The following is a 142,703-nucleotide window of genomic DNA, read 5'->3' on the forward strand; positions in this document are numbered from 1 at the left end:
GTAGATCATAAAATATTACGAAGTAGAAGGAAAGTAGCGAAGTAGCGGGAAATTAGAGCTACCTGAGTAAGTACCCAAGTAGCTGAAAACTCCTTGAGTACTTCAAAAAAGTATATGTACTTCGTTATTGACCACCTCTGATTTTCATCTGCCCAACACACACACACACACACACTGCGATATACAAGACACACAATGCGACGTAATGAACAGATGTCAGAGTCTTCTTCGACGTTTTTCTTTCTTCGTCGGTCCTTTTCTTAGAAGCTATATCGTGTTTTTTTCTTTCTTCATCGGGTCTTTTTATTTGGACTCTGGTATTGTGACGCAGCCATGCCATCTGAGCAGCTCAGGAGCAAGTGCGCATGAGAGTGAGAATTCTCAATCGGTTGCGCAACAATGGCCAACACGCTTGCGGTTTTCGCTGCTCCCATACGGCATGGTTACGTCACAATACCGAACTCCGTCACGATGCAACATTTGAGGTTGATTTTGGGAGGTTCCAGGACCACGAGCAGAATAACATTTATATTCTCGCAATCAGTACCGCGGTAGCTTTCGATTGATACCCGTTTTATCAAATCGCGCTCGGCAAGCCGGTCAAAAATTACCTTCAAATTGCCTTTAGCCGAATGGAAAGTGTGACGTACACCAATTTTACTGAGCCGTGAGATTTTCTTGTGTCCACACCATATAGGACACTATTCTTTTATTTTTCATTCACTGTGCATGTCTCCTTTTTACATCATGGGTGTCTGATTTCGAATACTACTCCAAGTCGTTTCGACACCAACCTATCTTTCATTGTATCGCAGTCTTGCGGTGTATTGAAATGATGAAAATTGCAGCAATAAATTGAATTGAATTGAATTCATATACGCGCCTATGGTCGGCCCCGAATATGCCTGTTTTGGCAATTTGAGAAAACGCCGCACCCCATGATGAAATGTCAACTTGGAATTTTGTGTCTCACGATAAGACCTTCTTCTTTTTTTTTAGTTTTTCTTTCAGTCTGGTAGCCTACAATTGTTCCATTCCAATATCTTTTAACCGTATAGCCAGCACCGGGAGGTCACGAAGTATAGAGGAACATGCAACAGATTAATTAATGACAACGCCCGCCCCCGTAGATGCATAATTAAGAATCGATATCATTGAGATTAACATGCCTTAAACCAGTGGTTCTCAACCTTTTTGTCTTCGCGGACCTCCTTTGGATCGTCACGGACCACGCGGACCCCCGCAAGTTTTCGTTCATAATTAGCTCAATTATCGTGCAACCATCCGTCTTGTGCGAATAATAATTGTAGGCTAGTAATAAACAGCCACAAAATGACTTTTCTTGAAAATAACACCACCATATATGTAGAAATTGGGCAGACGTATATTATTTGGAAGCAAATTTTACAGCTGTATTTATTGTATTGGAAATACGCGTCTTCGGTTTCATATGAACGAGTGTCGAAAATCTATTTCCACAATGATAGGTGGTGGCGAACGTAATAATAACGCGAAACGCTTCCGACGACAGCTCTTGGTGTGAGTTTTCAATGAATATATCACGTCCAGCCTAGTCATTTCTATCTAACATCTCATCTTGAAGTTATTTAGTGGTTAGGTTATATCACAGGAGAAAATGGATTTCGTGCCGAGTTTTCAATTCCTTCATTGGGACAGATTTGGGAAAAATCAGGAATTTCTATTTCATACGATTGTTTACTAATTTGATGAGGCTGACAACTGCAAATCCAAAATGTTTTGCATGCATTTTGAAGTCATAACCTGTTTGACCACCAACGTAAAATTTTTCCACATACCCCAAAAAAGCAACTCTAAGCAGGAATATGTTCGCATTGGCAGTTTGGCACTAATGACTGCTAAGTGAGACAATCGATTTCAGGAGGTCTGCATGAAAAATGGATCGCAAAATCATTACACAGTGTTATTATAGATCTATACGTACACGCACAGTACGAGCGAATACGAGAAAATCACGCAAATCTAATGTTTACTGCTTATGCAACGCCCTCCTTATAAATCACAATGCATCGATTGTGGCATCCTGTAGCCGGGACCGGAGTTTTGTAACACAAAGTCCGCATGCACAATGGCACATGCATACTGGAATTGATGCCGACATCATAGCTCGCTCTAATTCCTTCTTGAGGAATTCACGTGATCAGGCGCGTAGCCAGCCGAAAAATAAGGGGGGGGGGGTTTGAAATAAAATGAGGGGTTTCGAATTAGTATTAGCGGATATGAATTGTACGCTTGCACGCACGCACATGTTTGCGAACATTCGACGTCGTTCAGTTTCGCAATGTCACCTTTTAATAACAATCGCTAACCAGAATATACTTAACGGCGCATTGTCTCCAAGCCATCGAGAGATAGGAGCCAACTCTTACATTGTGCACAGGCGTATCTGGCTAATTGGCAACACGCTTCTCGGTAATTGGCCGCGCGCAACACTGATAATACGACTGACTGAAGTTTACTAAAAGTGTAGAATGCATTAGCAAAGATACTTTTTTATCCGGTTAACCGTCAGAAATATATCCAGATATCAGATAATAAAAATACCTGCGGTCAACCGTTATCCGGATAATCCAACCCTAGTCCGCCCGAAGGTGTTTGATTATTATTTACGGGCCCTACATTTTCCAAGACACCTCACTCAGCTTTACATGTAAATCTGATTACGTGAGCAGAGAGAGAGAGAGGATTAAAAACTTTTAGGAAAATATATGCAATTCCGGATCATATTGACTGATTCAATCATGAAGTATAGAACATCCTCGCGCTTCGCGCGTTCATGCGGTATAAGCACTGAGCAGTACAACAGAACTCGCTAATAAGTAGCGGCAACTTCGCCCAGCCTGATGGGAGTTCTGGAGTGGGGAACAAAGCAGCCAACTCAATTTGGAGCGTTACATCATTCAATATGTGTTAGTAAATGTTCTGCGACCATAATTATGGAATTACTGCTACATATCGCCAATGGTTCGGAGGAGTATTCTTGCTCATGAAAGACACAAGGCAGACTAATTCCACGAGGTATAATGTATCAAAAGAATCCTCCCATACATGGTATGTAGTACTGCTGTGATGCATTGTTGCATTAATGATACCAAAACAGGCAGTGAAAGCTAGTCAACGATGACCTATATTTATCGCGAAGTATATACCGGCGCTTGGTAGAGCTCCCCCATTCGTGTATATTTAATCTTGATGTCTTGTCATTTGTTTACGCCTAAAGGCAATGAAGTGTACTTTCGCTTCGATTTCCGGCCCTCGTTTCCATGCAGTGCTGACTCGCACTGTGTGATGCTGCCGGCCGCTTTGATTTGTCAACTAGCGATCTTTCAGCAACAGGAGAGTTTTGAAGCAGAGAATCCCGGTGCCTCGACGACTCGTCGTCATGCTTTGGACTCAGTGACGACGATGACCACTTATTTTGAGCCAACTTAGTTTGAGGCTGTACCAGGCTATCATTTCCAACAGTCAAAATTTCGTCACATTCAACCAGTAATAGCTTGGCCATAAGAGAACTTTGAGGCAGTGAAGAAGAATTCATCCGCTTCAACGATTTCCTGTTAGCCTTTCGACTCAGTGACGGTGATAACCACTTACTTTGAAGCAACTCATTTGGAGGTTGTGGGAAACTATCATTTCCAACGAACAAAATCTCGTCATATTTAACTAGATCGCATTCGATTCGCGCCTTCTTCACCTTTATATTGGTGATTGGGACATCTTTGTTTTTCTGATGTAGGCCTGGTTCTTCATCATTGTGGTCGAACTCTTCCTCGAGCATCTCAACGCTAAAATCCTCACTTCTATAGTCTTTCAAGCTGGTGCTAGGAACTCGTCGGTTTTTCTGATGTAGGCCTACGGCTTCATCATACCGGCCGAAACTATCATCCATTAAATTGTCAAGACCTCCGGAACGTTCATTGGCACAGTAAGTTGCGTCACGCCTTTGTGACTCATTCACTGTATTTTGGAAATAATTGGAAACTTTATTCTGTTCTGCATGCACGGCTGATTTGGGCACATCCAAGTTCACCTTTTCCGCTTGCACATGATGTCTCTGCATTTTTCGGTATCCGATGCGGTACACTTCCACAGTTGGCGAAGTTTCCAAGTCAATGTCCCTGTTCGTTTCCTTTGTTAATAAATTGCGAACCGATTTAGACAGTCGATATAGAGTGGTGAGGAAATAAGAACCATTGTCCTCATTTGCATCACTGGTACATATTTTTCCTTTGTTCTTCCTTTATTGTATTTATTCTGCTGTTTTTGCTGTGGAAAAACAACCGAAAAACAATTATTGATGTATATTGTACAATTACAGTTATTCTCATAAGACATGAAGAAATTAATTTTTTTGTAACATAAAAAATGTCAACTTAAGACCTTGGTAGCTTGTACAATGCACACCCTATTTAATAGGGATGGTGTGAACGCGAGGTTCACGTTCGTGTTCTGTCTGTGAACCTCAGAAATTTAGAGGTTCGCGTTCACAACAGAACCTCGGTAGGTTCTGCACTGTGAACCTTTTTCGTAGATTACAATTTTCACTTCATTGTAACATCTTTGGTTCAAATATATTACATTTCATCTGCGGGCCACTCTATGTATGGCGCTGGCAGCATTATAAATCAACACTAAACGAGCATGCACCTCGACCATCTCAAAAGTTTTACTTGCTTTGTTACAAAAGTTTGCTCGAAATATCCAGCTTTCCGTTTGTAGATATTTAGTGACACACTGCTGTGAGCTTGAGCTGCAATCACACAGCATCACGAGCCGAATACGAAGTCAGCGAATGATGCCTATTCAACCAATCAGTGAGATTGATATCGTTTACTGATGCAAAACATCTAGCAGGCGTACGGGGTCAATCTTGAATTCATATCTTTACTGCATCAATAAAACCAAATCCGTGCGATTGAGGTGTTGGCTACTGCTGTAGAACTTGTTAATGTGGTAATATCTGTAGCAAGTATAGTTAGAAACCCGTTTTACACTCTGCACAATATCAATGTAGCAATACCCTGACGCCGAATACATTGTCCGGTCTGGCCTAGACCTTTAAGGCGTAAGCTTATATTTCTTCGTAAGTCCTCGTCGAAATTGTTGGCAAAGCGACGGAAGATATTGATTTTATGGGAGTATTATATCCTTTGATTGCCTCAGTTGATACATTTAGCGGCGTTTAAAACGCCAATATGTACTTCAGCATTGTGGTCTTATGTGGCCCGAGTCGTCGCTAGGTATCGTGTACATTAATATAGGTTATCGCTTCATTGAAAGATAGAGATGAAATTAGCAATATGACGTCAGGAGGTTCACGTTCGTGTTCACTGTTCACACAGAACCTTTCAAAAAGGTTCGCGTTCACACGAACCTGAACCTATCAGAGGTTCACACCATCCCTACGTATTTAACGATCACCTGCAAATGAACATAAATTTATATGTTACACGAGCTTTCGGAGTATCGCTCCTTCATCACCTGTTAAAATCACGCGTATTATTTTATCAGGGAGATTGTTACCCCTATAAAAAAACCAAGACATCTAACGATGTCAAATCGCGCACGCCGCGAAGAAAATTTGATAGAAGTTTAATAATTCTCTAAACAAATAATCCATAATTTATGTTGACTCATGGGATAATTTTGGCCCCTCTTCGAACTTGATGTACCAATTGAGGGGTTGAGGTGCGGCAGTTAAGGTCCTGCATGTGACAGATGATTACAGACGTGAAAGGCTTATATAGGCTCTTCGCCACCCGATCTACTTTAGCGGTGTTTTAGAAAAGTCTGGATGAGTGGACCGTGCTCCAAGCCGTCAGATGCGGAATCATTATATCATAATAAAGAATATCGGCGTGGTATAAATGACTACTGTAGTAGAAAAATATCATGAATGCCACCAACAACTAGGGCTGGGCAAAATCGAGTACCTCAGTGATTCGATTCTGATTCACGTATTATGGTTCGGGTCGAGTCAAGTATTCGAGTATTACTCATAATGACGTCGTAAAAGAATGTAATATGTAGAATACGTTCAAATATGTAGAATACCTTTTATGCCACCACAAAGAATATAATGCCTCTTATCCATCACATTAAAGATACTTTAATATTTTTTCGATCATACCGATCTCATTGTACTTTGTGACAATGTTGTGGGATGATCATGACTTCGGAAATGCGTTATTTCCAGTAACGTTCGTAGCTCTGTACTATGTTTCGTATGCTGCGATACGGCCAATCAAGGTTTCAAAGGCTTCCACAGTGGAAAAGAGTATCGAAACTAATATTCTCGTTGAAAGAGTAACTTTCAGGACTGAGGAGCGTATAATTTCAGTACTCGAAAAAAAGCGTCTTTTACTACTCGACTCGAATCATTAAAATTAATACTCGATTCAGATTCGAGTACTCGAATAAATTTGCCCAGACCTACAAACAACAACAGACGAGAAAGCGCGTATCCAATCAGCGATTCGTCTATTACGTCGAACACAAATGGGTTATTGAGTAGCTTGCGCTGCGGCAATTGTTTGCGGATTATAACGACAATTCGGGCTGGATTGCTACATTTCCAGATCAACGTTCGCAAAGCCTTTGGGGAAAAGAATTAATGTCAATCTCACGCATACACAATACCACACTGTCGGATTTCACGTTCAATCAATATGACTGTGACTAAATTCTGACTTACGAATTATTGTGAACACGGCAACGTGCCCTGTGTCACTTATGGGCGAAAAACAATTTAATTTGCAGGAGAATGTGCATTTACTCTTTTAATCTTGATAATATAAAGTGTTTAGAATATTTGGAAAGTTGAATACGAAAGGGTAACATTTAGAACGTCTTCGCGACCCACCGGTTGAGAAGCACTGCGCTAAATGACAGGTAGAAATAGTTATAAGGAAGCAGTGGCATAGGAGCAACGACTAGGGATGGTGTGAACGTGAGGTTCACGTTCGCGTTCTGTGTGTGAACCTCAGAAATTTAGAGGTTCACGTTCACAAACGAACCTTGGTAGGTTCTGCACTGTGAACTGTTTTTATATTTTACAATTGTCACTTCATTATAACATCTTTAGTTGAAGTTTATTGCATTTCAACTGCGGACCACTCTATGCATGTCGCAGGCATGATAAAAATGCACCCTGGCAATCTTAAATATTTTACTTGCTTTGTTACGAAAGCTTGCTCGAAATATCCAGCTTTTCGTTTGTGAATATTTTGGGACTCTCTGCTGTGAGCTTGACCCGCAATCACACAACATCAAGAGCGATATACAGTACATGTAGGTAGTCAGCGCATGATGCTGATTCAGCCAATCAATGAAATTGATATCGTTGTCTGATGTAATAAATCTATCAGGCGTACGGGGTCAATCTTGACTTCTTATGTTTATTGTACCATAAAAACCTAATCCGTGCGATTGTGGTGCTGGCTACTGTTTTATAACTTGTTGATGGGTAATATCGGTAGCTAGTATAGAAACCCGTTTTACACTCTGCTCAATATCAACGTAGACTCAGACGCCGAATACACTGTCCGTTCTGGCCCAGACCGTTAGCCTATAGTCCCTTGCAAGTACTCGACGGAAGATAGTGATTTTATGGGATTATAATATCATTTGATTACCTCAGTTCATACATTTGCCGACGTTGAAAACGTCAATATGTACTTCGGCATTGTGGCATTATGTGACTCGAGTCGTCGGTAGGTATGCGTGTATTCGTGTACAATAATATAGGCTATCACTTCACTGAAATGTAGGGCTGGAATTGGCAAAATGACGTCACGTGACGTCATGAGGTTCACGTTCGCGTTCACACAGAACCTTTCAAAAAGGTTCGCGTTCACACTAACCTGAACCTTTCGGAGGTTCACACCATCCCTACAATGAGCAATGAGCATATGTTGCCGCCTCTGGCTTTCTTTACAAATGCCGCCCCCAGTACACCTCCACTGCAGCAAATTTTGAAATAGTTTCATGTTCAAGCAATATTTTCAATAAAAAATAATTACCAATAATGCCATGCGTTTCAGAAGTTCTATAGGCTATTGCTTGAGAAAGAAGCCTCACAGTCTCAGATTGACGGTCGGTGGGCCTGATATGGGAAAACAAAGTAGTTGACGGGCGTGATTACAGAATCGATACATTGATCGCGTGATTATCCACTTACAAGGAATAAATCGTATTTAATCTAAACGTTAAGTTTAAAGCATAGACACCAAAATAGTATTCCATGAATATATTATATATAATGTACTTCAATAGCTGGCAAAGTTTATCAGACATGTGTGTTCGATCAAAGTGGTCAACAAGTTCTTTGAGCTCTGGCGGCATGTCGGATGTCTAAACCGTTATTAAAGATTGCATGAGAGCACGTGAACATCAGTTATATTGGAACGCAGCCTGTCTTGTTAATTTTTCATGCTCGCAAATGTACGTAGACGCGAACTGAGCAAAGTTTCATGACTATCTTTCTCAGGTTGGCAAACTTTGATTCATTATGTGGTGCATAACATTTGTCAATACTTTCAGATTCGAATTTTACTTTCAGGGTAGAAACGATCTGCGGGTAGGATCGGGCGCGCAGGCCCTATGTTTCCCGTCCCTGTATTGGGCAAATAAAAGACCAATAGCCGCCTTAAAATTGACCTTTTTCAGATTACAATTAAAGGTTTATATGCCCAGGACTTGTTCAACCTCCATATTGTTTATTTGGTCTGCGGGAACAAATTGTAATAAATTAGCTCATTATTAGCCATCTTTCCGTGCTGCGTGCAGCTATGCAGTATGCACTCTGCCTGTGCAGTTTGCAGCCTGATTTTGCCGCCCTTTGCAACCTGCTGCAGAGCCAGAACCGCCAACCTTAACTGTGAACAGTGCCAGAAACGGGGAGGGACAGATTATGAGCGAATCCCGACCTTGTAGTACGAAATGTGAAGTTGCGACGGCCAACGTGTAATGTAGGCCAAATATGCATTATACGACCCTACTAAGTTAACTATTATATATTACCCATACCTACCTTCAATGGTGGATACATAGTACCTCCTAACATAGTCTACTTGCGAATGGTGCTAATATGATAGATAACAAGTCGACAACGAAATCATATAACCTTTTAGGTTTATATAATTGCGAATCTGATTCTAAAAATTATTCTGCTTGTTCAATCACGAACATCACCGCTCGTCACTGACCTTTATGCTAGTAATACAAACAGATACTACTGTAATCTCCACTTTCGCAAGCTGTGATAAGAACTCGACGAGAAATGAATATCTAATTTCGTTTATACGTCAGCTTTCTGGCGAGGTACGATGTATGTGCGCCTGTGCCGCGTCCACCACGTTGCAGCACCTCAGCGGCGTGATCGTGCACTGACTTGACTTCACGACGCGGCAGCGATGGGTAAAGTGTAAAATCAGGGAGTATTTTGCGATGCGCGTGCCTGTACTCAATGTTCATGTTCATTGTTCATTGTTCATTCTTCAAATTATAACTATGGAGTTCTGCCATCGCATTGATTAGCTAGCATCGCGAGCATCGCATTGCTAATTATAGCGGCTGAATTCCTGCATTTCGCGAATAACGTTCTCATAGTCCTGTTGAGTGTTGTGCAGCAAATATGGGCAAGAATGAATTGTAATTCGCGGGCATAGACATTCCAATTTCGCGCTACAATGAAAATACTAACACGTAAATCGCTCACGAATTATTTTGAACACGGGAATTCGACATATAGCCTATGTGTGCAAATACAATCTGATTTAGAGAAGAAGAGTGTGTATTTGCTCGTCTGATCGAGAGGAGATCGTGTTTCTCAGCGCACCCGCGTCGAAATTGACGAATCTAATGAGTTCGCATCGCTTCGTCTGATTACTAATTACTGGTTACAAATTAGTGACATGACATTTTATTTATGCACCTTAATATGCAGATCGTGTCTATGCGTATCAATCATGAGTCGGTGTATATGCTATGCCGCGAAAATATCGAGGACAAAGATATAAAACGTCATATCCTATCATGTTAAAACACATCGCCCTACCAAGTATGTCGCAGTGTTGGGATGACTCGAGTCAACTTTTTCGTATGACATGACTTGACTCGAGTCACTTTGGAAAAATGACTTGACTTGACTTGACTCGGAACTTCAAAAATGGGCATTGACTCGTGACTCGGACTAAAATTTACGAATCAATTTCAAGTCATCAAGTAAACGCTGTCGAATAAATCCCTGTATCTTGTGTATGTTCGAGATACGCCGGTATCACTTGTGAGAGCAACAAGTAATGACTGACCATGACCACCAATCACTGATTGTACCTTTTACTGACCCCCCTTGTTACATCACAACTGAATTCACCGAAAACAAACTGATGACAGCTTTCGTTTATGTGCTATCAGTAGCTTAATCTAATAGCAACGAATCTCTGTTTCTTAGACGGCTCAGTGCTTACTTCGCGCAGTGACAATGCCCACCTTAGCCAACCCCCTTGTATGATTCGAATCTTTCCGCTCAGAGCTCAAAATACCGTTTTTCTCCCCGCATTGCTAGGTGGTTGACTAAAAATAAAAAAGTAAAAAAAGGTCATCTTACCGCTCAGAGCTAAAATCACCGTTTTTCACTCCGAAATACCCGTCGGCCTTAAAAAGCGGGACGTTTGGCTGACTGGTCGGGACGCCGGGACAAGACGTTAAAAAGCGGGACTGTCCCGCCTAAAACGGGACGTATGGTAAGCCTAATTATACCATATCAATTTGTTTCTATTTCTCGACGCTTCGTATTCGATCCTCTATTTTAGCTCACGAATTTTATTTGCTGCTCTACATCTGTGTGAGCGATACAACGCCCTTTTGCATGTATATTTGACTTCATACTCGTCATTTGATTCAAGATATATGACCAATAAATCTGTTTTTCACGTATCTAGCAAAACGTAGCCTAATGACGTTGAATCATCACTCATACTTCGAAAAAACAATTTGACTTGAATTGTGACTTGACTTGACTCGACGTGACTCGAGTCACCTCCATAAAACGAGTAACTTGACTCGAGTCACCTTCGAAAATCGATTGACTTGACTTGAGTCAAAATGTACAATGACTCGTGACTCGAAGGTAGTGACTTGATCCCATGTCGGACCTCAACCGTGGATCAAGCCTATCTCAACGACTACATCCGACACGTCCACTTCAAGTCGAAATAAGAGCTGTTTCTTCCTTTAATGGCAGAGGTCGAGATACCGGCCCACGATCTGACATATCAACTTCGCCTATACCGGCACATAGGCTACCACCTCATTTCTATCGCTTGTACTTCTTATGTTAACTTGTAGGCCTAGGCTATTACTTTTCAATGAGTGTGTAATGTGCCTGCCTCTGATTTTCGTAATGTAGGCCATGGGGGATGTCTGATTTAAGAGACTACTCCAAGTTCTTTCGACACCTTCTTATCTTTTCATTCTATCGCGATCTTGCCGTGTTTCGAACTGTTGAAATTGCCATGAACTGCGTAAACGCAAGCACGGCTTGCTAATGTGCTCATTGTGCACAATAAATTGAGATTTTAAATGGAATCCCTCGCAGCGTTGTGAATTTTTGCAGTCACAATTTATTTTATATTTCGCAAATTATGTGTCCGGAACGTTGGATGTTCTTGCTACGTAACGACACTCCAAATAATGAGTGGTACTATATCTGTGTTGCAGGCCTACATTGGTCAGTTTTCATGAATCTGCTTACGAGACCGATGAAAATTTAAAATAAATTTGCCAGTTGTAGCTTTGATTCAAATTTTGGAATGCTTTGGTGCGGGCAAGGCGCCTGTCTCCGCATTGCACACCGAGTTGGAGTGATTAGGAGAAACAAATTATACTAATTTCGCAATGAAGCCACACTCTCATCGTTAGACAGGAAGGTTGCTGAATTGCGATTGGAACCAGAATATTGCAACTCTTAAGAATGCTATGGGCAATTAGCATGATAGGTGAAAAACTTTTTGGTGATATTTGAGTTAAGGATATCAATGTACGAACTTCTTGCACCCTACTTACGGTATCGGTAAGGAACACATTTCGATGTGCGGGTGGCAATTCATTTTATTAACAAAACATAAATAGTATTTGCAATTGGTTTAAGAATAAGTTAGGCATTTAGTTGCCTTTATTAATCCCATAACGGTATATACAAATAAGCTATCACTAGAACTGATACGATCATCAACCATTTCCCTAGTAGGTAAGTTGGGTCGTGATGGGAATGGAGTTTCGGTGATGGCATGAATAATGTCAGAATGATATTCTCCGTCCACACAGATCTTTGAGTTAAAGGTATCGTCATACTCCGAAATTGCGAGCCTGTCAAAAGGAAGGCCAAGTTATTTCGACGACAACAATCTGTTCCAAAACGAAATTACACTGACTGGTCCAGGCGCAGCCAGAGTGGAATATTCGGAAAGGGACAGTAGCCCGATTACCAAATGTGCATTATATATGTATTTTGTATATACTGCATCATTCGGCTGATGACTAGGTATATCAGGGGTGCGGAAACTTTTTAGCTCGCGGGCCGCATTCAACATTTGAATCCATTCGTGGGTCGCACTATATAAAATTGTGATACTAAGTTAAAATTCAATATTTTTTTTTTTTTATTATATAGTGAACGACAACATGGAATTAATATATATGTATTGTAGCGTAATGGTGATGCGTCCGGCTACTTGAACGGTCGGGCGCCGGTTCAATCCCCGGGCGGGTCAGACCAAAGACTCACTCTAAAACTGGTATCCGCAGCTATCCTGCTTGGCGGTCAGCATCCACGGATAGCATGGATGAGAAAAAAAGGGGGGTGCAGACGAGATGACCTTACGGTCTTATCGCACCTCCGTAGTCAAAGCATCTCAATGCAGGTGAAAATGAATACCATATCTGACTCTGACTCAGCAATCTTTTCATACAATCATTGCTGATTGTAGTCTACTTTTGGTTTAACTTCAGGACACACAATGCTGACCATCATAACCATGTTACCTTTAAATACGCTTCTACATTATATAAATAGTATCGATATAGATACTTCTACATCTACACATACCAAGAACGAAACCTATCTAACACACCAGCGAAACGGTTTTTCCAAGTACAGAACTAAAAGTAATAAACTTGCACGTGTTCTAAAATCACACTCGTGGTCCGAATTAAGTCATCTACGTTTCACTTTCTGTGATGTTTAGCAATTGAAACTTTTCAAAATGCATGGGCCGCGTGGTTGGGTTGAACTCTCTCAATAAAACAAAAAAAAACGATGGTAAGAAAATATCCCGTATCATTAAATATCATGTTGAAATATATTAAGAAAAAGTTTAATCACGTACCCACAGTAACTTGGTTTTTAGTACGCAGTTTATCAATATTTTTACAACGTTTCTTGAGGCTTTTGCGGGCCGCAGTTTGCCCACCCCCGAGTTATATTATATTCATTTGTACTGGTGTTGCTATAAGAAGTACACAATACACATTCTCTAGTACACATACGTACAATCGTACAGTCATCCCAACTGCAAGAGGCATTGTCACGTTTACAACAACAGACATACGGTTAGAGATTACTAAATTTACCGACCTCATTTCTTCGAATTTAATTCACCTGTTCATGGTGAAAACGACACACAATTTCGACATGTTCATGTGTGCATCTGCATTTCAGTTAACTAAAATCTTATGAAATGCCACTCAAATTAGAAATTTACGAATTTTTGTTCTTTAAATAATTACCATGCGATGCTCTTCAACCATTGCAGCCAATGCAGTGAAGACGAAATATCAATCTCTAAGACTCCAGTCGTCTTTACAATGCATTAGTTTTATAATCAAGATCAAACATTCATTCAAAACTAAACTTTTATCAACTAACAACAGCTAAGTACAGTCTGAGACTTATGTAAACAGTTTCTTACTTGTGAGACCTTCTTCCATCAATCATGAACACCGACCAATCCTCTTCCGTCAGTTTAGGAGGCGGTGGCACGGGAGCAACATATTGGTCTGTCGGTGGTTCCCATTTTTTCCGGGTATCTCCATGCCCCAGCCATGGCGCTGCCTGAATAGGGTAAAGGATGATAGAATGCATAATACGATGATATTGCCAAAACAATGAAGTTAACCAACTATGTACGGCTTACATGCACAGCAGATCGGAAAAAAAAATTACCTGGAAAACAAGTTGATTCTTGGTCACCGATGAGTTCCATTTGCTCCACGTGAAAGCCACTGCTGACGACATCAAAGCCATTTGATCATATATATCATCCAAGTCGACATCCTACAAAATAATTCCGCCGGTCACATGTCGAGATTACTTTTAAGACGTATTAAACCATGTATGAAAATAATATACACTTCCTTCAAAATTTATACTAATATTTACAGTGACCCACCTTGTTTTGAACACTGACAAATTTATCGGAATCGACAGCGGGGAAAATGTTGACGCCAGCAATGCGAAGCAACTTTTGTATTTCGTCTGGCTTCATCCACTTTTCATAGAGATGTCGTAATTCTGACGAGACCGCTTCAGGATCTTCGGGTGCTTGGAGTCTACAAGATGTGCCCTGTCAAGATAAATGTTTTGTTGCACACCGGTGGGGACATAGTCAGGACCAACAGACGATTGCGCCCAACTCCATTGCTTTGCTAGTACAGTCTTTAGCAAAGATCGTGGGCAAGAAATTATTCAAGCAGGATTTCCCACGTGTGCAACTATTTCCACTTTCAATGGAGCAGTGGGAAGAACAGGCTAAACTACTTCTTTCCTACAATTTGGATTTTGGAATATAGAAAGTATTGACAGGAAAAGTTTACATCAATTTTATGAGTGAAAGTGTCAAAATGTCTCCTGTATCATGGTAACTGGTAAAAGAGAATTATTTCAAAGATAGCACCTATTTGTAGTACCATTAGTCCAGGGGCAGGCAACTTCTTCAGACAGCGGGCCGGATATGGGAAAATGAAGTACTAGGCGGGTCTGATTGATGAAGCGATACAGACTGATCATATTTTAATTTGCTCTTGAGGAATAAATATGGTTTTGCAATTGTAGTCTATATTCCTTTGCATAACAACCATGTCCAATGGCAGCTATAGTGTTATTTGGTATGGGGACATCGTTGCTTTATTCCCATTTTACTCAATACCAAATAAGCAACAGAACAGAAAACTCAGAACACCTATAGGCAACGTAAATTAGACTAATCAGTAGCATAGGCAATGATCATTAGACAGGGGAATAGTTGATTATTGACATAATACACCTCGTCAGGGGTCGGGAACCTTTTTCGTTAAAAGAGCCATGTTGGCCCTATATTTTCAATTGTAATTCCCAAAGAGCCATGCAACGTAAACTTTAATTCACTATTGGAAATTCGTAATGTCATAGTCGCCCGAAGTCAAAGTTCCCTACATGGGATTTGTCGCTGACCTCACATTTTCTGTGTAAACACTGATGTGAAGTGATATCACCCATGCTGAAGCATGTTGGTCGAAATTTGAGCGCAGAGGTCGGGAACCTTTTGCAAGCTACATATTTTTCATTTCACTTTAAACTTCATTTAAGTGAGAGGGATAATATATTGTTTATCACGATTAAAGTCGGAAGCTACTGCGTATTATGCAGTAACAAACGGTTAACAGTTGAACGACTTTTAAAGGATAATTAAAAATTTATCAGAGAGCTATAATAGATCATCAAAAGAGCCATATATGGCTTTCGACCCATAGGTTCCCGACCCCTGCACCACAGGAACAGTTACAGCTCTATTCACTCTCAAACCGTGAAAAACGCAAGCCCGGTGAACGGGTAGTTCTTTGCTTATGTCGGTGCAGATAGACTAGACACCTGCTCATTGAAAGAATGCCAGCACTACTTACCTTTATCTCAATGAATGCTTCTGCTATGGCGGCCGTTATTGTGAGCAAGCAATGATTGGGGCCTAACGGTCGCAACTCCCATTGCTGAAACGGCATGTTTACGTGCAGGTCTTGCATCAAACAGAACGTCCCGAAGTTTCGAGACTTGAACGACAACGTCCGCGTTTCATCATTGTATTCCGTGTCGTTTATACCTGTGGTCTTCCAGTGCAGCTCTGCAATGAAATGGCACGATGATATGCTCACTAGATCGAATCAGCATTAGACTGTTGGCCGGATCGTACTGAATTAAGACACTTTTTAGGAGAGGTGATTATTAGAGAAGTATTTGTACTTTTTTGGAGTAATCAACTTGGTCTTGCCTGCTTGCACAACTTATCAAGTGGTTGCATTTGCAGACTAATTCCAACACTACTTAACAGTGTTAAAGGCAAAACCGCTTGCTTCTTACAGTTTATATTTTAAGAGGTTCTTGGAGGTACAGAACTTCAATATACAATTGACTAGTACATTCATATAGAAATGAACCCGGAAATTTTCGGCTGACACTTGTCAGGGGTAATCATCAGCGACTACTAGAAAATGGAAAAGAACACTATATATCCACAATCGTGTCACAAAATCTGACGTCACCAGCGTGAAATTTCGAACAAAAGAGCGCCCAGTGTACTATTTTTAGATGGTACACAAACTCTTTTTGTTGACAGTTTTTATTTTCTAACGAATGAGGTAGATTTAGGGTACGTTCGCATCACCTTATGCATGAAATTGTAATACAGTTGGATGAAATAGGCGATATATCATGGTAGTGTAATTAATTTTCAAAAATTTCGCGTATTTGTAGTGTAATCAATCGTTTTGCATTAGTTGCTAAGATGGATTTGGCCATTTCAGAAGTAGTCACCTTCGATTAACTGTTTAAAAAATATGCGACACCTTGAACAAATCTATACAGAGCTTCATGTTCTACTGCCACTTGAAGCAGTTTTGATATGTCATAGAAATGGCCAATTTTATCATCATTACCAACGGTGACTACTTCGACCATGACCACCTCCGTATCTGTGATGTTTATTTGAGTACAGTTTAATAAGAATTTCATCAGACCTAACACCAAAAGATTGCAACGAAAAGATAGGGAGTAGTCGAAGCGACTTGGTGAAATGTTTCATTAACAGTAATTATACCCTGTTCATCCCACTTTGCGACTTGAGGCTCTTCGAAAAACATGACATCTGACGGCAACTTGATCGTGATGACTACGGAAGGCTGGGTTTGTTCCGAGATCTGCGCTTTGGTCGCGCTTTCCGAATCGTGACCCTCTTCTTTAGCAGAGGCAGCCCTTGATGAAGATTGCTTCGGTGCGAATGCTTCTGATGGATATTCGACTGTTGTCATCGGTTCGTCGATAACCTGACAGTTCAATTTGTAACCAAAATATGTTTGGGTGCCTTCTAGTAATGGCAAAGGTGGTCAAAGCAATCAGAGTGGAACTAATGCTGTAAATTTTTACTCAATTACAAGTTAGGGTTACCATATGTACTCCTTTAGGGGGATTTGTTCTGCTTTTTCAGGAAATCGAAAATGTTCTCAGAGGACGCCTAAATGTTCTCCTTAATGGGAATTCGCCCTCCTAGTCCTATAGCTTTAACAGCCAGGCCACAGTACAGGCACAACTAAAAGACGCCATAAATGATGCGAAATCTGTAATGTGGATGTTGGAGCGGGTCCATCCGGAGTGGGACAGGAAAATGATATGAGGATTGGTCGTTGTTTATGATTTAAGGAAGAAGGTCTCTCAAGTACCCTATTTTTTATATATCCAGCCAAATAAATATGGAAAAGTCGTCAAAAAGTTTTCAATTCCCATTCCCTTCAATTTTAGAACCATTCGTCACGATTCACAGACGTCCAATTTACCTGGCACAAAGTCCACCCATTTATGGTCTTGGCTTGTGGCGGCAGCTTGACCAATTCGACGTGGAAAACGCCACCCAATTGATGATATTGTCGCAAATCGATGACGTCCTCATCAAGAATATCGTCGTCCAAATCACCAATGTCGCCGTCATCATCAATAACCAGGTCTTGAGTCTCTTCATTTTCGACAGCTTGTGAGTCGAATATTAAAAAAAATCATTTGCAGTCAGGGAGGTGTTTACAAGGTCCATGGACATGTGAGATTGTGACACTTCAGCATGTGGATTGAAGTTAATGTTAGGGTTAGGGTTTAAGACAGTTTGGAGGTTATAAAGTCAAATGCTCAATTGTCGCATGCTCCACTGTCATTTTTCGTTATGTCGTATGCTCAGATATCACATATACATAAAAAATTATTATATAGCCTGACCTACATCTGTTGGATTGATGTATGACCGTAAGAGTTCACTTGACACGCTGAAAACTTGTGTTGAAGTACTAGTTTCTTACTTAAATGATTAACTTGAAATATGTCACATTTTGATATAGGCAGATATCGGCTTCATAGATATAAACTACCGGTATGTTATTATATGTCCGCGACAGCGATATCGGGTCAACATTCTGCTATCAGACCGGCCACAATTCATTTTCCGTAAAATGATAAAGGCAAAAGGGTAAAACGCATGGTACACACTGCGCACCCCTGGTCTAAATGCACAGTGACTTGAATATTTGAAGAGCTTCTAGGAGGTACAGAACTTCAATATACAATTGAATAATATATTCATATTGAAATAAACCCGAATATTTTCGGTTGACACTCGTCAGGGGTAATCGTCAGCAACTAGTAGAGAAATGGAAAGAACATTGTATATCAACAATCGTATCACAAAATATGACGTCACCAGCATGAAATTTCATGAATGAGAGAGCGTTCAATGTACTATTTTTAGGTGGTACACGAACTCCTTTTGTTGACAGAGACAGTTGACAAAAGGAGTTCATGTACCACCTAAAAATAGTACATTGAACGCTCTCTCATTCATGAAATTTCATGCTGGTGACGTCATATTTTGTGATACGATTGTTGATATACAATGTTCTTTCCATTTCTCTACTAGTTGCTGACGATTACCCCTGACGAGTGTCAGCCGAAAATATTCGGGTTTATTTCAATATGAATATATTATTCAATTGACTTGAATATGTACTCGTAGTCCTAGGCAAACATACTTTAATACTCCAAAAAGTAGGAGTAATTTGTTACGGATAACCTCTGAGTCGACAACACGTGACAACTTGAAAATGTGTCAGATACATATAATTGACTAACACATAATCATGTGTGAGCAATTGGTCCATTTCGACACTTATTCTATTCCCTGATGCAGTTATATTGCCCAGTTGTTATATTGGGCCACAGAAAATGGCATTCGGTAAGAGATTTGAAAAGAAAGCTTCGAGCATTTCAATTGATGAAATGGCATTTACTACCAGTCACTCACACAATTCATTCGATTGGTAGCATTGCCATCATTCAAAAAGGACACTGAAACAGTTAGGAGCTTCCTCTCCTGATCTGATGATATTTCAAGATTGACTACCGGTATTACCTTCATTCTCTGCATTTGCATCTTTTTCTTCCGAGGCTTTACTTGAATCAGCTGCTTCACTTTGTACACTCTGTGGAAAACAGCACCTTTAGTGAGAGGATGTCAAGCACTCTTCAGCCGGGCAATAGGCCTACATATGGAATCAATCAGCTTAAGATTTGTGGACGTGATTTGAAGTAAGTGAAGGTACTGAGGTAGTTTCTTTGTTCCAAAGGCGCGACTTTGATAGAATAATATCACATAGAATAGCTTGGGAATGATAAAAGGCAGTTGCCTAGGAATACTTGAATAATAGTGCTGAAGTATTGCAAATCAAGAATAGGTTTTCAATACAGATTGGATTGATGTAAATGAATTAGTTAATAACCAGAACCACGGTCACACATTTTTCTACAAACACCAGAACAACAACAGACTATATATAAATTGTAAATCATTAGCATTAGCTTGAAACAGTAGAAGTAGCGCCGTTAATTTCCACACAATTACAAATACAGGTAGCTACTGCAAAGACATGTCAAAAACTACTTCAAGTAGAAGTAGAGAAGGAAGATATGAAAAGTAGGAATGTAGGAAAGTATCTTTCGTTGTGCTGCAGCAAATTTCAATTATTTCTACCATAATGCGTGATGTAACTACTGGAATTCTTCATAAGTCCAGATTTCGCTAAAATAATTTTTTTTCAAATAAAAATTTGTCAGTTTCCAAGACAAAAAGGACATACAGTTCCCACCAGAAATGAAGATAAGTAGTACAATTGTAACATTATGTCCGAAAACACCTAATTTTCATTCACGAGTCAAAATATTGTCAAAATTACGATTTTTAAGGTAAAAAAATAGTCATTTTTAGGATCAAAATCTTCCGTTTTTCAAGTAAAAAAATCACCCAACTTATAAGACTTTCCAAGTCTTGCACCAACCCTCCATCTTATTCCGGAAATGCTGAGCACCAAGCGGGGACGGTACAGATGCCAGTTTTACTGAACAGGTCTTCAGTCTGTTCGGGCCAGGGATTGAACCCATGTTGTACCCATCAAGAAGCTGGACGCTCCACCATTATGCTATCTTGTCGGTAGTATGTGGTACAAGCAGCCAATAATGTAATGTTGCAATTCGTGACAACCCCAATTAAATCATTACTCACTTTTCTCCCTTCTGCTATTGACAGTCTCTTTTCGTCGGGGTTTTGACTAGGTCTTCTTTCTGAAGATTCCTGTGTGCTGTCATCCACAGTTCCCTCCAATACGTCTTCTACAACGGCTGGAGCTACGGACTCTGTTGCGGGAGACAGGCGATATTATTTGTGACACAGAAGACAGTTACGTCCCCGTACCTGGAGCCTTTGGCTTCTTCGGTTTGGCGTGGAAGGTGGAGCATTGATGCGAGTAAAAATCGTGGCGGATCTTCAGATTTCTAACTGACAATGGAGGAACAGAGTATTTCAGTTCAAGTGATCGAGAAGTACCAGCGCCGCTGAATCTTGTTGTAGTACAAGATAGTGTATCGCAGGATTGTAATGAGTTCGACTCGAGTCGCAAGGTTTGGTGACTTGACTTGACTCGGGGCATTTTCTCAAAATACCCAAAATGACTCGCCTTGTACTTGAGTCATTGCGCATGACTCGGACCAGGTCATATGACTTGAGAATCAGATGGCTAAGACTGACATTTCATTGTAATTTAGAAAAATAGCAAAGGCACCGCACTATTGGTATTTCGTGTATTAGTACTGGTACTTAAAAATGTGATCAGAAACTGTTAAAAGTGAGAAAAATTAGTATATTTGTGAATGTGAAGCAGTCGATATCACCAAGCAGTGTTGTAAAAGGTGTGTTTAACAAGACATTAACTCGAAACTGAATAGTCAACACAACGATTTGGACTTGACTAGCTGGTGAATTGAAAATGACTCGACTTGACTCGAGTCAAAACTATAGAAGTGAGATTGACTTGTGACTTGGTTACAACCCTGGTGTATCGTCATTTTATGGCCAGATTCATCTTACTGTAACTATTAGTCTTACGTTGAAATCAATATGCTCTTCACAAGTATACACAGCGGTGGTCAAAGTAGTCAGCGTTGCTACTCAGGTAGAAGTGGCAATCTCCAAGACATGTCAAAACTACAGCCATGGAAGCGGGATATGAAAGGTGTGAAAAACACTCAAGTAAGTGGATTTGGTGGTCGGCATTAGGACTGTACCCAAAAACTTTTTTACCAAATCTTGCTTGCTAGGCGATTAAATCGTCAGGCTGCCTAAAAAGCGATGCTCACCAAATTTGAATCTATTCCAACCGGTAATTGCGAAGCTATTACAGTTTGAAAACCTTGAACTTATTATAAAACTTATTTTTTTAATAATAATTTTACTGCCTACCACATGAAATTATTAATTTGCCTAAATAAACGCTGCATAACAATTTTGGCCAAACTCCAACCCGTAGAAGCGAAGTTTTTAAATATTTTATGATAAATTCAAAATTTTCCAACTGTAATAGCTTCGCGATTACTGGTGGGAATGGATTCAAATTTTAGGCAACCTGACAATTTAATCGCCTAGCAACCAAGATTCGGAAGAAGGTTCTTTTGAGCCATAGGCCACATACTTTAGTAATGAAGTACTTCTATGTTTTTGGAGTACTCAAGTATATCTTGCTTCCATGAAGGTGTTATTAGACTACCTCCGCTTGTACTACTTTTTTACAATTTGGAACAGTAGTTTTAGGGTAAGTTTGCATCAGATGAGTGAAATCGCCCTAAGAACCTCGTGAAATAATTCCAGTATCACAGTAACTAAATGAAGACTGCACCTATTTGCAGCATAGGGCTCTTCAAAGATAAATTTATTTTCAAATTTTACTTGCTACACTATGAGATTGTAAGGTTACCCAAAAAACACTGTACATCAATTTTGGCTCAATTTCAACCTATAGATTTTGGATTTATTTAATAAAAATGATGCACAACAAATTTTGCTCAATGCCAACCAGTAGAAGCAAAGTTACAGGATTACAAAATTTTGGACTGGGAAAAATTAGTATTTATAGTGGAAAATTCTTTAATTATTTATTAAATATCTACCCACCGTAAATACTATGATATGAAATCTGCATTTTTGAACATCAATAACTTCACTTATACTTGTTCGAATCGAACCAAATTTATTATACAGCGTTTTTTCAGATAATCTAACAATTTCATGAAGTAGCCAAGAAAATTAGAAAATATTTCCAATTTGTTTTTATTAAATAAATCCAAAACATTTTTCTCTTATAGCAATGCATGTATAGGTTGGTATTGAGCCAAAATAAGTGTACAGCGTTATTATACATAATCTATCAATTTTATCGAGTAGCCAGTTAAATTTGAAGAAAAAAGGTATATTTGAACAGCTCTATTACAGCGTCGTGAGTCATTTTGTGTTAGTCGTAAAGATGCATATTGCAATTTTGAAAGTAGCCATCTCGGATAAACTGCAAAAATCACGCGGAACCCCAACCAAATCATCTTAGAAACTATTTTCTGGTGTACTTGTCTGCTTGTGATTGAGTAGAAATTTACGGCGTTGCTTTTACCACCGTTAGGAACGAGCAGGGAGTAAGGTAAAGAACCACATATATAAACAAAACAAACGGCCCCCACTTGCTATCTCAGCCATAGCCAACGGCTTCGGAAGCTCGAAGGTGAAATTCTCCGATTCGAATGTGAACGACTTGAATCTGGGATTCTTGTTGAGATTACCCCACAGCATAATAATCTCGTGTTCGCCGCGAACGAGCTTCTGCAAATTCCCGCTTTCGGTGTCCGCCTCATAAATAGCCTCCTACAAACGATGCTGCGAATTGAGGCGTATTGATTTGCGGGTATCGGTTGTTACTTACCCGGAGAATCTTTAACGTTCCGTCGCCGTATCGCTGTAACAGTAGATCTTGCAGAGCAAGAATTGTGTTTTTATACTGACTCTCTTGCTCAGGTGTAATGTCTTCGGGAGGTGTGTCATCCAGCAAGAAGTTGAGCTCGTAAATCAACTGTGAATGCGAAAGTATAACTATAGAAATTAAACATGGAACGGCAACGACCGATTTTGCAGCTTCGTTCCGCTTCGCTGAGGCTGGAGTGGAGAATTGTTTTGCGTAAGCGACTGTAGGATGTCTGGCAATCCAAAATCTATCTTCCGGAGCGCAGAAATTATTGAATCTGGTCTTGATCGAAAGCTACCGTTGCACCGATTCCGAAAATATAAATTAAAATATGATCAAGCTCTGATCCACCTAGAATCCGTCCTCCGAGTCTGAAATATCGGCATTGTTCGAACAATCGGAGAGCCGCAACAGGTCATTGTTATGGCCATTGTGTTGCGGTTACCCGATTGTTCTGAACAATGCCGATATTTCAGACTTGGAGGACGGATTCTAGGTGGATCAGTGCCTGATCATATTTCAATTTATATTTTTTGGAATCAGTGCAACGGTAGCTTTCGATCAAAACCAGATTCAGTAATTTCTGCACTCGGGAAGATAGCTTTTGGATTGCCAGAAATCCTACAGTCGCTTACGCAAAACAATTCTCCACTCCAGCCTCAGCGAAACGAAGCTGAAAAATCGGTCGCTGCCGTTCCATGTTTAATTTCTATGGTATAACACTGGTCAACAGAACGAAATAAAAAAATTTAGCAGAACATCTGAGAGCCGTTTCTGGGGTTTTCGAGCTTGCTGATTACAACTATCACATTAGTTTTGCCAGATTGGCTCTGGTTCAGAAGATATTTATACCCCTGAAAAATCCCAAAATTGCTGTATTTACCCTTGAATATTTCACTTGGCAGGAAGTAAATCATAGATTTTCCTAATTTTATACTGCGCATAAACAGAGAATTGACTATGAAGAACCCTCATGTCGTTCTCAGTCATTCTATCAATATTAACATGACCTGATGCGAAATATTTGTTTGTCAAAAAAGCAGTTTGTCACGCCTAACAACTGTACTTTTGCACAACGGAAATACACATGCTCCTGTATCAATTGGTCATTCTACCAAGATGAAAGAGGAGTCTAAAGCTATAAAATTTGTCCTTGAAAAGCTTGGCTACAATACTCATATGCGTCTCATTTCTTTTGACTTGTAAATGGAAGGAGTTCACTGCATATCCAACATATTTTTGACAAAAGTTGAGATACTTTGAAATAAAAGACAGCCAATGTCGAACATGTTCCTCGGTCACTTTATAACTATTTGATGGAAGTGTTCAGTTTTCAATCAAGTAATCATTCGTAACAAGTCTGTGACATTTGCAACAAATTACGAGAAGGCAAAAAAGTGCATATTCAGTTCAGAGTTTTCTTGAAAAATGAACCAAAAAATAGTTATTGACAGAGGCGAAAACTTGAATGTGAAACCGTCGTGAGTTTCATGGAGAATGTATTAGTTAAACAATGAATATCTTCCAGATATAAGTGGTCAACCTGCTGTATAACATCTGACTCAAACGGTACCCGGGCTAGAGATAAACTGAAAAGTGATTTAAAAAGAATGAAAAAATTCCGATGGCCACATTTACAGTCAAGTGTCTTGTATTTCTCACAACGAAAGTGGCAGGACCAAAGTTGCATCACAACTAAAACAAAGGGAACATGGAACTATGCCAACTTGGATCGCCACTATAGCCACTATTTTAGGGATTTATAACTGTATTCAATAGGCCAATCATCGTGCTTTTGCCAATTCAGTAGTTTGCGAATTAAGGTTTTGCTAGAGAAAGGCATAGATGATCCATAACATAATGTATTTATGCATTGTCTCGATAATGAAGGACACCGGTGAAAAACAAAGCTATAGATTCGGAGGTAACATTTTGGAATCATTTGACTGGTTCGGCCCGCAAGCGATCAAAAGATTACTACTTCAAGTGGAAATGGGATATGAAGGACTCAAAAGTAGGCTAGTGAAGTACGTAGCTACGAAATGTAATAACTTTGTATCTTTGATGCTCTATTTCCTATGGATTTTTTCATCACCTAAGTGATCATGCTTAGTCTCTCTCTATGAAGACAGAGCTAGACCTATATGTATATATATCCAAGCTATCTGGAGCAATAGCCAATGACCTGGTTTGGAAAACAATCACTAACGTACATATTCAATTCAATGATCATAGATCGAACCCATGGCTTAGCAACAGAGAATGTTTCGTACTCCTCAAATTTTTTCACTACCCGAAATGAAAATTCCTGATCTGGCATATCTAAGACTTCTTTGATATTACTGAAATCCACGATATTGAAACAAAAACCTTACGGCGTATATGAGCTTTGCCTCCTCGAGAATGTGCGCAATGTCGTTTGTTTTCGAGTCTTTTGTCAAATTTATGTAGGTGTTGATCTCTGTCAATACGGTAGGATCCGGGGTGCCATCACATCGCATGTATCGTTCCCACTACAGAAAAGTAAAATAAATTAACTTTGGCAGAGACGAGGCAATATAACTGGGGCCGGAATAAATAACGGCGAAAAGGTGCATCCATCAACATATACAATACAGAGACCTGACAAGTAGCATTATTTTTGGGCTACTCTGAGGTGGGAAATGGAAGCTTTGAAATCCATGACATCGCAATTATACATTCTTACCACAGCATGAGCGCGAGCATCACGAGCAATATTTTCTGCTTTATTCTTTATAGATGTTAACCGGTCTTCGGTCCATTTGAGTTGTGATTCTCTTCTAGCTTCTTCCAATGCTTCTAGCCTTGCTAGCTCTGCCTTTTCTTGCTCCTGAATGCAATGATTTGAATCACTAGAAACACAGTCTAAATGTTAGACAAATGTGACTTGTGATAATAACCTGTTTACAGTCGGCAGGTTGCCAATTAAGTTACTTGAGGTAGAAATACGAAACGGACACTCAGAAAATTACTCGAGTAATTGATTCATAGAAGTAGACTGCGACGAGGGGTCCAGTTGGGAGTGAGAGCTTTCATAATTGCTATATGCATGCCTAATCCATGACTAATGAATGACGACAAATGACAGAGAAATTAGGTTCAATATTTGAACTTATATTCTCTAATAAAAATCGATTTAAATCTATCCGAATGCAACGTCCCACTTGAGCACAGTATCTGATATTTTAAAGGTAGAGCTTGGCTTAAAAAAACGATTGAAGTGAAGTAGTTGTAGTAGTAGCCAAGAAAGTAAGGAGTACGAGTCAACAGAACCTACTCCGGTACCAAACATTCCGTCTATAATATGAAATAGATAGAAAACAAATTCGCCTTAGACACACACTCAAGTACATTATCTAATTACAACTATTGCAAAGATGGTTTCAAATATCTTCTTGTTTGTTAGGGGAAAAATTAGCAAATATGTGGGGCATCTCGAGACCTTGGCAATTAGAGTCATGCAAATTATTAAATCAACATTGACTGATGTCAAACCAGAACGTGAATGAGACGATTCCCATGAGGCGCAACAAACTTTGCTGTTAGACAGGTCTGGTTATGCGAGGTCTTATGAAGCAAGGTCTTATGAAATGACAGTAGCCTACTCGTAGTCATATGATCTGCTGGTTTGCCCTTTTCAAAACTGAATGCTCCAGCCTTGGAACATCTTACTTCCATCACTTGATTAACAATAGTACCGATGATGTAGAAATTGGGTAGCGGTCTTTTTGACGTTTTATTGATGAACGTGCTAAGCATACTGGCAACTGTCGAAAGATCAAGACTGCTACATTGTCAGGCATTAGGCCGTGGTGAATGTTAGATTGAGAGATCCTATCTGTTCATATCACATGTGTCTCATATCACATTGTACATTGTGAATCTTGAGCAGATAAAAATAATGAAACCGCCGAATATGATTACGGTGAATCGGTGATGGCTATCAAATCCTTGGCTTATCAATGACACAGCATCGTTAGAAATCAGCATGCACACCAAGTAAGTAATTTAAAGAAGAATTTGTCTAGAATAGGCAAACAGTTAAAAGTATCAGGCGATGGTGTCAGTGAGATGCGAATATCAGCAGGCACAAAATAGTGGTCCAGTGTTATCATATATTATATATATTGTGCACCAACTCAAATTGTTATGTAGGCCTACATGGATTTGGGGTAAAATAGCAGCCATCCAAGGAAAGTAGTACTCATACAATAAAAGCTGGTAATACAGTAAAATTTGAAGCTCCTCGTCAATTATTACTGACTTCTGTTAGGTATGGTTGCAATATTAGAGCGAGCACAGTATGGTTTTGCTAATTGTTATCTGTATAGGCATCAGACATGGGGTGATTACTTCATGAATGTAATCGATTGCGATTACGATTACTTATGAATCACGCGATTACGATTACGATTACAGCAAAATCCGCGAGTAGTCGATTACGATTACGATTACTTTGGAAAAGTAATCACGATTACTCACGATTACATTCATTTTGCTTCTGAGAAGTTATCTTTGGAAGACAACAATGCGATGAAAAGGCCTCATGAGAGAAGGTCTTTATTTTTAAATGAGATATAATGACGTCATTTCCTGTGTATGACATAATATACCATGGCATGATTCACACAGAAATGAGCATTTCGGTGCCAGTCAATACCGCGCAGCAACACAACAAGACATGCTACATTGGCCGAACATTGTGTATTTGTCCATTGTCCATAGCCGCGCTGGATGGTCGTCACTGCGGAAAATGATGAACCACGTGCATAAATGACAATTTTTGGTGCGTCTCACGAAAGCTTTTCGTTTAGTTTTCTTTTCGTCCGCTACGTTTGGGCGACTCCAATATCTGCTGACTATATAGCAGACAGGAGGTCACGAGTTAACAACATACAATAAAGTTATAGTCGTAAATTATGTGCCTAAATATTCGCGCCTGGCGCGACTGACAGCAAATTCACAGCGGATCCATCGCATCAAATCGTGTTTTCCAGTTCTTGTGAAAAGCCCGGCCTTTAAGGAGGTTCTGGGGGACTTCGCCCGCCACAAGCTTTATTGATCGCCTTATGGGGAGCACAAGATCACCATTTGTGAGAATGGCGGTGGCGAAGTGCTGTTTCGGTACTGATTCTAGCTGAAATCCACGCTAACATGGTGTGTAAGCGGATGGCTAGTGGCATATCCGAATGATGAGTATAAAATTGCGAAAGAACAATTGTTGCCCGTTTTAAGTAGGGCCGTATGAGAATATGATAAGGTAAACATCAACTTCTGACTGCAATCCACTTAATACATATATTTCGATCTGCCGTTATACGAGTAACGGAAAATAACGGCTCGGTTATGATTTTTTTTATCAACAGCCTGGTTTTTAATGCTTCGATGTAGAAATTGTCATGTTTAATTTGGCGGGTACAAAATTTCAAATCGTTGTCCATTGTATACGTAAATAGGCCTGCCGCTCGCCAATCAGCTACGATTGCGTTTACCTAAGCATAACAAAACATCTATACATTGTACAATGTACAATTTGTACATATACGTAACTATTCGAAACTAGGCCGTGTGGTGATTATTATACTGCTGCGAGGTAGTGGCGTGTGCAGTGTAATGATCAGTGCAGTGACATAATCCACAGCGGGTGTTCTTGCAATCACAGTACCAGACTTGGACAACTAGATAATTCTAGTTGTCTAATTTCACTAAATTAGAGCGAAATGCCAGTAATCTAATTCTAATCTAATTTGTGAAATGCTTCCATGCTCTAATTCTAATTCTAATCTAATTTGTGAAATGTTCGTATGCTCTAATTCTAATTCTAATCTAATTTGTGAAATGTCCGTATTCTCTAATTCTAGTTCTAATCTAATTATTGTTTTCCTGAAAATGCCTCTTTGCCCGAGGCATATTGCACTATTGCAGTGAGTTAAAAAGAATATCCCGCTTGCGCAGGGAAATCCAGTGCCAAGCCGCCATCGCATTACTTACACCGTGCAGTCATAGTAGACATTATGACGAATATAGCCTGCTAGAGTAGCTTGTAGTCTGCGAACAGCATTCTAGTTTCTAAAACTTTACGTTAGTACATTGCCATTCTGACTAACATTGGCGATGCCCATGGTTACCATAAAAAAAAGTAATATTTTATTAAAGTATAGTTAAAATCGAGCCAAGCTTGGTGTACAGAAGTTAACCATTCTCATGTTTATGGGAATGTACTATTGTTGTTGTTTATTAAACAAAAATATGTGGCACCTATCGCCTCACGGCCTTTTGCACCACGCACTGTGATTTGATGTGAACTGCATTTTGCTGTATTCATTTCCCATATACAATTTCATTCCATTTTCAAGTTTTTGCGAACTAAGTATAGCTCTAATTCTAATTCTAATCTAATCTGGAAAAGGTTTAGTAGCTCTAATTCTAGTTCTAATCTAATTTGAAAAAGCTGTGTAGCTCTAATTCTAATTCTAATCTAATTTGGAAAAACTGTGCAGCTCTAATTCTAATTCTAATCTAGTTTAAAAAAAATTGTGGAGCTCTAATTCTAATTCTAATCTAATTCAGAAAAGCTGAAAATTTTCTAGTTGTCCAAGTCTGCACAGTACTACATTATTTACATCGAATATCTATTTACTACGTGCGGATAATTCGTTACGCAATCAAGAACCAAGCTAATACTTGTGACGCCATAATGAGTATAGAGGCGTTTGAAAACCCGACATTTCTGTTGTCCAAATCCTGTTTTAAATCATACTCTTCGTTGCTCATGAATGTTCATAGTTCAGTTTATGTCATGGGCATTGCACAAATGAAAAGTAATTGTTCTTTCACAAAGAAATCGATTAGATATGTGAAGTAGTCGATTACGATTACGATTACTTCGGATTTTTTTCGAATGTAATCGATTGCGATTACGATTACTTGGAAATGCTGTAATCGTCGTAATCGATTACGATTACTAATCACGATTACCCCATGTCTGATAGGCATTGCCATGTTTCTGGATATATGGTACCGGTACCATACCTGCGGTGCATTGTTAATCAATCAATTAACCCTATTTTTAGCTCCAAAATTGATGATGCTTACGCTATATCGGCCTTAGACACTGCGTTACCCGTGTCATATCATTAGGGTACGGGGACGGGCACAGTACGTTATGATGAATGACAGAATGAGGATACCTGTTTCAACAAAAGCATCTTCTGCTGTTCTTCTTGCAATCTCCTCAATTCCTCCTGTTCCTGGGATTGAGTATCTTCTTCTTCCTTTTCTTTCCCACGATTAAGCATTCTCGTAGGAGTCGACTTCCCAGAATTTCCTGCACGATTTGCCGATTTTGGTTGCTGTCAAATAGAATGATTTCGTACTTTTCTGTCGAAGAATCAAATTCATGGAAACCTTTCAAAGTATAGACTTACCGGCATGATTGTTTATCAGATATAACCACTTGAAATGAACCGAGAAAGGTACCAAAATACTGTATCGTGGAGTCTTTCAATAAAACGCGCATGTGGTAGTGAAGTTTTTTGGACTTGCAGAGGAATATCAGTTGAGTAACGTAGTCAAGGCAACGGCTCGGAAACTCAAGAGCCATACTCTTGAACCGCCAGGGGTCAGTAGAGACTGAAGCAGGCATGGACCAAAGTCACTCAACTATGACAAGTCGTCCGAACTGATTTTACCACTGTGATTCTATTAGAATTTTTGGCGAAAATCGGTGATTGTGTGAATCATGAAAATATACTCGGGTGTCATTACATTTTGTGCTTTGGAAATTACATCGGCTTATTCAGGAACCTCTTGCCATACTGTTTCTTGGTGATGTATTCAATGACAAATGCACGTAAACGACCGTTTTCGGGTGTATTTCCAGGTATTATGACGAAAAAACAATTTTAAGAAGACGAAGAGATACCTACTACACAGCCGTTTGACTGAATATTTTGCAGTTGAATCGTAAGAAATGTGTCGGTGATAACGCTCAACAGACCATGTCTATCGACTATCCTTGGGTATAAATATATTTCGAAGAGTGCGGGAATGATTTGACACCGGCGGCTGCTACGAAGAATCATCATTTTCTCGAATATATGATCACGACGAATAGTAGAACACTTTTTTAAAAGATTTAGGCTCCGGACTCTACATACATCTCATTAGAATCGAATTGAAATCGGACATTTTCGAAATTTCGGTAATCCGGACACACTTATGGCCCCAGTTCGACCCTTGGGACGTCGACTTGAATAATAATTTTGGTATTGATGGAATCGGCTAGACTAGTAGAATCCATTTCAAGACGAATTAGGCTTCGGACTCTACATATATCTCATTAGAATCGAATTGAAATCGGACATTTTCGAAATTTCGATAATCCGGACACACTTATGGCCCCAGTTCGACCCTTGGGACGTCGACTTGAATAATAATTTTGGTATTGATGGAATCGGCTAGACTAGTAGAATCCATTTCAAAACGAATTAGGCTTCGGACTCTACATATATCTCATTAGAATCGAATTGAAATCGGACATTTACGAAATTTCGATAATCCGGACACACTTATGGCCCCAGTTCGACCCTTGGGACGTCGACTTGAATAATAATTTTAGTCTCGATAGAAGCGGCCAGATTAGTAGAATCCATTTCAAAACGAATTAGGCTTCGGACTCTACATATATCTCATTAGAATCGAATTGAAATCGGACATTTTCAAAATTTCGATAATCCGGACACACTTATGGCCCCAGTTCGATCCCTGGGACGTCGACTTGAATAATAATTTTAGTCTCGATAGAAGCGGCCAGATTAGTAGAACCCATTTCAAAACGATTTAGGCTTCGGACTCTACATATATCTCATTAGAATCGAATTGAAATCGGACATTTTCAAAATTTGGATAATCCGGACACACTTATGGCCCCAGTTCGACCCCTGGGACGTCGACTTGAATAATAATTTTGGTATTGATGAAATCGGCTAGACTAGTAGAATCCATTTCAAAACGAATTAGGCTTCGGACTCTACATATATCTCATTAGAATCGAATTGAAATCGGACATTTCCGAAATTTGGGTACCCGAATTACAATTAGGGCCCCGCTTGACCCGTGGCTTCTGTTCGTCCAGCACTCTGTTGACGAGCAGCTGATATTGTACAGCTAATTTTTGTGTATAAGTAATCTGTAGTAATGTTAGGGTTACAAGGTTACGATACCTCCTTTAAAGAGGATTTGTCCTATTTTTTGACTATTTTGAAAGTGTCCCGGGAGGACGCCCAAATGTCATTTTTTTAGATCTTGTCCTATTTATCGGCGAATTTTATGGTTAAATATAGGGTGAAATTCGACTGAAGTACAGCACATCGGCACCGGAGTAACGTTCCGGAGGACATTCCGGGAGCTGAGCTGAAAATTCGACATATTTGTCTATTTTAGTCAATCAACGAAGAATTCAACAAAAGTGTGAATTTCTGGAGCCAAGTCGGAAAATGATGTTTTTAAAGTCAACCAACCACAAAGTCGGGAAAAATTTATCATTTTTTCCGGATTTTACTCCGGTTATTGTAAGTCTGAAAACTTTGGAGATCTGTCCTCTTTTCAGATTTCCAAAATATGGTAACCCTGATTAATGTATTAGATTTAGTTTAATGTGTGTTGTGATTGGCACTTATCAACACTTCGGTCAAATGCACCCTCACGGTAATTTTATAATTTCGTGTCTTTTCGGTTTTTTCCGCCTTCGCAGTTCTTTTTCTGGTCTCTGCTGGCGGCTTGGCTTTCTTGAGTTCGTCTCTCTCTTCATCTGGGCTTGTGAAGGCACTGAGGAGCCCAGCTACACACATAGAAACACGGCAGAGCCGAGACTACAAAGAGCAATCATTGGTGTCGGGACTGTGATGCTTAGCACACTGCGCCACTCGCTTCCCCTGTATATTGTGTTGTATTGTGATAGATATTTGTATTAATGAAATTTGGGGTTCCGTGAAGGTCTCCACATTGGCGTATTCCGTGGGTTCTGCGGCTTGGTAAGGGTTAAGAACCACTGAGCTGACAGCTTCGCGCTTTCACCATGTAGGCCTACTTTTAATTCAGACAATACATCTTATGATCGGTTCAAGGTCTGGTGTCAGACAAAATCCATCAGCGGTGTGTAGATGGCACGACGACGTAACTATGACATTTAAAATCAAAGGTTTCAGCACAAGTTTAACTCATTCCGAATTCAAGAATGATAATTTCTCTCAAATGGCTTCGACCCTCTTCAGATGATTTGACGCCTGCAAAAGGGGTGCACCCCAGTTTGAGAATCACTGTTATTGAAGAAGAACTATTGACAGCAATGCTTGGGGCAACGCAGGGGTCGTAGCTGAAGCAGAGAATTGTGTACATTTTTGCCCTTAGGGAGTCGGTTTCAGACTTCAGAGTCGAAATCACAATTTCACTCCCATGAGAGACGGTAGCCGAAGCGAGTCGTCAGTCAGAGTCGCAAAGTTGAGTGCAGTCAGGAGTGGAGGGCGCATCTCAATTGATGCGAGATCTCCAGCACGCGCGGTAGTTACCGGTTATTGGAAAGGGATCCAGTGTTGGGATCAAGTCACCACCTTCGAGTCACGAGTCATTTCGAGTCATTGCACATTTCGACTCGAGTCGGGTCAAGTCAATTGATTTTCAAAAGTGACTCGAGTCAAGTCAAGTCAGTCGATTTTTGGAAGTGACTCGAGTCAAGTCGAGTCAAGTCACAATTCAGGTCAAGTTGCCCTTTCGAAGTATGGGACATGATTACGTCATTGCATTTTGCGAGCTGTCTGAAATATAGATTGAGTGGTCATTGATTCCGAACCGATGAACGAAAATAGAGTTAAATGTTCTGTAGTGTACATGCAAGAAGGCGCTATGTCGCTCACATATACGTAGAACTGGTAAACCACGTAAGTAATTGCACAGCCTCAGTTTATACTTACCAGCTAAAATAGAAAATAGAGAATAGAGAAACGAATTGATAAGATATGCAATACATTATCCATTTAGAATTTGATATGTTACAATTCGAGCCTGCACCAATGGTTTAGGACTATTTAAACTATATATTCGAATTTAATCTCCTTAAAAGAGCAGAGAACAGAAATGCTCATTTTGCTACTAAATTACTTTACTACTAGTTTACGACAACGATCACTTCGATTGCGGTCAATTTATTTGTGAGAGAACAATGGAGGCTCAGTCATACGTAAAAGGTGACTCGAGTCTGACTCGAGTCAAGTCATGACTCGAGTCATCCCAACACTGAGAGATACATTGTTTGAGGGCCCTTTTACAACAGTGCGGCACAGGAAGGATGATGCATAATGCAATGTTACGCGATTTATCGATCTATATTTTATACCTATACGAAATAATTTCATTGCTTGGTTTATCGAAAATTAGAGGGTACTGGAGTCATCACAAGCCCGAGCCCGAGAGTTCCGTGGATTGGACCGTAATATGCTTTCCACACGATGCCCAAACAGACACTTTTAACTGTGGAGTCCTGGTGCTGAAGGTATGAATTTTGTAGGTCACGTCTAGGGTTGCATTCAAAACAAAATCAATTCAAAACAAACATGTTTAAATCAAGGCCCTAATTTAATCCATGTTTGATATTGTTTTTCTTTTAAGCCATGACGTCACGAATATCAATTGTAACGTCATATTGCATTAACATTGACAATTGAAAATATAGGGTAAATATAGCTCCTTTGACGAAATATATATGTACTATTAATGTTAAACCGACTATTATGAGACTTCCAACTATCCCATATCGACATACGTCGGCTATAACGGGTGGTAGTTGTCCGTAGGCTCATACAACATGTTTTGGAAAGTATTTACACATGTATGGCATAATTTACCATCTTTAAAAAACGCATTTTTTTTAAATAGGCCTTTGTTTTAAACACTGTTTAAAACAGAGGTCTCGAACAGGCGGCACGCGGGGTACAAAATCAATTGTAGAATTAGGCCTGTATGATGTGGAATATTTTCTGAGTCAATTTATTCAACTGGAAAATATTCTTCGCGCTATGCGCGATTTTATGTGCAATGACAGTAACCATAGCCTACTTACCACGACCATTTCAGAAACATGGATTAGGCTACACCACTTAAATGCTCTGGTATCATATCAATCTTCAGTAAATTTTAAAATATTCTACATTAAATCATGGCACGTCAAAGATCCGCTAGCTGTAATATTATAACCCGACAGCTTTTACCCTGTCATGATCCGTCCTCTCGCAAGATGTCTATAACTTATTATTTTAACAAATTGTGCCCAGCACAAAAATAAATTTATTCAAATATATGAAAATATGATTTTTTTCGTGTAAAACGTGAATAGTAATAGTATATTACATTTTCACGATGTTTTTTGGAATACCGGTCTGCAAGGTCCCGTCAAAAAGGCCTACTTGAAAATTATACATTGAATACCCCTAATATATAATGATGCTGCGGCGGCCCGCGGTGTCATCAAAAACTAGGAAATTGACCCGCAAGCGCGTTTGAGTTGGAGTCCTCGGTTTAAAACATGTTTCAATCAAAGTGTTTTAAAACACTGTTTGTTTTAAATGCAACCCTAGTTACATCAATTCAATTCAAACTCCCAGCGACTGATTTATCATTTTGCATTGTCTGCGATGAGGCTTCTTTCAGTTTAGAGAACAGTCACCTCTGATTACTCGTATGAAAACATTTGGTTGGTGTTCTTAGTTTGCGGAAAAGTTCTTGTTGGGTGAGGCCACCGATTTTCCGGCAAGCACTGAAGATTGCAAACGCTATCGCGAGACCATTGGAAACATGTTGCTCGAACTAACTGGTATAAATGTTAGCTGTTATTTAGTGGTAAAATATCATATTACTTCTTTTACATATAGATGAGAAAGTTCTACTCGAAAGTCGAAATGGGTAAGTAGAATGCTTGCCGACTCTCGAATGTGTAATTAGCTCATTGTTCCAAGCGAGATAGCGTAATGTTGATCGAGTTAGACATTGTGACGCATAGTTGCGTCACAATGTCAAGCTCGATCACGATGCAAAATTCGAGGCTGATTTTGGGGTGTTCATGAGCAGAATGAAATATATATTTTCGTAATCAGCACAGCAGCAGCTTTCCATTGATGCCCATTTTATCAAATTTAGCGATCGGTAAGCAGGTCAAAATTGGTCGTAAAATTGCCTTTGGACAAATGCAGCTAAATGCAGTGAGCCGTTCAATCTCGCTGTGACAACACCACGCTATGTTGGCTTTTATCAAAATACGAAAATGACTCGAGCTTGAATGGACTTGGACTCGAGTCATTGCGCATGACTCGCACCAAGTCATATGACTCGAATCTCAACGGCCAAGACCGACACTTCATTGTAATTCAAATGAATAGTAAAGCAACCAGCACACTGTTGGTATTTCGCCTTGGTACTGGCACTTGAAAATGTGAGAAGAAACTGTTGAAAGTGAGGAAAATTAGTATATTTTAAGTGCGCACCATTCGATATCACCAAACAAAGTTATAAAAATTGGTTCCGACAAGACTTCAAGTAGAAACTGAGCAGTGAGCAGTAAACGCAATTACTTTGACTCGGACTTGAGTCAGAATACCACGACTCGGACTCGGCCCACTGCTTGTACTCGGACTTAGGGGTGAATTGAATATGACTCGACTTGACTCGAGTCAAAACTATAAAAGTGAGATTGACTCGTGACCCAGAGCCTTGTGACTTGGTTACTACCCTGCTATGTTCACACCATCCCTATTGGTGTAGCCTATTTTAATCGAAATCGCGAAGTTCATGTTCAAGTTCAAATAAATTAATTCCGGAACTGTAGCTCTTCACAATATTTGCCGTTTTCACTGTGTTATAGGTTACGTTATAATTAGACGACAGAGACAGAAAGTTATACAATTTTTTTAATATCACATCAATAAACGTTTTAATTGTTTCAGAAACGATGGTAAAAGACCGCATATGCTAATCCAATCGAGCTCTGAGGATGACGATATAACCACGGAAGAAGTCAAAAAATCTATGGGAAAGCGCCGCAAAATGCCGGAAATTACATCAACGGTTACCTATCAGAGAGTTCCGATTTTCACTACATTTAAAGCACCGATCCCGGAAATGTTATCGGAAGAACAAAGCGAAGACATTTTTGAACACGTTAGGAGCATTTGCATAAGCTCGGTAACCAAATCAAATCAGGAGCAGCAACACCTTCGTCGCCACGGGCTTTTTTTGCTATCAAAGAATCATGACAGGTTGAAAAAGCATGGCTACACAAATCCAATTTGGGAATACAATGACGTAGATTCGGTGTGTAAGTACGTCAAGTCGAAACTTTGCTTACGGAGGACGTTTGCGAATAAATCAAACGCATCCGGCCGAATACTTCCGCGACCCGGGGAATTTTTCAATCGAAGTAATCAACCCTGGCGTCATTGCAGAAAACTGTGATGTAATGAAATTTTTGAAACCAGATTTCAAAGTCCATTCATATTTTAGACTTGTAATTTTGATTGAAATTATAATCAAACTAACCATGGTAAAAAAAAATCTCAGCTACAAAGACGCTGAAGATCTCCTAGGATGTTACTCAACAATGGTAATAAGTTGATTAATGCAAGAACTACAGTTTTGAATGAGCTTTCCCGTATTTGTTTTGTTGTTGTTGTTGTTGTTGTTGTTGTTGTTATTGTTGTTGTTGTCGTTGTTATCTTGCACATTCTTACAGTTCGAAAAAAAATTTAAAATCGGAATTGCTAGAATGTTGTTTTATTGTTCCGGCTGTATCATTAGTGTAGGTATTGTTCATTATTTCAGTCTTCCCAGCTATGTACACTGGGTAAGAGGACACCCAACCCAACCATGTTATGTTATGTTATGTTATGTTATAGAGCAGAGCCATAACTCACACGCTCTAAACCGAAGGGTCGAGCTGGTGCCATAAGTGTGTCCGGTCCGGATTATAAAAATTTCTAAAATGTCCAATTTCTATTCGATTCTAAAGAAATATATATAGAGTCCGAAGCCTAATTCGTTTTGAAATGGGTTCTACTAATCTGGCCGCTTCTATCGAGACTAAAATTATTATTCAAGTCGACGTCCCAAGGGTCGAACTGGGGCCATAAGTGTGTCCGGATTATCGAAATTTCGAAAATGTCCGATTTCAATTCGATTCTAATGAGATATATGTAGAGTCCGAAGCCTAATTCGTTTTGAAATGGATTCTACTAGTCTAGCCGATTCCATCAATAACAAAATTATTATTCAAGTCGACGTCCCAAGGGTCGAACTGGGGCCATAAGTGTGTCCGGATTATCGAAATTTCGAAAATGTCCGATTTCAATTCGATTCTAATGAGATATATGTAGAGTCCGAAGCCTAATTCGTTTTGAAATGGATTCTACTAGTTTAGCCGATTCCATCAATACCAAAATTATTATTCAAGTCGACGTCCCAAGGGTCGAACTGGGGCCATAAGTGTGTCCGGATTATCGAAATTTCGAAAATGTCCGATTTCAATTCGATTCTAATGAGATATATGTAGAGTCCGAAGCCTAATTCGTTTTGAAATGGGTTCTACTAATCTGGCCGCTTCTATCGAGACTAAAATTATTATTCAAGTCGACGTCCCAAGGGTCGAACTGGGGCCATAAGTGTGTCCGGATTATCGAAATTTCGAAAATGTCCGATTTCAATTCGATTCTAATGAGATATATGTGGAGTCCGAAGCCTAATTCGTTTTGAAATGGATTCTACTAGTCTGGCCGATTCCATCAATACCAAAATTATTATTCAAGTCGACGTCCCAAGGGTCGAACTGGGGCCATAAGTGTGTCCGGATTATCGAAATTTCGAAAATGTCCGATTTCAATTCGATTCTAATGAGATATATGTAGAGTCCGAAGCCTAATTCGTTTTGAAATGGGTTCTACTAATCTGGCCGCTTCTATCGAGACTAAAATTATTATTCAAGTCGACGTCCCAAGGGTCGAACTGGGGCCATAAGTGTGTCCGGATTATCAAAATTTCGAAAATGTCCGATTTCAATTCGATTCTAATGAGATATATGTAGAGTCCGGAGCCCAATTCTTTTTGAAATGGATTTTATCAGTCTGGCCGCTTCTATCGAGACCAAAATCATTATTCAAGTCGAGGTCCCAAGGGTCGAACTGGGGCCCTAATTGTGTCCGGATTACCGAAATTTCGAAAATGTCAAATTTCAATTCGATTCTAATGAGATATATGTAGAGTCCGGAGCCCAATTCTTTTTGAAATGGATTTTATCAGTCTGGCCGCTTCTATCGAGACCAAAATCATTATTCAAGTCGAGGTCCCAAGGGTCGAACTGGGGCCCTAATTGTGTCCGGATTACCGAAATTTCGAAAATGTCCGATTTCAATTCGATTCTAATGAGATGTATGTAGAGTCCAGAGCCTAAATCTTTTAAAAAAGTGTTCTACTATTCGTCGTGATCATATATTCGAGAAAATGATGATTCTTCGTAGCAGCCGCCGGTGTCAAATCATTCCCGCACTCTTCGAAATATATTTATACCCAAGGATAGTCGATAGACATGGTCTGTTGAGCGTTATCACCGACACATTATTTACGATTCAACTGCAAAATATTCAGTCAAACGGCTGTGTAGTAGGTATCTCTTCGTCTTCTTAAAATTGTATTTTCGTCATAATACCTGGAAATACACCCGAAAACGGTCGGTTATGTGCATTTGTCATTGAATACATCACCAAGAAACAGTATGGCAAGAGGTTCCTGAATATGCCGATGTAATTTCCAAAGCACAAAATGTAATGACACCCGAGTATATTTTTATGATTCACACTATCACCGATTTTCGCCAAAAATTCTAATAGAATCACAGTGGTCTGATTTTCATGGAGCGAGAAATGTTGCACAACTTGATGTTATGTAGTTGGGCGACTTACGGCGAACGCCGTTGTAGGTTGGATTATTTGGAGTTCGCGGCGCAAATATGACTGGATGTGCTGTGGAAGGTCAAGAAAATGAAGCATCAAGGAAGAATAGCTCAAGAAAGAAGCAAAATAGTGTCTGATAGAGACTGTCCTGTTCTATTTCGCTTCCCAATAAATCCAATCCTCAACGTCGTCACTTCAGAAGAAGTGGGATCAAAGGTACAGTACCGTAGTATTAGTAGTAAGTCTACTGTAGTACGTGTAGCGTTCGAAAAATGTCAAATATAGTGATCTAGTGATATGATACGTTCATGGTTCATCCTTCATGTCTTTATATTATCCTAATCATGGGTCATATTTTATGCAGCATATGATTTCACTGGGAGAATTCCACCAATGGAGAGAAGACTATGGAATATCACTCTTGAAATAATTATTCGCTTGCTAACAAACCGGTCAAGGTGGTTGCTGTAGTTTCGGATGAGTCTTCGTGCGGATGTGGAAAGCGGCTGGCTGGTAAGATTTAATTGTATACTGCTGAAGAGTACCATTGCTTAGCATTGTATAATTCCGTTTGCAGATTGGAATGAAATACCATATCCTGATAATCTAAGATCAGCCTTGAGTTACCCGTCAAGCATATTCAACCATCCATCACAAATCACGATACCATATGATGTTGCGAGGGCAGCTGCACACTGCACAGGTAAGACATTGTTTGATGCTGCACAACCTTTTACTCATTGGAAACCTTATTAGTAGGTCGGTTTGTTTTTGACATGTCAAAATTTTGTCAAAATTGTAGCGTTAGGTCAAAATTTGTCAAAATTTTTCATGATGTCAAAACATTTTTGACGCCTTCATTTTGTTTGTATCGTAGATTTTGCAATGTCGGTGAACTTATAATTTGATATTTTACTGCTGGTAGCCTATTTTATAGGCCTGCCGTTGTAAACGGCTAATCGTCTGCTCATTGTGAATCATAAACGGTCACGTAAAACAAATAATAGGTAGACATGGTGTTATGGTCAACGTACCGCAATATCCTAAGTGAAGAAAGACTTCTTGTGCATTGCATCATTCTTATATTAAGAAGCGCATCATGAAAATTTGTGATGTAGACAACATTGTCAGCGCGAAGCAACACGGTGTGTCAGCAGCACCAGCAGTGTACGCACAACTTGAGTGTTGTCAGCCAACAACTGCTGCTGTTGAACGTCCTTGGCAAGCTTCTTAGTAAGGACGTGCACTTTCTACCCAAGAATGTAGGAAGTATCTCTCGTTGTACTACAAAATATTTTAATTATTTCTACCATAATACATATTGTAACCACTGGAATTCTTCATAGGGCCAGATTTCGTTAAAATATTGTTTTTTTCATGTAAAAAGTTGCCTGTTTCTAAGCCAAAAACGCTTTTTCAGGCCAAACTACTTCGTTAGGACAGTCAGATCCAACCAGAAACGAAGATAAGTGGTACAATTTTAACATTATGTGGGAAAACACCTAATTTGCATAAGTTAGGTCAAAATTTGGTCAGAATTCAGTTTTTTTAGGTCAAAAAAAGTCAAAATTTGGATTTTTTAGGTCAAAATTTTCTTATTTTAGGTCAAAAAAAACCCGCCCTATTAGTCTTTTCTCCTCGGTCATGGTACAGTGTCGGGGGTTCTCACAAAGCCTGAATTTCTTGAAGTGGCATTATCATTTTCATAGTATTGTTGTGCTTTGTCCTTATCAGTGACCTTGAGCATTTTTCAAATGATTACATCTGTCAATAAATGAAATTTCCAATCATAGCCTACATGGAAACCAGTTGAAGCCGGCATTAGACTATATCGAGCATACTTTGTATTGTAGCCATAAGCAGTTGCTGTTGCCTGCAAAACGCATCCTTGATTTTCCCTTGTTTGGGCAGTCCTCAAAGGGTGCACTCGCAAATATATTTAGTTTGGTACGAGATTAATTTTAGTGTATTTATTTATTTAGTATGTTATATTTTTATTCAGGTCTGCATGCAGGGAATTATGCAACATCAACGGAATTCATCGCTTCTTTTGAAACTGATGATGGTAGCTCAATTCCATATTCCATGCGAACCCCAAATTGATGACTCGGAATATGAATGCATGGAATCGCTCTCAGAAGTGGCTTATACTATCTGGCCCTGGCGGGTTGGACAATTCACCAATCGTTCGTGGTGCACTGGTCGATATCCGTGCAGCCAGCCCACTATGAACCGGTTCTATACCAATACCGAGAAAACCATTATCGAGAATGGTAATTACCAAGATTGCCATTGCCGAGATTGGACGTTACCGATAATGGACATTACCGGCGGTCGTCAAGCATGTCCAGGCCTACATGCAAGCTGTTTCTACTGAATGAATACTATTCAACCTGCAGGACTGCGATATGATATGTCGACATTTTTATTGCTAGTCCTTTTTGTTATCTTTTCCTGGACTGTGCCTCTTATTTACATGCTCTTGGTCAAGGTGGGGGACTGATTGAAATGACCGATCCAAATCATATAGGCGCTGTTCAATCGTTTTCCTTATATTGCAATCTTGTGGTGTTTTGATCTGATGGAAATTTCAATAAAATGGATTGGACTACCCATATTTCGTGTCATCCAATTACATGGATATATCACAGAAAGCACCCGTAAATTTGTTGTCAGATTTAAAATTAAAAGCACCCGTAAATTTGTTGTCAGATTTAAAATTGTTAAAGAGAAACGAAGAATCGTACGAGAGAGAAAGCAGTATGCTTGGAAATGTGCTGCAAGGTCAGGTATAAGACGAAAAATAATAAAAAACTCATTTTCACATCTGAGGACTTTGAAGATAAGGTTTCTACATGTTAAGTTCTCGTCTATTGCAGAAAAGGTGCTGCAGACATGTGTTTAGATGCGGAGGCTAGTCGGAAATCCCGGTGCGAAGGGTGGTAGTTGTCTGCTTGCAGCCTGCAGCAAGTTGCAGGTTGGTCGTCAAGTCAGTGAGTACTCCAGTTCCATTGGGCAATGATACCAGGTCATCGAATTCGTGCGGCTATGGTGGACTGTAAAACTGGACGGTCATGACCAGCAATAATCCTGCATCCCGGCTAGTAATATTTTCGATCTACGCCAAGATTGATATTGCAGCATATATAAGGTATATTTCGTTTGAAGGTCACCCATTTATAAATGTTTCGTTTTAATGTCGTTGAAATACATACTGCAATCCTTGAAATCACACACAGCCAAATAATTCTCGACAAATAACCGTTAAAAGTCGAAATATAAGGTCGGCAAGCAAGGATTTCCATTACCGCAGGTTAGCGCCGACGGACTTTTGTGCAACATTTTGCGCTCCAGTACTCTCGTAACATTGCGCTTATTAGTCGGACGACTTGTCATAGTTGAGTGACTTTGGCATGGACCAGAGATGAGCACTGGGCTGGACTTGGATTGGACAGTATCGGGACTATTTCCACACAGGCTCAAAGCCATTGGTCCATGGTGGGCCTTATTTTGGCCCCGGCCCGCCAGACGATTTCATCTGGCCAGCAAAATAATTCGGAGTAAATGGAAAAATGTGTATATAATCCAGCATGTTTTTGACAAAAGTTGAGAAACTTTTGTATATAAACGTAAGACCGGGGCCTACGTATCGTAGCGTACGTATCGTACGTACCGGGGCCTAAGTATCGTAGGCCCCGGTAAGACCTTGATAGCTTTCACAGCAACAGCCAATGTCGGACCTGTTCCTTGGTCACATTATAGCATCTAGTCATTTGACGGAAGAGTTCAGTTTTCACTCAAGCAATCATTCGTAACAAAGTCTGTGACATTTGCAACTAATTACGAGAAGGAAAAAAGCGCATATTCAGTTCAGAGTTTTCTAGAAAAATAGCCAATGATCTTACGAGTTACGATGACAGACGCCCAGCAAACACAAAACATATTAAAGATATTTTTTAAATATCTTTCACGAGTTCGAAATATATCCAACAATTATGTACGAAAGATATACATTTGTCGACAGAAATGGATATATATAAGACATATTTCGAAGATATATATAAGATATCCTGGCGGACAACCTTCATGTTACCCGCAATAATATCGCTCGGCCGGAAGTCTTGTGAGGGTAGGGAATCGCATCCGCGGGTGAAGGGATGCATGTAACTGCGGAGTCGTCCTACATGTTTTAACCAATGTAATCGCAGAAATTCACGACACAACATTAATCGCTAACTAACATACCACTTACCAACTCGTATGCATTGCTCGAATCAATATATACATGAGTCTGGGTATATAATAGCATTTACGGTGAGTGCGTAATGCCACCACCATTATGTGAAATGACATGAAAAATGACAGAGTTCTTCGTATTTTTGTTCTGGTGCAAATGCAACCTACATTTGACATATTTCAAGTGTGACATGTGACCAACTTTGTACCACCAAATACCCATATCCGGGATCGGCTTTTTCCGTAGTACGTCTGATTCAGACAGATATAATTTACAGACCAGCGGGGCTCATGCACTTTTGAACCTCAAATCTATTTACAATGCAGCCGCGGACTGGATGCGGATTCTGCTTAACCAGTCGAATTTTAGCTCGGTTTTTCTGTTATAAATATAACATGATTTTGGCGGGAGTTTTTCGGACACAGAATACAAAAATCACCAGCCGGATTTTCCGGATTTTCAAATTGCCACATGAAGCCGGGTGGATTCGCATTCCAAAATATGGGGTTAGAATTAGAGGTCGACCGATATTGATTTTTAAAGGCCGATACCGATACCGATATATCGGCCACTCACAAGGCCGATACCGATATCATAGGCCGATATTAATATGGACTAAGCAGAGAACAATTTCACCAAAACTATTATATATTAGGCAAGATGGCACTTGTTCATGCCACAGAAAGCTGAACAACAAACGAGAAAACTGAAATTGAAAAGAATTATTCCTTAATTGTGCACATTCGATGAAATTTGGGATAACCAAAAAAGCAAAATATGATACAGAATTGCAGATCAGTTCAGAAAAGGTGCATTATAATGCAGGAAGCATAGTTTCTCTGCATGCTCACCCAGCTAAACTCGTCCTGCAAGGGTAAATCTGTCATATATTGCCCTTTGCGTCGTCGATTTCTTGAGATTGAAAACACGGAGCATTGAATTTCCGAAATTTTTGAATGTTTTTTAAATATAAAATATCGGCCGCGATATCGGCCTTCATTGGCCGATACCGATAATCGGGAAAGCTCTAAATATCGGCCTCGATAATCGGCCATGTCGATAATCGGTCGACCTCTAGTTAGAATCCGACTGCGTAATAATACCAAACACACTAATAGTCATATTCGCTGGAGGCTTTGTTAAACGCTCAGCACCGAAAGCAGCGGATGTGACGGAGCGCAATGATGCGGGCTAATAAATATGATACTGATGTTTGGCCTGCAAAATCGCACGAAGTAGCGTGACACTAGGAGAAACATTCGGTAGTGACACTTATGGTGACTCTAAATCACCCTAAGAGTAAAAATTCAATATAATCTACTGTACCTATATAAACGCCACTCTACCATAATAGGAAACAATATTCGAATTTGATTTTCCTCACAAATATATTTTCAGCATTCGAAAAAATTTGGCCAACAAAAATTCGTGCTTCAGCACAAGGTATGCACAAAATATGATTTGGACATAACTGGCCAAGAAAAAGGTATATTCAAGTTGTGCTTTAGCACAAGGTATGCACAAGATACGATTTGGACATTACTGGATAAGAAAAATATATATTTAAGTTGTGCTTCAGCACAAGGTATGCACAAGACATGATTTGGACATGACTGGCCAAGAAAAATATATATTTAAGTTGTGCTTCAGCACAAGGTATGCACAAGATATGATTTGAACATGACTGGACAATAAACGGATATCCTGACATGTTCAAAAGATATCTCGTGTTTGCTGGCGTATACACTCTGAGCTACATATCCTGTGTAGAGCCCGACCGATATTGTATTTTTAGGCCGATACTGGTAAAACTGATATCTAACACCTTCACCGATAACACCGATATGTTCAGCCGATATTTAGATCAGGTGGAATCTGCCTCAAAAGTCGCATTTTAAAAACTTCAGATCATTCATTTCAACAGCTTTATAGCCATTGTCATACTTGAACATGTAATAAACTAGAAAGGCTGAATCTGGACACTTTGAAAGTTTAAGATATATGAAATACAGCAATATTCTTAGTCTAGTGGTCAAGAATTATAGTTTTCTGACTTGATGCCATCATGTTGTGACGTCACAAAGATTGCCGATATCTTTTCACCTACAATGGCCGATACCGATAATTCTTTCAAAGTCTAGTATCGACTCTATATTATCGGCGAACCGTAATCGGTCGGGCTCTAATCCTGTGTGTGGGGAGGGGGAGGGTCCGGGGCATGGAGAAGTACTGTTTCGGTCCCGATAACCATACTATGATAAAAAAGTAGAAGCCATAGGAATTAGTTAAGTCATTTCAAGTGAGGATTATTTGCTCATTTGTATACACACTTCTTGCATTCACGATGTTGTAAATGTATTCGACGGTTGGCCAAATTGATATCGTAAATCTGCTCGAAATAAAACCGAGACAATGTAGTTGGATGCAAACTGATAACTTTTTTGACCCAAAGACACTTGTTGGCTGAATTGTCTACGCTATAGCGGAGTCAATAATCAATAGGGTAACCATATTTTTGGAATATGAAAATGGGAAACCTTTAACAAATTTCCAGACTTACAATATAGGAGTATAATCCGGTATCACTTTTCACAGGAATATATCGCTTTCGTCAATGTGCGTAGCCTTAATGTGCAATAGGTTTTTAATGGCGGAATGGTTTCCAAGGTTGTAGTGACAGAAGAAAGTATCGATATTAGCCTATCATGCACGTTAAAAAAAATATCTGCTATGGACAAGGGACGCATAATTTCAGTTTCCGAAAAATCGTCTCTCACTCTACTACTGTATCCTACCGACAAGATAACGTAAAAGTGGAGCATTCGCTCGTCTTGATCGGTAGGTCGCGGGTTCAATCCTCGGCCGGGTCAGACCAACGACCCAATTAGTCACACTGGTATCCATTGCTTTCCCGCTTGGCGCTCAGCACAACAGGGATACCATGGAGGGGTGGTGCAAATCTTTGAAAGTTATGCAAGGCTACTTATGCGCCTTCCTTGTCTAGCACCATATGCACATCTAGCACTCATGGTATGCATATGCAGCATGCACAGATCGTGTGTATATGTATAATGTATATCATGATTCGGTGTGCATGCCGCAAAATCACTAATGACAAAAATATATAACGTTGTGTTCCTACTATGCTCAAATCATTATAATCACAGCGTTGTATGCCGTGCAGGTGCAAGCACGGTCACGAGCGGGATGGTCTAATGGTGATGCGTCCGGCTTCTTGATCGGTAGGTCGTGGGTTAATCCCCGACCGGGTCAGACCAAATACTCGAAAACTCGTATCCGCGGCTATCCAGCATACATAGGCCTACATACATAATTGAAATTTGACATGGTACATTCTGTTGTGATGTCATATTAGTGATACTCGAATACTCGACTCGAAGCATAATACGTGATTCAGAATCGAATCGCTCTGGTACTCGATTTTGCTCAGCCCTAGTGGTAAACTTCTGACTCAAACAGCTATATGAAAAGCATCCACGGGATAGATTGGTAAGTCCGTTTCAGATCTTGCTGCTGCATATATTCAAAACTTTTTAATTGCGTTAGCCACTCCAACGCCAACGTCACGGGTGGGGGTCAAAATGTATGTTATAAAATAAATGACGCGTGTATGGTCTGAGCGAAACCGGAATAAAATTTACGAATGGAAGATATAACTTGGGTAACTTTTGTGACAGCATGTGACAACGAACAAGTCGTTATGCGACGTCACTTATACTTCTCGTGACAATGTAAAAAATAAAAGGGACGGTACAATAAATTGCTAATGCTCTATCAAGCAGCTCTCACGTCGAAATTACGTTTGAATTTCAATGAAAACGCTATCGGATTCGTTATTATTTCGGTTATTGCTTGTAATACATCTCAGTAGTGTATTAGTTCCTCTCTGACAGTAATTTGTCTGAAGTAGTGTTGGGACGACTCGAGTAACTATGCAAAAATTACTTCACTTGACATGAGTCAGCGTTTCAAAAATGTGAATTGGTTCATGACTCGAAGGCAAATTCTCTAGTCAATTTCAAGTGATCAAGTAAACGGTGTCCTCTAAGTCATTGTACTTGAGTAGATATTTTCGACAGACAGCCGGCAAGATGCTGTTCCGCAATTGGGGTCCGGCATACTTGATAGAGAAATGCGTTTTCTTGTATTCGTCCTGATCATATGCACATCCGCTTATTCAACGATTGCGCAGCTTGATTTTACTGAGCCTCCGTCGGTATGTCACAAATAAATTGAGCGCATACGAAGTGAATGTGAATAATGCTTAAGTTGTCGTATCTATGGCAGTGCATTTACGTTCTGTATAGTGCTCAGTGCCAGTGTTAACGATCTTCTTGTATGATTTAAATCGGACTGATATATTTTTACATTTATATTATTCGTCAACAATTGGTGTAGGCTAAAATCGTATCATATGGAGGTGTAAGCGGATATTGCATTGCATAATATCAGTTTGTTTCGACCTTCAGAGGTTTCATATTCTATCATCCTTTTGGTTGAGAGTTACCTACGCAGTTTAGCAGTTCTACGTAGGATAGATGAGTCATACAACTCCTCGGTGAAGGTGCAATTAACACGATATTTGTTACTCAATTCAGAATTAATAGCGACTCAATTAGTATACTTTGTGGGGAAGTTAGCGTAGTGATGACAATAACGCCTGCCGCCTTCTATCTGGGCGCGCCATGTTCGATTTCGCGTCGGAGGTTTATCTGGGCTCCTCTTCACCCGCGTCGCTGTCTGCCCAGAAAAAGCACCGATGAAAGAACACACTCCCGAGGAATGGAAAGAGCAAGAAAGAACTGCGGATTAAAGATTAACATCGAAAAGAGCTGTGACATCGGGCACTAGGCCAAGGTGACCCCATCTGCTCGTTCGGCATCCCCCTATCTGTTCACGACATTGCGTTGCGTCTTATCGCATTGTACGTTGTGTGTCTCGTGTTCACATCAAAATATAATCTGACCATTATTTCACTTGACCTGACTCGAGTCACCTCCAAAAATCTAATCGAGTTAAAATGTGCATGTGCAATGACTCGACATGACTTATGACTTGAAGGTAGTGACTTGATCCCAACACTGGCCTGAAGAGGTAGGCCTATACGAAGCTTCGCTATGACTAGCTAGGCCTACAATTGGACGAAATTTCGTATTTTCGATGTGTGATGATCTTTATTACATACGTATATAAGGCTTTGATAAACTGAAACGAGCACTACATTACGCATCTATAGCTACGTCAACAACCAAGGTACAAAAGAAGGACAGTTTAGTAGAAACACCATCAGAGTAGATCGGTGAACGGTCAATAATGAGTCTTTACATAAAAATAAAGAAAGAGACAACATGGCGCAATAATTTGCAACAAGCTGTTTATTCATTTATGCGCGTAGTCCAGGCCATTAGCCAACCTGCGGCCGTAAGGAAATTTGTGCGGCTGTCGACATGTTATGCGATTAGTAGGTGTTGGCGGCCGTCGACATGTAAATTGAATTTTCGAATTGACTTTCGAATATTTGAGAGATTTTAATTAATCTTGAAATTTCCTTCGCGCTACGCGCGATTCAATGCTACTTCCTTTTTCGATTTTAGTATAGTAGCGCCCTTTGCAATCTGAGCACCACGGTACAAATTCCAACAGCGGAGGATAATGACGCACCCCATACAGAAATATGAACTGTACTAACTCGTAATAACTCCACACGAAAGAAATTGGTTTCTGGTAAGTTTGGGTGATTCCAGTATCTTGTCACTATACCCACAATCCTAATAGGAGGTCAAGCGATGAGAGCATGCAGCAAAGTGACTCATAACAATTGGCCCACCCAAAGATGCCTCATCATTAGGGCGATTTTTTTTATTTAAAAAACGGGAGATTTTGACCTACAAAATCAAAATTGTGACATCTTTTGACCTTAAGAATCTTACTTTTGACCGAATTTGACCTGACGTATGCAAATTAGGTGTTTTCCCATATAATGTTAGAATTGTACTACTTATCTTAATTTTTTTAACTCGAAAACTAACAAATTTTTACATGAAAAAAACTTTATTTTAAACGAAATCTGGCCCTATATGAACAACTTCAGTAGTCATATCACGTATTATGGTAGAAATAATTGAAGTTTGTTGTAGTAGCCTACAACGAAATATACTTATTCCTACATTCTCGGGTAGAAACTGTCTGTCCTTACTAAGTAGCTTGCCAAGAATGGAGAAATAACGTTCAACAACAGCAGTTGTTGGCTGACAACTTGTGCGTACACTGCTGGCGACAAACCGTGTTGCTTGATTCTGACATCGGTGTCTACATCAGTGATTCTCAACCTTTTTCACCTCACGGACCTGTAAAATTTCCAAAAATATTTGGCGGACCGGTGGACTTTCAAAAATTGAAATCAACTCAGAACGGGAAGTATGCCAACGTTTTTTGCAAGTATATGGTGCTAGAGCAGGGGTGGGCAATTATTTTCCTCCGCGGGCCAAGTGAGAAAAATAAATACGTTGGCGGGCCGAATGAAAAAATTTAGCTATATTCTTCAGCTTATTTTGCTATTATTTCCAAATTACATTGTTAATAAATGCTGCCTAGTGAATTTGTTGATATTATGTAATGGAGAAAGTGACGGTTAATTGAAAAAATATCGATTTGCTCTCATGATTGGAAACATAATAGTAAACATGATACATTTCAGCTCAATACACCCATCTCCACGTTCTTATATTAAGACTCTGAAACAGTGGTTCTCAAACTTTTTTGGGCTCGCCTTCTTTTATGATAGTGAACAGTTCCGCGCCCACTTATCATGATATCACAAAATATTGAAAAGTGCAACCAGAATGCTAGCAACCCCAACGGATAGTTTGATGGTATTGAAGATTATGGCTGTTGATGAGAGAATGGTGAAATCCAAGTCGGACAATACAAAGAGCAAGAAGCATAAGCTGGTGGTATATCGCGCGGAGCGCGAAAATGTTTTTTTAAAACTAAGGCTTCGCGCTACCCTTCTGAGTTCTGACGCTATCACGTCTCCCAGTTCGAGAACCACTACAATGGAATGTATTATGCAATAGTACAAAACATATTTTATTGGTCGCTGCCTTCCTAGCGGTGTGCAGCTTAAATAGCTTTTATGTTGAGCGAACCTTGTGATTTTTCTGAACTTCTCCCCCCCTTGACCGAGTGTATCGTGCTTTTGTCAAAAGACCCACTTTAATTAAAATCCTTAATCTCAGAAACATGTTCGGCAAAAACTGAAAGGATGGGTTTACCCATGACTCAAGTATGCGAATATTTAGTGTTCTGAATTATGAACCTAAACCTTCTTTGAATTTGAGTTTTCGGCTTTGTTTTTTTCTGACATGCCCGTTCATTCTTTATGGGGGATATATATGATAAGTCATGCGTAGTAATCGCAAGCAATAAGTGATTGACTTGTTTTACGAATTGGGCATTTGGAAACATATCACGTAACAAATTTAAACACATACCGCATAATGCGTAATGTGGCAATGTCAACAAGGAAAGTTTGAACTAAACTATATGGAAAGAGTGATTTCTTGTGACTTTGATTTTTACTCATGCCTTGCCAAATTGCCTTTATTTTGAATCTGGATTACGCATGCCAGGTACGTAGGCATCGTAATCGTGGCATAATAATGATCAGGCTTCAAAGTAAACGAATTTACTGTTCATTTGATACAGTCTTTGGTTTTAGTAATTCAAATAGCAAATTTTTTGAATTTCAAGCAACCTTTCGCGGGCCGCACTGGACAGCTTCGCGGGCCGCATTTGGCCCGCGGCGCGCACTTTGCCCAGGTCTGTGCTAGAGAGTGACATTTTGAGGGTTTTGATCGTAATTAAATATGTTCATGATGGCATCCATGTGATTTTACCGTCGTGAGTCTAATGAGTCGAGGTAAAATTGCCTTACCCAGATAAACGTGCTAGAGCCGAGAGTCGTTTACGGTCTTGTGCGCCGAAGGCCATTGATTTAACCGAACAAGCTAATTCGAATATTATTCTTCTCTTCGACAACATCGAGAGAACACGCGTTTTGGAGTCGAACCCAGGACCTTGTAGTGCTACCTTGCTCATTGCCCACTACCACCAGACGTAGGCTACTCTGGCTACTATGAATACAATGCGCCGCACGAAAACACCCGACAACAGCTATACCTGGCCATCCACAAAATCAGGACAGATCGTCAGCTTACCAGCTCAGAAACGTTGGTCTTGGCCCACACCGGGTGATAAAGCAAAGTTCTGGGGGGCACTCTGTGGGTAAATAACGATTGACGAATTCACGTAAATGTCATTTCCACTAACGTACTTAGTTTTGTACCGCATCTTTGGATGCGGTGATACTCGGAGGTGGTCAAAGTAGTCAAGAAAGCTACTCAAGTAGAAGTAGAAGTAGCAACGAAAAAATTTACTCAAGTACGAATAGAAGTACTTCTTTATTAAGCCACCTGTAACTACTTGAAGTAGAAGTAGAATTGACTGACTTTAGATCTATTCAAGTAAGTAAGTAGTTTTGAAAACAGTCTTAATTCGTTCGCATGCACTGTCAAAAGCTGCGAATTGAGCTACGCGGAAGGTGCAGAGAGCTTGATCCGTATTGACGCATCCCTGGAGGTATCAATTTTCGACAGATTAAGCATTGTTTCGTATCGTGGGATGCAAATTATAGCATTGATTTGAAAATGCGATACTAACCATTTGTTTACTCGAAGACCCCGTTTTAGAGATTATCATTGCATGGCGCCCGACCCCATATTATAATGCCCCAAGTTTAGGCGAATATCAATACGTAGAGTTGTATCGGATCCGGTTTCATCACTTTGTGCGATTAGTATACGTTAATAACAAATATTGTGGATCGTAAAAGTTATATTTAGTGTAGCTTTATTTTCGGAAAATAAAGGCATTACTACACTTGCTTTTACGCTTCAATATGCATGTTCTGCAGACGGAAGAACTGAAAGTAATTAGAACTCAAAGTATGATACTGGGAATTGAAAGTGAAATGCAAATACCACTTCTAAAAAGCGGAAACTATATTTCCTGTCTTTTGTCCATAAAGCTTCAAAGGTGATCTGCTAAAACAGGTGTAACGTTCAAAAAAGCTGGATTTTCCAGATTAGCAAGACACGTAATGGGCTGCTAGATTACGATATGATAAGTAATTGCTAGATTGCGAAACGGTAGTTTCAAACGTTATAGTGGGTTATATTTACTATGATGAAATATTTGGTATGGGCAACAATGCGGTGTGAGCGGAACCAAGCATTCCGGTACCTATAAATTATATTCACTGATACTTTCGTGAAAACATATTTGTCACTCCACAACTACCGTGCGCGAAACGCAACAAAACTTTTGGGCTTTACTTGACTTTTAGGAATACTAACTGTTGGTACTCCGTGAAAACAGCCCCGAAATTCATCAGGCTATCTTTCGCATTGGGGGATTAAACTACTTTTACTTGACAAACTGAGAATAGCGAAAAGTAAGTAAGTAGATCACAAAATATTACGAAGTAGAAGTAGAAGAAATCAGATCTACTTGAGTACGTACCAGAAGTAGAGGAAAAATACTTGAGTACTTCCAAAAAGTAGAAGTACTTCGTTACTGACCACCTCTGGTGATACTCCCAATCCGGTTTTCAATGCAGCCACCGTAAGAGAATCCTATCGAAACTATGCGTCACTGATAAACTCGGTACTCGAAAAAATCATCTCTGACTACATTTCGAATTTGATTCACCTAATTACTGACGTTCGTTACCAGTTAGATTTCGACTTGACCTAGTGTTTTATCGAAATTCTGCAAATGTAGTGTTTTTTCATGAAAAAATACATTCAAATGAAGATGTTGTTTTGTTGTGTTTTACATAATATATACTTCAAGGAATAATAATTATTATCCGTATGCACTTGCACATTTAGCACAAGAACAAACCTCATACGTAAATCAATTCATCCACTTCATATTTTATGATTTATGCAATAGATTTGCCATAAATTGGAAAACTGGTGTATTTTTTCTCGATCTAGCGTTTTTTAGTTGGCAAGTCTAATGTTTTTCACGAACCTCGAGTGGTAACACTGCTCGTTACTGATGAGAGACAGTCGAAACGCTTTTAGTGAATAAATTAACAATATGAAGTTATTGTTTCGCGTTATTCTGAAGTTCTGTACCACAAATGGAATGTTCAAATTGCAATGAAATCTCAATGTCAAATGATACTAAGTGGGACTGGTCAGTTATAATAAAGATAAAATGCCATGCGCGCTTTATTTAAATTTGACAAATCAGTAGCACATCAGTATGCAGTCAACAGAGTTACAAGAGAAGGATCACGCTGCTCAATATATCCAACCGACCATCTGTATGAGACGAAATGAAACGCTACTTTTGTCGACGTCGGTAATCAATTCTCACGCCTAGCGAATCAACGTATATCCGGTGTGCCTACGCTACATGCGTGAACCGTGCAGCACTACCACGCAACAGAGGCGCGGCGAAACGACGGTCCAGTTAGTTTTAGCAATCTGCGCTTGTCAGCTCGTCCAATGCACAAGACGCCTATACTGTACCATCAGATCATTACTGTATAACCGGTAGAAACCGTATTGATAGTAAGTAACCCGCTGGCGGAAACAGAACCGTATCTGTGACGCGACAGAGAGCTATCGATACGGTTTCTACCGGTTATACAGTAATGATCTGATGGTACAGTATAGGCGTCTTGTGCATTGGACGAGCTGACAAGCGCAGATTGCTAAAACTAACTAATATCCATATTTTCAAGAGGGAAGTTTTGATGACGTGACCATGGTTGTAAGGTGACGCCCAATCTATCGCGTACCAGGGTTATCATTTCGCTGTCTGGTATTTTCTCAATACGTACGGCCGTAAAAAACATCCAAAACGGTACTCTTGAATAGCATTTTTCATTCTCATGTGAGCGCATTACTCAGTCACTTGATAATCCTTTTGAAAGCATGTGAGCTCAGCGATGCGTGAACACTGAACAGCGTAAAATATTCACGCGCCTTTGTATTTATAAGTGGTAGTTCCAATTATAGCAGTAGACTGTACAGAACAACTGAAACGGTCGGTTGGCTGTATTCGTACCGCGGTGCGCGGCGCGCGGTGTGAATATAGTAGGCATATCGTTTCATCGGAACGTTACAGTTGGTTTTTAGATCTCAAGCGCAAGTCTTAGTTCTGATCCAAGCAGTGTATGCGCTTAGCAGCATAATATTGTCCTAGGCGCACGATAAGTTTACTTTGATGTATCATGTACTCTGAAAAGGAGGCTGATCGCCGTTATTTCTTCGATTCATGGATCTGAGAGCGCAGTCGCTTCTCAGTTGCATTCCAAGAACACCCAGCGAGGATATAGTTTGTTCGGTGAGAGTTAGGATTTGGAGGCGTAATGCCAAAATTAAATGGCCTAGGGCAATTATTCAATACATGTCACGGTCTGATGCGTCACTGACACATTTGGTCGTGTGATCTCCTTCTTAGCATACGCAGTACCCATATTCATGCTTGTTAAAATGACAAACGGCGTCGCCTTTCAGTCGATAAAACCGCCTTAGCATTCTATACATACTGTGTTTGATGTGAACTCTTTGTAATGGGTACCCGTAAGGTGACAAGTATCAGGTTTCCACGCATGGCGACAAGTCGGCACTAGCGATAACACCTCGGCGTATTTCTATAACGTCTTCGTTGGTCGACAATCATATCCATTTGGTTGCTAGTTTTTCCCAAGAAATGAAGGCCATTCTATTCTTCAAAGATCAGAGTTGTGATTTTATGACATTGCGCAAGGAATCGACAGTTGATCTGGAGAATTGAATAGCAGTATTTGAGAGTAGGGAGAAGTAATATTTCCGGGAATCTTTGATTTGAAGATATTCGCATGTAAACTATGACTTCATCTGTAAGAGAACACTTATCGCAAGGAAATAATTGATACCATTGAACGTTATGAATAGTGCTAGAACATAGTTAGTTATGGATCGTCGCCCGAAAGGGCAACCAAATGCCAGCTTCTACTGAATAAATTATACACTGACAATTGAGATATCTATAATTCATGTTTTATAGATGACAGATAGAAGATGTTTATTCGAGTACCCCTGGTTGGTTTGTGAGCATGACATAACACTAGTTAGAGCGCTGTCTTCAACGGCGTAGCACTAGTTATAGCGCTGTCTTCAACGGCGTAACAGTGTAATTCAGAAGTACGCTAACCCTTTCAATTGAACTCGAAGCTAGGACGCTGTAAAATCCACTTGAACTGCTCTTTTCTTTGTTTCGCACTGAACCGTAACAGTAACAAGAATACAAATCCGAGTGATTATGTCGCAAAACTAGATTAAATATGTTGAAGCCACATCCATTTGCGGACTACGAGCAAAATCTGTATTAACAGCTTCTAATTTGGTGGTAGATCCTGGATAATTAGCTAATCTGCGATCGTGAAGTTCAATGAGTTTGTTCTCATGATAACATACCCGCATGGACGATCGTATTTCTCCCCGAAGATATCCGTTTGTTGTGAATAAAGAACTAGACGAGATCACATCGTGTTACTACTGTCGTGAGTTATGAACTATTTCAGTCTTGAAAGCATTTGGTGTCGTGTTTATCGACGTTGACTCAATTACGACAGGCGGTTTTCGTAGATGCGGAATTTACATCACACATTTCACCTATCTACGAATGAATTAGTTTTTATCCTGCTGATAAAAATAGAAATGCGTTCGCTCCGGTGACAAAGCAATGGCTATGTTTGCGTGCGCGGTGACGTACTGACTCATGACGGTACTTATGGCTCTTTGACGTTACCACTGTCGTAGACAACAGGGCTATTATACACGAGATCAAGTCACGATAAAAATTCGTGAGAAGACCTAAAACAACTTCCCGACGTAGGTCGTAGGTATAGGTCGTATAGGTAGATAGGTCGTATATACTTGTCAGGAATAACTGCTTATGGGTTATGGACGCGCGATTACATTTTTGCTGTCGACTTGCGTTTGCATCAGGATTCATCTAATGAAGAGCAAAGCGAGGCATATGACAGGACAAATTACCAACGGCGTTCTGTAAAACTGTGAGCAATGCGTAACCCGTAACTAATTTCATGGTATAGTTCGTTGTCATAACACCCGCAAAAGCGCTACCACATTTCCGCATCCTGTTCAAAGTCATTAACTTCAACTTATCAACAGAATGTTGGAACTTGGTTCGTGGCAGGTGACTGTATGGCAGAGATGAGCATGGATTAGGATTAGGTTTTGAAAAAACAGGATTTCTGAAATTTTGTCGGATTTGGATTGGATTTGGATTAGACATTTTTTTCAGAACGGATTAGGATTTGGATTGGATTGACATATTTTCTGGGAGATTGAAATGTCGTGTGGCGAATGGCGACAAACTTTATTCAGATCAGTTATTAATGTACTTATGGTTACTAAGTTATCTTGAATCAAGTGAATCGTTGGTTGTGAAAGAAAATTTTCGACTCCCTCCATTGCATAAATTAGTATTTTTTCTGAATTTCCAGTTGGAATCGGATTAGGATTGGACATGGACTTGAATATGAAAAAGTTATGGATTAGGATTTGGATTTGGATTTGAAGGTTCGGATTTGGATTGGATTAGGATATAGAAATTTCAAATCCGCTCATCTCTGCTGTATGGTACGCAGTTACACGTAGAATCGGTGAACATTTCATGACGTATCACTGTAACAAGTTTCAGTATCACGTGATAGTTTATCATCATCACTCGTTTAAAGATTTTGGAATTTTATTCGAAACGCATCATATTATCAGTGTGTATTACGTGTGTGCTACGTCTAAGACTGACGCAAGAGGGCCAAAGCTATGGCCCGCAAAGGAAATCCGTGATGCCCGCGAAGAAGTGCCAGTTTTGAAGGATGTGCGGCCCTCGAAACGGGTTTCTGAATCAAGCTGAAGTAGGCTGAGATAAGGACCAATGTTACATTGAAATCACTATTATATGCATATGCTAACAAAAGTTATTCGACAACCTGAATGTTTGTTGTGCGATTCGCATAAAGGTATTCACGGTGGCTATGTGTGGAGCTGGGTATATTCGAGTTCTCGATAATTCGATTCCGAGTCAGTGTTTTGAGTACCATTTATTTTGACGCCATAACAGTACTATCGTTTTTACGGCCATATGGAAAATAAAGCATGTTACACGTTGATAACGTGACGCAACGTAACGTTATCAAAATTAAATTTGTGTTGCTTGACCATGACTATTTCATAGCACATTGTGACAATGCCCCAGGTCGATCACCGACTCCGAAATGCGTGGTGTAACCTTGCGAGACATGTTCTGGACATTGATTGCTGACTTGTTGAGTTGCGCTAAACCGAGGCCCCAAGGCTTTCAAGGCGGCATGAAAGTATGGTAACTTTAGTTTTCGTTGATAAAATAACCTCTTGGTGTGATGGGGGTGTATTTTGGTTCGCGATTACTCGGATCGTGGTACCAGACGTCATTACGTGTAGGCTCGGTAGTCCAGCACCGTATTTGATTGGTAAATCTCAGCATAGCCATAAGTAGGGCTGGGCACAATGATTCGAGTACTCGAATCTGAATCGAGTATTAATTTTAATGATTCGAGTCGAGTAGTAAAAGACGATTTTTTCGAGTAGTGAAATTATACGCTTCTCACCACTGAAAGTTAATTTATGAACGAGAATTATAGTTTCGATACTAATTTTCACTGTTGAAGCCTTGAAACCTTGTTTGGCGGTATCGTAGCATACGAAACACATGGTACGAAGCTACGAAGGTTACTGGACGTAGCACATTTTCGAAGTCATGATCATCCCACAACATTATCACCAAGTGGAATGAAATCGGTGTGGTCGAAAAAATACCCAAGTATCTTTTATATGAGATGAATAACTAGCATTATATTCTTTGTGGTGGAATAAAAGGTACATATTTGAAATTTGACGTATTAAATTATGTTATGACGTCATAATGAGTGATACTCAATTACTCGACTCGACTCGACTCGAAGCATATTACGTGATTCAGAATCGAATCACTCAGGTACTCGATTTTGCCGAGCCCTAGCCATAACCAAGTCCTAATGAGATGGTGCAGGGCTTCGTCATACGATGGTGAACATTGTAATTTTTGTAACGCCTATGTGCGACCCGCGCTTTAAGAATCAGCTTACAAAGAAAGTCGCACACCTCTGGTCTAATACACGCTGGCTGTCTGTGGCGCGATAGCGTAGTGTCATGATCCACGGTTGCAACACCGATGCGTTGCTGGCTTGAGTCGATGTCAACTCCAGAATTCCTACGTAAGTGTTGGAGGTTATTCTAGTTTCCTCCGCGCAAGCGGTGTCTTATAAAAGCCTAGAAGTGAGCGTGCTACAAGTCTGCAGATGCGGAATCAAAATGAAGACAATTGGCCTGGTATAAATGGCCGTTGTAGCCGACAAACACCATGAATGACACAAACAAACAAACATGCTTGCTGCCGATGTCAACACTAGCGCATGGTAGATGGAAACTAATCATCTTGAACCAGTTTTACGGCAAACTGTATTGTTTGAATGATAAATTACATTGCAGTTTATTGTATATATTCGGTGCGTAATTTCGCCCCCTGAAATCGGTTTCGTGGTAATGCCGTCAAAATAAAGTGCAGATTGAGGCTATTGAACTACGAACAGTCGGCTGTGAATGCGCCTCGATACAGCAGCTAGGCAGCTTCCTTTGTATTTTTGCTGTGCGGCAAATAAATACTAGTCGCATGAAAGGAAATTAAATCATACTGTGTAGCCATTAAAATGGATCCTTCCTCCGCGATTTGTAATAAATGCGCACGTGTCTGTTTCTACTTCCAGCCATAAAACCTTTCTCGTGGGGGCGTGTTGGGACATGCTGACACACATTTGAATTTACTTGCGCCGATGAGCAAAGAGGGTACATTTCATATTATAAGCATTTAACAAGGGGCGATTACAATCAGTTGTCTTAGTCTGGCGCAATGCAGCAATGCCCTGTTGTGAATGGAGAAAGTTATCAAGCGGCTATTCCTTTCTCTACAGACATTGAGGATAGTCGCTGGCACTCTGGCAGCGTGCGCTCAAGTTTTGTCACTGTGGGAGATTCTTTTAATTGATTCCTGTTTACATCAGTAGTGGTCGTTATAGTAGTCAACTCCAACAGTTTTCTCGCTTCAAATTTGTTGGTACAGTTATATAGTTATTTTGCCTGATAAGCGTCTAACATAGTCCATCGCTTGCTATCTCGCACGCTGTAAAAATAGTGTTTGGGGAAACTTGACAGCTGTGTAATTGTCGTGAGTAAACTTCATTTGTTCATCAGGAACGAGAGCTTAGATGTTGATTGAAGACGAATACAAGAATTATTCAGTGAATTTATTTTTAGGATACCATTATGGTCTCGTGGTTATGCTGCTTCCAATCATGACACAGCGAATGCAATGCATGATTCATGAACCTTATGAGAAAATATGGTTTCTGTGATTAGCTTTCTGGACGGTCACTAAATTATGTACTGGGACGCGAGACAGCAGAACTGCTAAATTGCTTATTAACAGAAGCGGCCGGTTGTTCACAATGTTTCATTATTTCGTTAGATCAATTCTAGTCAGTCTGACTTTAGATACCCGCTTAGATTAATTTGACAACCGTGTCTCGTAGTCGTTACACGAGGTGTGAGATGTCTATTTATGGCGTTTAATCAATCAAGAGATACGCGCGTTTCATGTACCACCGAATCTCAAATATGATATACCTCCATTTTGGATGAATATAACTGAAAGCTGTGCGAAAACTCATATTCAAGTAGAGCAAGTAAAGTTTTCTTAGAATGAGGTGGTCGCGCCGAAAATACTATCAGATCTATTTAACTGTGGCGTGTTGTCATGTTAGTGATATCAAATTTACACCTGTCAATATATCCGGCCCGGTGAAGGCGGCCAGGGTTAAATCTGCCTGTATGTAAGTTGCCTGATTCTTAATTATCGTAAAAATACGTATGTCTGTTGGTTGCTGTATGACAAAAGGGTACTCGCATTTTAATTCACAATGCATACATACATTTGTGCAATTCCAAGTATGAACTGTCGTAAAAAATTATATGTCTGTTCGTGGCTGTATGATAAAAGGGTTCTCGCATTTTAAGTTACAATGCATACATATATTAGGGTGATTCCAAGTAAGGATGTCATAGGGTGGGTATTAATATTCGTAGCAATGTAGAATTGCAATGAATCCTCATCTCAAATAGAACGGGTAAAGTTGTTCAGAGAATCTTGAGGGAAGAATTCTTTTGTTTGACGACAGCGGGTGTCTTCGTAAGGCATCATTATTAAAGAGTTCATGATAGATATATCACCCTGATACTTGATATTGCTTTTATTATGCAATACAGAACATACCTAATCAATTTACAGTGCTATAAGTGTTGAACAATAATACCAAGAAGATGAAGACGGGATCTCTTGATTGCTTGAAATATTTGATGTTTTTCTTCAACCTGCTGTTCTTCGTAAGTATTCGCGGCCACCAAATGCATCATTGTCATATATTTACTGAATGGTAATTGTCCTCAGAATAAGCGTTTGTAGTACGAATTGTACGATGGACAATGAACACGTGATAGAAATACTATAATAGTATGTTTGGCTCTTCCATATCACAACGAATTGATCATCGATTACCGATTAGCTAACCAATTTCAGTTGCTTCCAGATTCCAGTTATTCACCATTAATCGCAAATGGTTTGTCGATTTATACCAGCTGCAGTTCCAATTGTTCTTGTTCGTTTCATTCAATCATTTTCGTAATATTTCGACTTTATGCTATGCTGCCGATTTCTGTACATTCGTACAGTATATCGCCACAAACTTAAGCTCTGCGTATGCGATGCTTTGGTGGCGGTGAGGAATGTCGGAAAACTTCGGCACTAAATTATTCGCATTGATATTTCCATTCCATTCACTGCGCTTATAATTTGTAACGATTTATCAGTGGCTATGATATCTCATGTCAAAAGTATTAAGTATTCTGCACTCTACAGACACATATCATCACATATCTCAATTAGTCAAGTCAAGTGCTATTCCATTTTCGGGAAATGTTTAAGGCACTACTGATTTTTATAAATCCACAACTGTACTGTATCCTGCATAGCATGCGTATGACTGGGATTATAGTATACGCTGATACGCATATATCTTCCTCTATACCAGTGGTTCCCAACCTTTTTCGACCCATCGCCCCCTTTTCAAGGTCAACACCGATCATCGCCCCCCAAATTTTGTTTACCGAAAATTGGGCATACAAACTGTAATCACCAGCGGGTTGACTAAAAAAAAAAAAAGGTCAAATTTTCGGCTCGATGTCTAATTTGACACACTTTTGTAACTAAATTACCGTGGGTTGACAAAAAAAAAAAAAGGTCATCCGTTTTGACGCGTCATCGCCCCCCTATCGCCCCCTTCGCTATTTTCGCCCCCCATCGCCCCCTTTGTCCATTTTCGCCCCCCTATCGCCCCCTTCGTCATTTTCGCCCCCCTAGACCGCCAAATCGCCCCCTTGGGGGCGATATCGCCCACGTTGGGAACCACTGCTCTATACGGTATGTAACCTTTGACTTGACATAATTATGCCAGATATGTGGAGCAGCAACGTTGGCGGTAGGGATCTGGGCGGCCGTGAGTGCGGGTTCCTTCAAAGATGTGCTGGTTGACAACCCCGCCATCTTCAATGGGGTGTATATTATCATTGGCGTGGGCGCGGCTCTTTTCCTTATGGGATTTCTGGGTTGCTGCGGAGCCATCAAAGAGAACAGGTGTCTTCTTGGGATGGTAAGTATCCGTGGTTTCGTATTATTTAGACTGAAATGTGCAGCTGTAAAATGTAGGTACGGGGCCTACGATAACTTTATCGTAGGCCCCGGTAGATACTTCGTTAACGATGTCAGGATTAGAAAAACATTTTGCTGAAATGGGAGAAATATTAATTGTCGATGCGTAACATATCTGCATCTTTCCCGTCGTTATGCTGGAACTCCTATAATGTCGATATCAGATCGAGTCACCATTCCTTAGCAATGATTATTATTAACTTGACCGGTCGATAAGATGGTATGCTTCCTAGATAAGAGTAATTTCACGGGAATTCTCTCTCGTTGTCTTCGGCAATTCGTAAATACAATTCGCCCTTGGAAGTATGGAAATGCCCAATGCCCATGTATTCGGTTATATCCCGCTCTGTCGTTGCATTCTACGATGTCTGTGCGGAGAGATAACCTCCATTAATTTTTACAGTTCTTCGTCTTCGTCCTAATAATATTCATCGTGGAAATCGTGGGTGCGATCCTCGTTTTCGTTTACTTCCCTGAAGTAGAGAAAGTAGCTCTCGACTCTATAACGGCGTACGAAAATTCAACAATCGTGAAGCAAGGATGGGATACGTTTCAGGCTACCGTGAGACTATGGCTTTTTGCAACTAATCATCAAATGTTGATTGGATATCCCCCGACATTTTATATGCTGTGCCAAATTAGCTATCATTGTACAGTAAATTTGGATTGACGCAGCTTACTTTCAAGAAACCACCTCATGCGATCGATGCGGTTTACTAACGCGTACTGTGCAACATGTTACAGCTGATTTACAAAACACACTGGAACACGCAACAGCATCTCCATATGGTTTTTGAAATGAATGGGAAATATTTAACAGAACTGTGAAAACAAATTCCAAGCGTACACCGAACAGCGCTTGCCAAAATATCACTGTTGGCTAAATCAAAACATATTCCAGCGACTGCAATCGTCATCACGCCTCCCGATTTCAAAACCGTCTGCAACTAAATGCGCTGTAGCTACTCTCTGTGGCTTTTCTCGCAGCTTAGGCGCTCTAGTGACAAATGCACGATATGTCAGCGAATCTTGGCATCGCATCCCGCCAAGTATATTAAAATCGGCGGATTGTGCACATTGCGATTCAGTCACTTGTAGCTTCTTGATCTTCTAGACCAGGCGTGCCTAACTTGGGGGTCATGAGCCTTTTTGAAGGCGGGCACAGGGCATGAGAAGATTTAGCATGATCAGCTCATTTATTATATCTCCTCTGTAACAAAATAAATAAATAAATAATAGTAAATTCAATAAAAGAATAATACAACAAAGTACAGCAAATTGTCATACCGTTGATCTTGACTTTGCCATTTTAACATATCGTTGCGCATGTAAGTTTTCAACAATGTTACTTCTGAAGACAAAGCAGCGCGGTGTCGTGGATGTGCAGTATGACATATGGCAGTTTCCACGACCAAACCAGCAAAAACTGAGGGTGGCTACGGTGTAAAAGATGTTGGGAACCGCTGTTCTACGCCAATAAGCTATTTTCGTACAAATGCATTTCTTCAAAACGGCACCCATAACTCTTTACCGCCTCCTACCGTCGAGCGTTTCGTTTATTAACTGCATCTAAGATGGTTTTAGATACTCGTGTGTTTGATGAGGGATTCCTTCGCTCTCTTACAATGATGTCGCTTCGGTATGCTTTTAGAGTAGAGATTCTATACTATCAGCATTATTGCTGCTAGAGATAGGAGTTCCGCAACATCGGGCGTACAACTACGGCGATGGCAGGATTCTGAAGTTGCTTGGGACCCGTAATGTGCCGCGATGACTAAGCAAATAAGTTCGATGGACATCGGATCAAGGGCATATTGCCTACAACGGCGCGATTCTCTGAAACACATCGCACATTTCTGAATCTAGTAAACAAATAGTGAAGTAATGAGCTGCAACACACCAATGTCCAGCTCGTTTGGTATCGGCCATTTCAGGGATATCCAGACGAGAGTTCTAGACTTCCCCTGGCCTTTGGCTCTAACTCCACTACGGTAGTGAGATGGAACTGCGAAACATCGTATTATACGTTATGCAATAAAATATATTCACGTTGTCGTATGTCCCTCTTGCATATCTGCGCCTGATACGGTTTGGCTCGCGATCAGAGATAAATGGTTCTGATCGGATTCCGATTGCATTATTGAGCCTGTATTCTTGTCAGTTCACCCCATCGTTCCTTACCGAGGATCACTGAACTGAACGCCTCTGGGATTATCAAGAATAGTATATAGCGATTGCAATCCATATTTCTCAATCCACATTGTGAATATGTCACTAATACAAAGTCTACACGTGACTTTTCCAATCCGAATTGATATCTATGTTCGCTTCCGGACCTTGCCGACTGCGCGCGTGCTGCAAAAGATTGTATTATACCGTATGCTTGCGCGGTCACTAGAACAAAATCACTTTTACCCATAGTCCTATTGTGCCGTATTTTCCTATACATGTCCTATACATGTACATGTCCTATACATGTCTAGGTTGGCTGCTGTGGCTACACCAACTACAGCAATTGGAAGGATAATCAAGCGTGGAGCGCATTGAATTCCGACGCCGTCCCTACCTCGTGTTGCACTCGTGACCGTCTGTCGCTGGAAGGGACTATCAATAATGCAACTGAATGCGTAGCCGGGAAAGAGCAGTTTATAAACACTGAGGGATGCAAAACCAAGTTGTCTAACTACATTTGGGTCGTCGGCGGCGTTGGTTTGGGAATTCTCGTCGTTGAAGTGAGTGCTTATGTGCTTTCATCACTTTTCATGAACTGTGTTTTTACGAGAACAACCTATTGACCAGGGTCCACACTGTAAACGAGAATCGTGTCGGACAAAATATTAAAATGCAAATGGCGTCAGCCTGGATCGAATAGCCACAGGCACGGTCAGGAATTAAAAATTGAAGCAGGCACTTTCATAACATCAATTTGTCGAAGATATGATCGGTTCTCCCACATACCCGCATTTACCCTGATATAGCTAATTACCTTACACAATAATTACAACTGCGAAGTGACGGATTTGTGAAAACATCACCGACGAGTTCGCATCTAGCCGCCGAATCAGATCAATCCAATCAACAAACAACCAGCTCGAGGAAATACTTTTCCATGCTTCCGTTGTTATAAATAGTTTTTCTTTTCCTCTGTGGTCTCAACGATGATTTCAATTTACAGCTCCTTGGTATGATCTTCGCTTGCTGCCTCTACAGAGCGATAGAGGAGTAAGCGTCTGAATGAGTCGAAGATCCAGGTTGGTGATTTCTATATCTATAAATATTGGCTGTATGAAGAAATGGGCTTCTCTAGGGTTAGTTAGCAGTCTAGCTCGTGTGACCCTGGTTTTCATCGGTTATATATTTGGCTTGGTATTCTGCACATTAGTAGAGAATCCACTTTCCTCGTCATATAAATAGGTCTTATCGCGCAGAACGAACCGTCCACTGTCACAGTATGGTAACTAGGGTTGCATTTAAAACAAACGGTGTTTTAAAACACTTTGTTTAAAACATGTTTTAAACAGTGTTTTAAACATAGGCCTTTTTAAAAAATAAAAAATAAATTGTTTTTTCAAGTGATAAACCGTAAAATCATGCCATAATTGTGTAAATACTTTCCTAAAAACATGTTGTATGAGCCTACGGACAATTACCACCCGATATAGCCAGGATGGTTTGTACCCTCAAAATAGTCGGTTCAACAGCTGTAGCACGTAGATATCTCGTCAAAGGAGCTATCTTTACCCTATATTTTCAATTGTCAATGCCAATCCATTATGACGTCACAATTGAATGTTCGTGGCGTCATGGCTTAAAAAACAAACAAACAAAAAACACGAATAAATAACATGTTTTAAATAAGGGCCTTGTTTTAAACATGTTTGTTTTCAATTGAATTTTGTTTAAAATGCAACCCCAATGGTAACCAGATTATTCGGATCAATTTATTGGAGACAGGCGGTTTGAGCAAACTTGCAGCATAGGACACTACTGGCATAGCAACGGTCATCTGGTTAGCAAGCTACTCTCATCTGCGTGGCTATTGTGGCGTTGGCCAAACTCTACTTTCCACAGCTGCGCAGGTAGCAAATATAGTTTCGGCTTCCATATCTATCGATTTCAACGTAAATACTTGGGTTCCATACTATTACCGAGAATGCTATTACCGAGAATGGACATTACCGAGAATGGACATTACCGAGAATGGCCAATGTCAAGAATATTGCTTACTGGGACTGACGTTGCCGAGAAATTTATACCTGAGCATCGATACCGAATGTGGCAACGCCGCGATGCACTCAGACGACCTGTTCATATGCATAACATGCCTGCATTGCATATATTGCATTCTCGGTGGTGTCCATTCTCGGTAATATCCATTCTCGGTATTGTCCATATTCTCGGTAATGTCCATTCTCGGTATTGTCCTTCTCGGTAATAGCATTCTCGGTAATAGCATTCTCGGTATTGACCGGACACCAATACTTGATATAACATAGTGCGGAATATTAATAGCTACTGATTTTCCAAGGTAGTGGTATGATACCCAGTGGAAACTATTGGTGACTGAATTTGTAACCGTAACAATTTTAGTACTTGTTTGCTGGTGACCCAAAACAAAATGTTTAATTTAACCTAACCATCAACCATTGGATTAGATTTACAAGTATTATGCCTCAGGTGCTCGGTTTTGAAAGCTATCCGTAAGACGTGTACCCATAGCTGTGTTGGATGTAAACAATGAGTCGCAGAAACAATTGGAATATTGTTTTGTCACGCGATACGCACATGACGAAATAGTGTATGTCACAATTGTATTGTAGTTTAAACCCATGACATGATTTTAACAGGAACTCGAACGAATTCTGAAGACCGACGAAACGAAGGTTTTCGACATCAACGTTGTCATCCTATCTCCAGTAATTTAACTATATTTTGTATCTTACCTTTATAGCTGCGTCGCTTTTTATTGCAATTCAGGTACTTTCAGATCATGGTAGACTTCTCGCCTTATCCGATATATTGCTTTTGGCCATGTTTTGCCGACCATCCCCTCTTGCAGTTTGGAATCATAGAAATGACAGATTTACGCAAGTAATATGATATTAATGTTGTACGAAAATGCATCGTTGTGCTATTGATAGGATATAGCTTATACCTTGTTGGAAGTGTGGTACAGCGATAATTATCTTGACTGTTACGTAGTTTGGTTTTACTACGACGAACGGTTCACAAATTTGCAATCGAAGTGTGCATGCAACATGCCAGGTTCTTTGTATTTGAATGCGTATTCAAATGTGTTTTTTACTTGAAGCCTTTATCCAATAACCCCGAATTTTGCTGTCGTTGTTGTTACTTTCTTGGTATATTGCACAACGTGATTTTATCTTCGTAGGAAAACACTTGCTACAGCCAATTGACGCGATGTTTGTTCAACTTTGCCGATAGGGCTATGTATTGTACAGTAACGATTATACCTAGTTTCTGATGAAAAGGGAGTTTTCAGATTATTGCATTATTCATTGCCAATGTACTACATAACTTCACGAACATGACGAATACCAAATACGCGTCTAATTGTGTCTATTCATCAATGGTTTGTAAGAGCGAGATTGAGGCCAGAGTATTTGAAATTATGTCACTCGTACCTGCTACTGTTCTGGTCCTAGACAAGGGGTTCTCGAAAGGTGGGTCATGGCGCATTGCCCATAGGAGTAATGTGAGGTGGGCCACAGAGCTATTCGGAAAATTGTAGAATTGGTGAAACTTTCGATATATTTGTTATGTTCATATTATCGAATTATACGTAGGTTACATATAGCTTTTCATCCAACTCTGATGAGACTTGGTGGCATGTGTGGAGTCACAATGTAGGCATACAAGTCTAAAAGGGGAGGGCAATGGTCTGTGACAACCAACAGCAACGAAAATAATTTCGAATATGGAATAACAGGAAGTTAATGCTGAAGTAACCAAGTCATACGTCGTATACCTTTGTGAAGGGTGTGCACTGTGCACTCAACGCGGACTGAAGTGCATTTGATGAAGATTTAGACTATTTCGGCAGGTCATAGTATAGTAACATAAAAATAGCCGCAATTGCAATTTATTATCAATTATCAACTTCCTGTGGAAGTATACGGCACCACCGCAAAAAATCGTAATGGATTGAGGATTTAGCGAGGGACATTAATCTTAAGAGTCGGTCTGAAAATGTGTGGCCTTGAAATCATTGTACATAACGTAACATGGATTGATTGTATCATTGGATTTAATGTTTGGATGTCGCATAGGTACAAGACATACCATTGTACAGATAGCATACTATAAAATTCTTTTTCCACATCTCTGGGGGAGCTAGAAGAGGCCCAAAATTAATTCGTTGTTTTTTTGGAGGAGATTTGTTTAACTTGAAAATTACCGTCGCGCTTCGCGTGATTTCATGTTCCTATACAAGCCTAGATTTAAATATGATTAGCAAGAGACAAATGCGCATGTTTTAGAGAAATAGACATATCGGCGGCGAGGATTACCGCACATTAAACAGGACTATGCGTCCAGGAAAGGGGTTCTCAAACAGTGGGGCATGGCCAACTGGTGTGCCACAAGGGCACGTACTTGGAGGTGGGCCACAGAGCTATTTGGAAAGTTTAGGTATATTATTCGCTCAGAACATATATTCATATTTTCGAATTATCCTCGGTAAGCTAGATCTAGCTTTACAGTCGACTCAGATGAGACTTATAGATTAGGGTTACCATATTTTTGTGGCACAAATTCCAGACATTCTTCAGCGCCCACTAGCGGATTTCAAAATGAGGTATCAACACATTGTCGATCAATATGACTTCACACTCGCAAACTTTGTCTATAGACTAGAGGTGGTCACGATCCAGTTCAGGAATATGTGGCTGTGTGTTATAAGTTGTAACCAGGGCCGAAGCCGCATTTTTTCAGCCCTCTTCTGCCCAAATATACACTGATCTCAGGCTCACCGTAGGGTAATCGATGCCACTTATGGGGAGCTTGCTATATGAATCTCGTTTCTATATGCATCTGGTCGTTAAAGGATTTGATTGAATTATGTCAATAATATTGGTTCTTCCATATATATTACTATATAATTTTGATCCTCTCTTCGCCCACGTGATCAGAGTTAACGGTGGAGCTTGTGGAGGATGATGACTTCAAAAATGCAGGGAGCATAATTGCACATCATTAAGTCATGTTCATGTCACACAGATAAGATTATTTATCAGCCTAATGCCGGTGTGCACTACACCACTGAGATATACAAACAACGCGCATCGGGTGGTTTCGTTTCCAACCTTCCATGGTCGCGACTCCATTCCAATTTGAAAATGTTCCGTGACCCAGCTCAAAATTTGATGAGCTGATTAGTATTTAAAGGTCGGCGCATTTGCCAGACTGATCACAATCAACATCTTGGCGAACCCCAGAATAAAGGCAAACTACCCCCAGGTTTAGAACCACTATCTTTGAATGAAGCATCCAAACGGCCTGAACAGACTCTATGAATATACCGTCATCTTGTAATTGCGATTACAATTAGACTTATTTTTGTAAATGAATGTTATTTTAATTTATTTTTGATCGCAGTTTTTGCGAGGCTGGTAGTCTCCATATTGAAACCAATATACATATGACACTAAATCGCGCATAGCGCGAAGAAAAAAATCATGTAGCATAAATCTGCCCCAAAATAGCCTACTATTGTTTATGTTGATTTACGAAAAAATTATGAGCTTATCTCAAGCCTTCAAAATTCCGGACATTTAGGCATATTTTAGAAATTCCTCCCGGACGCAGTTTTAACAGTGAAATTCCGGACCTGTCCGGGAAATTCCGGACGTATGGCAATCCTAGTATAGATACATGGAGTCACAATGTACAAGTTGAAGTTGGAGCGGGAAACGGCGTCTTTTGTCCCACGGCTAGACCTGTGACGATAACCTACGGCCAACAGCAACTAATTACGACTGTACAGTGTACACTAACTGGAAGTCGATCGAAGTAACCAAGTAGTACTGCGGGGTCATACCTCGTATGCTTTTCAAAAGGGTGTGCATTGAACTTGGACTAAAGTGCATTTAATATAGATTTACGGTACTTCTTATGATTATATTATTGTAACATAAAAACATAGCCATATGTCAATAGCAATTTATTATCAACTTCCTGTGGAAGTATACGGCATCACGGCAACGAATCCTATATTGGATTGAGGATTTAGAACAGCGCATAAATCTTCGGAGTGTCGGTCTATAAATGTCCGTTCTTGAAATACATACTACATAATGTAAGAGTCGCACGAATTGTTTGCATCATTGGATTGAATGTTCTGACGTCGCAACTTCAGTAGGGACAATGACATAAGCACATCTTGCATAATAAAAATTCTTACTCAAGTCAATTTATTGCTAAAAATTCCATCATTTCAATACACCACAAGACTGCGATACAATGAAAGATAGCAAGGTGTCGCAACGACTTCGAGTAAGTAGTCTTCGAAATCAGACACCCTCTGGCCTAGACCATATAAAAAAGGAAGCATGCACCATGCACATTGCACACGTGTTGGTAGTCGTGATCGTTTGGCTGTATGCTGTGTTGCGGTTTTTCGTGACTTTCTCAGCCATATGTATCCTCTGAATGGCCTACGTCTGGTGTGTTAAGCTGTCAACATTGGTCAAACCGATGAGATAGGCCAGTGGTTCTCATCCTTTTTGGCTTCGCAGACCCCTTTTGACCGTCACGGACGCTTGCGGACGCCCTCAAGTTTTAGTTCAATTTCAGCTCTATCATGGTGCAACCTTCATCTGCCTTGTGCAAATATGAACTGTAGGCTTGTGATAAACAGCAGAATAGTGATTTTTCCTGAAGATAACATCATAATGTAGAAATTGGTGGACTTTTATTATTTCAGAGCTAATTTTGCTGCTGTATTTCTTGAAGTACGTGGTCGTGTCTTGAAAATCCGCGTCTTCGTTTTGATATGAACGAGGAGTGCCGGAAACGATTTCCGCAAAGATAAATGGAGGCTAATGCAATATTAACGTATAACGCTTCCGACGATACTTTTGGTGTGATCGCAACATTTATGGCACCAAAATGAAGAAACACATATTTTATGAACATATTACGTCCAGCATCTAGCGCAGGGACGGGCAATATACGGACCGCGGGCCGGATTCGGACCGCGATGGCATTTTGATCGGCCCGCAGAGAGTTTCTGCCGTCAAAGTGAAATCCTAATCTAAAAGTATAGACGAATTTTATGCTCCAAAGAATGGATACAAATTTTCCAACCAGAGACTGTCATGAAACGACTTGTTCTGTTCGGGTTTACATCAGAGTTGGATCAATTACATTATTTCAGTTCAATTATAATTACAATTACAATTACTTTCATGCATGTTTCAATTACATTACAATTACAATTACTCCATGCTAAAAATATCAAATTACAATTACAATTACAATTACTCCTTGCATGCTTCAATTACATTACAATTACAATTACAATTGCTGCTGTTGAACATGTAATTGAATAATCATAAATTCAAGCGTGCTCCTTGACAACCGTAGCGTCGTATTTAACAACAATTCAAGTCTAGTTCAGATTGTGTAGTAATAAATGCGTTTATGTGCGTACCTAGTATGCTATGTAAGATGTCATTGTGACGTAAGACGTAATATAAGCGTGTTTTGTATGCTCGATAATTATGACTCACGTAATTGGAAATGTAAAATGTTATTTACCTAATTTCCTATGGGTTAGGATTAAGGATAGGGTGCAGTATGTCGTTGAAAAAGTATTATAATATATGCACGTGTTGGATTTGCGTATATAGTATATAATTAAAGAAATAATATTATTTTTATCGAGGGACGTAGGAATTAGGATGAAGAGTAAAAACAAAACCGTGCTTTGTCAGATAAGACGTTATATAATATCCAGTGGTCTGGTTAGTTAGCCAGACGAAGTAACGATGCAGCATCGTGATCTGAAATCGTATTGTAGATTGCCAACCCACGGACAGATGCGCAAGATGTGAGTCACGGATGAATGCACCGACAAACGTACTGCAGAGCCGGCTAAAAGCAGCAAACTTTGTAGTCCTAGAGCTGGCGATCCATGCGTCCAAATTTGATGCATCTGGTCTTTATCGTAAGCTATTGATGTACTAATTCCGAAAATACAAAATAACATCTCGTCAGGGCAATGTATATGCTCCAAAATAGCCGTTTAAGGCCGACTGTTCTGAAAAGTGAGAGCGCTGCAGCAGCATTACCACAACAGTTACCAATTACGCCCAGCGATTGTTCAGAACAATGCCGATTCCCAGACTTTCACGACTCTTTTGGGATGGTACCATTGCCTGGAAATATACTTTTATTGCGGAATCAGTGCGACACTAGCTTTCGATTAGGACCATACATATCAAATTTCGACGCTTGGATCGCCAGCTATGGGACTATCAATTCTGCTGCTTTTAGCCGGCTCAGCAGTTCGCTTCTCGGCGTATTCAATCGTGAGTCACGTGTTGCGAATCCATCCGTTGGTTAGTAATCTAAAAATTGTATACAATGGCAGCCGAGGCCAGCATAGCGGTAAAATTTAAAAAAAAACCTCGCCCGCAAGGGCGCAGTCAAGGGCTTCCGCGAATGGATCCACCAAATTCCTTTCGACATTTAAAGAGAATGCATTATAAGTCAAATATTTTATGTTGTGCTTGTCAGGTCTCAATAGCAATTTAATGTAATTGAAATTGTAATTGATCAAAATTTTTGTCAAATTACAATTACAATTACAATTACACAAAATAAAAATGCTTCAATTACAATTAAATTACAATTACATTGAAAAATGTAATAATTACATTCAATTACAATTACAAATTACAATTGATCCAACTCTGGTTTACATATATATTTACGAGCAAATATTTTCTACCATGAACAATGAGAGGGTAAACTGCGGTTACCACTTGGTGGAATCGAGAGCTACTGGTCCTTTCAGTCGCGTTGCAGTTGCGTGTGACTCAATACATCAGCAGTACCCGAGCGACGTTCACAGTTATTGTAACACTTTGTAATGGGTAAAATTGCTGGAAAGACTTTACAAGAACTCCGTAAAGAATTGAAAAAACGTGGAGCGAAGACATCTGGCCGGAAAAGTCAACTATTGGAAAGGTAAGTAGGGCGTGTTGCTGCGGTATGCGCACCACTAAGCTGGGTTTTATATAAACAATTGCAAGGCCGTCGGCCATCTGTCCATCTGTGTGTCTGTATCGTAGCAAATTTATGAGCTACTCCATTGTTGTTACATAGACTCGAAGCTTATGACCGAAACAAAGATTTCCGGGGACCTCAAATTGTCTTGCCAGCACCAGACCCTGTGGAGTGGCCAAAAGAAGGATTTAGCCAAATATGTGAGGATCACCAGCACTCAGTACCTCCAGTGAATAAGGATTTGATCGCCGGATACTTCCGGTACAGACTAGTTTCAGACAAATCATGCTGTGCAGATCTCAAAGGCATTGAGAAAGGGGCAAATCTTTTAGAAAGTGAAAGAGTAGTGGTGGCCAGCTTCGTTGAGAACAACCTGTAATTATACAGCAAATTCTCAGGCCTCAACTCTAGAAACAGTATGACTATAGTAATTGCGGCAACTTGATCAGGAGTGGGCTGGCATATACAACTGTAAGGGCTTCTGCGTAATCGGCACAACCCGGAGAGCATAATCATATATAATATAGCCTGGAATTTCTTGCGCGCATTCGTACTCCCAAGGAATCAAAAATTCATTTTTTTTTTGCAAGGAGGGTATCAGAATACAGAAGTACACAGTCATACCACAATGGCTCACCTCGGTTAGTCCTGAAAAATTAAAGCACAATATGTAACCAGAAGCTACATACCATCAAGTGGTAGAAGAAACTTCCCGTCATAACAAAACACAGCCTAATATTTATAAATCTATGCGTATTTGTCAACTATACGCCTACGGAAGTTGCTTATCATGAAGCACACAAAAATCAGTTTGTGTCCGATGGCAACTTTGTTCCATTGAAGTTCATTCTTTAAAATTTTGAAGGTCTTACTTAGACCTATGATGCGCTCGATGTGTATCCTTTTCGAGGCAACTCGGCGGTCGTGAATTAATACTTCCTCATCAAATTGGTTTTTGTCCCCAAGCAAATGTGGAGTATTTACAAAGACGTCCCGATTTGCAAATAAATCCTGCACCAATAAACCACGATCAGCCATGATGCTGTCCCGTCGCTGGAGCTTGCTTTTATCTGTCATTAGCACAGATCTCTCCATAATTTGTCTATCGGTCGTCCTACCACCATAAGTATCGGACACATAAGAGACAAGGCCAGAGGGAGAACAGCCAATGATGGTTTTCAAGGTGTTGCGGTTCTTATAAGAAGAAAATGTGGCTGATTGTGCGTTCACATTAGAGGGCTTTTCAATGGGAACTTCGGTCGCATCTAATATTACTCTGGTAGAAGGAAAATTCTTGCTAAAATCTTGTGGCATGTGTTCTTGCGTCAGCTCATACGATGGCCAGGTGTTCAACTCTTTCAACTGATGGTACATGAAATTGACCCACATGTTGAACAACTGACCTACTCGAACTTTGCTGATGTTGAATATGAGTGAAAGTTCAAAGTCGTCTTTTGCCTGGCGAAGTTTCATGAGAGTGAGATAGAGTTGCTCTTGGGGAGACAGACGGCTGCATTGACTTTTTAAGTAATGGGCAGCTGGACCAAGAACATTAAAAAAAAAATCAAAGTGATGGTAATCATCAAATCCAGTGAAATATTTCACAGCTTCGGGTTTGTCTTTCAAGCTGTCCAATCTCAATCCATGTGATGGCATCAAACAACATTGAGTCGTTTCGTCAACATGTCCATCATCGTTTACAGACATATTCAATTGATTACTGCACCCCTCATTATCATTATCGATTACGACCTCTTCGCTAAACCCTATTTCTGGGTTTAAATTCGAGTGGATGTTGTCAGGACAAATATCTTCAAATGGATCATGATGCCTGCGCTTTGCTCTTCCTTTCCTTCCTTTGCAGACCGACTTTGCAGACCGTCCAAATGGGAAAATAGAAGGCACTGCACCGTCGCGCAATAATTTCCTCTCAACTGTAAACAGAGAAACGAAAATGAATGAATGGATTTCTGGTATTGAGACAGATAAAATTAGGGAATTGTTCAACCAAATATTCAGCTGTTCAATAACTCCTGGCTTATATACCGGTACTACATAACGGAAAGCAACATGTACCAGCTGGGCTGGAGCATTCGATGCCCACCGGCAATCAGAAAATTTCATCCTTACCATTTCCATCGTCACGATAGTCGGCCTCCACAAAATGTGCGCTACAAACACGAGCGCTTGGGCCCGGCTGCCACAGTTTTTTGGTGCGACTGTCAAGCCTTCGTATCGCCACTATCCACTTCTTTCTGGCGTCTACGTGAGTCGGAAATCGGTGACCGCCGGCATTTGAGCAACGGGGAACAGAACAACACGGCATCACTACTACCTCTATTACTAATCTACTACTATAACTACTCCACTACTACTACTACCACTCCAATACTACCTCTAATACACTTCCTGAGTCGTCGTCGTAGTTACGTAAACAAAGGACCAGTCGCACGCGCGCCCTCTAGTGACCGCAATTTTGGTTTACCCTCTCATTGAACATTAACAAGACAAGGCTGCATACCGATATAGCTGGTGATATGAATTTCAAGGTTGGAGCGTAATGCTTTGATAGCAACGAAACAATCCTTGTTCATAAAAAAGTCAGCCTTGTCGATATGGCAATAAGAATGCGCCAAATGTGATAGCCGAGCTTTAAGAGCAGGTATATCATTGTCCGATTTATGACGAGTGTCAGCCGAAAATATTGGGGTTCATTTCAATATGAATAAACTATTCAATTGTATATTAAAGTTATGTACCTCCAAGAAGCTGTTCCCTGCATTGGGACAAATTATGGAAATACTTCGGAAATTTATATTTCAAACGACTGTTCACTAACTTGATGAGACTGACAACTTCAAATCGAGAAGGTTTCGTAGACATTACGAAGTCACCCTGATTGACGTTACCATCTCCATATTTTTATTTTTTCCACAAACCCCTACAAAACGACTCTAAACAGCAATATGTTTGTATCAGCAGGTTGTTGGAAAATTGGTAATGAAAATGAGTTTCCACACTACCATAGTCCATGTAAGACGATTATTATGATGATATGAGTCATGAGGTTTTAGCAGTTGTGGTGCGAAACTGCCTCATGCTTTCTTAAATTGAAAAATAAAATAAAAATTAGGTTATCAACCATTTTAAAAATCAGAGGTCTCGCGGACCCCCGGTTGAGAACCGCTGAGATAGGCTATAGTAGTAGAGCAGAGGTCTCAAACTCAAATGTGCTCGCGGGCCAATTTCTTAGTTTTGATGACGCCGCGGGCCGCACCACCAATAATAGGGATATTCAACGCAGAATTTCCAAGGGATGTTGCCTCTTGCTTGATTTTATTCTTTGACAGCATCTGTCCTGAAATGTTTACAGTGATGTGTCTGACATAACATGTCTCGTGCTGCCTATGTCTTGGATCAACCTAAAAGGCTCACAAGCCTCCAGGTATACCTGTGTGCGTGCAATAAACAAGACAATTATGTCGGGATTAAGGCGATAGGGGCGTTTGAAAACTGGTTCGTTGCCTGACGCAAAATTGTCTGGGGCGAGCACTAGCAGTAGCCAATTCATATTCTTCAAGAGTTCAATACATATGTATGGTAGGACTATACACTGCGGCGAGCGGATATGACTCCGTCGGAATTTGTCACTTCAAAGCGCGTGCTTACTTATTGAACACTTGCTAGTACATACAGTACCGCACATAGGTGGATTTTATTGCTATTGATCCCATGCACGGTAGCCTACGATGTTATCCCCTGTGAAATGCTATACGATTGCGCAATTGCTGTAATCGCGAAAGTCACAAGACAAGCGCGTGACTGCGAATTGAAAGCATCGGATGGCTGGCGTAGTATTCGGTGAAGTCAGGGATATCTAGAAGTCTAGAACTAGTACGGACAAACGGTGGGAGTAACTGGTAGCCTGTCGCAAGTGTCGCGTTAATCAACACCCAAGAAGTAGCTGTTGGTTTCCGTTTCAAAAAGGTTGGTGACCCCTGATGTGTCGTATAGTGGCGTGGGATTAGCGTTGGTACAGGGGCGAATATGCAAGATGCGGCAGTCATTGATCCAAATGTATTCGCTTTTTAATGCAGCGTTCTCGAATCTCTCGAATATGCATAATTTGATACAGAGAATATGTCAATAGTGCGGCGATGTGGTCTCTTTACGATATTTTAACATTATTTGCAACCTCCAGCCATTGTATTCGAGCTTATTGTAAGAATGACTTAAAGCAAAGTGTTATTCTGTATACACTTAGTGCACTATAAAGTCTGCCGGTACCTTGTTGGCATGAAGAATCGTGTAATCATTTACGATATCGTGATTTCGTCTAATATCGAGACTTGGGAAGGCTGTTATAGGTAATTCACTGTTGCGGGAGCTTGGGCGTTCACACAAAACGTCCCGAAACACGGTTTCACAGCGTTGAAGATCCACATAGCCTATACTCTAACTCTGTTTAACTGATGTCGCCAGTTGCACAATGCACATAAAAGACTTTCAATAGCAATACGGCTTCCGTTTCCTTGATGCGCCCAAGACTTCTTTACTATTCATAAGTGCAGAAAGTATATGTAGTCGTAGTGGTGCATAGTACGTTTCATCGCGTTGTATGTCCTAGGTGTCGGTAAGCAGGCAAGGACGACGTAGTACAGCCACTCAGATTACAAGAATCAATGTTAAACTACTTGTTAAGTCTTCTGGCAAATTTCCCGAATTAAGCCCAGACACTCATCGTTCGTTGGTCGTCAACATAGAATTTGTTATTAAACATGAAGCGTACCTGTAAATTGGTTACTTGTAAATGGTAGGCATTGGTCTTGTTGTAAAGTGTACTACGGTACACTACAAAAAACAGCATTACAGCTGCAAATATGTTATCCTGCTGCGGGTAACCAGCAGACACGAATCATACTTCTATTTTCCGGAGCACTCAAGTACGCGTTGCCTTGCGCTTATTCTTCAATTGGTTATGTTGCTACTATGGAGGCTCACGTTCGCGTTCATTGGAATTGGTACTCGATTCTGATTCGAGTACTCGAATCATTGTGCCCAGCCCTACATGTAGGTAGTCAGCGAATGATACTCGTTCATTCAACCAATCAATGATATTGATATAAAGAATTCATCGATGCCTGCTAAATATCAACGTAGCAATACTCAGACGACGAATACATGGTCCGATCTGGTCTAGACCATTAAGGCGTAAGCTTATATTTCCTTGCAAATGCTCAAATGCTCGCAAAGCGACGGAATATATATATTTTATGGGATTGCTATATCATTTGATTGCCTCAGTTGATACATTCGGCGATGTTTAAAACGTCAATACGTACTTCAGCATTGTGGCATTATTTGGTCCGAGTCGTCGCTAGGTATCGTGTACTGTACAGTAATAGACAATTCACTTCACTGAAATGTAGGGTTGGAATTAGGAATATGATGTCACGTGACGTCATGAGGTTCACGTTCGCGTTCACACAGAACCTTTCAAAAAGGTTCGCGTGCACACGAACCTGAACCTTTCAGAGGTTCACACCCTCCCGAATTGTTACGCTACATCGATTTCTACTTGAATAGTTTCAGTCAAAACTGCCTCCTTTTTCAGTAGGGTTTGTAACTGGAAGGTAGTTTTGAGTAAGTTCGGGTCATTGTTATGAGTGAGATAGCGTGGAATATCCCCATTACTTCAGTAACTGAATATTTATAGGCTATTTGAATAATATACATATTTGTAGGGTCATTCATTAGTCATTTTGTGTTAGCCGGGATCCATCTTGCTATTGGAAAGTAGTCACTTGCTATTATCTGCTAAAAGTATGCGATCCCCTCGACCAAGTCTACTTTTTCTTACAATCTATTTGAGCACTTTTGAGACCTCTCATTTACTTCTTCCACTTGAAATTGTTTTCACATATCTATAGCTACTTGTACTTGTAGCTGAGCATAAATTTACGGTGTTACTTCTACTTCTACTTGAGTAGCAATGCTTACTACATTGACTATTTATTTATGAACGTAGGTAGGGATATTTTTACTTTATCTAACCTGGATAATAAAAGCGACTAAGACGATGATAGATGTTCCTGTAATTTCTTCATGATTGACAGGCTTTACTTTAAATCATCTCGACACCAGAAATACCGAGGGGTGCTGCTTATGGCGTAAGCTAAAGTTGCGCCTAAAACATTTGGTCCGTAGTGACAGGGTAAAATAGAACAAGTCGCGCGTTTCTGTTTATATATACAAAATACAGTCAAATTTCGGATCTCTTTTCGATTAGCCTACAGTATTTGCTATTTCGGCGACGGAGTTTTCCAGTTTAGTAAAACTACTTTCTCAATGTTGAGCGATTGGTGGGAACTGGAATTGTTGTGAGTTTGCCACACCATCAAAGGGCGTAAGGATTTTGCGCAAGAAGTATCGCCCAGGCCAGGGACGGGATTATGAGCGGCTCGCAGACAGTTTCCTGTCTTACATGATAATGTGGTCCGCGTGTGCGAGCAAACATTTACGACCACGAACGTTAACAATAAGACACAAGCTGCGTCCCAGTCTAACTGACGTTGACGCGTAGTCTTAAGTAAAGGTGTCTATGTCCGACATGTAGCAAGACTTCAAACAACTAGTTTACAACTTTGATCGGACATAGATGTCTCATTGACTTCAACAGCTATTGAAGTATATTACTTGAATAAATTCAGTAAATATTGTTTTTAGTCTCCATGCTTTAAACCAGAGGTCTCAAACACGCGGCCCGCGGCCCGCGACGACATTTTAGATTTTTATTAATTTGACATTATATAAGTGTCACATATATTTTCAGGTTATAAAGTGAAAATTCCCTCTTAAATTGCTCCGAAAGCCTGAAACTATTCATCAAACTTCAATTGTAAACGCTACCATACAGTGGAAGATTCACTATTTCGCCACAGTTCCAATTCATGATGACAAAACCTGACCCTTAGACGATTCGTGACTGAAATTTGGGAGTTGGACTTGGACGCGACCTTTCTTAGAATTATTCAGACTAGGGCTAACTCGAAGGCAAAATGAAAATGACTCGAGTGGACTGGGAGTGACTCGGAATGCCGTGAATTTGTTAGAACCATGGGCGCATAACGAACTAATCGCGTATCAGGGGAATAGTAATAGATCAGAAGGTCGCAGCTTGGTATTTCGCTAATCAAGCAAGTAGTTATGGCAACCATTGGCAATCTGTTAGTTACATTTTTGGTCGCTAAACCATGTTATTAAGGCCACTTAAAGGTACCGAGTAACGTAGTGGTACGCTCCAACGATGTTACAATAATGGGCCGTTCGGCGTTCCGACATTGTAATCACTAGGACACATTCATTAATATAGTTATATTTTTTATTTATAATTTTTCTGCTCCTATATTCTAAGATATTTGACCATCAGATTAATAGCCTACTTATCAGAAGTATACCCGAATCCTGGATTGGAATTACAATGCCCAACCTAAAAATGTTTTGATTTCAGATCAGTCTCTATTATCAATCTGTCAATTCAAAATATTCATATAGTAGCTGCAAAATTATAACCCAATAGCTTTTATGAAGGCATCATACATTTGTCCGCCCATATGGTGTCTATATCTTATAATTAATATATATCTAGTACAACAACAATTCTTCTCAAATAGTTATAAATGTGATGATTCTTTTCGTGCCAGGCCCAAATTGATACAAGAGTAAATCAAATTTTGACGATGTGTGTTTACTGTTAATCTGCTGGATCGGTCACTTTCAATTAGACAATTCATTCCCGCCAAATAAGACCTACTTGGAAAGACATAGGATACCCCTATAAATGCTGCGGCCCGCAGCGTTCGTCAAAACTTGAAAACTGGCCCGCGAGCACATTTGAGTTTGAGACCTCTGCTTTAAACTAATAGTTTACATTAAATACGCTTTATTCATTGGTCGATAAATACGCGATTAAAGTATCGATTCAGGAATCTGGCCCGCCGATTACTTCATTTTCCCAAATCCCACCCGCCGGCTGGAGAAGTTGCCCACCTCTGGCCTAGGCATAGGTGGGTGTCTGATTTCAAAGACTACTCCAAGTCGTTTCGACACTATCTCATCTTTTTATCGCAGTTTTGTGGTGTTTTGATATGATGAAATTTGCCATAAAACTGATACTGATACCTAAAAGAGACATATTTCAGAAAGGAATTTCAGTCACGTGCGCACAATTGCTAAGGCGTCATGTGGTATTGTCGATTTTCAACTGTGCCTGCTGGAATCTGTTGGGCAAACCCTTTAACGATTGATAACGCTACATCATCGGTCTGGTATATTCATCAATTTCATCATGCATACCATCGCGTAAACGTGTAATATACGTGCTATTTCTATTTGAGATGATATAAAGCGTAGCGTATTTATTGGTCACACGACTGTATGAGTGCATGTATAGCGCATGGCATATGATGATTACAACGTAGGAGCGGTGATTGACGAAGTCGTATATAGCCTTGGGCGTCATGAGGTTGATTCCACACGGACGTCATCTCATTACGACCTAATCAGATGAGGAAATTCGAAATTTTGGTATCGAAAATAGGTAGATAGGCTAGCATCCACTGAGGCAAAATGGTATTTTTAATGAAAGCTCCCAGTTTTCAACTAAAGACACGGGTCTATAGTTAGCAACGCATAGTCAGACAGGCCTGTAATGGCCAATAGATCTGCACAAGCACAACGCACATTAACGGGGAACTCGCTACAGTGTAGGACAGGTGCGTCGTGCATAGTCTAAATAGGCTTACCGCTGTTCATATGATGAGAGCGTCTCACATGACAGGATATATTCCGACTGAAATTGGGACAACAATTGTTTTGACAAAACGCAGGCTTGGTTCGATACGTTATGTAGGTAGGATTAAGTATCAACTTCCCCTATTACACGTAGACCTGTGGGGTACAGACGTACACATGTAGTGATAGATTCATGGCTGCTAGTTGTCGTTAGGATGAACACTGAACAGTGTTGACGCAAGTTATATCGCGATTATTAGAACGCTTTTATTGGGGCTGCAGGCCAGCATATATAATTTGTAACTTCGTCACACACTGTGCGTTTGCGTATCCACATAGTAGTCGTCGTACCATCCCAGATATTCAGTGATGTTCGATTGGGTCACTTTGATACCCTTACATTTCGTACTATCAAAAAAACTATGTAGCAGGGTTGTCCATAACTTGGAAATCTCAAAAATGATACGTATCCATGTCTCATTCTATATATTATTGATAAAAACGGCAATGAGCCTGCAATAAGCTCACGGAAAGTCGTTAAGATTTGCTTAAATGCGTTTGAAAGCAGCTGCTGTAGAGTGGGCGTGCCAGCGACCATAGAACGGCGAAAAGACTAGTACTCACGAAATCACGGCTCTTCACTGGGTAATCAGATAGGCTTGAATGATCACGACCGCAGCGGCTTGCTGATTATGTGCTTCTACTCGTTCAAGAAGTTTTCTAACGGCACTGATTCTGTAAGTGCATTGTAGGTTGATGATTTGACAATAAAATGTGACACCTGGTCAATGGTCATTGAATGTTTTAGTTTTAAAAGTAGGTTAGGATAGGTTTAAAGCTGAGGTCTCAAACTCGAATGTGCTCGCGGGCCAATTTCTTAGTTTTTGATGATGCCGCGGGCTGCAGCACCAATAATAGGGATATTCAATGTATAATTTCCAAGTAGGCCTTATTTGACGGGACCTTGCAGTTGCATCCTCTATAGTTGCACACTGGCATTCCACAGACATCGTGAAAATGTAATTCACTATCGTACTACTCACGCTTGACACGGACAAAATCAGTCACGAATCATCACCAGGTCATGTTTTATCTTCATGAACTAGAAACGTGACGTAATAACTTATCTTCTACCTCACGGTAGCTTTTAAAAGTGATGTGATAGCGAAGTTTGTTGGGATTGTAGTTCTAGGGTGAACTTTTAAGCTCTTATATCGAAAAAGATATATGACACATGAATGCATTGTCGAATACTCGAAAATGCCGTCGCGGGACGCACAAAATGTTCTCGCGGGCCGCATGTGGCCCGCGGGGGTTGCGTGTTTGAGACCTCTGGATTAGAGCAACAAAAGCCGATTGCAAACATGGCCGAAGTGAAACAGCGAATGCTTGTGAACTTGTAGAACTAAGTATAAATCCGAGAAATATCTAGTCTGATGTGCTTGCGATTACGCAGAGTCCTCCTGCGTTTCTGGGTCCAGGTAAAGTATTAGTCATCGCCAAACTGTTGCAGCTCACCATGTGAAATGGATGCTGGACATAATCCTGTATAGTATGCTCAGAAGATGATACGTGGACCGACCGGGTAGCTTACATTGGAACTCCGAAGAAGTGTAACTACCCCATCGCTTCAATGCATTTATCAATCCATGTCTGGTTTGATTCAAGCAGTAGTCGTGATGCAGCCAGTAATGATCTATGATTCATTTGGGACATGCTAAGCTATACAAGCAAACTGTAGTTTTGCTGGTCCTACCAGCATAGTCTGTGCTTACCTTTGGATCTCTTTCTGCGGTACGATTGAGGACTTTGACAGGACTTACGGGTTGATACGGGTGGATTCATTATGCTGTAAGAATCTGACAAGTGCCACGCATAAACGGCCGATTGATCCCACCCTTAGAGCATTCAAGACTTGAGTTATGTACCACGACAAGAGCCTTGGAGTATTTGGTTGTATTAAGATTTAAAGTAGTCTAGGCTATAACCTAGGCTATAGATCCATCCAAGAAACAAAATGACAAAGCCTGGAACACATGAAGATGCCATCTTGGCGAGACTGAAGAAGATGGACAGTAAACTGGAAGATACGCTCAGTGAAGTCAAAGGTTTGACACAGTTGAATGTAACATTGCAGAAGCAATATGAAAAATTGCAATCTGTGCTTGATAAGACCAACCAAGAGGTTAGGAATCTAAAGGAAGAGAACAAGGAACTCCGGAAAGAGATAGAAACTTGCAAGACAGGAATGGAATTCATGAATGCAGAATTTGAGAGTAAGAAAGAAAGTCCAAATCTCGCCTCGCAAGAAACCATGCTCAAGGAACACGACAAATTTGAATCAACTATGAGTATCCTGAACAAAAAAATATCTGGCCTAGTACGCACCAACGACAACCTGGAGCAGCAATCTCGAAACAACAACCTGGAATTTCATGGTGTTCCCTACTCTAAAAATGAAGATCTGCCGGCGACCATCATGAAAATAGCTATAACGCCTTGAAAGCTGACATCACTGTGCCACAGATTGTGCACTGCTATAGAGTGCGCTTCAAAAATCCAGACAAAACAGGACCTATTGTAGCTAAATTCTCTTCAGACCAACCAAAAAAAGAAATCCTCAAAGTGAGAAAGGACAAAAAGGATATCGAGGACTTTGGTATTGAAGGAATGACACAACTCTTCCTAAACGAAAATTTAACAAATTACAGAAGAGATGTCTTCTTTGAAACGCGAGCTGCGAAAAAAAAAAGCTTCAAATACCTCTGGACTGCAAATGGGAATATCTACATGAAAAAGAATGACGGCGCACCCAGAATCCACATTGAGTCAAAGGATGACCTCGATAAACTCAAATAGAAGCTGCTGTGCTGCCCTCTCACTGCAAACGGAACCCACACTAAAAAAATGGCTCAAAACTTTTTCAACATGAGCAACTGCAGATCTATCAATTCAATGAACAGTAGTGATATCCCATCATCTCAAGGAATTTTACTCGCACACTTAAACACAAGATCCCTCCAAGCTCATCTAGATGAAATTCCCCCCCTGTTTGAGATGTTTAATTGCTCACCAACCATCATCGGAATCTCTGAGACCAAGTTGAAAGAACATCCAACAACTAATGTTAACCTGACAGGTTTCAACTTTTTACACTCGCCATCTAAAACGAACGCTGGTGGTGTTGGATTATACATCAATGAAGGTCTGAGATATGACGCCCGACGTAAAATTTGAAACCGAAGGCGTAGAATATATATTTGTCAGAGTACATGTACAAAAAGCTCTCACAGTGGCAGTCATCTACAAACACCCAGGAACAAAGCAAGAGACTTTTCTTGACGAATTCTCAAATATACTGGAAACGCTAACGAACAAATATTCATTATGGGAGACATAAATATTGATTTGCTGAAGACCACCAACTTCAACACAAGGTACCGTGAAATGCTTGATTCTTATGGAATAGCTCAGATATTACTGAACCCACAAGAATAGCTGACCAATCCAAAACTCTACTAGATCACTTCTACTGTAACACTCATCAATATCACCTGTCCCCTTTTGTGCTCCAACACAGTATGACTGATCACTATCCCATCATCTGCCACATGAAATTGGCCCTGCCACAATGTGCTAAAGAATATGAATCTCGAACGCCCTTAAACCCACGCGGTATTGAGGAGTATATTGAAATTGTCAGCAATACCTTCAACAACTACAAAATTCCTCTACTCACAATTGACAACTACAATCGCCACTTTGAAAAATTTATTGAGGAACTGCGGGCAGCCCTCGACACATCTTTCCCAATTAGGAAAGTCAACCGCAATGCAAGACGCTTGAAATCGAAACCCTGGATTGATCATGATATACTAGTTGCGATCAAAACAAGGGATTGGATGCATAAGCACTACTATCCGCAAGGCACAAGCGAAGGAAAAAAAGTGTACAAAAAATATGCAAACCAAGTGACGCATATGAAAGAAAATGCCAAAAAAGCATATTTCCAAAAAAGATTCGAAGAGTGCTCCAAAGATCCCAAGAACACATGGAAAACCATTGGAGAAATTATCAACCTCTAAAGGCAATGCTCCCAAGAGTGCTGCTGACACCGAGCTACTCGAGAATGGCAGCATGATCAAATACCAGCTTGCAGTAGCAGAAAAGTTCAATCAGTATTTTTGCAACATTGGTCCGGATCTTGCAGCTTCAATACCAAACTCCTCCGATGACTTTCTCTCGTACTTGAGTCCTGGCCCTCAGAAATCCATTTTTCTTGAGCCGACAAGTGAAGGAGAAGTTGCGATCATATTATCTGAAATGAAAAGTAACAAAGCAGTAGGACCCGATCTCATCCCAACACACTTTCTGAAGCTAGTCTTTAATATTATTGGTGATGTTATATGCATTTTCTTTAATGAGTCGATACGTCTAGGCATTTTCCCAGATGCACTGAAAACTGCCAGAGTAATGCCAGTGTTTAAGAAAGGCTGTAAAAAGCTAATTTCGAACTACCGACCAATATCTGTTTTGCCAAATCTTGCCACGGTTTTTGAGAAACTGATTGACTGCAGACTCAAGAATTTTTTCGAACTGAATGCAGTACTGTCCCCGACTCAGCATGGATTCAGATCAAACCACAACACCAACCATGCAATACTATCAATTGTAACGGACTATTACAAAACCATCAAGCAAAAAGAAAGTGGCTGCAGCATTTTTATCGACGTACGCAAAGCTTTCGACACAGTTAACCACAGAATCTTAAGATACAAGCTAGAGCACTATGGAATCAGGGGTATTGCAGCAACTCTACTTGAAAGCTACCTGGCAAACCGCAGACAATTTGTTAAACTGGGGACATTAAGAACGACTACCAGAGATATAACTTGTGGAGTGCCACAAGGCTCAGTCCTTGGACCGACTTTTTTCCTCATTTATATTAACGACATTGTTAATGCATCTTTATTCCGCACAACCCTATTTGCTGATGATACTCACCTCTTCATTACCTCCAACACTGTCGATGATTTGCATGCATCTGTGAATAGGGAACTCCCAAAAGTGTCGAGATGGCTGCAAGCAAACAAACTAAGTTTGAATGCAGATAAGACCGAGATGCTCCTTTTAAATAATGCCAATCATAGTTTCACCGTGGACATCAATCATAAACAAATCTCCATATGTGACTCAGCAAAATATCTTGGCGTCACCATTGATGCCAAAATGTCCTGGAAGCAGCATATTGAATGCACAATATCAAAACTAGCTCGGTGTGTGGGAATAATGACCCGTCTGCAATCTTTGGTTTCCAGATCAGTACTACGAACCATCTATTTCTCTCTTTTCCACTCTCACCTGCAATATGGAATCGTAGTATGGGGAAGTGCATGCACAACATTTTTGTGCAGAATTCGAACCCTGCAAAACCGTGCCATACGGCTGATCTCATCTGTACCTTTACGTACCAAACTATCGCCTTACTACCGTAAGCACCGAATTTTGCAAGTTGACAAGCTATATCGCTTCGAAGTATCAAAAGTCATTCACAAATATTTTTCCAATAGTTTGCCTCCTGTGTTTGATGACTTTTTCATACCTGCCAAAAATGTCCACTCCCATTACACGAGATCCTCGTCTAAAGGAAACATCTACTTACCCCCACCCAATAGCAACCTAACTAAGAGATCTATCGACTACTCGGGACCTATCATCTGGAATGCATTACCACCACACATCCGTGAATTGCCTTATAATAGATTCAAGAAAGCCCTACTTGATCACCTCTTGTCGTTACACTAACACTGTTGCCCTACCTCGCCCAGACATTGCTTCATTGATCATTTGCTACCATCGTTTAATTTGTCTTCTATTTTATTTTTTTAACTACTGTAACCTTTTTTACAGCCAGACTGCTTAGAGTCAAGTGTACCTGTTTGATACTGGTGTGATCAGACTAGATGACCTTCACGGTCTTATCGATCATTCCTATCTAATACCGAATACTGTGCAAGCATATTTTCTGCGAGATAGTGTAATGGTTATGCGTCCGGCTTCTCGAGCGGTAGGTCGTGGGTTCGATCCCCGGCCGGGTCATACCAAAGACTCGAAAAATGGTATCCGCAGCTATCCTGCTAGGCGCTCAGCAATCACGGATAGCATGGAGGAGAAAAAAAACGGGGGCGCAGACTAGATGACCTCATGGGGCCGTATCGCAACTCCGTCGCCAAAGCATCTCGATGGTGCAGGCGAGAAAGAATATCATGTCTCTCTCTCTCTGTACCACCATCACTGCCGTGTGTTATGTATTTTGGTTGGATGAAAATAAAGACTCTCTCTCTCTCTCTCTCTCTCTAATAAGATCAGACGAAGTAGTGTCATTGTTAAGCTTTATATTTGTAATTAGGGCTGGGCACAATGATTCGAGTACTCGAATCTGAATCGAGTATTAATTTCAATGATTCGAGTCGAGTAGTAAAAGACGAATTTTTCGAGTATTGAAATTATACGCTTCTCGGCACTGAAAGTTAATTTATCGAACAAAATTATAGCGTCGATACTATTTTCCACTGTGGAAGCCATAAAACGATGATTGGCCGTGCCGCAGCATACAAACCAGGGTATGAAGTACTGGTACAAAGCTACGAACGTTACTGGAAATACCCCATTTCCGAAGTCCTGATCATCCCAAAACATTGTCACAAAGTGCAATGAAATCGATATGGTCAAATAAAATACTAAGTATGGTTAATGTAATGGATTACAGGCATTATATTCTCTGTGATGGCATAAGAGTTACAAATTTGAACTTTGACATATTACATTCTGTTATGACGTCATAATGAGCCATACTCGAATACTCGACTCGACTCGAAGCAAAATACGTGATTCAGAATCGAATCACTCAGGTACTCGAATTTGCCCAGCCCTATTTGTAATGAATGATGATACATTGTACACCACTTTCATAAGAGCCATTGCAATATTTCTTTGCATGTTTTTGTGCTTTCCCTTGATGAAAACAAGGCATGCAGACTACAACGGTTACCTTCGCAATGAGCCAGGCATGTTTTACACTTTTTGTGAAGCAGCTGTCCTTTGTTTGCCATGTATTTCGTAACTCAACATATCCTGAATCAATCTCAAATCATAACCTGCGGACCGACCCTACAATGCGCTCACAGATTCACCGCCGTTGCATGAGTCTTCTAGCTGCGAAGCAGAGTCCTTGAACAGCTGATAAGCAAGTCGCCCCCGTCGTAATCATTCAAGCATAGCCGATCAAGCGACGTGATTTGGTCATTAAATGACTAGTCTTCTCACCATTCTATGGTTGCTGGCACACCCACTCTACCGCAGTAGCTACTTTCAAACGCATTTAGACAAATCTTATCGACTTTCCTGTGAGCCTATTGCAGGCTCATTGGCCTTTTATTTAATCAATAATCTATAGAATGAGACATGGATACGCATCATTTTTGAGCATTCCAAATTATGGACAACCGAACTATGCAGCTACAAATTACTGTAATTTTCCATGTATAGCACGCACCCTGAAAATGGGGAAAAGCCTGTACCCATGTATAATACAGCAGGTGATCGAGCAAGCGTCTGATACGAGAGCATTGTGTTCGTACGGAGCGTGTTTGAAGCAGCAAAGAAGAAAGGTACTTTCACCATAGCGCGGGGTGTTTTTTTTCTTCCAATGGGTGCAAACGAGCCGAACACACCTACCAGGGGTGCGAAATAGATGCGGTTATCAGATTTCCACCCAAGTTCGGGCACGATGGCTGGATGTGGTGTGCGATTGACAACAAACAATAAGAAAGGTCTAATTGCAAGTTTTATTTCGAGGGATATTTTTTCAAAATTCTTGCATAATACGAGCCTCCGATTTTAGGACAAAAAATGATTAACATGTGCGTATTATACATGGAAAATCACTGCACTAGATTTAGGGCAGTCACTGACTGACTATGTTCCTATATTGACATGGTTTGATGTCAAATGATTACATGGATATCGCGTCGTAACTTGGCTACTAATTCTATTGTTTGGCAGATTTTAACACTATTGTGAATTTAAACCTCAAATCCGCGCAATGAAATCGGGTGGCCTCAACTGTTTGAAATACTTGGTTTTCTTCTTCAACCTGCTGATCTTTGTAAGTACTGCAATCTATATGTCTTGCTTGATTTCATTTGCGAGGCATCGGTAGATTGGAACTGACACGAATCTGATTTTTGTTTTAGATTTGTGGCGTTGCCGCACTGGCCGTCGGAATATGGGCAGTAGTTAATGAGGATTCCTTCAAGAAGATACTGATAGATAATGATTGGATATTCAACGGAGTGTACATCATCATCGCAGTAGGATCTGCACTTTTCCTGATTGGTTTTTTCGGTTGTTGCGGAGCCGCTAAAGAAAACAGATGTATGCTCGGAACTGTAAGTCGCGTCCACTGCAATTTCTTGGCATATACTGCAGTTACATAATCACAACAACATGCATATGAAAATCGGCACCAAAAGGTAAGTAACATCGTACATCGACGAAAGACAAGGAAATGTTATCTTCTCGTCGGCGGATTCCTGAAGGCGATTTTACTATATAACTTGTATAATCTAAACCAGTGCTCCTTAACCTTTGTCGTCGTGGTACACCCTTTTAACATTTACTCGAAACTCGTACACCCCTGAGGGCAATTCCCTGCACAGACAACCGATGTTCCCACCACTACCTCTTCAAATCTCTTGAAATTTGGTACACGCACAGATGAGCTAATTCCAAACAGGATGAACTTTATTTCATGAAAATTGGACTTTGGGGTCAAAAGTTACGTCACTTTGAAAATTGACAATATTCTGCTCATTTCGGGTCTGCAATTTCAGGTTTTATCACTGCAATATTCAAGAAGGTGTAGCTAGATTTTAGACGACAGTTCAGATACGGTACTTGGATTTATTTGAAGCTTGTCTGATCGTCTATATTTCCAAGTGAAATTTAATGCCCTGTAGGTTAGGGTCAAAGGTTAAATTGAGGGAGAATTTGGTCAATGGTCTAAAATCAGTCAGGCGTTACACGATTTAGACTGCGGATTGCTCAAAAACATATTAAAATATTTTGGAAAATAGGATCTTAAATGAAAGTTTGCTTCAAGGAGACTTCGTTCATAGCTGTTTGATTTTGGTTTTTAGACCGTAAAGTGATGAAATTGCAGTTTCAACAGCACACTTCATTTTCACATGGAAATGCTGTAGTAGTAGGGTGTTTTCGGACATCTATTCTGGGGTGCGTGTGGACATCATGTCTGGGGTGTGTTCCGACATCACGTCTTGGGTCTGTTAGGACTGTGTTGTCATTCGAACATCGTGTCTGGGGCGATTTCGGACTGTTTTGTCCCTCGGACATCGTGTATGAGGGGGGTGTTCAGACACCATGTCTGGCGTGTGTTAGGACTGTGTTGTCACTCTGACATAGTATCTGGGATATGTTTGTGTTGCGCCAGACATGACTCAGACCTGATATCTGCGCACCAATTTTATCCGGACATGCTCCGGAGCTGATACCTGCCCACTAAATACCCCCAGGCATGGTCCGAACCGGATATATGCGCGCTTAATGGACACAGATATGCGTCAGACGTGATACCCGTGTCCTAAACGACGCGTTTTTGCTGATATCTGCGATAGCTGGGTATATCCACAGTAGTGGTGGCTGAGTATATTCACATTCACAGTAGAGATAGCTGAGTACATCCAAAGCTATCTACTTGCGTTGCAAAACAGTCAGAACACACCCGAGCCATAATATCTGGGGTGAGCTCGGACTGTGTTGTCATTCGGACATCGTGTCTGGAAGGTGTTCGGACATCATGCCTGGGGTGTGTCCGGACTGTGTTTTCTACTCGGACATCGTGTCTGGGATATGTTTGTGATACGCCAAACATGCCTCAGACCTGATATCTGCCCACTAGTTTAATCTGGACATGTGTCGTAGCTGATACCTGCGCACCAAATACCCCCCAGGCATAGTCCGGACCTGATATCTGCGGGCTTAATGGACACATACATGCGTCAGACGTTATACCCACGTCCTAAACGACATTTGGCCTATATATGACCTCTATATTTGCGGTTTTTGCTGATATCTGCGATAGCTGGGTATATCTACACTACAGCAGTGATAGCTGAGCATAACCACAGTAGTGATAGCTTTGGATGTACTCAGCTATCTCTACTGTGAATGTGAATATACTCAGCTACCACTACTGTGGATATACCCAGCTATCGCAGATATCAGCAAAAACGCGTCGTTTAGGACGCGGGTATCACGTTTGTCGCATATCTGTGTCCATTAAGCGTGCATATATCCGGTTCAGACTATGCCTGGGGGTATTTAGTGGGCAGGTATCAGCTCCGGAGCATGTCCGGATAAAATTAGTGCGCAGATATCAGGTCTGAGTCATGTCTGGCGCAACACAAACATATCCCAGATACTATGTCAGAGTGACATCACAGTCTTAACACACGCCAGGCATGGTGTCTGAACACCCCCCTCATACACGATGTCCGAGGGACAAAACAGTCCGAACTCGCCCCAGACACGATGTTCGAATGGCAACACAGTCCTAACAGACCCAAGACATGATGTCGGAACACACCCCAGACATGATGTCCACACGCACCCCAGAATAGATGTCCGAAAACACCCTACTACTATTGCATTTCCATGTGCAAATGAAGTGTGCTCTAGAAACTGCAATTTCATCACTTTACGGTCTAAAAACCAAAATCAAACAGCTATGAACGAAGTCTTCTTGAAGCAAACTTTCATTTAAGATCCTATTTTCCAAAATATTTTAATATGTTTTTGAGCAATCCGCAGTCTAAATCGTGTAACGCCTGACTGATTTTAGACCATTGACCAAATTCCCCCTCAATTTAACCTTTGACCCTAACCTACAGGGCATTAAATTTCACTTGAAAATATAGACGATCAGACAAGCTTCAAATAAATCCAAGTGCCGTATCTCAACTGTCGTCTATCATCTAGCAACACCTTCTTGAATATTGCATCGATAAAACCTGAAATTGCAGACCCGAAATGAGCAGAAAATTGTCAATTTTCAAAGTGACGTAACTTTAGACCCCAAAGTCCAATTTTCATGAAATAAAGTTCATCCTGTTTGGAATTAGCTCATCTGTGCGTGTACCAAATTTCAGAAGATTTGAAGAGGTAGTGGTGGGAACATCGGTTGTCTGTGCAGGGAATCGCCCCCGAGCAATGTTTCCTCTAATTTTTCACGAGTCTGCGCGCACTCACCAACTCACTGCGCGGTCCCTTGCACAACAGTGCGTAACGATTAAAAAAACGTCATCACTCCGGCTTTTTTTGTGTGCACTGTGCAGCTTAGATGTTCTGTGCGCAGAGATCGTGTCAGCAAGGCCGTATTCCGGCGAAGAGTCGTCATGGTCCATCTGGACGTCATATACTCATGTTAAATTGGCTATTGGGAACTTCGAATCGTGGAGAGCCCTTGTGATCTTATGTGCCATCACCCATTTCTTGGCATATACCTTGCGTATAAAAGTTTTAAATTGTAGCAGCAGAACACCCCGCGGGCTTACTATCTTCACCGAGATCGCGAGTATATATGTTAGAAAAAGGTAACTAGTAGGGATGGTGTGAACCTCTGAAAGGTTCAGGTTCGTATGGACGCGAACCTTTTTAAAAGGTTCTATGTGAACGCAAACGTGAACCTCATGACGTATTGCTAATTGCAACCCCACATTTCAGTGACGTGATAGCCTATATTAATGTACGGTGTACGCGGTTAGCGACGACTCAGGCCACATAATGCCACGTTGCTGAAGTACATATTTACGTTTTGAACGTCGCCAAATGTATCAACTGGGGCAATCATACTACCATAAAATCAATACCTTCCGTCGCTTTGCCAACAATTTCGACGAGGACTTGCAAGGGAATATAAGCTTATGTCTTAACGGTCCAAGCCAGATCGGACAATGTATTCGGTCTCTGATTATTGCTACGTTGTAATTGAGCAGAGTGTAAAACGGGTTTCTGTACTTTCTACCGATATTACCCCATTAACAAGTAATACAGCAGTAGCCAACACCACAATCGCTTGGATTTGAATATTATGGTACGATAAACATATAAAGTCAAAATTGATTGACCCCGTACGCCTGCTAGATTTTTTTACATCAGACAACAATATCAATTTCATTGGTTGGTTGAATAAGCATCATTCGCTGACTACCTGCATGTAGTGTATTTCGCTCTTGATGTTAACCTGGTATAATATATTTTCCTTGTTCGCGAATGTTGAGTTTATATCATAGTCCTTGTACAAATAAAAAGTAATCGCTCTTTTACAAAGAAATCGATTAGGTATGGGAAGTAGTCGATTACGATTACGATTACTTCGGAAATTTTTCGAATGTAATCGATTGCGATTACGATTACTTGAAAATGCTGTAAGCGTCGTAATCGATTACGATTACTAATCGCGATTACCCCATGTCTGCCGTCAATACAACAAACAGAGATTGCAAGCTGAACATATGTCAATTCCATCCTGTTCTACTCCAAAAGGAACCAATAAGTCCATTACTAACGTTTATGACGAGAAAAGCATTTGCTTATGACATCACAAATGGATGTTACTCACAAGCTACGTACGCTGAAATGAACATTGTACGATATTGCATACCCGGTCAACATGTTTTCTGAAGCATAAACTTGCCTGTTTTGATAGCTAGTCATTGGTATTATAATGAGGATCTTGTACACCCCAGTACACTACATCTGAGTGGTACACCATTTTACAATTTTGGTACACCCGGTTGGAGAGCCCTAAATCTAAAATATATAACATCATTGAGAGGTATGAAAGTCATCCAGTATAGTATTTCTGATATCTTGGAAGCGATTTGTTACAATCGTATCCAATATCGCGGTCCGATGCGATATTTTGTCGCAGTGTCTCCGATGTCAAAATTAGATATCTTTTAGTTTGAGGAGTCGGCGAATAATTGCGTTTCTTCAATTATTTTTGCAATGCCGCTAATCGTAGATTCTTTACATCGAATCGATTCTGCCTATTCTACATATTTGTGTAAGTGATACCGCACAATCACGAATTTCGCTACATGTTTCTCACGTATACTATAAACTATCAGGTATTCCTATTACATTCATGTTTATTTCAACTGTGCATTAGTCACTACACCATACGCTATATGCACTCCTTCGCACTCATATCCCGTGTTATCTATTGTTTTCTGTTTTAGTTCTTCGCGATCGTGCTCGTGCTATTCATTGCCCAGCTTGGAGGAGCAATTTATTTGTTAGTAAATCGCAATGCTGTGACTAAAGCTGTTGGGAAATCAATTGACAAGTATGGCACCAACACGACTGCAGGAAAGGAAATTACAGAAGGCTGGGATACTCTGCAACAACTGGTAAGTGCAGCTCCCCCCGGACGGCAACTCTTCAAATAGAAGTAGGCCAGGCTTATAAAATCTTTGCAATTACAAACGACCAAGTAGGTAAGATTAGTTTGGGAGGGCGTTTCGCGGACTTTTATTGTCAAATAGCACGCAATAAATTAGTTTCAAGTCGCAGTTGCTTGACGAACGCAGAATGCAGCACGGTTTCGCGATTACTTGCGGAGGATTTTTATTCCCTTAACGTCAGAGATTAACCGTGACCAACGTAGATGATATCACAATGCACAGATATCTCATTTGAAGGAGCAAAGGCACCTTTGACCTCCCTTTACTACGCCACTGCTCAGTGCTCATGACAGTTACACGGGCGATATTAGAATTGCTGTAGATGTACAGAACAGATCGGTGGTTCTCAACCGCGGGTCCATGAAGCATTTTCAGGGGGTCCGCGAAGCCTCTAAATTTGTAAAATGAACGACAACCTAATTTTCATATTTTTATAATTAGGAAATGCATGAGCCAGTTCCGCTTCATAATAGCCTAATCGTTAGGACTCGCATCATTGAAATGGTCGCATGAGCATTGGCCAAACTGCTGATGCAACATATTGCAGTTTAGGGATGTTTTGTTGGGTTTTGTGGAAAAATGACATGGTGGAGATCAAACAGGGTGACTTCGAAATGTTTGCAAAACATTTTGGATTTAGAGTTGTCAGTCTCAGCAAATTAGTAAACAGTTGTTTGAAATAGAAATTTCTTAATTTTTGTCCGAATCTGTTCCAATGAAGGAATTGAATGCTCGACACGAAATTCATTTTCTCTTGTGAAATAACCACTATATAACTTCAATATGAGATGCTAGATAGAAATGACTAGGATGGACGTAATATGTTCATTAAAATCTCACATCAAAAGCTGTCGTCGGAAGCGTTGCCATTAATATATCTTTGTGGAAATGGATTTTCGGCACTCATCAATATATCAAATCGAAGACGTTGATTTTCAAGACAATAAATACAGCTGGAAAATTCTCTTTGCAATAATAAATGTCTACCCAATTTTTACATATAGCGTGCTGTTATTTCCAAGAAAATTCATTTTGTGGCTGGTCTACATTTACTATTTGCACAAGACAGTTGTCGGTTAATTGAGCTAATTTTGAACGCAAACTTGATGGGGTCAGCGGGAGTCCATCACAGTCCAATAGGGGTCCAGGAATACAAAAAGGTTGAGAACCACTGGAATAGATGTATAACCATATTTGACCATCCATACACCAATATCGTAGATCTATACCAGGGGTGACCTGGCCAACCCTTTCGGTTAAAGGGCCACATACAATTGACGAGCCAGCGCGTGAGCCACTAGCCGCGGGAGGCGCGAACAATTTTACTACTATTCTACTTTAGTGTAATGAACGACGATTTACAAAAAATGTGACCCTGGACCCTGGATCTGCCAATGCCTTGAAACTGATATTTTAGTCGTCAACATCCCAAGTGTCGGCGTCAGACAGATCGAATTTTTGGTTGGCCTTACAAGTTCACAATTTGAGCATTTCATTTTCGATAATATAACTAATTTCGAAAATTACCTCGCGGGCCGCTCAAAACCTTCTCGCGGGCCATCTTTGGCCCGCGCGCCCCGTGTTGCCCGTCCCTGATCTATTCTATTATACATGTAGACAGGAATAAAAATATAGTATTAAAGGACTTAAAGCCATTTCATTGAATATACAGGCATACCACAAATCGTTAAATAATGCCAATGGTCTCGCATTCCACAAAAAGGTCCGTGATCTATCTCGGAAGTAGAGAGATGTGCTGGCCACACAGCAAATGACGTTCAGCAAATGAGCAGCACCATATTAGGAAGGGATAGTGTGAACCTCTGAAAGGTTCAGGTTCGTATGAACGCGAAACTTTTTGAAAGGTTCTTTGTGAACGGGAACGTGAACCACATGACGTCACGTGGCGTCATTTTACTAATTCTAACCCTATATTTCAGTGAAGTGATAGCTGATAATAATGTACATGATACCTAGCGACGACTAGGGCCACATAATGCCACAATGCTGAAGTGCATATTGACGCCACCTGGCCAATGAAATGATATCATAATCCCATAAAATCGATATCTTCCGTCGCTTTGCCAACAATCTCGACGAGGACTTGCAAGGGAATATAAGCTTACGCCTTAACGGTCTAGGCCAGACCGGACGATTTATTCGGCGTCTGAGTATTCCTACGTTGATATTGAGCAGATTGTAAAACGGGTTTCTGTACTTGCTACAGGTATTACCTCATTAACAAGTTATACAACAGTATCCAACACCACAATCGCACGGATTTGGTTGTTATGATACAATGAACATATGAAATCAAGATTGACTCCATACGCCTGCTAGATTTTTAACATTAGCCAATGATATCAATTTCATTGATTGGCTGAATAAGCATCATTTGCTGACTACCTACATTAGGGTTGTTCAGAATTGGTCGACTTTCAAAATGTCGTGGTTTTCAGTCCGATTCCCATGCCTTATACCATAAAAACATATTCTAGGTACTTTTTTTCGTAATTCATCCCTTGCATCCGTGTGCACATTGAGCTGGAAGAATATCGGCTTAAAATAGGGGATTCCCCAAAAATTTGAGTGTCGCTATTCGGACTAGGCTAGTAAAACGTCATATATAAGCTGGTTTTATGTAGCTATTGCGGTTGGAGTGCTATATAACCTCACTATAGAAAGTATTGTCAGTTCAGGACACCATTTTCATGTCCCACACTGCCTTATAACTCCTCAAAACTACCTAAGACTGATAGCCATTTTGTTGGATCATATATCCTACACTCCTCAACCCTACCCGAGATTGTTCATCAATTGCCGGGATCACCACGTGCAAGAATACAACTGTAAATGTATCATTCACTCACAGCCACATTATAAACATCACATTGTTCAAAGAAACGAAACAAAAAGGCAAAGAAACAGATCAACTTGGCACATTGCATTGCACTGGGATGCAAAGCTCACTTGAAGTCGTTTCGGAGGGAAATTTGAGGCCTTGGCAGTGCTGGCATGGTCTGCGTATTCCAACGCATTTGAGAAAGGCAAACTTCTTGGCAATCGAACTCTGGAGAGTGCTACAGGAAAAGCACAGGCTGATCTGTCATTTGAACTGCTGGAACTTTATAATTTAACAAATAATGTCAGACCTCTTGTGTTTGACACAACACCCTCAAACAATGGAAAAAATAAAGGTGCGGTTCTGTTACTTGAAGAATTGATAAACAGGAAAGTTTTCTACTTTCTACTTCTGCTTGTAGCCATCATATTTATGAACTAGTCATCCGGGGAGGTCTGGAAGTGAAGTGTGTTTGGATCTGCGACCACAGGCCCTGAAAACACAGATTTTAATACCTTCCAAGAAGTGGAAAGATATTGATCAATTAAGAAGCTCTAAAACACTTCAGTTTGATGAATGCAGCTGGTTGGCGATCAAAGCTGATGAAGCTGGTTGGCGATCAAAGCTGATGAAGCTGGTTGGCGATCAAAGCTGATGAAGCTAAGCAAGAAATAATTCCATTGATGAAGCCATATAATAGAAAGCAGAAAGAAGTCTTGATAATAAATGACTACAGAGAATGTGCAACAGGCACCTTGGCGATTGTAGCTGGCCAATATATTGATAATCGTTTTCGCAAGCCTGATGCTACTAATAGCACTGGATGGATGAGTCAAGTGCTGTACTGTCAAAAATGTTCATGTGGAGAGAGCAAATGGGCTATTCTGAAGAGTTCATTAGAAAGTTGCCCTGTTTTATGTCGCAGCTTGGTTGAAAACTGGTAATGCATGTGACGCACAGTATATTGATCTCAAATTCCTTCATGGCATGACAGACCTTTCATTGTGCGATTTCACAGTTGCTGATGTGACATATAAAAAGATGCGAGAACATCATTGGCATCTCACCGAGGAAACGGTGGTATCAACAATGTTCTCGGCTAAACCAAAGATTCCTGACAAAGTGAAGGAAGCGATGGCTGCTAAATTGCTGCAAATGCCAATCCTTGAACAATTTCGCAGAGGTAGGCTATACCTCTGAGTCTAATCTCTGACTCTGTCTCTGAGTCAATGAGTATGGTTGCTTTATTTGAACCGGAATCATGGTTTCTATTCAATGCTATACATGTCGAACATGATTGGTTTAGTCTTCCAGTTTCGGAATGGCATACTGATTCACATTTCGTGACTGCTCAAGAATTTGTGAGTAGCGTTGAAATAGTTAACGGCGCAGCAGAGCGTTTGGTGAAATTGAATACCGACTTTGAAGCTTTCAAAACAGATGACAAAGAACAGCGAGCGAGCCTCTTACAAGCCGTGGAAGATAACGGGAACAGATATGCCGATTTCTCTAAAGCAACCATTTCATCCGGACCTGATTTAAGTAGTATTTGCCAAGTTGATCTGTTTCTTTGCCTTTTTGTTTCGTTTCCTTTGAACAATGTGATGTTTATAATGTGGCTGTGAGTGAATGATACATTTACAGTTGTATTCTTGCACGTGGTGATCCCGGCAATTGATGAACAATCTCGGGTAGGGTTGAGGAGTGTGGGATAGGTGATCCAACAAAATGACTATCAGTCTTAGGCAGTTTTGAGGAGTTCTAAGGCAGTGTGGGACATGAAAATGGTGTCCTGAACTGACAATACTTTCTATAGTGAGGTTATGTAGCACTCCAACCGCAATAGCTACATAAAACCAGCTTATATATGACGTTTTACTAGCCTAGTAGCGACACTCAAATTTAAGGGGAATCCCCTATTTTTAGCCGATATTCTTCCAGCTCAATGTGCACACGGATGCAAGGGATGAATTACGAAAAAAAGTACCTAGAATATGTTTTTATGGTATAAGGCATGGGAATCGGACTGAAAACCACGACATTTTGAAAGTCGATTAATTCTGAACAACCCTAACCTATATGTAGTGTATTTTGCTCTTGATGTTGTGTGATTGCGGGTCAAGCTCACAGCGGAGAGTCACTAAGTATTCACAAACGGAATGCTGGATATTTCGAGCAAACTTAAGTAACAAAGCAAGTAAAATTTTTGAGATTGTAAAGTTGCATACTCGTTTAGTGTTGATGTTTTTAAGCTGCCAGCGCCATGCATCGTGGCCCTTAGTTGAAATGCAATGAATTTCAACCAAAGATGTTATGATGAAGTGAGAATTGTAATGTACGAAAAAGGTTCACAGTGCCGAGCCTACCAAGGTTCGTTTGTGAACGTGAACCTCTAAATTTAGGAGGCTCACACACAGAACGCGAACGGGAACCTCACGTTCACAGTTCACACCATCCCTAATATTAGGTACTGCGTCATCGATGAACGGCAGATAGGTTGCATTTGGAGACCTTACTTCAATTCGAGTTTCATTGAACAATTCAGGTGAAATGTTGCGGCGAAAACGGTTACCAGGATTGGAAGAAGAACGCCGAATGGGTAAAGAGAAATCCAAACAGATTAGTACCGGATACTTGTTGTGTTAGCACCGCGGCGAGTGGGAAACCCGACAACGTAACCAAATGCCAAGCCGGCGAAGATTATTACCTTTACAAGTCCGGATGTATCAGCAGACTCTCAAGCTCTTTAAGCACTGTCGTGATAGTTGCCGCTGTGATTCTCGTCGTGGAGGTGAGATTCTATTGTATAGTTTACTAGGATAGGAGATTAGTGGTAGGCCTACTAAACGTTCGAAACTATATTTATTGTATTATAATTCATTACCACCCGAAGACTTTTTGTTTGTCTTTTATCAATGGTTAGCGGAATGTAACGAGCATATAATCGTCAAGTCAATTCTACAAAGTAAGACTTTCGCACCACTGTTTATATGCTCGCTATTGTGCCGCCATCTCTTGATAAGGGCCACACGAAACGTCTTAGAGTTCAATACATACAACAAGTGTAATGGAGAGCTTCTTAACCAGTTGTACGTGTATTATACTTGTGGGTACGAAGGACCAAGCTAGGGGTTGCAACATGCAGTGTGAAGTGACACCTTAAACGGACGTGGTAAAACTAGTCTGCGTTGCTACTCAAGTAGAAGTAGAAGTAACGCTCTAAATTTCTACTCAATGACAAGTTACAAGTAGCGATTTCCAATTCGTGTCAAAATTACTTCAAGCGAAAGTAGAAAAAGAAAGGGCTGAAAAGTATTCACGTAAGTAGTTTCAAAAAGTGGATTTGCCCGAGGGGTTCTCATACTTTTAGCGGCTTTTTTCAAGATTGCAAGATGTATTTCCGTGACTAACGTGAAATGACATACGACATAAAGTAGGTGCAATCTTCGAAATAGACGCAGTTGCGGTGATAAGAAGCAATATCGTAGTGCAGCTTAGAGGTAGCATAAAATGTATAAGGTCTATGAAGGTAAAACAATGGTCGAATTACAGGTTACTCAACTATACTTACATATATGCTCTCTTATGCAGATTCTTGCTATGATCTTCTCGTGCTGCCTGTACAAACACGCAAATGAATATGGGGAGATCGCTTGAGCAGAGTGGACGAATCAAGTCGCAACCTGTGATGAATCGGATGGAGTAAATTATCTGTACAAAGCTCTAGTTACTTGCAACCAACTTTCGCGACCAACTTAATGACCGAGTTGATGGGTTGCGTCGATATCAGAACGGCATCTATTCGCTAGTTCAAATGTAATCCGTAATGTCATTATATTATATTATATTTATTTTGTTGTTTTAGGCGCAGTCACGAAACCAAAGTATCTGCCACATAGCCTTTTTGGTCCGATAGATTTGGGAGGCGAAGTTGCAATATAGGCTATATTTTATATTCCTCCGGAATTTTAGCTTCGAAACTGCATGCACCACGTTGTAGATATATTGTTGGTGTAGGCCCGGCAGTTCTGTCATGGGATAAGGAGGTGAATTATAGTTCAATGAGGAAATACTGATGCACCCTTAGTACTATATGTATCGGTAGATGGTAGTAATACAAGACAATTCTGCAAGAGTTGTACTGGTGTCAACCAATATCAAGATGAGGTTAATGTCTTGTAAATATGCGTCACCTTATCACTCCTTATGCAAGTGCAATGTTAGGTCTGACGGCGGTTTTCGGTGAAACGCTCTACAGCAGGGGAGGACAATTATTTTTCTCCACGGGCCAAATGAGTAACAGAAAATGCGTCGGCGGGCCGAGTCAAAATGTTTAGTTACTAATTTTATTCATAAATTGAAAGCAGTGAATTACATTGTTCAGAATTGCTGCTCACTGGATGCGTCGATATTATATAGTGAGAAAATGTCGGTTAATAAAAACAATAAGCTAGTTTTTTCCGTCATAGTTCGAAACAACGTTGAGCATGACACGTTTTCAAATCTCTTTGATCCACGTTTTTATATTAAGACATTAAAATGTATTTCGGATACTACAAAGTTCTTTGGCTTGATCGCTGCCATGCGAACAGTTGCGGCTAGGTGAAATCGGCATATATTTATATTGGTTTTGGACAATATGAGGCTGTACTTTTGGTGTTTAGTGGCGCGGTAACGGCTGACGCCGGAATGCTGATCTCTATTAATTAGGCGCTTTTTTCGGGGACAGGGGTACCCATAATAATATCAATACATTTAGCTACGATAAATCGCGCGAAGGCAATTTGAATAAAGTTTTATAGATATCTTAATAATACTCTATAATTTATGTTGGTTTACAAAATAACTTTAGGCCCCCTTCAAGCTCGGGCCCCTCCAATTTGGGGGTTTGGGTGCGGCAAATACGGCCGTGCCTTTAGTGCACCACACCGTCTGTGAATTTCGGCTTTCTTTTTTGACATGCCCGTTAATCCTTTATGGATGATGATGTCTCATAGTAAAAACGAGCACTGATTGACTGAAATAGATTTCTGGAAACTCAGCCTATCACGAAACAATGTGAAGCGCAATGTGAAAATGGCAACAAAGAAGGTTTGAACTAAAATACTTTAATTGCTACGTCATACTTTGCTACATAGGCTTTATTTTGAATCTGAATTACGCAGGCGTGCCTGCGAGGGAGGTAGGCTGCGTAATCGCAGCATAGAAATGAACAGGCTTCAAAGAAACCCAATTGCTGTCCCGGTTCAGTTTATAAAGCTCAAGATATCATTCCACGCAGCAATATTCTAAAGTAGGTTTTATGTTCTGAATTCCAAGCAACGGGCACGAAAGATGTTATCTCTGCTGCAGTGAACAGCACGTACGTATTCGCACTAGACATATGCCGTTGACTCTATAAGGAAGTAGCCTAACCAAAACATGTACAATTTTACAAGCTCTTATTGTCTTCTCGATGATATACACGCGCGGTTGAGCAGCTCCCGTCTCAATTCGTGGCGTAGTTGGTTGGTTACGCGTTGACGTTCTGCGTCTAACGATACATTACTTGTTGGTTCTCTAAGTGGGCACCAGAGCCTCAATGGGGACGTTCACGAGCTCTGGCTATGCAATAGGCTGTTGGAGGGCGCTGGTTACATAAAATTAGGCGGTAGGGGGAGCTGCGGTGTAGGTTTAGAAGGAAACGGCTGTGTAGTGTTAAGACGATTGATAAATAAAGCAGCTACATACGCAGTAAAATGCAAAATCGAATCAGTCGGGGCAATTTAGGATTCAGTCAGCTGTACCTGAGAAGTCCACTGCTGCATTACAATGTTGATTCAGCCCATCAATTGACTAATTTAGCATTCGACTGAACCCTAGAAAGCGTGGTTCATTGGGTGATGTGAGAACCAGACATGCCACTCCCTGGGTTTTTCCACCCAGTTCTGGGTGTTTCCAGCATCACCAGGGTTTCTGTTTTTTTTTCTTTGAAATCTGGGTTTATTTCAACATCATGCTCGTCAGGCTAATTTTACGCTAGAAAATTAATTATTAGGTTAGTAAGATCATAATGTCATAAATTGCACGTGGGCTACTTCAGTTTGTCATCGACGATGGATTTCGCTATTATTGTAACCGCAGAGTCTTGCGAAAATGTTTCACTACTCAAATGAGAGGCCTTGCGATGCGATGGAGCTTCATTGAATACTGACTGCCAGGTCGCAGAAAGTTAGTTCATAGGGCAGCTCATTGGAACTGTTGTCATACAATTCAAAACGATTTAGGACCTTAATGCTTTAATCAATTGCTTTATCAGCAGATTCGAATATACCCTAAAAGTTATGATTGGCAGTTTATTTTCCGACTAAACATGCCTGTCACATTATCCCAGATAAAAGTGATTGTTCCAGGATTAATCAATCGAATGCTACTTAAATTTTGGTCATGTCACTGAAAGTCCCCGAAAATCACCTCCATAGATGAGGAATGGCATTTTCTTGAGTATTGGCGAGCACTAGGGATGGTGTGAACGTGAGGTTCACGTTCGCGTTCTGTGTGTGAACCTCAGATATTTGGAGGTTCGCGTTCACAAACGAACCTTGGTAGGTTCTGCACTGTGAACCTTTTTCATATATTACAATTTTCACTTCAACAGTGCATAAAAAATCAACACTAAACGAGCGTGCACCTTGACAATCTCAAACATTTTACTTGCTTTGTTACAAAAGTTTGCTAGAAATATCCTGCTTTCCGTTTGTGAATATTTAGTGACTCGTCTCTGCTGCAAGCTTGACCCGCAATCACACAACATCAAGAGCGAAACACTACATGTAGGTAGTCAGCGAATGACTCTTATCCAACCAATCAATGAAATTGATACCCAGCAAACACGAAACAGCCCATTGAGGTTAAAAAAACGTTTTTATTTGGTTCATATTAAAGACTAGCAGGATAGTTTTAAGTCGGTTTTTGTGTCGACGCGTTTTAACGCGTTCTTCACGCAAATCGGGATCGTTAATAAAACGTAGATAAAACTGTGTATCTACAATGCTTTAGAACGTACAATCGATGGTCAGAAAAACATCCTGCTATACTAACATCCCTGTATTCCCATATTTAGGCATACCTGAGGGTGGCTGCGGACACATACACGTATCACAGTACACATTGCCTTTGATGAACTTATAATTCATACAGAAAACAGTGTCAACGAAACTCAAAGAAAATAATTCAGAACGAAACGATGTCAAAGAAGCGAATGAAAAAATAATCAAGCCAACTGATTATGTGTCTTCTTCATCTTCTGATGACGAGGATAAGACGCTGCTTTCTGCCTTTTTCCCCATAGAACCCTACAGAGAAACAACAACATTGAATGTTAAAGACATGCTCGATCCTGTTTAGATAGCTCTTAGTACTACGCAGTGTTGGGATGACTCGAGTCACTTTGCAAAAATGACTTGACTCGACTCGGCGCTCGAGATATATGGATTGACTCGTGACTCGGAGTAAAATTCACGAGTCAATTTCAAGTAATCAAGTAAACGGTGTCAATTAAATCACCCTATATCTTATGTACGTTCGGATTTTTTGCGATATGCCGGTATCACTTGTGAGAGCAAACAGCCATTCACTGATCGCACCTTTCACTGATCCTGTTGTTACATCATAATTTAATTGACCGCAAACGAAACGGTCACAGCTTATGCTTGCGTTGTCGTCGTAGTAGTAGTTTATTCTGTTAGCAAGGTATCATTGTTTCTCAGACAGCACAGTGGTTAAATTGCGCGGTGCTATCTTTTACCAACTCTCCTGTATAATTTAAATCGAACGAATATTGTCTATGCGTCCCTATTCTCACGTAAGGGTAGTATATTGTCCCTTATCAATTTATTGCAACTTCTCGAGGCTTCGTATTCGATCCTCTATTTCGGCTGATAATAGAACGTAGCGTGTAGCTATAAAGTTACTCACATATGCTATTAGCAGTTCTACGTGTGAGTGATAAAACGCCTTTTGCATTTATATTTAACTTTATATTATTTGATTGAAGATAAATGACCAATTAATCCGTCTTTTACCCAGCAAAATGGAATGCGAGAACGTGTCGTCCGACATCCGACTTCGCGCCTGCACTCGCGAAGAGATCGTCTGCGATGAAACCTTTGCACAAAGTGATAGACGCGCTTTCACTGAACTCTTCGATATTGATATGTCCAAGCGTTGATTAATCATGTCCTGGTCAAATAAGCCCAGCGGTATACAGCGACGGCCCACAATATATGCAACTAACATTATTTCATTGACTTAATTGTTTCGTGAACTTTGAAAAAATTTGAAAAGGTTGGCCACCCCTGCACAAACCATAATAGACTTTTGAAAACGATTGGCCACCCCTGCACTAACCATAATAGACTTGCAATGTTAAATTACATAACATTCTGTTGAATAACATTACATCGTATTACATTTGAATAACTGAACCATGACACTGAATTGGTTAATCGATTGAATAATGATTGACAAAAATTTATTGATACCGTACATCAGGGGTGGCCAACCTTTTCGGCCAACGGGCCACATGAGATTTCCAAACCATTGCGTGGGCCACTTGAATGTTGATGTGCTTTTTTAGTCGTTCGATAGGAACGAACCGGATTATAGGTAACGGTAAAAAAGGACTCATATTACCACACATCAAAATCGTTAACAATTATGTCATGAAAACATGTCCTAGTCGCGCAAAGCGCGAAAATATTATTAAAGTTAATGAAAGAATTAGGTCAATAAAACATTGTTAGTTGCATATATTGTGGGTCGACGCTGTAAACTGCTGGGCGCATTTGGCCAGGACATGATTAATCAACGCTTGGACGTATCAATATCGAAGAGTTCAGTGAAAGTGCGTCTATCACTTTGTGCAAAGGTTTCATCGCCGACGATCTTTTCGCGAGTGCAGACGCGAAGTCGTATGTCGGACGACACGTTCTCGCATAATTGCCAATATAGCTAATATCAATTCCGTAAATAAGACGTTTCAGGAGGAGACACCAATACTAAAAGCAAGAAATCGATTGGCAATAAATCGAGCGCAGCGCTAAAAAAATATCAAGACAAATAAATCCTTTACGAGATATTCTACTTTATGGTCATATACAAAGATGGCTCCTGGCTACGCCAACATGTCGGAACTGATATTTTAGTCATCAACATCCTAAAGTCCGCGGTCAGGCTAACATTCGCACACGCTGCGCACACACGACAGTCCTGCTGGAGACGCGATAGTTCAGGCTGGCAACATAGTGTAGCCAGAATACCCTGCATGCCGCCAAACAATGTGTTGGGGTCGCTAATATTCTGGCTGCTCGTTTTAATATTTTTGATATGACGATAAAGGGGTGGTGGGGAAAATTTTAGCTATTGTCAAGGTAGCTTGTCAAAAAAGTTCGAGAACCACTGAGCTAGCTCAACATTTACATGGGGTGTAAGGTAGGCTACTGAACACATATAGATAGGTTCGAAGGTAAACATAAATGTTGCTCACTATATATATGATCTTGTACAACGCGAGCTTGTTAAAAGCCTCCTTCCCAGATTTTCCAACACGGCTGTAACTGCTCCACACACGGGTAGTAGCGACCTTTTTCATGATGGATCTGACAGATTGGCCATTTGTGTCGCCTCCAACTGAGCTGAATCCAGCTATCTGAAATCATAATATACAAACAGAATTATTCAAGTGCAACGATCATACCCGACAAGGACTTCACAAAAAGACTTGGACAATTAGAAATATTTTAGCTTTTCCTGATTAGATTGGAATTACAGTTAGATATATTTCCGAATCAGAGTAGAATAAGGATTATAGCTACACAACAGTTGTCTGCAAATTAGATTTAAATTAGAATTATAGCTACAGTTAGTATACAAATTAGATTAAAATGACTAAATTCGAGAAAACTCGGACATCGCATCAAGTTCCAAATCATGGTCCATTCTTATTAAGGACATGAGAATAGCAAATGTCTGTACCGTACAGCAAGCTTGGCTTGTTTCACACAATAGGCCTACAGTCGCCTTTACAGGAAAACCAGGAATTGGATTAGAAGTAAAACAAAAATGCATAATCATGCATCCAAGCCTCTTGCTTCGAGTCTGGAGTTTTAACTAGGATTGCAGAAAAGTTGTGAGAAGACTGCTAACGTTACGTCACTGCTATTTCAATGCAATGTGCTGTGTAACTTTCCAGTTGACCGAACAGTAGCTATAGATATAGGTATTGATAACTAATCTACGGATAGATGTGCAACACGTGGCTGACGGTTGAATGCTGAAATTGATGTCAGTTTCAAATTATTGTTTTTTTTCAAAATAAGCTATTTGCCTGTGTGCAACAATACTCTTCCGCACTAGCAGAAACGGCTTCGTCGTTGTACTAACGCATGGTGTATCATATCTGTTTGTAAAAGGATAATGTATTGCATCTTATCAATTTATTTCTCTATTCTCTATTTTGGCTGGTAAAGTTACCAGTTCTAGAAGTTCTATAAACTGAGGCTGTGCAATTACTTACGCAGTTTAACAGTTCTGCGTATATGTGAGCGATAAAGCGTCTTCTTGCGCGTATATTTAACTCTATATTCGTTCATTGGCTCAGAGTCAATTACCGCTCAATCTGTTTCAGACAGCTAGCAAAATGCAATGACATAATCATGCCTCATACGACGAAAAGGCACCTTGACTTGAATTTTGACTCAACTCGAGTCACATACAAAAATCGAGTGATTTGACTCGAGTCACCTTCGAAAATCGATTAACCTGACTTGACGCGAGTCAAAATATACAATATGGCGGTATCGTATCTACAGGGGTTCTTAAATACTTTTGGTCATGAAACTAAAATGCGGATATTCGACCCCCACATTGTTTTCAGAATATTAAAATGAATCTAGTGCACATAACTATCCCCGCAAAGCATGAAAATATAGTCTCAAGTTACTGAAGATACCTCATTACTCTAAAGAACCCTATTGAGGGATTCTGGGTACAGCAGTTGCAGTTATTGCTTCACATCCACGAATCAAACATTGATACTTGGTTTGAGATTGAGTTTTTGATATCATTATATTTATCAAAGTCAGTCCGGTTAAAAATTCTAGACATACCGAGGGAATACTACGAAAGTATGTAAATCCACTTTTGCGATCGTCTCAGTGTGATATTGTGACAGTCCGGTCTGCCAAGTGGGAAGTTGCTTCTGCGTTGGATGAACTTTAAACTGCAATTGTATATCATGTTTTGCTAGCCATAAGTCTCAGAAGTATTAGAAATATTCAGCCTCATACCTGCGGTACAATCTTTTTGTAGAACAGTTTAATTCACTTTCCGGTCAAGAAGTTTACCAATTTTGCCAGCTCTTACGCATCTGCTTGCTCTTCCGAAAAAAATCAGTGCTGCTGTTTCTGAAATCGAAAGCAGTAGGTGGTAATCTTAGCGCTGGCAACTCGAGCTCAAAATTTTGTTTAACCGGTCTCAATCGAAAGCTACTGTCACATTGATTTCGAAAATATAAATTAAAATTTGGTCCGGCCACTGGAACCCCCTGAAAATAACCCTCAATGTCCGAATCTACATTGTTTCTAACAATTGTATCGCCCATAGACAATAGTCGAATAAAGTCTCTTTTCGACTGTGACGCCAACAAGCGTCTCGGCAAAGTCGAGCTCTGTTCCCCATGATTGTCAGAGTATTTTGCGACATATAATTCAATGTGACCCGAATACGTCGAGCAGTTTTTGCATTTCGCATCATCGCGCATCCACGAATTTTAATACAAATGCAGCCTACCTACGCATATCACTGCGGAATTCGATATAGATGCGTACTTCCTTGCACGTAGCAGATGAATCCATTCGGCTCTTTGAGGGTCATAAATTTCATCGGAACTGACAATATTATAACATAGTTCTAATGTGAATGAGACACCAGTGCGATAACACACTAGGTGTTCTCTGAGCATAACAGGCTAATTAACGAAACAGTGTTTATAGTGCATCATAGATAGATAAATTGTACCTATAATTGGGATGTTCGGCAGTTTGAAATCATACATTTGCGATATCTGCGACGCCGATCAAAACATGGCGGCCAAAAACCACTTAGATCACACACCACTGTTTATGCCATTTTTGGTTTGGTTGGGATGCCGTTTAGGACTTAGCTGAATGAATTATGAGAATGAGCCGTTTTGTTAATCAGTCGGTTAATCGCAGAGAATAACTGGTGTGTTCTCATTTCTATTTGTTTAAATTTTTATATGTGCGACAAAAAATATGAAAGTAGGCTACTTGCATTTTAGGACGTATTCGCGTTTACAGCGATTGATGCGATGCAACCAACTCAAAGTAGCTGTAACCAATGTTCCCTCCAATTTTTCAAGAGTCTGCACGCACTCAACTTGGACAACAGTGCGTAGCGACTAAAAAAAGGTTATCACTTTGATGTTTTGTGCGCAGCATAAATTTTCTGTTCCCAGATACGGTGTCAGCATGTCGCAATTGCACACTTGAGCAGCTTACAGGGAACATTGGTTGCAACACCTAAAACTACGTTCCAATATTGCCAATTCAAATAAAATTTAGGAACCATCAAGACCCGAATGGAACTATATAATTGTTTTGTAAATAGGCCAGCTAGCTTCAAATAAGTACACGTTGATGTTGATAGTAAATTCTACAGTATGCGTTGGCTTCAGTGCTATCATTTGTATTCTCAAATTTGTAAATGCGCTACGACGCGAAATACTAAAACTACTCGAATAGGACGTATATTGGCATCACATCAATCTCTAGCAACATACTCAGACTCTCAGAGGGTCACGGCCTCACCGGGAGCACGGCTTGACTTCGCCGAGACGCTCAATGGCATGGCGTCACAATCGGTACCGTGCGTACCAAATGTTAATCGGCATTCAGCTCGGGCGCCCCTATTGTTCAGTAAAATGAAAATTTCCAACTTTGTGCGAGATTTTAGGGGGTTTCAGTGCCCGGACGAGATTTTAATTAGTATTTTAGGAATCAGTGAAAAAGTAGTTGGTACAGCTGGTCGCCAGCGCTGAGATTATACCCAGTAGGCCGTGTCATATAATCTCCTACATGTTACGGTATGTTATCATAATATGATACGAAAATGACTCATATAATAAGCATAATTTTAGAAACTTACGTGGATAACTGCAGACGACCAAGCCATTGAGCAACCCATATAGTATGCAGTCCGGTACGGTGATTGTCCCTGATAACATGCTACATTATAATGTTATAAATAGCTGAAAATGCTTGTATTATTATTATTACAGCCACCGAAATAGACGTAATTTTCGAACTGTTTGCAGCAAGTCAAACAGCTCTCGGAGTCATAAACTACAGGGTATTCCTTCAAAATAGCATATTACTCGCTCAACTATGTACCGTACACCTAGTTTTTACCCACATCCGGTACGAGTCGCAATTCCAGCTTCCAGAATTTAACATACACAACTACAACCACATTCCGAAACAGTCATCCCGCGAACGAAGCGCGAAGCGCGGTTCAAATTTCCAGAATAATCTAGAAGTCACGCTCGGATAACCACGTACAGTTAAGTGCACCCATTCGACTTATTTAGTTATATTTACTCGGAATAAAACTGGAATTCATGCTCAGCTAGCGAAACAGATGAGACTCACGAGACAATGAATATAGGCTGTATATAATGATGACGGTAAATCAGAAAATAAGGTTTTCGACCAAGTAACACGAATTTATACTGATGGCAGCACTCTATCAAAACGCAACGGTATCTACAGGTTCCAAATAGCTTCCCACATCAGAATACTTACCACCAAATTCGAATTCATACAGAATAATTTGATCCTCAAGATCATTTTTCCTACGTTTTTTAAACATACCTCTGAAACATAAAAATCGAAACCCTAAAATAACCATTCGAAACCATCCCGAAAGGTTTTTTTACGGTTCTGTGTTTGCTGGGTATCGTTGGCTGATGAAAAAAATCTATCAGGCGTATGGGGTCAATCTTGATTCCATATGTTTATCGTATCATAAAAACCAATTCCGTGGATTAGGGTGTTGGCTACTGCTGTATAACTTGTCAAAGGGTTAATATCGGTAGCAAGTAGGGAAACCCGTTTTACACCCAGCTCAATATCAACTTAGCAATACTCGGGACGCCGAATACATTGTCCGGTCTGGCCTTGACCGTTAAGGCGTTTAAGCTTATATTCCCTTGCAAGTCCTCGTCGATATTGTTGGCAAAGCGACTGAAGATATTGATTTTCTGATTATACCAATTGATTGCCCCAGTTGATACATCTGTAGACGTTTAAAACATCGATAGGTATTTAAGCGTTGTGGCATTATGTGGCCCGAATCGTCGCTAGGTATTGCAAGGCTATCACTTCACTGAAATATATGGTCGGAATTAGCAATATGACGTCACGAGGTTCACGTTCGCGTTCACACAGAACCTTTCAAAAAGGTTCGCGTTCACACGAACCTGAACCTTTCAGAGGTTCACACCATCCCTAGCGAGCACCTATCGTCCCATAGCAATGCGTCGAGGGGAAAACGACATATTTTTGTGGGATTTACAGTGTTTACCGAACAAAATTTGAGTGAAATATCGGATCTGGGTTTATTTGGCGGCCACATTTGGGTTTTTCCGAAATATCCCAGTGGCATCCCTGGTGACAACTACGAAGCATTTTAGCAGTTATTGCTAACTGCGAGGTGCGACGGCCATTTGAGATAAACTGTCTTGCGTGATTTTAATCTCTGTTTCGAACGATCGTGGAATTTTCTGAGTAATGCGGCCGTGGCATTCGACACGGCGTTCTGGTTGCGAAGCGAGAAACGGTATTGCTTCTACTTGACTGGCACATTCTCCAAAATTTATTAGTAGAATATATTCGTTCTCAGTAATGATGAAACATGATCAAGGTAAAAATGGCACTTTTCGCATTCAGTGATAAGCAGGGTTGTAACCAGGGCTTTGGAGCCGGAGCCGGAGCCCCGGAGCCGTGCATTTTTACCGGAGCTGGAGCCGGAGCCGGAGCTGGAGCCAGTTATTTGAGGGGTAGCTCCGGCTCAGACGTATTTCATAAGATGCTATTATATATGCAACAACCATATCTGCTGAGTTCCCATAATTCAACAGCAGGCCTTCGCGAAATTAAGAATCTTTTCCTCTTTGGCGCTACCTTTTCCGACCAACCATGTTCATGGGGATTTAACAGCAGAGCAGTCATATGTTCAATGTTCAATTTTCATACGTGAGTGCCGAACCTCGGTATGCGAAATATGCCTGTGAATATTGAGTATGCAATTATGCATGCTAATTGGAATTCATTACTGCGCATCATCGTCATTCACTCCAGTAACGATTTTCGAGCGTAAATGGGGGATGGCAGAAGAGTAGCCCAAAACCCCATGGTATTTTATGTTGGAGACAAATTACTGATTTGATACGCGATTTCCAATTTGTAGTCATCTGTTTCGTTAATTCATTCTTGATACTCTAGTATTCCCGGATTTTCGCGCACTGTGACTTGTAAATGTGCAATGTGCATACTGCATAGTTTAATTCGTTATGGGCATGGCGCAATGTGCATGGCACAGTGTTTAATTCGATTATTCGATTTGTTTCAACCGGAAAATATTATATTCAGATAAACAGACTGGTAACGAGTGCACCAATATCGAACGTCAAACCATTGGCCATTTGGTACAAATCGAATTTCTATTGATCACGTCGTTATATCCACCCATATTGCTCTTACTACGGCGCAGTTACAGTTGAATAATAATCGCACATTTAAAAATTGAATTGAGCTGTATGGCTTAAAGTTAACGAGTACAGTGCCAGTGTTAAAACGCCCCATCAGAATTTTAATGCTGTACGCAGCAATGGCACGGAGTAAAGTGCGTTCTAGTGCAACTATGATGTTATCGACAATTGACAAGTCTTCATTATGTAGTCACAAGCCGGTACGGCGGCACCTATGTCTTCGTTGCTGCGTCCGATGTTACTGACGGCTGACAGACTCTAGATTACTATAGATAACTAACCTACGGGTAAATTAGTAATCTATATAGACCAGGGGTGGCCAACCTTTTCGGCTATAGGGCCACATGAAATTGACGAGAGAGTGCGCTGCCCACTTGCCGCGCCATGCGTGTAAAATTTTCAAAGTTAATATTATTATTACTTGGGTATATTGCGGGTCGACTGTATACCGCCCGCTGGGCTCAGTTTGCAAGGGCAGGACTATTCTGCATCCTGACATATCGACATCGAAGATTTCCGCTAATATACGACAATCATTTTGTGCCTACATTTCATCGCCGACGATCTTTCTGCGATCGCAAACGCGAAAATACTTTCTCTCGTAATTACGAATATAGTTAGACTCAGTCTGCTAAATCAGTCGTTTTATCATTTTCAGGTGGGGGTAGGCTACAAAGAAAGAAATCGTGTGACAATTAAACACGCGAAGCGTGAAGAAAAATTTTACTACTATTTTAGTTTATTGTAATGTACGACGATTTACTAAAAATGTGACTGGACCCTGGATCTATGCCAATGCGTCGAAACTGATATTTTAGTCATCAACATCCCAAGTGTCGTGGTCAGACTAATCGTATTTTGGTTGGCGTGCACGTTCACAATCTGAGCAATTCAATTTCGATAATATAACAGGATTTCGATAATATAATGGGAAATTAGCTTACGGGCTATACTCAAAACCTTCTAGCGGGCCACATATGGCCCGCAGGCCGCGGGTTGCCCGCCCCTGATATAGACAGATACCTTCGATAGTTTTCAGAGCCGGAGCCGGAGCTGGAGCCGGAGCAGTGGTAATAATGTGGCTCCGGAGCTGGAGCCGGAGCTAATGTATGATAGAAGAAAGCTCCGGAGCCGGAGCTGGAGCAATGCAAATTTACGGCTGCTCCAAAGCCCTGGTTGTAACCAAGTCACAAGGTTCCGAGTCACAAGTCAATTTCACTTTTATTGTTTTGACTCGAGTCATTTTCAATTCACCAGCGAATCAAGTCCGAGTCCAAGTCATCAAGCAGAGGGTCAAGTCCGAGTCCAAGTCATTATGTTGACTGCACAGTTTCCAGTTTAAGTCTTGTTAAACACACTTTATATAACTATGTTTGGTGATATCGAATGTTTCTCATTTATAATACACTAATTTTCCTCACTTTTAGCAGTTTCTGGTCGCAATTTCAAGTACCAGTACCAATCAGACGAAATTCCAGTACGGTGGTTACTTCACAATTCTTCAAAATTACAATGAAATGTCGGTCTTGGCCGTCTGAGTCTCGAGTCAATGACTTGGTTCGAGTCATGCGCAATGTCTCGAGTCCATGTCGAGTCAATACACAGATTAACTCGAATCGAGTCGAGTCATTTCCGTATTGTGAAAAAAATGACTCGAGTCAAGTCGAGTCGTCGTAAAATTGTGACTCGAGTCGAGTCATGACTCGGGTCATTACAGCCCTGGTGATAATCTGTGAACTGTTGCAATTCTCAGGCTTGCCTGAGCTACCGGTCCAGCTGACATACCCGCTTTTGATGGAGAAACATATAAATGAATCATCTCGGAAAACTGCCCAGGGATATGGTGATTTTATTCCAGGATTTATTCCGAATAGAAATTCCTTACCCGATAATCAATTTCTGGTTTGGTGGATTGCACCAAGACTTCGTAGTGTTTTACCAAACCATCTATAAATTTGTAGCTGATATAGTTGGTTTTGTTAAAGACGCTGCATTGAAGAACTGTGGTACATGCTTTAAGACTCAAGAATGTGATGTTGGCAACCAATATACTGCAGTTCATCAAAACCCTTGCTGATCATTTCATTTTGCAGTTTCACAACGCCATTTAGCCGTCCACTGTGTCACATATGATATGACATTTTCAAATTTTGCCATGCATCATATTCCTTACAAGGACGGGCAACATACGGCCCGCGACGTTATTTTGAGCGGCCCGCAGACAGTTTCCGGTCATACATTATAATGTGGCTCGTGGACACAGCCTGCTTCAACCCCTCACTACTTGCTTATTACGTAAAATTTTATTGATTGTTAGACTAACAGTGTTAGTGTAGGTTATACTTTAGCGTGTGCGTGTGCATAGCGTGCGAGAGTTGATCTTACGCGTAAGGTCGTCAACACGAGAAATCTTGCATTACCGGCATTTACGCATAAACTCAACCCCACTGAATTTATATCTTGGTAAATTTGAACAAAATCCAAACCCCTCGTTCATAAATAAAAACAATACATATTTTACCAGAGGCGCGCAACATATACGGTCGGCGAAGGGATTTTGAGAGGCCTCCTACAGACAGTTTTTGACCTGTTCACAACTTTGATCGGCCACAGATGTCCCATTGCCTTCAACAGCTATTGAAGTACATTCCGTAAATAGATTCATTCAATACGGTCTTCGTCTCTATGCTTCAAGGTTAAAGTTGACATTAATTAATCCCACAAGTGGATAAATACGGATCTGATGTATCGATTTAGGGATCCAGCCCGCCAAGTAACCTACTTCATTTCCCCATATCCGACCCGCCGACTGCAGAAGTTGCCCGCCCATGCTTTAATAGGTTTTCTAGACTACTGAAAGTATCTGGAGCTGGTCCATTTTCGCCTTTCGGAACACCGGGTTTGATTTACGTCAGGCAAATTCAAATTAGACGATAGTCTGCTTCTGTGGTCGGCTATTACAGACACGAACAATTCGTTGGCCTACGCGACGTTCTCTTCAACAACCATAGTGCTGACAATCGTGATCATCTCATTTCACATGGTATGTATGTATGTATAGGGAGGGGGTGCTTCTCGGCAAACTGAGGCCTTTTGCGCCATGCTTGTTCAATAATACAATTACAAGTCCCTAGTGGACAATATAACAAAGTCTAACAGTGATTGTACCGTGTAAGGACATTTCAATAGCGAACTGAGCGAAAGTGGAATATTGTGTCTATGAGCGGATCCGGCTCGCGACGGGATTTTGTCCGGCCCGCGGACAGTTTCCCGTCTTACATGATAGCGGCCCCAGTCTGCCGAGATCCCCCACTACTTGCTAACTACGTCAAATTTTAGTGAATGTCTGTTATTATATACGTGAGTGCGCACTGCGCAGCGTACGAGACTGGAGATTACGCGTGAGATTACGCGTAAGTTCGTCGAAGCGAGAAGACATGCATTACAGGCATTTACGATGTGAGCTACCCAACCCTAATGTTGTTTATGGTAGGCTAATCATGGTGTTTGACGACTACAATGGTCTATTACACCAGGCCGATATTTTTTATTTTCGATTCTGAAACCGCCGAATTGTACCACGGCACACTTCTAGGCTTTTGTAAGACACTGCTTATGCGAATAAGAGAGCGAGGAGGAGCCTAGAGAAACCTCCAACTCTTTAGGTAGGAATTCTGGAGTCGACCTCGCTCAGACTCGAACCCATAACCCATTGGTGTCGTAGCTGTGGAATATACCACGACGCTATCTCGCCACCTACTCAACCCTAATGAATTGATATCTTGGTAAATTTGGGGTACCGGGCTCATCGAACGCCTCAAAATCCTAATTAAGGATTGCAACACAGTGTCCTATATGGTGTGGACACAAGTAAATCTCACGGCTCAGCGAAATTGGTCTACGTCACACTTTTCATTTGGTCAGTGGCTATTTGACGGTACATTTTGACCGGCTTGCCGAGCATTAAATTTGATAAAGTAAATATCAATCTAAAGTTACCGTGGTACTGAGTTCAAAAATATAAATTTTATTCTGCTCGTGGCCCTGGACCCCTCAAAATCAGCCTCGAATATGGCATTGTAACGGAGTTTGGCATTGTGACGGAATCACATGCCGCCTGAGCAGCTCAGGAGCAAGTGCGCACGAGATTGAGAGTATGAATGCTCAATCAGTTGCGCAACAATGGCCAATACGCTTACGGTTTACGCTGCTTCTCACCTGCTCCAAGACGGCATGGTTGCGTCACAATACCAAACTCCGTTACAATGAAACATTCGAGGCTGGTTTGGGGGGTTCCAGGACCACGAGCAGAATAAAATTTATATTCTCGCAATCAGTACCACGGTATAGCTTTCGATTTATACCAATTTTATCAAATTTAATGCTCGGCAAGCCGGTCAAAAATTACCCTCAAATTGCCTTTGACCAACTGGAAAGTGTGACGTAGACCAATTTCACAGAGCCGTCAGATTTGCTTGTGTCCACACCATATAGGATACTATGATTGCACGGTGTGTTGGTTGATCAGAGAGAAGCTGTTCTCAAATCCACATTGGCGAATAACGGATTTGAAGTGACATTGCTATCGTTGAAATACATTCATTAAATACGACTTATTCATTGTACATGTGGATGAAGGGGCGAATAATGTATCGATTCGGCAATCCGGCGCGCCAAGCTCTTAATTTTCCTATATCCAGCCCGCCGACTGGAGAAGTTGCCCGCCCCTGAATTAGATGAACCCTGGATCGATCGTAGCGATTGCATGAAGTAACAAAATGCTCAAGCGTCTCTGGTTGATTACATGTGTCGCACAGTCCCGTTTCATGAAGTCCAAGTCCATACAGATGAGCGTTTAGTCTACAATGCCCCGTTTGCATCCTAATGAGAATGGACGATTCTCTATACGGGAGAGCCGCGGCATGATCGTATGATCATCGATGCTTGGAAAAATTCGTCGATATTGCGAGTCAATGTCGATTTAAGTCCAGTGATCATCCCATTTAGTTTTGCGAAATTCGTGGATCAGGGTTCTTGCTTCGTTTGTAGATATGTCCTGCTTTTCCATGTTGTTTGATAGATCGTTCGCTGCGTCTCGCGCTAGTTGATCAGCTCTCTCGTTGAAACCAACATTCATGTGTCCAGGTATCCATACCATCGAAACTGCTTTCTTATCGAAGACCAAGGCGTTGTTGCGTTCTTGTATATCTATGACGATGCTCTTCGTTGCCTTGGTCGTGTTAATTGCTGTCAGAGCGCTTTTTCTGTCTGAAAAATCGTGATGTTAGAATTTGGCAAGCATTTTACCGTAACCCAGTCCAACGCTGCTCTTATTGCATTAAGCTCTGCTGAAAATATCGACAATGCGCCCATTACTTTCTGGTTCCAGGAGTGATCTTCCTCGTCCACGTAGAAGGCAGCACCACATTGGTTATCGTTCTTTGACCCGTCTGTATAGATTTTTATGGAGTCAGCGTAATAATCGTCAATATACTGCTCGCACTTCCGTTTGACGAATGCGGGATATATTAAGTTCCTAATCAATGATTTGATTTTCTAGTCAATCGAGTACCTCATTGCTTTCCATGGTGGCGTTGGCAGGAGATTTCGTTTCGATATACCGAAATTCTGAAATATAGGAGCATGTTTCGTCAGCATGTTAAATGTAATAAATTTTTCCGAGTCAGGAAAGATTTCATGCCATGATTTCTCTGTAATTGATTGACGGTGATGGGAATCGTGAGCTAAAATGACCGACCTATATGTTAAGTATGCCTGGAGATGTCTAAACTGCATGGGCATTTCTCTGCACGAATGTTGAAGTGCGTATATCGGGATACTCTTCATTGCTCCGCAACATATTCGGAACGCGGTATTCTGGATAGTGGCCGCTGCTCTGGAATGATGAGCGTAGTTCAGTCGAGAGTCAAAAGTTACTCCTAGGTATTTGTACTGCTTGATAGTGACCACTGCTCTGGAATGATGAGCGTAGTTCAGTCGAGAGTCAAAAGTTACTCCTAGGTATTTGTACTGCTTGACAAGTCTAATATCGGAATTGTTGAGCGGTAATTGGAAGGAAGGAATTTTCCTTTTCCTCGAAAAAATCAATGCCTCGGTCTTTTTAGTATTTAGACGGAGTCCCCATTTCTTGCACCATGATTCTATTACGATTAATGACTCTTGGATCGAGGTTCTTATTGTATCAAGAATGAGGTCAGACTCCCAGATCCAGAAATCATCTGCAAATACGTTTATGTTATTATATTACTCTTTCTTCCTGCAGTAAAATCTGGCAAACAAATGAATGTTAGTTTTTGCTTTCAATACAGTCGAGTGTCCTAGCCAGCCCTAACCCCTGTGTTACTCGTAATGGTGCAACGGTATGTATGCCTGTGCATTGTACGACGCAACAATGACATTGAAAATGGAATTTTCAAAATCAGTAATGTCGCCGTGGCAAATATTGTTCAACGCAACTAAAGTCATTCCAAGTTCAAGAACACATACTTGATTATTATATACTCACAGTGGTCTTAAAACCGGTCGTATAATCTTTTATAATACTCACTGCAATATGCATTACGACGTGAGCAATTGGAATTTTCAGATTAAAATTTCGCAATTGGTTAATTGGAAGAGCTTCTTGGAGGTACAGAACTTCAATAATTCCGCTATATTGCTATGACGCCACATATGATGCCAGATGGATTGCAAAATGGTAATGCCTGGTAACTTTCTGACGAGAAGCATCACGTTCGGGTTTTATCGAGTGCATTTTGGAATGCATGATGACATCATCAATTTATCAATTTATCAACCACCAAAACCAGGGCTATAATTGTGAAACAATGTCACTGACGAAAAACTAAGCCCATCTCCATCATAGTTTGGTGGTTGGCACGCCGTCAATCAAATGTACTGGGTGCATCGAGTTTGTGCTTCAAGTGGGATGCCATTGGATAGTGCAAGGGGTCAACATGACACACATTTAGTCGACTTTAAGTAGGCGGCTATGGTTGGCCGCTTCATATCTGCTTCTAAAACAATCATTCATTGCTGTGGCGTCTTTGCGATCCACGTGACATGCGTATAATGTGTTTCGCCATTCACAAGTACAATTCACAGCGCATGGGTAGGGTATACAGAATACAGATATATCCCTATCTTCTCTTTTCTGCTAATGACCGATCGACTTGGATACTTCACTAGGGAACGAAAACGCGTGTAATCTAACGGTTACCGTGGATTGCAATGCGCGAGGCATGATGCTTCCAACAATCATATATAAATTGATCCGATGGAATTTAATTAAATTTCCAGTTTGAACTTATCCTGCCCATCATGACAAAACCGTGAATAGGGGTTCATATCAACTATATCCTCTTTTCTGACGAAGAAAACGAATTTTTATAAATCTATTGTTGCGAAAGTTGATTTCCGGACAACCAATGTAAGATGTTTGTCGTTGAACTGTTCTTACACTTCATCGAGAAAAGCAAGTAAACGATTTGACGAACACATCCCTCGAAAACTATGGGAATCGCTACGCGCTACTGTACAACTCGTCACTGTAAATTATATTGTCTCTTGTTGCTTGTATGTTTGTGGTATTCACGGTGTTTGTCGGCTACTATGGTCTTTTACACCAGGCTAATTTTCTTCATTTTTTCCCGTAGCTGCTGACTTGTAGCACGGCTCACTTCTAGGTTTTTATAAGACACCGCTTACACGGCTGACACTTTGATAAACCGACATGGCATCTCAATATAGCACATAAAAGTGTGGAAGAATCGATCGATTTCTTTCAATATCTAAAAAGGGGAACTGAACAGGAAGGCAATTGTTGCTATATGTAGACAACATAGAGGTCATTGGATATAAAATACTGCAATCCATTTGCTGAGTTGGTGATACTCAAAACCGATCAAGGACAACATTGGACGCAGTAATAGTATTCGGTGTATTAGTCTGGTTCAAACCGAACAGCTGTGGATTCACGATGGGTCGGATTTAATCATTATATACTCGGCTCACAGTTTTCAGCTGTCTATAGCAAACGGATGCAGATACGTGATTTAATCTTAGACGCATTTTCATCATCGAGTGCTGAACTAATATAACTGATATATGGTATGGGTTTTCCATTTCTAAAATTGATTTGTCTTAATTTCGGCTACGAAGCGAAATGGTCACTGCAAGCAGATGGGTAATTGGAAAGATCGGTGACGCCAGGCGGATGGAATTTTCAGATATTTGTCAACATTTTGCATACGGTGCATATGCGGACTGCAGTTGCAGCGTCGCAAAATGCGGTTGCCATCAAAAGTGTTTGCTTAAAGTCGTCATAGGGAGATATAGTTGGTTGCAGAGAACCTTTTCCAGGAGTACAATGCCGGATTCGATGTGCTTATGATCAATCTAGGCTACGTTTGCCGCGCTAACATGGATTATTCATACAAAGCCTCATAGTTTGACAATGTCGATGATGCCGAGTAAATGATATTTCGTAGTATGGACAAGTATCGGAATGTTTTTAAATCGTATTATTTTTAGTGTTTGCGTAAACCATGGCCACCCATCCTTCAATAATATAATGTATAAAATGTCATTATTTGACTCATTAATATGCATGTGTTTCTGCGCGAGATATAGAATGCTCGGAAGCTACACTATACCTGTATTAAGTAAATATTTTTACGTGAAAAAATTACTACAGGCGTGTCTATGTATAGCAGACTAAGCTGCATGAAGCATCGAATGCTTGAGTCTCTTGCATTATCTTCCATTTTATCCATAAACTGGATATCTGGCGTTATAAACGGATTTGCAAAATCAAGCAGAATGCAAATTGTCGCCTTGGTGAGATCGCAGGTGTATAAGAAAGACGCTGATGTCATAATGTCTTAAATGCCACCTTCCATTTCGATATCACCGAAGAAACGTCACCAAGAAAATAGTTTGTCAACTTCGGAGGTTCCTCGCTCATGTGGTCACCCATAACGATACTGCTTCGCAGAATTCGGGGTGCATATTTGCGGTAACAATTTCTCAATTAACCAATGACCTACTTGGTTAGTTACTGGACCAGGGTCATCTTATAAGAATATACATAAACAGCGACACATGGAACCGGATTATTAAGCGACCGTCAATAATTTCTGATTTTGTCGTGAATCACAAATTTCACCAGATACCACTGGACCACCCAGGCTTATATCGATTATAATATACATATCGTTGCCAATTCCGTGTCCGCCGCACTATAACATGGATCAGTGGTCGCTAACTCAAAATGGGTCGCGGGCCACTTTTCAAATCTTGTAGAGGCCGCGGGCCGCATAAATTCAATATCGGGAAAAAATTTGCCACCCAGTTTAACAAACACTATTTTAAACTTTACATCGGTACAACGCCGTGGTCTCCAACATATGCGACGGGCATAGTTACCAAAAAAGAAATAATATTTTATAAAGAAATACAAATACAATTCTATATCATAACTATCATTCTATTGTAAAGTTTTAACTGATACCTGATAACACTTCAGCGACCAAAGAATCGATATTGGGGCCAGCCAGACACGGTACTTGCTGGAAAACTATCTCATCGTAAAGCTTGATCTCGTAGGGAAGCCCAAGGTCGTATTTTAAGCGTCCCGGTCTTGACAGAATCTGGGACATTGCACGTCAAGTTAATGTGCCCATTGATATCAGCTAATTATTCATTCATGGAATGCTATTAACTTCGCCGAATCAGTATCAGCTAGTGAGGAATGGTGATATAGGGTACAGGAGAATAGGTTAATTTGAACAACAACAATATATTTAAATTACAGTCAATTTCAGATTGTAAAATTGTTTTACAATGCGTTTTTTGTAAATCTCAAATCTTGTCGCGGGCCGTAACAAATGACCTCGTGGGCCGCGTGTTGGTGACCCCTGGCATATGGTGTATATAGACCAGGGGTGGTCAACCTTTTTGCTATTCACGGCCGCATTTCAATTACTCATGTAGCACGCGGCCGCATTCTAGGGGATAGTCGTAATGAACTAACTGGACGCCAAATGGGTATGATAAACCGTCCATATCCATTTCCTGTGAGGTACGGATTAATCTACTTATTGATATCGGCATACTATTCACGATTGGTTAGGGAAGTAAGTGACGCAGTTGGTTACGCACTGCAGTGGGTTAGAATCCAAGTTATGACCAACTTCTACATGTCGGTTTCTCTGGGCTCCTCATCGCCGATCTCACTACTACGGCTGTGTGTTGCAAAGCCCGGACTGAAAGTGAGCCGTGTTACAAGTCGGCAGCTGGAGATCACGATGGGGACGCATGTCAGTGGGAGAGACTGAAGTTGACTGGGAGAAGAGAATGGAAGCCGTCCCATAGAATACGAAAAAACGATAAGGCGATGTGGCAGCACATAGCTTGAAAAAAGCGATAAGCGCCACTGTGCTGTACCAATAATATATTACGTGAGTGGTCGTGTGTTGAATAACTTGCAGGAACGGTTATGGTCGCGCAAAGCGCGAAATTATTTTCATATTCACGGATGAATTTCGTCATTAATATTAGTAGTTTCACATATTATTATGATCAATCATTTAGCCCAGTGTCTCCCAAACTTTTTTGAGCCACCGCCCCCCTGGACAACGAAAAAAGTGCCAGCGCCCCCCGACCCCCTAAATCAAATTAATGTTGTTTTGGATTTATTTCAGCTAATAACAAGGCGGATCAAGATGGTTTATTATTATTATAAACATCCTCGTCATACTGGGTTAGAAATTTGATAAGAGCAATCTCAATCTGAAACCTCCAGTCTCCACGTACCGTACTGTCAAGTCGGTTTCTGCCGTGAGTCAGAAACCTTGTCACGGTATTGAAGACGCGTTCTATCAAATATGAACGGGGAAGGACAACGACAAAAAATGTCACCCGACTCCAGTGAGAGTATTTTTATTTGATTTAATTGTGTATCCAGGACGATTGATTCGAGATATTGAACTTCAGTTCGAACTCAAAATTGTTCTACCTATAGGCCTAACTACATAACAATGTAATCAGCTCCTCAATCATTTCATGCTCGGTAACTTTACAGAATGAATTGATAATCCGGTAAGGAATTTTTAATTGGAATATATCCCCGAATCAACCCACCCTATCCTTGTGCAGTTTTTTAAGATGATTGATTTATGCTTCTCTGTCAAAATCGGGTATTCGAGCTGGGCCAGTAGCTCATGCGAGCTTGATAGTAATGGGAACAGTTCAGGTCTTGCAAACTTTCGGTTAAATATCACGGGCTTATCACTGAATCCGGACAGGGCCATTTACGTCTTTAGCAGGTTTCATTATTAGTAAGAACGGAAATATTCTACTCGATAATTTTAAAGAATATGCCCGTCAAGCAGGCCTAGAAATGATGTCGCTTCTCGCAACCAGAACGTCGTGTCGAAGGCCTCGGTCGCAGCACTGTGTATAATTCACAATCGTTTGAATCAGAGATTAAAATCACACAAGGCAGTTTCTATCAAAAAGTCATCACACCTTGTAGTGAGCAACAACTGCTCAAGTAGCTCTCATAGCATACAATGAACCACGCTTTCTAGGGATTCTGACGACTGCTAAATTAGTCCATTGATGGCCGGATCAACATTGTCAGGTAACAATGGACTTTTCCGGTAAAGCTGACAGAGACGGACGACCCTAAATTGCCTTGAGTGAATCGATTTTGCATGTTTACTGCATATTTAGCTGCTTTATTCATCAACCGTTTCATCACTATGGAGCAGTTGCCTTCTAAGCCTACAACGCGGTCATTTGCTCTCAGCGCCCCCTGCCGCCCAATTTTGTAGCCAGCGCCCCCCAATCGCCCATTTCACCGCCAGCGCCCCCTTCACGTCCACGAGCGCCCCCAGGGGGGCGCTGGTGCCCACTTTGGGAACCACTGATTTAGCCTGTCTCAGCCCATGTGATCATATTCACCGGTCGAGTTGATGGAGGGTTGCTTTCGAAAACTTAGGGCAAGTTATAAATGATGAAGGATCTTCGGGTTGGTCAATTGTTATTAGTCACTTTGTTGCATGCTATCATTTGTTGACATCCCATCAAGATTGTTGGAAATTCGATATAGTGGAAAGATATTGGAATCGCCCTAACGCACCAGAAACAAATTTCTTTCACGAGAAGAACACGATTCCAAGTTGATATTTCTATATGGAGCGCATCGTTTTCACCTGCTGTTCACATGTGTACTGTGCGGCTCGAATTGCAAAGGGGGTAACTAAATTATAATTGAAAAATTAAGTCCTATTGATTCGCACACATCGCGTAGGAAATTTCAAGAATAATTAAAATCTTTCAAAAATTCGGGAGCAAATTCGTAAATTCGATCTGCATGTCGACGACCGCCAACCCATACTTATTGAATTACGTGTCGACTGCGGCACAAACTCCCTTGTGCGGCCGCGGGTTGGCCACGCCTGGTATAGACGCGCGGAGACTGGGAAATTGGTTTGCTACTAATAAATTACCAATTGAATTTCATTTTTAGACTTTTCCATAATTGTAATCTGAAATTCCAGTTTCACAATGATGTCTGACGGCCTCAAAGTTTTAAAATACGTGGTGTTCGTTTTCAACTTGCTGATATTCGTAAGTACAATTTTATCATTTTCGTAAATCGATTGCAAAGAGAAGTTAGCGTGGTGCCCTTTACTCGGTTAACATTTTAAAAAATGTAAACGCTTAACTGAGCGACAACTCATTTGAGTGACGAATAATTCGAGTTCATATTGATTAATTTTGATATAATTGATAGGTATTTTAAGTGCCAATGCCGATAGGTTGGAGCAGTGGCTCTCAAGTGGGGTGCCATGAGAAAATAATGTAATGAGGGTTGTCGTCAACATATAATATAATGCAGGACAATTCTAAGTAGCCTAGAATTTGTGAAGCTCATGACTACGAACAAGGTCACCAATAGATTGGTGCAAGTGACTGCAAATGAGATGAATGCTGGACGGAAAGTGATGGTTATTTATCCCTTTCAGTGGTGCCAGAAGGCCGGATTGAGAACCACTGGGTTTAGAGTTGGATAGGGTTGGCATAGTGGTTAGACTACGTTAGAGCTTGGGGTGGAGGAGATAGTGATGGGTTATGTTTAGGGTCAGAATTGTGTGTTATAGTTCAGATTATGGTTATCATTAGAGGTTAGACTCTATTGATTCAAATTGAATGGGCTAATGTGTTATACGCAACGCTGTTTATGTTACACACACCACTAAAACAGCCGTTTCAAATGTGTCGCTCAAATAAGCTGTCCCTCGGTTGATATACAATACAACTTACAATATACAACAATGTACGATATACAGTATAAAACACAATATATAATATGCAAAATACAATACAATATACAATATACAATACTAATCACCACAAACTTTCGTAACCTCTTGCTTGTTTATATGCGAAATTCTACGGATTAAATATATTAGAGCAGGGGTGTCGAATAGGGATGGTGTGAACCTCTGAAAGGTTCAGGTTCGTGTGAACGCGAACCTTTTTGAAAGGTTCTGTGTGAACGCGAACGTGAACCTCGTGACGTCATGTGACGCCATATTGCTAATTTCAACCCTATATTTCAATGAAGTGATAGCCTGTAGTAATGTACACAATACCTAGCGACGACTCGTGTCACATAATGCCACAATGCCGAAGTATGTATTGACGTTTTAAACGTCGCTAAATATATCAACTGAGGCAATCAAATGATATTATAATGCCATAAATTCAATAACTTCTGTCCCTTTGCCAACAATTTCGATGACGACTTGCCAGGGAATACAAGCTTACGCCTAAACGGTCTTGGCCAGACCGATATTGAGCAGAGTGCAAAACAGGTTTCCATACTTGCTACCGATATTACCCCATTAAGAAGTTAGACAGCAGTAGCCAATACCCTAATTGCACGGATTTGCTTATTATGATGCAGTAAACATATGAAGTCAAGATTGAGCCGTACGCCTTCTAGATTTTTACATCATAAAACGATATCAATCTCACTGATTGGTTGAATGAGCATCATTCGCTGACTACATGTAGTGTATTCACAAACGGAAAGCTGGATATTTCGAGCAAAATTTTGTAACAAGGCAAGTAAAATTTTTGAGATTGTCAAGGTGCATGCTCGAATTGCTCGTTTAGTGTTGATTGTTTTTGCTGCCAGTGCCATGCATAGAGTGGTTCGCAGTTGAAATGCAATAAATGTGAACCAAAGATGTTATAATGAAGTTAAAATTGTAATGTACGAAAAATGTTCACAGTGCAGAACCTACCAAGGTTCTGTTGTGAACGCGAACCTCAAAATTTCCGAGGTTCACACACAGAACGCGAACGTGAACCTCACGTTCACACCATCCCTAGTGTCGAACTCAATGGGGTCGCGAGCCGGATTCAGATGTTTTGATCGCTCGCGGGCCGGACCAGTCAAATGATTGCAATATCTTTCTTCAAATCTATATCTTTTTTTTAACCGGAATGCTTTATTACCGACGCTATGCAAAATAATATTTCGCGGGTTACATGGGCTCTATTCGAGCATCGCAAACAATAGAATTGGCAAAAATATACGATGATTGGTCGATTGAATACAGATATAAATCACCAAAACAGTGTCTCTAACGACGATATCAGTTGGCATATTTCTATACTCTTCATGTTTGAATCATGATGGGTCTTTGGCCCTACGTACTCGTGGTGAGGAATACGAGAGACTGTAAACGCGGCCGTTTGAAATTTGTTCATTCTTTTTATATGACCTGACCAATTCGCCATTCCAGTTTCTCTGGAGATCGGCGGTGGGTCTTTCGGGTCAGAGTAAGGTAAACAGAAGTGCGACCAAAGATATTTGAATCATAATCTTCGAGTAGCTCCATATATTTTCACAACGGTTTCGCCGTTTCGTTTCTGCCACTATGAATACTATTATTTGGCCCATTTTCCAGAAAACTCTGAACTCAGTGTGCGATTTTTCCTTCTAAATGTGTAATGGCAATGTCACCAACTTCTTCCTGATAGGTACTTGGGTTAGAACTCAACACTGTCGACATATGGTTATAATGTGGCCCATGAACATGTTCGGCATTACTGTCTTGACGGATTATTTGATATTTACGTCATTTATTACTAAAAATCTCAATATGCTGGAGTATACAATAATTTTTTAATTTACTGCAAATTGCCTCACGGGTAGGATGAAATGGTCAGGCGGCCGTATGTTTGACACCCCTGTGTTAGAGTAACGAAAGATAGTCGAATAAGATCATCGTGATCTTGTCAATACTGTCAGCGATTTCCAAGTCTAAATCGGTGGAATATATATATATTATATACATCATGTTATTCATAACTTTCACATAACGTTTCTTAGTACCAACAGTAAAGCAACAAACATTCCCAAAGACGATATCTGCTGACAAGCAGTAAACCGGTAGCTGATGGCCACGTCTTGCCGGAATTAAGCCCTTGCGCATTCAAATTCATATCTGTAAGATAACGTATGATCGTGTTTTGCAATGTCGCACATAGCGATCTTCCCATCACCCCCTTCACACGTTCAATAACAGATATGATGGAAATAAACGAACCTTTGTACCAACGTATCTATGATCTTAGTGATGGTGTGATTTCCTTGACCCACCTCAGTTCTGATCATATTTTGTTGATTCCAATACCTTTTGAACGTGGCCGTATTTGCAGATTTGTGGTATCGCTGTTCTTTCCGTGGGGATTTGGGCACTGGTTAATGAGCAAGCATTCAAGAAAATACTACTAGAAAACGTCTATGTACTCAATGGGGTCTACATCATCATATCGGTCGGCTCTTTGCTTTTCCTGATTGGATTCCTCGGCTGCTGTGGAGCCATGCAAGAAGACAGATGCATGCTTGGGAGTGTAAGTCGTCTCACCGTTATTATAAGAGCAATGAATGTCCGTAACATGGGAATGATGGGTGCATTCTGGCGTAATTCTGAGGTGCGATTATATCCTGCAGTGATATGAACATTTGATTTTCAGCTCCCTCCAATATAGCCCTTTTCGTCTCGACCATGTACTATACGCTGCCCCCCCCCCCGAAGCAAAGTATGAAACGAAATTACGTAAACACGCAGAGATGTAAATGCTTCCATAATGCGGCCTCTTGCTATTTACTATACCCTTAAATCAAATCCATATTGGAGTGACAATACACTATGCAGAATGTGAATTTTAAACTGCAGACTGCAGAATAATTCACATCTGCAGAGAATGTGGATTCAGTCCTCTTTACTTGGCTTGGTTTCACAGACCCTAATGGAGTCCTATCATACATCAATGCAGTAAGTTATGGTAGAATTCCATTCATTGACTGATAGAAGCTTTCATTATTATACTATCCACTATTCCCTTTCAATTTTAGCGGGACCCTGGCCAAATGTGATATTAGCAGATGGAAATTCATATGCATTCAGGTATTGCAGTGGATATATGGTGTTTTCTATTCCAGTTCTTCACCATAGTGTTAATTCTCGTTATTGCCCAACTCACCGGAGCCATATTTCTATTCGCGAATCGTGGAGCTGTAGTCAAAGCGGTTCGAAAATCCATCAGCACGTACGGTAATGGTACTCCGAAAGGCAGAGTAATCCAAGACGGCTGGGATGCCGTGCAGAAACTTGTAAGTCTATACCGAACGCTACGGGTATCCCTTGAAAACAAGGCGGCCGTATTAGTTTATTAACATTTGTGAGACAGTTACGCAAATGCAATGAGGATATTTTGCAATTAGTCTGATACCAATTTATGCAGCATTATGAAATCTTAATTTGTGATGATATTGCTGTTTTCTGATGTGATTAGTACTTCGTTTACCTTTGCACTTCATAATTAACAGTTCTCAGTTTTAACGCAAAACCAGTCGTATGGTATAATAGAATTTTACTTGGAAATCACGACTTCTACTTGTGTACAATCGATAACGACTTGATTGTTTCACGTGTCACTTAGCTGGCACATCCGGAATCTCAGATGAAATGTCCAATCGAAATCCGACTTATCATTCGTTTTCCATATTGTATCTAACATGGTATCTATTAAAGCCCACCATCCTGTATGTATCCACATAAACAATGAGCAAGTACAGTAAAGTATGAGATGGTTGTATGAAGATCAAAACAGTTTTAGGATCCAATCACTACCCCCAAGTCACAGCCAGCTTTGACTCGTGTCAAGTCATGTCGTTTCCAAATTATTTTAGTCAAGTCACGCACATTTTCATACTCGCATGAAGTCTCGGATTCGCGAGAATGAGCTATATCAGGGTTGGCCAACCTTTTCAGCCAACCGGCCACATGAGATTTACGAACAATTGCGCGGGCCCCTTGAATGTTAATGACATTTTAGTAGTTGTCCAATAAGAGCGAGCCGGATTAGGAAACGGTGAAACAAGACTTATATTACAACGCATCAAATTCGATAACACTTATGTCAATAAAATACAGTGTACAATAATGATATAGCCGCGCGAAGCGCGAAAATTTAACTAGGCTAATGAATGAATTCGGTCAATAATAATGGTACTTGCATATACTGCGGGTCGCTTCTGTAGACCGCTGGTCTCATTTGGCAAGGACTGGATTATTCGGGGCCTGGACATACCAATATCGAAGATTTCGGCGAACATGCGTCTATCAATTCGTGCCAAGGTTTCGTAGTCAACGATCTTTCTGCGAGTGTAAACGCGAAGTATCATGTTGGACGACACGTTCTCTCATAATTGCGAATATAGCTAGTCTAGACTCAATTCTGTAAATGGGGGGTATTTTAAATTTTCAGAAGGGGTTCCAATATAATAAAAGCAAGTAATCGAGTGACATTAAATCGCGCGGAGCGCTAAGGCAAATATAAAGTCAACTAAATCTGCCACGATATACTCTACTTCATGGTAATATTAGAAGATCTACGAAAAATCTGGCCGGCCCCTGGCTACGCCAATGCGTCGGAGCTGATATTTTAGTCATCAACATCCCGCATTTCGCGGAAAGGCTGATCAAATTTTTGGTCGGCCTTGCAAGTTTACCATAAATTACCTGGGTAATTTATTTTTTGATATTATAACTAATTTCGAGAATTACATCGCGGGCCACTCAAAACCTTCTCGCGGCCACGGATTGGCCGCCCCTGAGATATATGAAGATCAACGCCACACCAATTTCGAAGCAATGATTGGCTACATACTATCATTTATCATCACAGGTGAAATGCTGCGGAGAAAAGGGTTACAAAGACTGGGTAACCAACTACGAATGGTCAACCAGATTCAGAAACAAAGTTGTGCCAGATTCTTGTTGTGTTCTCAAAAAGGCCACAGGAAAACCTGTTAATGAAAGTCTGTGCCAACTAGGCTACAGCAAATACATTCACAAAGACGGATGCGTTAAGAAGCTTTCAAAGACCATGATTACTGTTGCTATAGTTGCGGCAGTGGTTATGGTTGTCGAGGTATGTTATTTCACTTATTCCTGCTTACACAGAGCCGCAATAACAGACAGGTTTGTTTATGACATTTTCAGAATTATTTTTGGCAATTTTGCCATAGCCATGAATTTAAATTTATGGACTCGAATTAACCATGTAAACGCTTTTTTTATGAAAACAAAGTAACCAGACTTACAGTATCCACTCTGTGCCATCAAATGCAATCGAGTTGACAACGATGCGAATCGACCCGATACCAATCTGACTTCTCCTGCAATATCTAATCTCGGTGGTCGATGCACTATGCAAGAACATTGCACAATTACCCGCTTTCACACAGATCACAATATTCTTGACACAGGCAAATTTAGGCTTTTGTCAATTCATTCGTTATGTTTCTTTACGTGAAGGTGTGATCGGGCTAGCGTGGCCCTCATTCGGCAGTGTACTGTACAATCATATGCGATTATACATATACTGCAAAAGTGGAGATGCTGATTTTCAATTTATATTGTTATGTTCAGATTCTTGCAATGATTTTCTCTTGCTGCCTGTATCAACATGCAGATGGGTATGCTGAAATGGCATAATGAAACGACGGATATCGGTCTACATCATTTTATTGTCGTTGGTAAACACGTAATATGATCTCATCTTTCAAGTTCATAGTAAACTTTACGACGTATAAGAACAAAATATAACTCGTCTGGCGCTTTCAACTCGTTAAATATATTTTCTATTACACAGACTGATAACAATTGAGGACTATGTTACAGATAATTCGGGTGATATTAGCTGATGAAAATAAAATGCTATTGCGGCATCATGGCATAGACGGGGAGTATGAGCTCTGATATTTAGCGCCCGAATACCTTATTCATAGACTGCAAAGCATCTGATCCAGGGGCGGGCTATATACGATCCGCGGTATTTTGAGCGGTCCATGGAGCGCTTCCGATCTAAAGCGTAGGCCACACGTACAATATTCACTAAACGACGCCACTCGCGACAATCTCACTCTTTCACTAAGACGAGTGTTACGTCATCATGGGGTGGGAAAAGGTTACCTGAGTACAGTACGTGTTTCTTGAAGTGAGAAAATGCGCCGGTACGGTACGGCTTTGCAGGGAACAGCAGCTTCTCGATGAATGAAGTATAGTTACCACCAATGTTCCCTCTAATTTTTGACGGGTCTGCGCAGACCCTTGGAAAACAGTGCGTAACGACTAAAAAAAAGGTCATCACTTCGGATTTTCTGTGCGCAACTTGGATTTTCTGTGCGCAGAGACCGTAAAAGCACTGCGCATTTGCGCACGTGCGCAGCTTAGAGGGAACATTGGTTACCACGATGATCAAATCGGAAAATCGGCGTAATATAATATCCAGTAGTAGCCATGATCCCTTCATATCTAGCATGGGTTGGATATCAGTGATAATTTTCATCAAGTTTTGTAATCTCCTCTTCCATCATTGCACGGCCCATGTCGTTATCGTTTTACATTTCCCTGTGTTCTAATTTAAACATTTCAATCATTGTGGTTGCAAGAGCCAACGTTTGCACCTATTTAAATATCATAAGATTCGTTTTTGTTATTACAAATGCCATACAGGACTATATGCTACAATATATCACCTACCATACTTGGTCCGTACACAGCGGCGGTCTCCGAACAACTGATCCATACTTCACAGTAATTTCTTTCTCGGCTGTGACGTAATGCTGTCACAACAAGATTCCCTAGCGAGCTCGCGAGTGAAACGCATCGGTAGCGACTTCACTAGCGACCTCGCTAGCGAAGGAGTGCGGAGCAAAGAAAGAAACGAAGTCGCTAGCGAATTTCGGTACCGTGTGACCTACCCTTGCCATAATAATGTGGCGAGCGGCCCGGATCGATATACATTTGCGAGCAAACGTTTTCGACCATGAAAATTAACGAGACAAAGCGGCGTTATAATCTAGCTTAATTCCTGTGCAATCTTTACCAAGGGTTTGTACGTCCAACATGCATCATTCAAAGAACTTGTTGACAACTTTCATCCATTACACAGTGACGTGCGGAGAGGCTCATGGATGGTGAGGCACTGACCCCCCCACACACCTGACGAAGATACACAAATATGAGAATAACAACAGCGGCAATAGAAGCGATTAGGCGAGAGCGTTTTCTCTGCACCCTATTCGCTGTTGTAATTCTACATTTCACAATACATATATAAATTATTTCCTTTAGTGAAATATTCAGGCATTTAATACAGATTGGTCAACGAAAAGGATGAAACGAAGACATGAAAATACTTTATTTGAGGTCCTAATTTCGGTTTTATATTCTCTATTGTCGTTTGCCCGGCCAATCTCCCTTTTTACTAGATTTGAAATGGACGCTGTATTAGCAAAACTAAATATATCACTCACTAACATTAAATTTGGTTGAAGACATCATTCAGACTGCGGAAAATCAGGGTTAGATTCAAGATTTTGATCGGGGAGGCAGATTTTCTCGTATTAAGATCCCCAAATACGTAAAACCTACAACGTTAGCTGATTGAGTGGGCGTCCTGCTTCTTATCACATTAGCCATCTTACACGCAGGCTATCTGTAGGCTACTCCTCGCCATCTGCTCCATGTAAGCCGTGTCTTACAAAAACCTAGAAGTGCCCGTGCCATAAGTTGCACGATATAATATCATAGGAATCAAACATAGAATATCGACCTGAGGTAAATGATTCAACTGTGCTGCGTTCGAAAATTACTTTTCAAAGGTTAAAGATGTTTTAACTGTTTTTGAATCAATTTTTTGCACTGAATCAAAAAATGCAACCATTATTTCAATCATGTCAAGCTTTTTCTTCATCGCATATTCAATTATGCTAGCTCTGGTCATTATTGTACACAAAGAAATTATAGGCTCTGTGGTAGCCTAATTGGTTATGCATGTTGCATATTTTTGCAAGATGGTATTTTCATTTCAATTCAAGATTTTTGCCATGACAGCCGTTTTAAATACTACTAAAATATAATAACACAGTTGAAATAAAGGCCCTTACAACTAACCAAGAAAGCTTAATTTTGTTCAATGGCGCTCAACCTAACAGAAGGAGGTATAAGTTGATATCTTACCCTTTTAACATCACAAATGTGTTTTAAATGCGAAATACTTGCCAACATCAATGTGGGAAGTGGGAAACGGAAACGAAGTATTCAAAATATCTGAACAAAGAAAGCGTTGTGCGGAACATAATGGTAAATTAACTAATTCTGATACTGATATTCCGACGATTCAATAACAATCTATGATATGAATGATTTATGCTGACAATAAATGTAGGTTTATAATTTTTCTTTCATGTGTGGAGTTATGTGGATCTCTCTTTAAGCACCAACGGTAATCTGCAAACATGTTCAAGTCCCTGTATCCTTGATACCTTTTTCCATCTGGCGAAAATCTTGGTGGAATCTCTCTCCTTGTTATTCGCTGTAATCACCACAGTTGACTGGAAAATGATACTAATGAGAAGTCAGAAAGTGCATTTCACAGGCATGTGCTCCAAGGGATTGAAGTTGTCAAGCAGCTCTTTGACCTGTGCTTCGTAATCAGGGCTTCTATGCTGTCCGTGGAGGTTTAAAATGACTACTCGAAAAGCTGCTGCAAGGTCAAGTGCCCTGCTCTCTCTCTCTCTCCTTTCCGTTATAGAATATTACCACATCACGTGACTTATATTCACCGTTGCTATAAAACCGAGTGCATATCGTATATTGCTCATTGAGAATCTGAGACTTATGTGTAATACAAAACCTACTGTTTGATTTATCCGTACAATATGTCTGGAAAAGGCAATGGTCGTCTGTTGAACTGCTAGTCAAGAACTCATTCGTCAGGAAGTTCGACGGCCGCAGCTATTGGACACGACAAACGTTCTATATGGTGCCCGAGTGAAGATATACAGCGAGTCCGTTGTCTACGGATAGCGCGTTACAAATATACTCAAACTGCGGGACACCATATAGAACGTTTGTCGTGTCCAATAGCTGCAGCCGCATAGGAGATACGAACGGCATGCCCACTGCCACTACCCATGGTCATTTTTCTACTGCACCCACGTGTGCAGTGAATCCTACTTCTTTGATCAGTTCACAGATCTGTGGCCTATGCTCAAAGGTGATATTAATCCTGAATCTTCATTACAGTATACTATAATACAATACAATATACTATACTTTTTTAGAGACGCCCCCTTTTTGATAGTTGAACATTTCGCGCCCCCTTCTCGTGATATTACGGAATATTAAAGAGAGAAATCAGATTGCTAGCAATCCCAACGGATAGTTTGATGGCATTGAAGGTTATGGCTATTGAGGAGAGAATTCTCAAAGATGAAATTTGTACAATAGACAATACACACTAGATATACCAGGATGTAGGAGTAAATCGCGCCAGGCGCGAAAAAATTTCAGTTAACAGCGACTTCCCGCCCCCTTCAGATGCTTTCGCGTTCCCCACTTTAAGAACCACTATACTAGGGAATGGTCTTCGTCATAATTGAAATATTTTCTAAACTTTTCATCAAAGCATCATTGCTAAATCCTCTTTATGACGTGACAAATCTCGATCGCATAACGCTGAAAGCTTCAGTTTTCGGAAATTCAAATGCAACTTGCCAAAAATCCAGACCTGATTGAAGAAAACGGATAACAGTTTTTGATTCAGCATCAAAATGTACACCAACAACCGTCAATACTTAAGCAACCTCAAAATTAACGCAGCGCAGTGTTATTACAATCGGAAACACCATGAAGGCCACAAACAGCGATAACGCAGACTATGTAAGTAGCCATCACATATCACAATTTAACGTATCTATGGATTGAAATTACATAACTGCTACATCAGTAAGAGAATATATTGCTCCGCATTACGTTTTGGACATCGTTACTATACAATTCATACAACACTGTCCGTTGCCGAAATCTATGGCGCGTTTCCAGTGTTGGGATGACTCGAGTAATGACTTGACTCGAGTCAGACTCGAGCCAACCTTTTCATATGACTTGACTTGACTCGAGTCACTTTGCAAAAATTACTTGACTTGACTTGACTCGGCGCTTCAGAAATGTGGACTGACTCGTGACTCGGAACAAAATTTACGAGTCAATTTCAAGTCATCAAGTAAACGGTGTCGATTAAATCACCCTATATGCTAAATATGTTCTGATTGTTTGCGATAGCCGGTGTGACTTGTGAGAGCAACCAGTCATTCACTGACTGTACATTTCACTGATCCTCGATTGTTACATATCAAATAAATTGACCGCGGACGAGACGATCACAGCTTATGTCGCCGTTGTAGATTAATCTAACAGCAATGTATCTTTGTTTCTAAGACGACTCAGTGATTAGATTACATCGAACGAACATTGTCCACGCGTATATAATTACACTGATGTGTTGTAGATGGACGTAGTGAATTCACCATATCGATTTGTTTAAACCGGTGGTTCTTAACCTTGCCGCCAGCGCCCCCTAAGGGGTGCTGGCGGGACGAAAACGCTCAGGGGGCGATATGGGGGGCACTGGGCCTAGGGGGGCGATAAGGGGGCGCTGTAGAAAAATGGCTTCGCCGTAGATCATGTGGTAGTAGGGCATATCCTTAATGAGTATTCAGAACAAATTAACATACCACAAAACATATCAAATCCCGAAATTTCTGGTCCCGCTACCCGAGGATGTTCACTACATATGTTTTCATGAATGTAGTCGGTTATTATGTCTCATTAAAATGAATTGCGCGTACTTTTAGATCGCCAATTTTCCATTATTTAAAACACTTTCGTCACACTTGCTAAGGTTATTTTTAACAAAATGTTACGCATTAAGTAGTAATATATCCCGCAGCGCACAGCGTGTGAAAATCGAAGAAGGAGGCACTGTATATCACTTTTGACAGTGAGAGACCGTTGTACATAAAATAAGTTTTAAAACTTTGTGCACGAAATGAATAACTAAATATACTTGTATTTGAGAGCTACAAAATTAAATCGTCAGAATATTTTTTCATCGTATCGTAAAGCATGATACTATCTCGTGTTGTGGTTCACATAGGGATGGTGTGAACGCGAGGTTCACGTTCGCGTTCTGTGTGTGAACCTCGGAAAATTTGAGGTTCGGGTTCACAACAGAACCTTGGTAGGTTCTGCACTGTGAACCTTTTTCATATATTGCAATTTTCACTTCATTATAACATCTTTGGTTCAAATTTATTGACTGTCAACTGCGCGCCACTGGAGCTAGCAGCATAAACATTCAACACTAAACGAGCATGCCCTTGACAATCTCAGAAAAATTACTTGTATTTTTACAAAAGTTTGCTCGAAATATCCAGCTTTCCGTTTGTGCACATTTAGTGTCTCTGTGCTGTGAGCTTGACCCGCAATCACATGACATCAAGAACGAAATACACTGTATTTTGTCGGCGAATGATCCTTATTCAACCAATGAATGAGATTGATATCGTCTTCTGATGTAAAAATCTAGCAGGCGTACGGGGTCAATCTTGACTACATATGTACACTGTATCATAAAAACCAAATCCGTGCGACTGGGGTATTGGCTATACTGCTGCATAACTTGTTAATGGGGTAATGTCGGTAGCAAATACAGAAACCCATTTTACACTCTGCTCAATATCCATGTGGCAATACTCAGACGCTGAATACATTGTCCGATCAGGTCGAAATTGTTGGCAAAGCGACGCAAGATACTGATTTTATGGGATTATATTATATCATTTGATTGCCTCAGTTGATACATTTGGCGACGTTTAAAACGTCAATATGTACTCAAGTACTGAGCTATTATGTGGCCCCGAGTCGTCGCTCGGTATCGTGTACAGTAGATTAATATAGGCAATCACTTAATTGAAATATGGGGTTGAAATTAGCAATATGACGTCACGTGACGTCATGAGGTTCACGTTCGTGTTCACACAGAACCTTTCAAAAAGGTTCACGTTCACACGAACCTGAACCTTTCAGAGGTTCACACCATCCCTAGGTTCACAACCTCACATGAACGTTATATAATATGATTGCTATGTTTGGAATACATTCGTGTTAAAATTAATAACTGGGTACAGTACTAAATTATAGTGAGCGGATATAAAGCGCGAAATATTCCCAATACCGAAGTCCCAAACAGACCGACTGAACTTTAACCTCTTACCAAGACCGAAACTGCTGCAACCCAAACCCCAATCGGTAAGCTAGAAGGGTGCCCTGAACTATTTCGGTGAATGAACATAAATTAAACATCATGTTTTGACGACTGGCTCACGGAAGAATACGCATAATTATAGAAAATGGAAATTGGCATTTAGGCGTCGGCCATTACCACGCCACAATGCACGAAGACATATGAAGTTCCGGTGAATATGGGACTCCGAGAAGTGTGTCAAAACGATCGCCAGCGAGAAAAATTTAGCCGAAGTGGATTGCCCTTATGTTGAGTGTAAACTTCGATATAAATAAGTCTAATTGTCCACAGATGCTCAAATCGGTCGTGCCAAATTATCATGTCGTCGCAATCTGCACCCCACAGGACAAATAACACCCATCAGAGAAAATTGTTTGCCAGTGACAAAACACCAATTTTGGATCGTGTGCTTACTTTAATTTAATACGTTTATCCTTTTCAATATCTTTTGACTATATAGCACACAAGAGGTAACAAAATAACATGTAACTATTTAATTGTACCAACGGGCACGCCCGAATATATTCAATCATTAATTACGTGGCCTTCATTTTCCAATACAACAGCTCACTCAGCGCTACTGGTAAATCTGATTACGTGGGCTGAGAGGAGAAAAAGTTTATAGGGACATATATAAGCAATTACAACCTATTTCATTCATGCATTTTGGAGAATTTTGGCTCCTAGTGCGACCATACCACATAAACTTTGCTGACCATCGAAATCAGGCGACGGGGTTCTTGGGGGGTGAAGCCCTCATGAGTTTGGTTGTTCACGCTATGGGTGCCCAAGACAATCGTTTTAGGGGGGCTGTCGAAGTGCTGTTACGGCCCACCCTCTCTCCCATTGTCTACAGTCCTTACAATATGAGGTGGGGGGGGGGGGGTGGGCGCTGGAGCATGATAATTTGAGAAAGGGGGCGCCGGAGGAAAAAAGGTTAAGAACCACTGGTTTAAACTTTTCGAGGCTTGTGTTCTAGGGT

General features: G+C 40.5%; 7 protein-coding genes and 3 long non-coding RNA genes across 12 annotated transcripts; 7 read left to right on the plus strand and 3 right to left on the minus strand.

Annotated features, from left to right (window-relative positions):
- Window positions 1–12,132: 12,132 nt before the first annotated feature.
- LOC145457103 (dynein axonemal intermediate chain 7 homolog) lies at window positions 12,133–31,040 on the minus strand. Its single transcript, XM_080335270.1, has 16 exons — window positions 30,885–31,040; window positions 30,648–30,809; window positions 26,144–26,287; window positions 25,812–25,949; window positions 23,398–23,544; window positions 23,159–23,339; window positions 20,850–20,933; window positions 20,661–20,791; window positions 19,515–19,584; window positions 17,899–18,089; window positions 17,166–17,391; window positions 15,979–16,193; window positions 14,490–14,663; window positions 14,264–14,374; window positions 14,010–14,152; window positions 12,133–12,408 (listed from the first exon to the last, which is right to left on the minus strand). The coding sequence occupies exons 1-16, from the start codon at window positions 30,888–30,890 to the stop codon at window positions 12,186–12,188; spliced, it is 2,346 nt and encodes a 781-aa protein (XP_080191396.1). The 5' UTR covers window positions 30,891–31,040; the 3' UTR covers window positions 12,133–12,185.
- Window positions 31,041–35,784: 4,744 nt separating this feature from the next.
- On the plus strand, window positions 35,785–38,754 carry LOC145434319 (uncharacterized). The gene is made up of 3 exons (XM_080311687.1): window positions 35,785–36,322; window positions 36,381–36,411; window positions 37,449–38,754. The coding sequence occupies exons 1-3, from the start codon at window positions 36,304–36,306 to the stop codon at window positions 37,954–37,956; spliced, it is 558 nt and encodes a 185-aa protein (XP_080167813.1). The 5' UTR covers window positions 35,785–36,303; the 3' UTR covers window positions 37,957–38,754.
- Window positions 38,755–40,409: 1,655 nt separating this feature from the next.
- On the plus strand, window positions 40,410–43,059 carry LOC145434320 (uncharacterized). The gene is made up of 4 exons (XR_013913330.1): window positions 40,410–40,658; window positions 40,807–40,955; window positions 41,020–41,145; window positions 42,445–43,059. It is a non-coding gene; the product is annotated as an uncharacterized LOC145434320 (long non-coding RNA).
- A 19,128-nt stretch (window positions 43,060–62,187) lies between these two features.
- LOC145457335 (tetraspanin-18-like) lies at window positions 62,188–69,250 on the plus strand. Its single transcript, XM_080335530.1, has 6 exons — window positions 62,188–62,306; window positions 63,434–63,628; window positions 64,091–64,249; window positions 66,171–66,419; window positions 66,863–66,938; window positions 68,535–69,250. The coding sequence occupies exons 1-5, from the start codon at window positions 62,244–62,246 to the stop codon at window positions 66,911–66,913; spliced, it is 717 nt and encodes a 238-aa protein (XP_080191656.1). The 5' UTR covers window positions 62,188–62,243; the 3' UTR covers window positions 66,914–66,938; window positions 68,535–69,250.
- Window positions 69,251–74,172: 4,922 nt separating this feature from the next.
- Window positions 74,173–77,360, minus strand: LOC145457206 (uncharacterized). Its single transcript, XM_080335390.1, has 2 exons — window positions 77,071–77,360; window positions 74,173–76,874 (listed from the first exon to the last, which is right to left on the minus strand). The coding sequence occupies exons 1-2, from the start codon at window positions 77,264–77,266 to the stop codon at window positions 75,688–75,690; spliced, it is 1,383 nt and encodes a 460-aa protein (XP_080191516.1). The 5' UTR covers window positions 77,267–77,360; the 3' UTR covers window positions 74,173–75,687.
- Window positions 77,361–78,798: 1,438 nt separating this feature from the next.
- LOC145457310 (tetraspanin-18B-like) lies at window positions 78,799–104,255 on the plus strand. 2 transcript variants are annotated; one of them, XM_080335514.1, is made up of 6 exons: window positions 78,799–78,927; window positions 91,798–91,900; window positions 91,989–92,183; window positions 97,056–97,226; window positions 102,668–102,913; window positions 103,714–104,255. In XM_080335514.1, exons 2-6 carry the CDS (start codon window positions 91,838–91,840, stop codon window positions 103,777–103,779), a joined length of 741 nt encoding a protein of 246 aa, XP_080191640.1. In that variant the 5' UTR covers window positions 78,799–78,927; window positions 91,798–91,837; the 3' UTR covers window positions 103,780–104,255. The 2 variants fall into 2 exon arrangements, with proteins under 2 accessions (XP_080191640.1, XP_080191632.1); XM_080335506.1 differs by lacking the exon at window positions 78,799–78,927 and adding an exon at window positions 85,678–85,696 and having other exon boundaries at window positions 91,796–91,900.
- On the plus strand, window positions 85,705–89,672 carry LOC145457397 (uncharacterized). Its single transcript, XM_080335607.1, has 2 exons — window positions 85,705–86,916; window positions 87,913–89,672. Exon 1 carries the CDS (start codon window positions 85,751–85,753, stop codon window positions 86,234–86,236), a length of 486 nt encoding a protein of 161 aa, XP_080191733.1. The 5' UTR covers window positions 85,705–85,750; the 3' UTR covers window positions 86,237–86,916; window positions 87,913–89,672.
- Window positions 101,131–101,796, plus strand: LOC145457468 (uncharacterized). The gene is made up of 2 exons (XR_013920886.1): window positions 101,131–101,305; window positions 101,563–101,796. It is a non-coding gene; the product is annotated as an uncharacterized LOC145457468 (long non-coding RNA).
- Window positions 104,256–107,271: 3,016 nt separating the features above from the next.
- LOC145457438 (uncharacterized) lies at window positions 107,272–114,119 on the minus strand. Of its 2 annotated transcripts, XR_013920872.1 has the most exons (4): window positions 113,329–113,819; window positions 111,450–111,566; window positions 111,270–111,382; window positions 107,272–107,456 (listed from the first exon to the last, which is right to left on the minus strand). It is a non-coding gene; the product is annotated as an uncharacterized LOC145457438 (long non-coding RNA). The 2 variants fall into 2 exon arrangements; XR_013920871.1 differs by lacking the exons at window positions 111,270–111,382; window positions 111,450–111,566 and adding an exon at window positions 109,649–109,810 and having other exon boundaries at window positions 113,329–114,119.
- Window positions 114,120–128,316: 14,197 nt separating this feature from the next.
- Window positions 128,317–135,134, plus strand: LOC145457324 (tetraspanin-18-like). Its single transcript, XM_080335520.1, has 5 exons — window positions 128,317–128,608; window positions 131,717–131,911; window positions 132,504–132,674; window positions 134,252–134,497; window positions 134,998–135,134. Exons 1-5 carry the CDS (start codon window positions 128,546–128,548, stop codon window positions 135,061–135,063), a joined length of 741 nt encoding a protein of 246 aa, XP_080191646.1. The 5' UTR covers window positions 128,317–128,545; the 3' UTR covers window positions 135,064–135,134.
- The last annotated feature ends 7,569 nt before the right edge of the window (window positions 135,135–142,703 follow it).

The sequence above is a fragment of the Botryllus schlosseri genome, chromosome 2 (genome assembly GCF_051294905.1).
Source record: "Botryllus schlosseri isolate E-star chromosome 2, Bs_hap1, whole genome shotgun sequence".
In the NCBI taxonomy this organism is placed as follows: Eukaryota; Metazoa; Chordata; class Ascidiacea; order Stolidobranchia; family Styelidae; genus Botryllus; species Botryllus schlosseri.

Coding starts and splice junctions, on each gene's coding strand:
- LOC145457324 (XM_080335520.1), top strand. CDS start 128,546: ATGATGTCTGACGGCCTCAAAGTTTTAAAATACGTGGTGTTCGTTTTC. Junction 128,609..131,716: donor TTTTCAACTTGCTGATATTC/GTAAGTACAATT, acceptor CCGTATTTGCAG/ATTTGTGGTATCGCTGTTCT. Junction 131,912..132,503: donor ACAGATGCATGCTTGGGAGT/GTAAGTCGTCTC, acceptor TTTCTATTCCAG/TTCTTCACCATAGTGTTAAT.
- LOC145457335 (XM_080335530.1), top strand. CDS start 62,244: ATGAAGACGGGATCTCTTGATTGCTTGAAATATTTGATGTTTTTCTTC. Junction 62,307..63,433: donor TCTTCAACCTGCTGTTCTTC/GTAAGTATTCGC, acceptor TAATTATGCCAG/ATATGTGGAGCAGCAACGTT. Junction 66,420..66,862: donor TGGGAATTCTCGTCGTTGAA/GTGAGTGCTTAT, acceptor TTCAATTTACAG/CTCCTTGGTATGATCTTCGC.
- LOC145457397 (XM_080335607.1), top strand. CDS start 85,751: ATGACAAAGCCTGGAACACATGAAGATGCCATCTTGGCGAGACTGAAG.
- LOC145434319 (XM_080311687.1), top strand. Junction 36,412..37,448: donor CTACTCGAAAGTCGAAATGG/GTAAGTAGAATG, acceptor TAATTGTTTCAG/AAACGATGGTAAAAGACCGC.
- LOC145457206 (XM_080335390.1), bottom strand. CDS start 77,266: ATGCCGTGTTGTTCTGTTCCCCGTTGCTCAAATGCCGGCGGTCACCGA. Junction 76,875..77,070: donor CTATCGTGACGATGGAAATG/GTAAGGATGAAA, acceptor CTCTGTTTACAG/TTGAGAGGAAATTATTGCGC.
- LOC145457103 (XM_080335270.1), bottom strand. Junction 25,950..26,143: donor ATGCTCGCGCTCATGCTGTG/GTAAGAATGTAT, acceptor ACTTTTCTGTAG/TGGGAACGATACATGCGATG. Junction 17,392..17,898: donor ATGGGTGGACTTTGTGCCAG/GTAAATTGGACG, acceptor TTGAACTGTCAG/GTTATCGACGAACCGATGAC.
- LOC145457310 (XM_080335514.1), top strand. CDS start 91,838: ATGAAATCGGGTGGCCTCAACTGTTTGAAATACTTGGTTTTCTTCTTC. Junction 92,184..97,055: donor ACAGATGTATGCTCGGAACT/GTAAGTCGCGTC, acceptor TTTCTGTTTTAG/TTCTTCGCGATCGTGCTCGT. Junction 102,914..103,713: donor CTGTGATTCTCGTCGTGGAG/GTGAGATTCTAT, acceptor TCTCTTATGCAG/ATTCTTGCTATGATCTTCTC.